General features: G+C 32.5%; 2 protein-coding genes and 1 long non-coding RNA gene across 4 annotated transcripts; 2 read left to right on the top strand and 1 right to left on the bottom strand.

Annotated features, from left to right (window-relative positions):
• Window positions 1–21,190: 21,190 nt before the first annotated feature.
• Window positions 21,191–37,131, bottom strand: LOC124369182. The gene is made up of 3 exons (XR_006923046.1): window positions 36,697–37,131; window positions 29,283–29,539; window positions 21,191–25,236 (listed from the first exon to the last, which is right to left on the bottom strand). It is a non-coding gene; the product is annotated as an uncharacterized LOC124369182 (long non-coding RNA).
• A 25,937-nt stretch (window positions 37,132–63,068) lies between these two features.
• On the top strand, window positions 63,069–71,250 carry LOC124369477. Its single transcript, XM_046827489.1, has 2 exons — window positions 63,069–63,729; window positions 70,976–71,250. The coding sequence occupies exons 1-2, from the start codon at window positions 63,069–63,071 to the stop codon at window positions 71,248–71,250; spliced, it is 936 nt and encodes a 311-aa protein (XP_046683445.1).
• Window positions 71,251–74,913: 3,663 nt separating this feature from the next.
• On the top strand, window positions 74,914–140,606 carry LOC124369181 (DAZ-associated protein 2-like). 2 transcript variants are annotated; one of them, XM_046826992.1, is made up of 7 exons: window positions 74,915–75,070; window positions 85,118–85,176; window positions 107,952–108,026; window positions 121,425–121,543; window positions 122,992–123,186; window positions 132,128–132,335; window positions 138,789–140,606. In XM_046826992.1, the coding sequence occupies exons 2-6, from the start codon at window positions 85,146–85,148 to the stop codon at window positions 132,308–132,310; spliced, it is 603 nt and encodes a 200-aa protein (XP_046682948.1). In that variant the 5' UTR covers window positions 74,915–75,070; window positions 85,118–85,145; the 3' UTR covers window positions 132,311–132,335; window positions 138,789–140,606. The 2 variants fall into 2 exon arrangements, with proteins under 2 accessions (XP_046682949.1, XP_046682948.1); XM_046826993.1 differs by lacking the exon at window positions 85,118–85,176 and having other exon boundaries at window positions 74,914–75,070.
• Window positions 140,607–144,179: the final 3,573 nt, after the last annotated feature.

The following is a 144,179-nucleotide window of genomic DNA, read 5'->3' as shown; positions in this document are numbered from 1 at the left end:
GTGGAAGGTCAGCTTGTGTAAAATTTACAGTAAAACCATTCTCCACCAATATGAGTGAGCGTATATCTAGTGAGTATCAAGTGTCATCTAGTGAGCGTATATCTCTCTATACCAGTGAGCGTATAATCAAATCAAAATTAAATCACAGTTCAACACCAAAGCTAAATCGTGAAGTCTACTATCGGATCAGAAGTATCCAGTTTAAAAGTTAACCACAAACTAAGTAATAAAGACAGAATAACAGGAACTATATTACAATTTAGCTTGTTTATTTCTGCGTTTCTACATACAAAACTGTATAATAACAATAACTTCCACTTTTTATATCGATAACAATGATACAAATATCGGTTTACGAGTTTCAACCAAACTGTACGAGTATATTTTCACTCGGATACTGAGAGTATCGGGTATATATAGAAGCCATAAGAAATATTAAGCCTAATCTCACTTTCGTAGTTACTGCGCGACAGTGAAATACTTAGCGTTTTAAACTAAGTTGAATTATTAATTATTAATGTGCAGTGCTGTGGTGCTGTGTATTTCGTAAATTGAAATAGTTATTGAAGTTTGAATTTATATATTTGATTATAATTGGTTTCAAAGTTCCAAAATAAATGTCATTTTGAGTAGAAAACAGACTATTAGGCGGTCGATTATTTTGAAATTAAATGTTCTTGAGGGTGACAAGTCCCGTTCGTCCCTCCCCCCACCCTACGGTGTGACCTTACCATGAGTACCAAGAAAATAATAGGTCTACCCCGCATGACCAGGTAAGGTTATTTAATCTTGGAGGAGCGCCCAACCCCCAAGGGCATTAGGTACGGGTCACTTCAAACCATGGGTCTGGAGGCTCCTAGTCCATACAAATGTATGTGTGTAGTATAATTCCGGATAGACCACGGCTGAACTGGCACCACCGCCGCCGAAGAGTGAACTATCAGGGCACTAGCCTAGATCTGGAGTTTTGTAGAAGCAGGGCTACCTCATGCAGGACGCTTGACAAACGTTTGACGTTCGAATCCACCATTGGTCTTGAGTGTCACCCCTGGGGAGGTACTCTCCCATTTCATTGGGGATCACCCGAATTAAGATCAGGCCATCTCCTAGACCCCTCAGTGCTTAAACTGAGAACAATTTTCCTTAATAAAATTTCGATACCAGATGACATTTATGTCTTGAAGTACAACTTTCAACACAAGTGAGTGGGGTGTGTGTGTGTGTGTGTGTGTGTGTGTGTGTGTGTGTGTGTGTGTGTGTTTTTGTGTTTGTGTGTGTGCGTGCGTGCGTGCGTGTGTGCGTGTGTGTGTGTGTGTGGTGTGTGTGTGTGTGTGTGTGTGTGTGTGTGTGTGTGTGTGTGTGTGTGTGTGTGTGTGTGTGTGTGTGTGTGTGTGTGTGTGTGTGTGTGTGTGTGTGTGTGTGTGTGTGTGTGTGTGTGTGTGTGTGTGTGTTTACACAAGTGAGTTGTGTTACTAGTGTAATCAAAGGTACTACAGAGTACTTCATCATAATGTTGTGTGGTTATTTTATCCAGAATTGTCAGCTTAAATTGTGTTTATTTTTCAACAAAGAAGGTCATCTATAATTGTGTTGATTAATAACTGCATTAACGAGCTGGTGTTTCGTCGAGATGAAAGAATGATTTAGGTCATTATAATTTGTTAAACAACAAATTAAATTAATAAAGCCGTTTTCATCAAATATTGTTTGTTGGACAAATGTAACTAGCTTTTAATTTACTAATTAGTAATTCATTCATTATAAAGCTCCTGGGAGAGACGGAGTAAGACCGGTTTACTTGCAGCGAGGGGTTGGATATTCTCCTTTCCTCTGTGGCCCTCAGTTACATACATTCCTCTATCCTGAAGGGTATCCAGGATAGTGTTTATACCGAAGCACGAGAGGTTTAGCTTGATCGGCCTAAGCCCTTTAAGCCTACATACCGAAGAATGGTGAATGATTGCCAGGTTTGTTTGGGAGAGAATCAGCATGCTTTGGAAGATCCATGCACTCCAGGAAGATCATACGACACAACCCTGCATCAACTTTTATGCAGGATTGAATACGCGCTGGCAGCGAAAGAAATAGCCAAGCATACGTGTCTTTCTGGATATCGAATGAGCTTTTGACAATACAGGCACTCAGGCGATTGTCAATGTGGTCTCGAGATGTGGTATTGATGGTAATATACAGTATGTTACTAAATAAGGATACTATTCACGGACAGGGTGATTACCACCACTTATGAGGGCGAGCATCAGTGCAAAAACTACTAGGGGCTGTCCCCAGGGGCTGTCCCCAGGGGAACGTCCTTTCTCCCCTTCTATAGAACCTAGTTGTGGACGACCTGCTTGTGTCTTTGAACAACAGTGATTTTTTTCACATAGGGGTTTGCAGATGACATTGTGATTCTGGTGAGTGGCAAATTCAACACAATAGTCACAGAACTGACCAATTGCCCTGAACATGGTGGGAAAGTGGCGTGATGTGATGTCCCTTAGTATCAATCCCATAAAAACTGCCGTGGTTGCCTTTACAAGAAGGCGTCAGTTGGAGGGGATTGGTCCATTCTTATAAAGAGACTCTACTATCTAAAGTCTTATGTCAAGTACTTGGACGTCATCTTTGATAAGGTCCTGAACTAGGAGCCTCATCTGGAAAAGGTTGCCACCAGAGGAAAATGGTCTTTGATGCAATGCATACGTATGATGGGTAGGTCTTGAGGACTTAAGCTGAAGCTTTTGTATTGCCATTATATCCGTGGTTATACCTACACTCAGAAATGGATTTAGAAAATACATACCCCTAGGCTCCACCAGTGGTGCGGGCCCTCGGCTCGTATGGAATACCCCCCAATGAAAGGGGGGTCCGGGGACCCACCCTCCGAGAAAATTTGAAACAAGATAAGAACATTAAAAGTTAATATTAAATACTTATGAATAAATCCTTAGCCATAAATTAAATGTACTGAAAACCATGTTTGATTCACTCTTGCTTATTGGTTTTCAGTGTAAGCTTCTTCGCAGTGAAACCGTGTATGATGTCCTCATGGTTGACTTGTCTCAGAATGGCGTGTTCTATACTAAGTAAGGCAAACGTTTAGCCTATCTTCTGACATACATAATTCTGTTCTTGATCAGCTTGACTTTAGAGAATGATCTTTCTGCAGAGCAATTAGTCACCACCAAGGAAAGGTACATTTTTAACGCCACTTCTACATTAGGAAAGCAATATCTTACGTTGTTTTCCACCATAAGTTAATACATTGACCTTTCTATACTAATTTTCCTTTTTTCTTTTCTCATATTCGTTTTGAAAATGGTTGGAAAACTTCTTGAATTGTAACACTTCGTTTGGCAATTCTTCGTCTAGATCTACGTAGTAGCTGTCTACTAACGTTTTGCTTGCTGCTAACAACTTGTCATTAGAGAGTGTGTCGAATTTGTTAAGGGACCCAAATCCTCGTATGCTTGAAGCCTCTTTTCCAATGCACCTTCAAGTTCATCTATTACTGTAATGAGGCTTTGGGTCCGGAATGTATCAGATGGGGTTAAGTCAATTTCCGGAGCTTGTAGACAGTCAAGAGGAGTTAAACGTACATTTGTTTTACGTTTAAGTTTTGATTCAACTTAATATTCTAGACAGTCAGTTAATTTGATACCTTTCTGTACATGCTCCTCGAGAATCTTCCGTTCACCTTGAATCAGGCTACTCAAAGATGTCAACAATGATGCGAGATGCGGCTGTGTTCACGTAGATTCTAGAGGTTTGTAAAAGATTCACTAGTTTGGTTTACTTGACCCAAACTATCGTCCCAGAAACGGCATAAAGCCCTGCCTCCGACTAGTTCATTTTTCAAACTAAACCCAGATCAACCACTGTTGATCAATCCTCCATGTCTTCTAATATTTCACCAGTGCCTGCTTTATTTCTTCATATACTCCCAAAGAGCTTGGGACGTGTTGTTGTCGTCTTTTTTGGTACTGGGTACTGGTAACGTTTTTTTAGTTCCTGTTTGTTTCAAACACTCGGTTAGAGTCTGGTATCTGCTGGTTGAGGCTGTGAAATGTATAAAAATCTCTTCCAAAATTCTAAAAAGGTTACAGCATTAAGACAATAACCGGCTGCAGCTTGTAGTACTACATTCAATGAATGTCCAGCGAAAGGTATCCATGCTGCTAAACTGTTTTCTTCTAAAATGAACTCTTGCAACTCTTTGTATTTTCCACTCATTGCAGAGGCGTTGTCACAGTCACAGTGAAGTACCAATATAAACCTTTGCTCGCACTCACGCAGTTGCGGTACCCGTTGCCCGCTCCTCACACCGGTTAGAGATACGTTCTTCAAACGCACGCTAACTCAGTGCTCTGCTCCCAATATCACCATACACTAGCCCTGTACATTCATAATCATGGTCTTGTAACAAGTACGTACGTACAACGTGTTATCCACGATAATAAAATATTACCAGTGACATTATATATTTTATCATTGTAACTGTGGTGCGGGCCCTTTGTGCTGCGGGTCTCTAGGCGCGCGCTTATATCGCCTATGCTTAAATCCGACCCTGCCTGTTTGGGGCCTTCGTCTGGTTGCCAAGGATGGAGGCCAGGATGGAGGTAGCTAGCCTAACTAGCATCCAAATGATGCCTTGTTATTGCTGGGGCCTTTAGAGTGCGTTGCGTTCGACTCTAAACTGTTGTCTCAACCACGCCCCCGTGGACCTTGTCATTCGGGCTATGGCCAGGAGTAGTGGCTACTGTTTTCAGCAGGCGGAGATTTGGTCGGCCTCGGACTGCAACAAGGGGCAGGGCAAAATTAGCATTCTGATTCAGGGATTCCCCTGATGCTCTGCAAATGATCTCTGATCAGATGCCACAAAGAGTTTCCATAAAAAAAAACCCTTCGTGATTGTTATACCTTCTAAAGAGAAGTGGTCAGAGTGAAAGAAATATCTTCCACCAGCTTGAATGGTTTCCGATCCAGGATTCAATCAAAAAAGATTTCGAAGCAGTCGGGATATAAGTTCAAACAAAATCATCAAAATTCGTTGTGATCAGAATTTACAGGTCTCCCAGTAGAAACAAAAACATCTTCTTTTCAAAATTCTAAAAATTACTGACATGTCTGACTAACCAACGTCAACATTTTGTCGTTATGGGGGGTTTCGATATCTACGAGTTGGGCAACACTCACCATGCAACAATTCGACTGGTTGATTTACTTAGGTTATTTGACCTTGATTTGCTAGTCAAATCTCCGACGAGAGCGACAGCTACACCAAAATTTGCTATCAACAACATCATCACCAATCACCCAAGTGTCTGTGGTGAATACAGCTATATCTGACCACTACGGCCAAGAGGCTGTCATTAATGGGATACGACTTAAAATGGAGCCCAAAATTAAGCAAACAGTAAGAGACATAAGGCCAGAAAACATCACTCACCTCAATACTTCCCTTTCTAAAGAAAGTTGGAATTTTCTAAATTTGTCTCAACCCGTAGAGCAACAGTTTAAATTGTTTACAGACACTCTAAATTTCCATGTTCTCTGCTAATGATCAATGTCTGTGGAAAAATTCAAAAAACAATAGAATCACACCGGGAATTTTAGTTTCTTGAGAAAAACTTAAATTTATGTCCGAAATTTATAAAAACCAATCAAATGAAACGTTTTTTTTTTTTTTTTTTTTTTTTTTTTTTTTTTTTTTTTTTTTTTTTTTGAGGAATTAAAACAATATATTAGAAAGTGATCCAAGCTGCAGAAGCACTCAATGTCTCCAAATCAATTCTCTCTTCGAAAAAAGTTTCAAAAACAACTTGGGGTATAATTTGGTATAACTTGGGGTAAAAACAAAGCACACCAACAAATCAAAATTAAAACTGGGGATAGGCTTGTGGAGGATGAGTCTGAGAGTGCCAATAGGTTTAACGGGTTTTCCGCATACGTTGCTGATGGACGAGGTCCTTGGCCATCTGACCCTAAAGTACGCTCCTCGCGAAAGCAGAGCCCAGCAGCATCAATGGTATTGATGCTTATTGTTGAGGATGAGCTTCACCAAATTATTCAGCAGCTCCCAAAAAGTCAAATGACCTCAATCTGATGTCTCCATGGTTCTTTAAAAAAATCTGCAAGCATTTAGTGAGAGCCTTAATCCAATTAGTAAATTATTCATTCCAAACAGGAGTGTTTCCCTCTCTCCTTAAAAAAGTTGTACCAATTTGAAAGAAAGACGACCCAGCTTCTATAAATAAATACCGGCCTGTCTCAATTTTGCTAGTATTCAGAAATAATTTTGAAAAGCTTTTCCTTATAAGAATGCTTCACTTTTTGGACAAATACAATCACCTCTCAAATGAACAGTTTGGGTTCCGAAAGGGTAAATCAACAACCAACACGGTCGTTGGTCTTGTTGATATGATTGTAGAGAAGATTGAATATTGGAACCACACAATAGTGTGTTCCTGGACCTGTCCAAAGCATTTGACAGCGTTGACCACAGTTAATATATTGCTCGATAAACTTGAGTTCCACGGCATTCGAGGCGTGCCTTTTAAATAGCTTAGCTCATTTCTAAGCCACAGATCCAAAGTTGTCCAGATATCAAATAAATCATCCAAGCCAATAGAACTTAGCTATGGAGTCCTCCAGGGGTCTATCCTCAGTCCTGTGCTTTTCCTTCTTCATTTAAACAACATAGGATCATCGCTTTTGTACGGAAGAACGTACGAAACATACTTGAGTTTGCAGATGGTACGGCTTTCTTTTTAATGCAAGATCAAGCAGAGTTGTGGAACAACAAGCTTTTGTTGATATCAACAACTGTGTCCAATACTTCAACAGCCTCAACCTCACAATACATTCTTCAAAAACCGTTTTGAATTTTTGTTTGCACATTGCGGGCAACCAATGGGACCTTTCATCTTAATGGCTAACTCCACACTTGACAAAGTCAGCTCTTCGAAATTCCTAGAAATGTACCTTGATTGAGGACTGACATGGAATGAACACATTGATCATGTTTGCGCCAAAATTGCTCAGGCATCTTTGTTCTGAGGTCTTTAGCAAAATACTGCCCAAGTCAGGTACTGATTACGGCATATTATGGCTTGATATAGCCCATCTGGCCTATGGAGTGATCCTTTAGGGAGCTTGCGCAAATACTTAGATCCAAAGAACATTCAGATTCCAAAAAAAGCAATTTGAATCATCGCAAAAACCAAATTCATGCAGGCAAACTTTTAAGAAATTGCAGCTGTTGACTCTGCCATGTCTACATATTGTAAACAAATTTGTTTTGTATGAATAAATGTGGCTTAACCAGAGGCTAAAACATACACATATATGAGACAAGTGGCAGAGCAAACTACCAAAATGGTAGACAGAACGGTGGTTCATGAACACCTGCCCTCACAAGTGGGTGTTCAATTCCTCAACAGACTGCCCAATTCAATCAAAGATGCTCCAACGCCTGAGGCATTACAGACCTAAAACGCTTCTTGGTGTCTCAGGCATTTTATAATGCAGGTAAGTTTTTGGCTTTCAACTGGGAGGCCACCCCATTGAAGACTGACCCTGATGTTCGAAGTGGGTTGCATTGGCGATGAATGTGAGAGGTGTGATTGTAAAGATAAAACAGATTAGATTTGATCACGGATGGCTCTAAAACAAAAGGTGGCACAGCCCCTGGGAATGTGGGAGTGAGACTATGTACGGAGCTGATGGTCCTTATGGGACCTTATCCTGCAGTCTTTCTGGCAGAAGTCACAGCTATAATAGAATGTGCTCGTGAGAATCACTGTCTGCGGTACAGAAGTAAGACAATTAGCATTTTCACAGATAGCCAGGCAGCAATAAAGATTCCAGGAGTGAACTCTATTACAGCATCAGATTCAAGATTCTGCACTAAGAGGAAGATGAACTGGAGCTAAACTCAACATTCACATTGAATCATTGAATGGAAAGGTCCCACCACAGCTACGAATACATTATGTGTAGAAAACTCGGTTGTTCCACTGTGCATAGATATCATGTCTAAAATATAGTAGTGCTCTCAATTTTGCAACTAATGATAATGAAAATCAGTTTATTTTTATTAAAATTTATCACACTCTAATTGTTTATGACTTTTTGAGTAGTTTATTGAAATTCATATTGGAAAAACTATTTATTAGTCACATGTCACTAAAACACCTTAAATAATTCCATATTTGAAGAGGAGTTTGATTTAAAAAAATTTTAAATCAATGTTTTATTCTAAATACCATATACAATAACCTAACTTTTTTAAACAAGTGCCAATCATCTTGTATAATATTGTGTAATTTATAATTAATTATTTTATGTATTGTACAGCACATTAGCGTGAAACCCATTAGTATTTTTATGATATTTGCAGTCATTTACTCTGTTTGCAGTTTCAACTCCTGTATGGTTGATTCTCATAATGCTTTTATTTTTCTATTCAAGTCATGAGGCATATGTGTGACAATTTCAAGTTTCTAAGATATCAGGTAGTTTAAAGTAAAAGACCTTAAAAAATTAATTTTATCTCAAAATTTTAATTAACAGCACTGCTTTAGTATAAAATGAAACCTTAATTAGTAATGAACACTTTCTAAATACTGGTACAAACTTGTTATCAGATTCTACAATTGATCTTGAAAGCGGAACAGCACCCCATAGCCTCCAGTCTGTATAGCATTTACATTTCAAAAATTTCTGTGGTCTGGCATGTGATAAGGCAGCTGAGAGACATTGACTCATAAATGGAATCAACATCAGCTTCAAAGTCAGCAAACATATACCTATTTTCAAATCAGATTAATATAATAAATTAAACATTATAGGCCCATTTAAGTTCAGTCTGGTTTTTATAAAGTCCTAGAACCAACAATTTGCAAAATGTTTTCTTTTTTAGAGTCACATGATTTCATCAAGAGCAAATCGACCACTATAGCTGTTTCAACTAATTGAATCTATCATTACTTATTTAGTCAACAAACTAGTATCTAGTTTGACCCTCCCACATGCTCAGCTTCCCATCTGATTAAAAATTAGTTTATTTTTGAAACAAGCAGAAAGATAACCTGGGGAAGCTTCAAGAGTTATTAGTTTCAGACCCAACAAGTACAATCAATGGGATGAATATTTTTGAAAAGAAATGACATTACTGAATAAATTTCATACAGGGCAGATGCATCTTGTGGAAATATAAACGGAGGATGAGAGGAACCAACATGTGATTGTGGTAGTACGACTCAAACTATGGAATACATAGTTAATCATAGTCCTTTTCAGTTTTATTTTGACAGTTTGGCTGGTTTGTATAAGATGATTGAAGCAGGGCTTGAATGGCTGAAGGTGTTGAACTTAGCTTTGAGAGGATGAAACTCGTCAGGTGTCGTCTGCTTCAGGTCCAGTAGTATATATCCGTGTGCCTCAGATATGTCGTCATTAAAGGTTTCCTATGTAAAATGGATTTTTCCAAGTAGACTTGTAGGGCAATTTGGCAGATTTGTGACTTGTCCCAGAGATTTTTGAAATATGCCAAGTAGTAAGTATTCAATGAAATGTCACATTGTCCTTTTCCTTAGTGAAATAGATTCTGAATAATCTAAAGTGGAGAATCACAGTAAAAAAAACACTTGTTTTCCCATGATTAGAAATTCTTACTGTTTAATTAGGTCCATCCGATTTATGTGTATCAATGTTGCCAACATTATAACATGAAACTCACAGACACTTTTAATACATCCAACAACAACACTGCCAACTAAAGCATACTATATAAAATACCGCCATAATACCAAACATTGTAACTTACGGGCATGGCTGTGCTAGGAAATGTCCAAACCGCATGAGTCAAACTAGTGTAACTCATACCAGTACAACCCACATCAAGACAATGGGTATGAATCCGACAAGTTCAATGGCAGAACAATAAAAAGCCAAGATTAGAAGTTTCATTTTATCTGGTAAGTTCGGTTTAATACTGCTTAATTACTTCAAGATTTCAGCACTTTATTATTTGTTGAAGTTTGCATAAGAAATTGTCCTTTCAAGCTTTTAAAATAATGTGTTAGTAAGTATTGTCCAAAAGCCATTACTAATATTTTATAAGAAAGTACTTTTTTAGCATATTTTTGAACTGATAATATCAGATGATTGTATACTTTCAAGGATACAAATTCAGTGACTATTTTGTGTTTTAGTTAACATATTATGATCAATTAATACCGAACTCTTATACCTTGTGTTGTAGGAGTAGTTATCACTGTGGGGTTCTAAAAGAGTTGGACTTTGAAAAATATATTTCATTAAATCTAAAAGATACAGATTTATGACAGTTTAAATTTTGTAATCTTTACAAATAGGTTCATTATGCTCTCAAGTATGTGTATTGGTAATTATTCTTATAACCTCTTTTTGAAGAATAAGAGTAGTATTGATTCTGTTGGCATTTCCCCATGTGCAAGCCCATATCTAAGGGTGGACTGAAAATGGGCAAAATAAGCAGTTTTAACATTACTCACTATGCACAAATTGAGTGAGATGACTAAGGAGAAAGACAGCACATGATAATTTAGAGGATATATAATTTATGTGTGCATCCCAATTTAAATTGTTATCCATAAGTATTTCCAAGAATCTGGCATTAGATATGTTATTATGAGGGTCATAATAGTTATCAGTTTGACTTAAACTGAATAGCATAGTTTCAATGTTTTATTAATGTAAAAGAAAACCGTTGTTTTAAACCAATATGAGGCTTCTACAATAACATGTTATGTAGTTAAATTAAGTTCATTTAAATTGTTGCTAATACTTAAGAAAGTTGTGTCATCAGCATACATAATTGTTGCTGAGACTGAAAAAGGAAGGTCATTAATAGACATTAGGAACAGCAGTGGGTTAAGTATATATCCTTGAGAGACTCCATATTTCACTGTAACTCCCCCAGACCATGTGTCTATAACAAATTCTTTTTGTTTCCTACCAACTAAGTAATATTTAAGAAATGAACTAGATTTGGTGGCAAAATTATAATATGATAGTTTCATAATGAGATCATCCATTTCCACACAGTCAAAAGGCTTGCTCGGGTCATGCAATGTCACCTTAGCGAAAGCTTTTTCCCCTCAAAAGCCTGGGAGATGCTCCTTAACAGAATGTCCAAGTCCTGAATGGTAGATTTATTCTTTCGAAATCCAAACTGTATGGAATCCACAAAATTTTGATGGAAATGTCTGGGCTGATACAAGATGTACTGTGTTTAGTATTTGATTATCTGACTATTGATATTAATTATTTTCCATGCTGTCTTGCACATATTATTACTTGTATTAATTCAGTTTTCATTATGTGAGAGCTTGGCTAAGGTTACAGCTTGTCAGTGCTCTTTCTTCAATTTTTAAACACTCTGTTTAGAGTTGTGATCATGTTTTGAAATGTTGTCCAGATATTCAAGTCTGTCTTTTAATTTAGCCAAATCATGGCTATACCAATCATACTTTACTTTATATGAATTTGCAGCTTCCTTTTCCTTTTTGTCTTTTTCAACATTTTAAAGTTGAAGATGATTGAGACATTTTCTCAAAGAAGGTTAGCGCATTGCCATCTTTATATTCAGAGATTGATTTGTCCCAGTCATGTGAAGTCAATGTCGTGCACAGATTATCAATAAATAGATTTTGCAGGCATAAAGATTTTTATGTTGTTAATAATATTAGTGAATTGGTTGTTTTTTAAGTTTTCTGATAAAGATTTATAAGAAAGTCTACAAGAGTACCATTGTGGTTAGAATAAGGGAACATAACAATTTTACATGCGGCATGGTTATGATTTCGATTGTTATTTGTAAAGACATTGCCTAAGCAATTTGTTCTGCGTGTTGGATTATAGTTTAGGCAGTCAAAATTCTATTATTTTAAAAGGTTTTAAAAATAATGTGAAGTTTTGTTGCTGCTTGTAATATCAAAGCTGTAGTTAAAATCACCACCAACCAAAATAGTGTAATTATCCCAAGTAGTGAGGTAAGCCAAAAGGCCATCCAAAGAGTCCAAAAAATGTTTGAATCACCTGATGGCGAGTGGTAGATACAAACCACAATAATACTCAGTAGATCCACAAAAGTGGCACAAATGGAGCTTCAAGCAAAAGCAGCTAACATGTTCTAGACTGGAGCTAGTTATGCACAAATAGCAAGGATTCACCTCTAATGTGTTATTAGTCCTACTAAAAGAACTGGTACGGTGGAATCCATTGGGAAAAGAGAACATGACACTATTACTATTTAGGCAGTGTTCTAACATGCAAACAATATCAGTGCCTGGTAATTCTGTTAAGAAACTCTCGAGGATTTATATTTTATTTGTAGGGTCCCAAACATTAAGAAATAGCACCTGTGTACTGTCATTATTTGTAGATTTTTTCATTTTAGCTTTGCTTTTTTGCTCAATTATTTTTGTTGCATGTTTTGTTGGGTCTAAAATATATTGAAAGTACATTTTAAGGGATGGATTTGGCTGTCACTTAAAAGGTCATCAATATCAATCACACTGTCAGTCTTAGGAAGATTGGCTTTTTGATCGCAGGCTGTAATTTCATAAGTCACCATACTAGGGACACTAACACTATTTTTCTGCTTTAGCTCCTCACTAAATTTGAGGTCACCCGGCACCACTATCACACTTTCAGGTTGACTTGATGTCATAGGTATAGGTTGATCATCAGATAGTGGTGATGATGTGAGGGTTGCAGTCTCTTTTTTCAGTACTAGATACATGGGTGTAATTGAGCTATCCTCCTTAAGAGACATAGGTAAGGGTACAAGTTTTTATTTTTTGTAAATAATATTTTTAAACTCATTTGTAAAGACTTCATGAGTTAGTACTTTCCTTAATAAGCTGTAAAACTTGTTAAAATATAATACAATAGAAATTATAGCTTTTGTTCTCTGTAGGAATTTTAAAATGTTGTCAAAAAAAAAGTTAAGTTCCACTTTGTCACGGACACCGCCAATAGTTGAACATATTTAACAATCTAGGCCTCTTCTTTTGAAATGTTCAGTTAGGTCATGAAAAGCTGCTTCATAATCATGTTGATTTGGTTGTCCAGGAAACTTGTCTAGTGAAAAGACTATACACACAGGCCTCATTATTAAAATGTTGGAGAGCTAAATGGTTTAACAGGCATTGCAATATTTTAGGTTTTCTAAACTGCTCTTTAAAAACCACTGCCACTCTAGCACACATGTGGCGAGGATGATGAAAATCGCCAGAAATACTGTGGGCAAATCGTGTTCTCCTACTGTGTCTGAACTGTGTAATTACTTCTGTCATGTGTCCGTTTACAGTGTTTATTGTGCCTTGAAATGGTTTATGGTTTATTAAGTGTTATATTTTGACTTCTTTGATGAACTTGAATCATCACTTTGACAGTTGGTTTTGGCCTCTCTGTGTGGCTTTAGATTTGTAGTATGAATGATTTTAATATAGTCAATGATCATAAAAGCAAGTTTCTTTTTTTCTATATAATTTAAATGCATACCATGGTTTTTGAAATGGGATCTGTTGAATAAGTTAAAATCAATAAGAATGACATTTGCTCATTATTGAGACTAGTTTCCTGTTGGCCAGTGCTATGTCATAGTGCTATTACATCACTTGGATGGACATCAAAGTGATGGGGATGTTTGTTAAATATACTGGCCTGTGTTTACTAAAAGTGACCTGCTTTTCTTTGAATTTTCCATATATGATCTCAGGAGATTCTTTCAAACATATCATTAGTACCAGCTATTAGAATGATTGGTCGAAGCTGAGACTTAGCTTGATTATAAACATGTTCAGTGTTAGCTCCAGACTTAACTATCCTATCAATGGTAATTTTCCTTCTCCTGCAACGTCCAATAATTTCTGGGACACCCTTTCAACGGCTATCAGCATACAATTTAATTTTTATGTGTTTTTAACAGGAAATTATGTAGGATCATGGTCCTTTTTTTCTTTTGCACTTGTGGTCAGTATTTATTACTTCACTATTGTGGATAGTATTTATTACTTCACTATTGTGGATTTACAAAGTAGAAGCGAGCGATAAAGACATTGTGAAGGGCTAGAAACGTTACTCGTGTATGATAAGGCCATGGAGTGACCATAATCCTTAATTACACCTATTCTCCTGCCAGCTTTGATAAATTAAATAATATTATGTTAAATAAAAGAACTAAAAGATTGTAAACTCTTAGTTAAATTAAACAGGACAAAATAAGATTACATACACATACCAACACCATGCCGATCCCCAATCATGTTAAAACCCGTCCCTACATATTTTAATTTAAAAAACCAATTCACCCCTCATGATTTTCCGGCACCTACCCTCTTCCTACTAATTAAATTATTTCATAATAATGCTTACCTCTAATATGCAAATAATTAAGGTGACGCTATTCTTGGCCTCCGGAATGATACACCCCAGTCCTTCACTCACTCGCAATTACTCGGTCTGGTCCCTTCCCCAGATCTTTTTATCATTCCAACAAAGGTCTGTGATCCACAGTTGGCCAACTACCTTATCAGCACCTGATAAGTCTGGTTCCAATTGTGAATCAGATCCTCTGATATAAGTGATGATTAGTCGCTACACACTCTTTTATTTTGGTAATTTTCTTCATCTGTGATTTTTTGTGATTTACTTGTGACAGTAACAATTTCAAATTGTTCATATCAGGTACATATCTTTGGTTCGATTTTTTGCTGTGGTGTTGGTATTATGATGGTTATCTTTCAAACCTCTGTATCTATATGTAAGTGCTCATAATCTTTATTGGCAACTTGTTGGGCTTGGTTTTGATTATAAGCCCCACTTGAGTCAAAATGCAAAAACTTTTGCCAGTTCCTTACAAATACCATAAGGCTCCAATGTGATCCTTCTGTTTTATAAATGTTTTTAGTGTCTTTGGATCATTTTCATTTTATCTGTGTTGCAAATCATAGATGGGAAAGAAAACATATGTTTTTGTAGGTAATTCCAAAGGCCAAGGAGATGGTCAAAGTCTTGAAGACACTTAATTGCTTAGTCACAAGAACATTCATAATGAAGAGAGTTTTATTAGTTATGTCTTAAAACTGAAGATGAAAGTGTGTCATAGTAGACTGTTTTGTCTTTCATCCATTTTTCAAGTAGAGTCACACTGAAAGTTTGTCATCAGTATTGGTTTGTCTATATATTTAATATTGGGGAAATACATTTTGGACCGATTCTTCTATTAAACAATTTTGTTTGTTCAGTTTTTGAAGTAACTGGAGCACTAAGTGTTAAATAAGTTCTTTTGTTTTTTTTCAGTGGTTCCCTGATCTTGCAATAAAGATAGCTTTATAAGATTTTGTTAAAACTTTTCAAATTTATTAAGAGTTAATTTGAAGCTCTTTTTGCATCTTTTTGCAACAGAATCTAAGGATTACTTTGTTCTATTACTTTCATTTTAAGGATAAATGTCTATTTTTTTAACAACAGCGATTTCCTCGTTAAAAAGAAAATTACTTCAAACTTGGTTATATTATTGAATTTTTTCTTCGCAATTATGGTTATTTTTGCAGGTCACAAAAATTTTTTATCTTTATCAAAACCTAAACTGTTAATTTCGTAATCACATGTATCTATTTCAGTGCTTTTTTACTAAGGTATGCATTCTGAATACATGTAAAGTTGTATTACTGCATAAAAAATGTATCGATTAGGTTTATTTATTTTAATAAGAAAATTGCTTCATTCAGAGCAATAAGCAAATGAAAAAATTGATAACTTTTTTATAAATTATATTGAAAGTAAATTTTATTTCAAATTTTTCTTAAAAACAATCATACTAAATTACACAGACAATATAACTTCAAAAGGTAACAGATTTGAAAAAATATCACTCCAGTCTGCCTTATCAGGCTTCCAAGGTTCAAGGTCACCTATTGTACTAATGATTTTCAACTTATGAATGGCAAGCTGGCTGCTGCTGTATTAGTCATCAATGTTAAGAGCAGTCTAAATCAATGAAAGTTTGACTGTTTTAAAATTTTCTTTTCCAAATACTTGTTTTCATGTCTATTTACGAGAGACTTTAAAATAGTATGTAATGAGTTAAAATGGTTTAGTTATAATTATTAATGACTTCGTTCAAGTTTTTATAAAAGGATTTCATTTTTGTTTTCTGGAAGTGATCCTTTGGGCTCAGAACAATAGGTCTACTGGACCTAATGGTGTACCCCTGAACTCAAAGTGATGCGGGAGAGACTAATGTCTTACTGGGACATTGCCAAGACAACAGGAAGTTTGGAGACTAAGCAAGTCTATTGTGCTGTTAGAAAAATGTAATTAAACAAGCCAAACGCTGCTTTTATTGAAGGTGCAGTGAACAAGTGTTGAGTTGCCTGGAAGGTATTTAAACAAGAAAGCTCAGGTGCAAATATAATGACAGTTTTAGTTACCCCATATAAATTTAATGAATATTTCCTTGGTCCTTAGTTTGAAATTTAATTTTGACGCTGGAAGGATTGTGAAGGAAACAGGATTTTTCCAGACATTTGCCATCGTTCAGTGAAACAAAAAACTCAGTACCACTACGTTTTGAGATCTGCAATCTGATTTCTTCTTCAGGTAAATAACTAACCTAATACATAACTACAAACTAGGTTAAAATAAACAAATCGTACCAAAGCATTGTAGCACGCCTATTTCAGGAATCATAACCACCATGTTGTGTGTCAACTTCACTAACTCTAAAACATGCACTTAATAAAAACTATACACAACACTAATCATTAAAACTGAACTACAAAGTACAGGTCACTATACGCCTGTATTTGTCTACCAACCACCTACGACTGACCAGAGGCCAATAACAAATGTTGTCACTGAACTATAGCAAATGACCGGAAAAATCCTGTTTCCTTCACAATTTCCTTGGTGTTGTGGAAAAGGCCCTCAAGCATTTTCAGGCTACTCCTTTCAATCCGATGGACATGGTCGGAAGAGCTGATGCTCCAATGGAGGACATGAAGTGGACATCTATTACAGTGGACCAAATTCTGCACACTGTTTAGTGGATGAAAGACAATAAAAGTAAGGACATTTATTCCTTATCAAATAGCCTTATAAAATCAGTAGTAGTTATATCTTGCTACCCTTGATAGCCTGTTTCAATGCATGTCTAGATGAAGGTGTCTTTCCCAGTAAGTTAAAGGTTGCTCTCGTCACTCCAGTTTTTAAGAAGGGAGATAGCTCACTGCCCGAGAGCTACAGGTCTATTTTTAATGTTCCCATTTTTGGGAACGATTTTGAGTCCCTTATTAAGATTTAACTCCTAAAGTTTCTTGAGGATGGTGGTTTGGTCTCGGATGCCCAGTATGGCTTTAGGAATGGTCTCTCCACAGTGAGTGGAGTCTCTCATCTGGTTAGTGACGTACTAGATGGTTTTGAACATAGGCTACATACGGGGTAACACTCCGTGACCTCAGTAAGACCTTTGATTGTGTATCAATTGAAAATTAAGGCACTAAGGTGTAAATCACAATAATTTGGAATTTTTCTGGTCTTATTTGGGTGGCCAAGAGCAATTCGTCACAGTTAATGGTCGTAGCTCTTGGGTAGGTGCTGTTGTGCACGGAGTCCCACAGGGATCCGTCCTGGTACCCTTACTCTTTCTTGTTATGGTTAATGACATACCTTGTAACACCGAATCTGATGTAATTTGTTACGCTCGTGACACCAGTCTGATTGATGTTAATGCTGATATACATGACTTGGTCATATTGGTGCAGAACTCACTTGACTCTGCCTTGAATTGGTTCCGAACCAACCTTTTTATGTTTAACATTAATAAAGCACAGATAATGATATTTAGCTTGAGTAATGTTAATATTTGTAAACATAGTGTTAACCTAATGGGCATAACCCTAGATAGAAGTTAGTTTTGGCATGAGCATGTACATATTTGAAGTAGTAAGTTATCTAGAGTAATATATCTTTTGAGAAAACTAAGGGTCTGCATCCCTATTGAATATGTTAAGACAGCATATTTTGCATTTTTCAAAGCCTAATCCCGAGTAGGCTCAGACTATGGGAGCCAGTTCTGGTGTAAATAGTGTTTTATTACTTCAAAAGAAAGCTCTTCGAATCATATGTAAACTCAAGAACTAGCTGTAGACCATTGTTTATAACCCAGAATCTCATGACTGTGGTTAATCTATATATTTTTAATGTAATTATAAACATTAAGGAAAATTATGAGAGCTTAATATTAAGATGTGATGTCCATAGATATAATACCAGGAATAAAAGTCTTACTAATATTCCATATAAAAGGCTCACTATAATCTCAACTGCATCACCAAGGTATTAAGTTTTTAATAAACTTCCAGGCTCAGCTTGGACGTTGAAGACATTAACATTTATAAAAAACTTACTACTTTCTTATTGGCAAACCCATTCTACAAAGTGAGTTTCTTGCCTTATCACAGAGTGACTTTAACCCTTATTTATAATGCATGGAATGTTTGCTTTTAGTATTTATTAACCTTGCATGGTTTTTTAATAGCCTTTTGGTTTTTACGTTTAGCCATGTTTGTTTTTTAGCCTCTACTGACTAAACCTATTACATGTATGCTACTTGTTAAACAGTTATTAAAGTTCTCCATCGTCTATTGAGTTACTAAAGTCCAAAATACATATAAATTTTTTTAACACAACTATTGATAAAACATGTGTTTATATGGTGCTTGGCTATTAGTTAAGTATTTTAGTTAAATTTAATGTGAATTTGATAATACTCTTTGGAGATCTTAGTTATTCCTTAGTAGTAAAGGTTAAGTATAAACTTAGCCAGAGCTTCCTCATTGATTGATCATACTCAGAAACACTGTTTTTAAACCACTACATATTTTAAGAAACCTTCACTGAAACACAGCAGACGACTGTTACACTGAAACTCTGCATATATATCCTGTTACATCATATATGCTATACATCAATACTGTTACCCGATTCATTCGTCCGTGATGTCTCTTGCAGTCAACATCAATTTTGATATCTTAGAGCAATCTTATGAATGAGACCACATCCAAGATAACTTACAAGACTTTGGTTAAAGTCTGATAAGAATACTGATTTCATTACACAAATAAGATGGCTCTTATTTCCCCTAAAGCCTTGACAAAGCTCACTACACAAGCAAAAAAATAAACTCACTACACTTGCAAATAGAGACAGAGGCATTTAAAACTAAAGGTAACTGTTATTTAAAAGAGAGACATATTTTTTTACTAATCAGCATTTTATTTGGCTAGCTTATACCCACTTGTTTGAGTCACAACTGACGTATAGCAGAAGAGAGCCTTGAGGATCTGAAGGCTAGGGTTGCAAAACAGGAGTAGGGAGCGATTTTGTTCAAGTGCAATCCTTGTGTTAATAATTAATGTAATTTATCACACTTTTCATTTAATCATCTACTTTAATCACTACTTTTCTGTTATGAATCACAATTATAATAACAAGAATATAAAAAATTGTTTATCCCAAAAATTTAAGCTTTCTCTATACCTCAAATAAATACACATTTTCTTTTCAATTCTTTCCCTGTAAAAATGTTCAATATTGTTTAACATACTTCCAGATCACATTAGAAATATCAATACTTTTAATATGTTTAAATGTCATCTAAGAAATTACTAGGGTAGAAGAGTATTATATAGTTTAAATGAGGTTTTTGAGGTTAAAGCAGAAGCCAGTGTGTTTCTTTAAAAAGGGTGTAGTATCTTATTAGCATATCTTTAATACATTGTCATACATACAGCTAAGGTTTACTATTATTGTTGCCCATAGGTTTTTGTCTACCCCTAGTCTGTGTGCAATTCTGGATCAAACCGCATTGTATCTAATGGCGATGACTTCCAATTATTTTTGTATTTTTTATATTTATATCTTATGGGAGCTCATTGGTATAAAATATGCTCTTGAAATTGAGAATAAAACAGCTTTCCCAGTGATATGAGTCCAATTGGAAGTGTGAATACTAATTCAGTCAGTGAATAAGTCAGCTAATTCATTCCATTTTATAGTATAGCAATATTTAATTTATTCAATTAGTTATTGTATTTCACTCAGCTATTCTGTGCTAACACACAGAGTGGCAAGATTTGGAGGGCAGCAAAATTTAAAATTTAATCTCTTATATCCACAATAAATATTTGGAAACTATCAAAATAATTATAATACATTATGTTATATTACTCAAGAGTCATACCATTATAAAGTAGTCTGAATGAGGTACCACAACATTCATAGATTTCTGTATATCAAAAAATATAGTTTTGGAGAGAAAAAATTTTACCATTTTTATATACTCAGCGCCACACCACCTATCGCTTTACTACTTTGGTAAAAAAAGTATAGAAAACCAAGTTTGAACTACGACCAGTTTGAACCACGATCTAACTAGTAAAGCTACAATTAATCAATAAAAATTAGCCTGTTCATATCTGCGTTTACTCATATAAAGCAAATAATTTAAAACAATGACTTCTAGTTTTAATTTAAAAAAACAATGAAAAAAAGTACTGCCTTTTGACGTTTTTCTAAACTACAACTATAAAAACTTTTATGTCAGAAATTTGTGATTCGATTGTTATAAAAGATAGTTGCAAGTATAATATTTTTAAGTATGTAATTTTAGAACTTTTTAATTAAATGAATAAAAGTCAAATTACAATAATCAAATTACAATCTTAACTTGTATTCTTGATCAACGGTAAAACAATTGTCATTGGTCACATTATGGAGCTTAAAACTCATTGTCTTGGGCGTGTAATTTTGTAAATTTCTATTAAAAACTTTAATTTTTAACACCGGCTCAACTGTTACAGGGCTTCACAATTACTAAATACGGGTATGATTACTCTAAGAAAGTACCTGACAGTTTGTTTAAGGCAAGACCAAATTGGTGCCCCTACTGTTATCTGTTTGACAAGTTTTCACTCAACCAATTCATCTGGCGAGTGATAGTGAGAGATACAATGTAACATTATGAGTCATACTTTGTCTTTTCACAAAATAAAAAATGAGTAATATGAATAAAATTATAAGTTTATAAACTAAAGCTACAAGAGGAAAAGGAAAAGAAATTCAAGTCACACTGTAAAAGTTGTACTTATATATTTTCACAATATCAACCTATCACAAAATTAAAACATACAGACTTAATACATCAAATTTTTGTAAAATGGCTTTATATCTACAAATTTATATTTGGGTATAAATACAAGTGCCATCTAGAAAGTAAAGCACGTTCATTTAATTTGTACATATGTACTACATTGAATACAAGTTCTCCTCTTGCCTTGTTCTGGAAAGTTATGTAATTTTATTGGAAGTTAAAAAAAAGAACATTCAAAACCTCTGCCATGTGATAAGTGTGTTATCCAGCGATGACTCTATATGCAAGCCAAACAATTTAACAGTGAAAATACAATCAATGAATCTTCTAAGAAAAAGCTATAAATCATGTTGAATAAAAATTACATAGACTTTCACATTTAATATCAGACACACAGAACAAATATTGTTATTACTGTCAAAATGAAAGAACATTTAAAGAAAGTATACTTTAAAAAATCCAAAAAACCATTTTGACATATTTTTCGGTTGATTTGAAGAAACAAATACTAATTTTGTTGTAGATATTAGTTGTCTATCCTAATTAATTGAGAAAGTGCTCTCAACTTGATGCATTAGGCTTTACATAAAACTAATATGCTAGTACAACTTACATTTTAGTGTTTTTGGAATCAGTGCTAAGCATATAGCAGCCAAGATTTCTATCAATGTTCAAACATTAACAAGTATTATATTAGTGCCTTTATAGTACTATACTCATTGTGACTTTACATCTGCAGCACATGATGAAATTGTAACATATCTAAAATGAAACCAAGTTGTTTGGTGGTAGAACATAAATAAACAATTAAAACAAATGTATTGGTGTGTATCAACAAAACTAGTAATCATATATTAGCACAGGCTCTGTTGTTACATTATTTATGTGCAAAAAATTAAAACAGTCATATGGCCATTACACAGTAATAACACAGTAAACAGTAAGAAATCAGATGAAAAGGGTGAATTTAGTTCTTTAAGTATTTCTGTATCTTAGAAGTCTTAATGTGCAGTAATATTGTTCACACATGATCAGTATTTTGTGGACTGCTGTGTACCTAACACACAATCCATGTGACCTAAGTAAGCCCCTCTATGTGCTAGACACAACACAATTGAATAATTGCCCAAAAAACCATGTACTTTAATTTTGGTGGATAATTAATTAAACTGTCACTCCATGTATTAATACATTAATATTTTTAGGTGTAACTATCAATTGACATTAGTCAAACGTGCTTTATTTTCTGGCCATTTTCTGAGTGTGTATGTGTGTAAACTAGTTATGAAACTTTTGTCTTCCTAGTTCTGCAGTCCCTTCTTCTTAAGCTACACAATAATAATCTTAAACTATTTCATTTTATAAAAATAATAAATGTAGCATTACTTACATACAAATTCATACATAATCAGTACTGTAGAAAAATTACTTAAACGCCTCTTAACGGTATAATAATTGAAGTTTTCAATAACAAAAAATACTTAATTGTGTTCGTCACTGGTTTGTTGCCATTAAACAAGCACCATAGATACTTCAATGTTTATTAAATATTATTTCACTTCTTTTGTGTAGTTATGTAGATTATTTATGAAGCTTGGGTTATTGACTTTACCCATAGGTAGAAGAAACTATTGACTACATCAACAAAGAACAACTTCTAAAACAAATTGGTGTTCCATTAAATAATGGATATGCTTAAGTGCGAATAAATAATAAACATTTCAGGAAATTTCAAACTTATCTAAAACGCCTCTTGGTGCATGTGTGTTTATTCTGTTGATGAGTTCCTGACAGATGTTCACATAAATTTCAAGTCTGATAATAGTGAATGAACGAGTGAATGTTATATTATCTATGTTTGAATGTGGTAGAGATTGCTTATTTTTATATCAAACATATCTGTGTGTTTCCATGATGTTTGCAATACAATGTACATAGTTTTCTTAAAATAAAGAATTATGCTTATTATCTTACTAAAATTAAACAAATTAAACTGTTGTAACAATATGACAAAACAAATCTAGTAGTAACGTAATAAACTACACGAAAATTTAAAAAAATGTCACAGGTTGTGCGTGAGTATGTCTATAGCACTTATTCTGCACTATATAACAACTTTTTGAATCAGTGACTATTAAGAGCTTAAGGTGTAGAAATAATTGGATTATAGACTTAATTAACTACACAATGACGTAAATAAACAATAAAATATCAGTACAAACATATTAACACTTGCATTGTAATTGCAAACAGATCTTTAACTATAAAAAAAGCTTAAACATTTATAGAAACTGTAGTTCTATTCCAATATAACCTGCTCGCTCTCTCCCCCTCCAAATAAATCTTTGGACTTTCAATGTATATGTCTTAAACTATTGTAAATTGACATACTTAACTTTAGCTGACAAGCTAAGTTACGATTATACTGGATTAGATTATATTCTTAATTTATTGTCAAAACATTCTCTAGTCTCCAAGTTTTTTATTATAACATGTCGATGCATTCATCTTATGACATTTTTTATTTTTTTAAAAGGACTTCATTCTTCAAAAATTTAATTGAAAAATTAGCTTTCATGAGGATTTTAATCTACAACTTTGTTAAATGTTGAAAATGAAACTATGTGATAGTAGATCATTGAAATGAATACAAGGACTACAATAAGAGGTGAGAAGTGGTTGGCATTAACTTTATATTTGCTTGCATGACGTTGTGCCTAAGCATGGATATTTTTTATGATTAGGGGAATATGAACATACTTTACATATTTAAAAACCAATGAAAAGAAAAATATCTGAAGAAAACATTCTGATTCAGAAAACAAATTCCTATGATTTGATACAACCAAATTGTGTTTAATTCAAAATATATTTTTGAATAAAATGAGGGTATTTTTAATTTTGAGGGCGCAGAACTGCTAGGTTTATAGAAATTCTTAGCCATGTACCTCAAAAACTAGATTATTTTGCTTCAGTACGCTAGATCTAAACAGTTTTGTTTCCTTCTGTACATTTTTTTACGGAATCTCCAATTTAAATTTTCATAGAAATTAGTTTACGCAGTTTAAATAAAAGAAATTCCTTTTAGTTTATAGCATTACTGAATTTAATATGTAAAAACGAGATTTTTCAAGAGAACAGTGATATATTACTACCATTCAATATTTAAAAACTTACATGTTGAATGAAAATATTTACAATTTCAGGTATTCAATATATATATTAGAGTACATAACTGAATTGCAAAGCCAAAGTCAAGCATGTGTTGCCAATTTGCCATCATGAAGGCAATAGCTGGGACGGATCAAATAAACCACTTTTGTTTAAGACATACATTGAGATCATTTTGTCAAACTGAGATTCCAAAAATGCTCTCAAAATCTAAAACATAACATTTATATTCATTTTATTGGTTTTTTTTTACTACATGAGAAACCTAGTTGCGTGGAATTCTATGGTACAATGGCAAGTGCAAATAAACATTTTGTCAGTGAGTGAATGATATTGAAATATTTCCTGATATTGAACTTAAGTTATTGAGCTCAAGTTTCATCTTAAATTCGTTATTTGAATGGTAGAGACAATGAGAACGTTTTATTCTGTTAACCAGCTTGCATAGCTGCAAAATATAACTCAGCTGTTACTAATATAACAGGGTGTTACTAGTAACATGTTATTCTAATAATAAGTAATCAGTGGTGACTTCTCTTACTGACCGTCATACATTACATTTCCATTCTGTAGTTTAAAACTAAATGGTGTTCAAACATTAACCTGATGAATCCAACTTTTTACAATGGCACAAGTAGGGGGAAAGAATACCGAACATTGTCTTTGCTTTAGTAAAGCAGGAAATGGGGGGAGAGTACTGTTGGAATGACATAAATATGAACTAAATTAACAAACTGCAATACAATATTTAAGTCTTCTAATAATCTGTAGAAACTTACAATACAAAAAATGGCATTTATGAATGTATTTACACTGAACAATCACTCACTTATGTTTGTCCGTAAGATATCAACCATCTGAAAACAAAACACATAATTTAGTGCAATATCAATGCCTATACATAAAAGGATGAGTGTTTTGCTCTAACATATGTTTTCAATTTTAAGATGTTCTTATTATAGTTTGTAAAGTATTTTTATATTGATTTTTATCGTTTCACACATGCACAGACTTAATTATTCTAATCCCTTATTGCGCCTTTTGTAATTATTTAAAAAACTTAAAATATGAAATCACAACATATAGACTTTAAACAGGTCCTAAGGTGACTTGGAAATAACATAACAACTAGTGTGGTATCTCACAGGAGCAGGCCTAAGGGGGAGCAAGAGTAACTGTCGACACGTCTAGGAGTGAATATTATATGCAAAACAAATTTTCCCCCATACAGTCAGGGACGTAACTAGGCTATTTCTCCCAGGACAAAAACCCCTCCCCCACCCAAAAAAAGGCATAAAACGCAGAAAGACCCATATACAATTTGGTAAAATTCTTATTGTAAAATGAACAAGTAGTAAATAATTCAATATCAATTTGAAAACCCCTACATTATGAAATCAACCATCCTACAAATATAACAATTTCCCCACACCTAAAATCTATTTAATCCATTCATTTTATTTACTAACTTAAAATATTTTTGCCTTGCCAAATATCTTTATAACTAAACTTTTGAGTTAAATTAAAATGACTTTATGAATAAGATTTTCCAAGAATAGTTTCCTTTCTCAAACAATGCCTTGTAATTAAAAATGACCTTTTTCTGGAAGTACTATTGTAATGTGATTTACTAAATACATTAATGTGATTTATTAAATTTGTAAATAGAGGTGCTGAAATGAAGCAAATGGGCGGTTAACTGTAGGTCTATGGTGGTTCGGTAAAACAGAAAAATTAATTTGTAAATGTTCGAGATATTATTTTAACAGGAAGTTTGTTTAATCAAAACAAGTTGATTGTAGAACGAGGATTGAAATTAGAACGTATCTGAGAACTCAGATTCAATGTTTTTATCTGGTTCCTAGAGTGAAGACGAGGCTGAACTTAGAGAGCTGTTAGAAATCCGTTTGGGTTGACAAGGAATGGCTTTCATCTGGCCAATACAAGGTTCTTGAACAATTTTCCAATGGAAGATAAAAGTGATTGGCTTATAATTTGCAACCAAGTCTAGGTTATTATTTTCTTCAATACCTCAGTATCAATAAGACATGGGAACAATATGACCATCTATAAATAATTAATAATTATAAGCAATTATTCATCATTGAATTAATGTCTCAGTTAAAAGTTTTCTAAACACAACTAACAAAAAAAATCTTTGAACACTTTGTATTTTTTTATTTCATTTTGGATTCAAAGAATCAATCATCAGGTACTTGTAGGTTAAAGGAAGTACACAAGGTACATAAAGGAAGTAAATACATAATAAAACCAAATTGATATATGTTTTAACTACCTTGGTGGCTAAATTGTGTATTTAATTTTTATACGTGATCAATTCATATTGTTTAAAATTCTATTAAAGTTCTATTATTTTAGTTAAGAAAGCTTTGTCATTTAATAATACATTAGGATTAATTTTGGCTCTTTCGTAAATTTCAAAATGCTCTAAAGTTGACAATAGGTGACTTTTTGCATGTGTGTAAAATTTCAATATTGCTTTCGGTATTCGTGTATGTATGGCCAGTATTATTTATTTAAATGGTCAGCATATTTGGAATCTGATGATACCTTTATTGCTTTTATATGCCATTAAATCTAATTTTGAAGGATCGGCCGGTTAGTCAGTTTGATAACTTTGTTTATAAAATGATTTGTTAATTTTGTGACAATGTTTACCAAGATAGTCAGATTTAATATATTTGATATCTCTTTCTTATGATTTTCTATTTTTGTGGTTCTTCAATAATAGATTGTTAGTTATATTAAACAATTTTCAAGGCTATATTTCTAAACCCTCTTCTGCAGCAAAACTGTCATTATAAATTTAAAGTTATAAACATAATATAGAGGCCTGCCTAGTTCAAAGAAAACAAGCAAGCTTATCAAGCCAGACTGATATACCCCCTAGTTAAACAATATTTTGAGAATAGGATACTTAATTGCATGTTTTACTTAAAAGGCTACTGATAACCGCCATGAAATTATGATACTTTTAAAAACATTAAAGTAACCTATTGTGATTTACTATGTACTGATTTTGAAATGGGTAGAGAACAATCAATCAAGAGGATTGAATCTCAAGTATGTCAAGTTACTGCTATGTAGTGAATACAGATCATTGACAACATTTTATCCAGAAGTTCTATGGGCTGTTTCTAGATAGCTGGGCTCACTGGCCACTCAAAACTAAAATAAACTAGTACATTTGGTTTCAACCTATATGGTTTAAATAGTAATATGGATATTTAAATGAAAGATAGTACTAATGAATGCAAAGTAGCTTGGAATGTTGTTAAAAGTAATAGAGAATATAAAGAAAACGTCACGTCTGATATGGAACCTAAGTAACCCATATATAATAAGTATTCCATTGATTCTGTACAGAATATAAAACTAAAAGCCAATAACTCTACTTGTAGTAGGTGTGAACCTCTTGATGAGAGAAATCATAATGCCATTGTAAGTTTAAGTTGGAAGAAAATTACACCAAAAGATGTCTTGACAGTTGTGAGAAAATTGAAATATCTGAAAGTACTGATGTTTATCACATGTCAAATAATCTATTGAAAAGCATAACCCCAAGCCTGGCTGAATGTATTAATAGTCTATGATATAAACGCAATTTTCCAGATGTTCTTAAAGTTTATTGGGTGTGTCCGGTCTATAAAAAAGACCCCAAAAACCAACCACAGAGCTACCTACCTATTTCAATAATTCCGGTATTAGTCATATAGAACTAATAGTATATGAACAAATTAGAACTTTTTGGAATCAAATAATCTCTTAAATCCTACTAAATATGACTTTGGAATGTATCTAACTTTTGGAGATAAAACATATGCTCAGGCTACTTTGTGTGACCTGACCAAAGCCTTTGACTGTGTTGACAGCAAAATTCTCATAAAAATATTGAAATACTACAGTTTCCATGACTTGTGCCTACATTTTTTAATCTTACCTTTAAAATTGTACACAAATGGTATAGATGAATGACAAATGGTCAGGTGAGGTTATTGTTAAATGGTGTGTTTCACAAGGCTCAGTCCTTGCTCCCCTGTTATTTATCACTTATATAACTGATTTACCATTAGCAGTCAAATGTAAAACCATTCCTTATGCAGATTTCAGGTAAGAGTTCTTTGAGCTTAAGAAGTTGGTTGATAAAACATTGAGAGATGCAGTCACCTGGTTCAGTTTGAATGGGATCTTATTGTCCAAAGAAAAACACAAAACATAATACTTAATTTAAACTAAATCCACTAACTCCAATAAACAATAACTGTAACCCTGCAAAATTGTTGGGAATTTATATAGACAGTCAGCTATCTTGGGAGTCCACATATAGATTACAAAAGTTATAGATTGTCCCAAGTTATATATCTAATTAGATGTTTGAATTATGTAGTACCCCAAAACTTAGTCAGGACAGCTTACTTTACCTATTTCCAGTCTGTTTTTAGATATGGCTTAATTCTGTGGGGGAGCTGTAACAGAACTCAGGACATCTTGATGCTGCAAAGAAAGTTACTGACTAAGTCAGGTCCAAGGTATCACTTCAGACCACTTTTTGTAGTTACAAATTCAAACTTTATTTAATTTATACTTATTTGATCTTAGTATGTACATCTTTAATCATCGCTTGAAAATATTATAGGATTTCAGACATTTGCCTGCGTTATTGTTATAAAAAAGTTTGTAACTTTTTTGTGGCATGTAACGATGGCAAATGTCCAAAATCCTATTATCCTTTCAAACCTTTCATCGTCAATAGCAAACTTTAAACAAAGCGATCACTTATTGAGCATCTAACAAAATACAATCATAAATCATATACTTTACTTCATTAAAATAGCCCTCATATTCTATTTTTTGCTGTACAATAATTAGTGAAAATACACACCTTTATTCTTTTTTTTCTTCCCTTTTGAGTCACGCTTTACTTTTTTCTTTTTATCCTTCCGCTGATTTTCAATGTCATCTGACAGCCTGTAGGATAAGTATAGTGAGATAAGAAGTAGTGGAGAAAGGATCAGAAATATGTTGAATATAAAAGTCCATGGATCTTCAACTGCCCAAATCAGAAATGCTCTTGCCCATGCTCTCCATGTGTTTGAATCCTCGATAATGGTGTTTCCCTCTTCAGTCGAAGCCATTTTCCTAGAAAAAACATTATTATTTGTGGTTTCAATTAAGTATCAGTAATTTTTAAATTAAGCTTTTAAATGTGATTGAATTTATAAGCAAACAAATACAACTTAAAAGACAACTATTAAAAAAAAAACTAATATAATACAACTTACCTGTGTATTTTTTTAAAATGTAGAGAACAATGTGTTTAGTTATCAGTGTCATACAATAAATAAAAACACGTGATCCCTACATGGCAACAACTCATGAACACTACAAACGTTTTCTGACTAGGCACTTCTAGTGAAACCAAAACAGTAAATGTAATTTCATCCCTCTTCCTATAAACCATGAAATATTTTATAACAATTACATGCCACAAGCTTTAAGCTTTATTATTTTACATTTCTTAAGTGCTTGGCCAGTTAAGTTTATTCATACTAGTAACAGCTATTGTCATACACAATCACTTATGTTTGAATTTTAATGGGAATGAAAAGATAACATGAACTGGTCGATACCTGATCTCTCCTTCTAGTGTTAAGGCTCAATCGCGTTAATTTTTTTTTAAATAATTTTAGCCACAGATCAATAACATACTTTTTCTGAAAACAAGAAAAGTGTACAAAATGTTTTGATCATTCCATAAGTAATTGTCATTTAAAGTACATATATGGGGATATCTAGTAATGTCTGAAGGTAAGGATATGCAATTTTTATGGTATGTGAAAGATGACTGAAGTAAGTGAAAAGATTTATATTTTTAAATATACATAATTTCCTTAAGCAATATTTCTATTAAAACATGTAATTTGCTTAGTTATATTTGATTAAAATAATGTAATTTCCTCAAGTAATAAATTATAAAAAACATCATTCCCTGAAGTCATAACTCGTATACAAAAAACACATTCTTATCATCAGCCATTTTTCTTTAAGCCTGATTACAAAAGTTTCTACTTTAAATGCCTATAAATCCTAATAGAGCAAGCAAAAAATATTTTACAAATTTGTAAAACTTTTGGAACGACCTTTGGAAAGTTATTTCAAAGAGAAATGACTGCGAAAGTAACAAAAATCAAACTAACAAAAAAAATCTCATTAGTAACAGTAATTAAATATTTCAAATATATCTACACCTGATCATCAATACCAAACCTAATATTGCAGACTTCTTATTACGTAAAAGAGTAAGAAACAACTATAAATGAGCTTAACCATTCAACAGATCACAAAAATTCTGACAAACACATCAACGTTTGGGGTGTATACATTATGTTTTGTATATTCGTATTTAATTTGTGATTCTTCTGTACAAAGTGTTAGGTTTCAAGTATATGTTTAAAATACATAACTTTTATAACTTTACTTTTGTTTTTTTTTAGTAGGATTTAAACTACTGTCATAACACTAGAAATTGAAAAAAGCATAAAATTATAAATAAAATTCCATAAATTTAAATATAAGATAATCTTGGATAATTCAGAGTAATTATATTACACTATTAATCATAAATTATTTCAAATTCAGGATGAGTCGATACCAAAATTTTGATCCTGATTATCACTTCAAAGATTAAGAATGAACTTGGTTTAAAGTTATTATGCTATGGATGATTGTTTTTATTGCATTAACATGGTTTCGCTTTGTTGCTGTTAAAGCAAGATCAGTTTTTAGAAACCCTAGTCATTACTAGCATGTTCCACAGCTCGACATCGCAAAACAAACAAATTATATTCATTCACAGAAAACTGATTACCTTATCAGTGTTCAATATAAAACTAAAAAAACAGTCAGTTGCACGGACAAAGAGAAGATTTAAGAATTTAAAATTCAGCTCAAGAGAGAAAACAAGCAGAGAAGATTAGTGGGACAGAGGTCAATAAGAAATATAGTATTTTCATAGCAACAGTAGTACACTACACTTAACAATTTCACTACTGATCTATACTGCGTAAGGCCGACTACTCCCAATAGTTTAATGTGCCATAAGGCGTTTGCAACAATCAACATGATAAATTACTGTAAAATAATTGTAGAGCTATAATACATGTAGTTAACAACTTCACTGCTGGTCTATACTGTGTAACTACCCCAATGTGCTTAGGCGCTGTAAGGCAGTCTGCCGCAGTTAACATGTTAATGTAGCCTGTCCCAAAAAATTAAGATTGCTAAAAAAATTAAGATGATCAGCAAATATGTTGAGTAGTATGGATTAATGAGAGGTTCATGAAAACAAAGCAACCATGATTCAGTACCATATCCACTGAATAAAGCATAACACTTAAAATATAGCCAGATATGACGGACCTCTGTTAAGTTGTAGGGAAAGCATCAAAAATCCAAAAAAACAGCTGTATAATAATAGAATTTCAAATAAAGCGAATGAATCACAAAACATTTTTAATGAATGGACAAAGGGAAAAAGCAGAGGTTTGATTTAAGAGGAATTTAAGTTTAAAGAAGAGATGGTCTTGCTAGATTGCCTATTGATTTAACAGATTATTCTTACACCTAAGAATTCAATTGACATTGATACTCCCAGCAGTGACTGACACACCTCTGCCCAAGGGCATCTTTCTGCAAGGGTTTAAGATGGCAAAGATTTAGCCTTCTACTTAAATCCTCTATTTAACCCTTCAAGTGCTGAGTACATTGACCTTCAGTGGTACACATTTTAGGAGTTTTGCAAGCATACATTGAAAGTAAATAATAAGAATATAAAAATTAACAACATTATTATATATATAATTTTTTTTAAAGAAGGTAAAATTAATTTCAGATCAATATTCAACCTTCATAGAGTGGGAAAGGAGTTAAAATTTGGTCAAGACTCTTTATTAAACCTGTAACTTCTCACATGGTATCTTTTCATGGGCAGTAGCAGAAAAACGCCACTTGCTTCTAAGCTAAAACCTTGCTTATGATATGATAAGTTAATACTAGATTTCTTATTTTTACAGCACATCCATTTGAGTAATTAAAAACCTTTTTTGGCTCTAAGACTTGAAGAACCATCTAGATCAGTCTCCTGATTATTATTTATGAGCATATATATAAAACAATTATAACAATTTACAATTACTTTGTAAATAATGAAATTGCTGTCTTAGGGGCGACCCTCTTTTAAGTACTCAAATTATGATTATGATAATAATCACCATCATAATAAAATTAAGTAAAGGCCGCCATCCGCCATACACGTACCGGCAAGCCGGACAATTCTGCCTGAACAGTCTGATGGAGACCGGCGGACAGTTGGACTGATCGCACCATACACCTTTAGTTGAATCCAGTCCGGCAAGCGGTATTTTTATGTGTAGTGAATTACTTGCAATGCGTGTTATGTAATTGAAGTGTCCTCCAGTGATAAAGATGCGAACGCCATTTTGGCTTTATTGGTAGTCTTAAATGGTAACGGGAAACAGCGAAAAAACGCTAGTTGTGGTGTAAACATGGTTCTCGAAGAGGGGTACTTACTCACATTTAATAAGTGAATTAAAGCGAATCCCAAAGGCTTGGCACAACTACCTTTGAATGGATAAAGGTACGTACCTAACCCTTTCGTCATTGGTTGCTCCTTTAATTGAAAAAGATACTGTGATGAGAAATGCGATATCCCCTCATGCATGTTTAACAGCAACACTCAGATTCTTAGCTACTGGGAGGAGTTTTGAGGACCTTAAATATTCTACAATCATTTTACCGCAAGAACGGCAAAATAATACCTGAAACCTGTGAAGCCATCTTTAGTTCTTTTTTGTTGCTGCTCCTCAAATTACAGTAGATTTTGTACAGTTAGAATCTACCTGTTTCCACACTTCAACAAGCCGTATGTAAGCCGCTTCTCATTTCGTCCTATCGTGATACTCCTATGATTTTATTTTCCACAAACAAATATTGTCTGAACAACCTACAAGAACTGTGTCAACTACGCTGGCTCGTGGTCAGGTGGCTAGAAATCCCCACACACACCGGCTCGCCTGAATCATCTTCCGGCCAGTCGGATGACCGAATAGATTTTCGTTCAATCAACAGTCCATACTGACAGGCCAACTGGAGCCCATACATGATCTGTCTGCCGGTCTCCGCCGGACTGTTCAGACAGAACTGTCCGGCTTGCCGGAACGTGTATGGCAGCATTAAATAAGAAAGTTAAGTGTAGTATGGCACTTTTACAAAAACTTGTAAACACCCTTCCTTAAATTATTATTTAACTACGAACCCATCACCAAAAATATAAATTATTCATAGGAATTTTTTTTAATTTTCAAAAATACACTTTTAGAGAAAATCAAAATTTTAAATTTGACTAAACAAAAAACCTTATGACAAAGTATGTTATGCTGGACATCAAAAGAAAAAACATTTATAACTCAGAAAAATGACACAACTCCCATCTCTATAGCTTGACAAGGAGAAAAGTTATGCTGATTTCAAAATATGTTGGATCCATTATTTATTTATTTATTTTTTCTTCAGAAACATTACATCGCTGTACCTTTGAGACCATTTGAAGTATTCGGGAGGAAATCAGCAATATTTCTAATCTATATAAGGACTACCTTCATACCAAATTTAATAAAATTCTAAGGTGTTCACGTAAATTTCTTTATTTTAGTGTTGATTTCATATGGAATAACTCTAGTATCATCAAAAATGTTACTAAAATTAGATTGTTGGTTTAATAGACTTTTGCATGAAGTGCAAAACGTTACTGGCCAACATAATTTTATAATTTATGCAATAGTCCATAAATTATCAAAGATAAAAATGCATGAATAATCAAAACAGAAAATGAATATTTAAAGTACAAAATGCAGATTTTTTGCAGATTTAACATACAGGCTATTACAAACTTTTAACCCTAAAGTGGTACATAATTTTATTGTATTGGCACAGTGTTTTAGGTTACCCGGTAATGTATTTTTCTAAAGCTTTTTTTGGTCAATGTTTACAAGTCCACTTCAGATGATAAGTTGATTTTTTATGGAAAGTAGTTAATAAGTGTTAATTATTAAAGAAAAATAAGTGAGAAAAGACCTACTACAAAAATTCTTGTACGAGGGAGTAAATACCTCGATTTAGGGAGTTCCATGATCTCCCTATCTTAGACTTAAAATACTGATATTTTAAGAAAAACATTATTGAAAAAATATGAAAATAACAGTAAAGAAATGTGATTTTGTTTCTCAAGCTAACAAAAACTTATCTAACTACCTTTTTTTCTCACCTACCAAAGAGCCAACGGACCTACTCGAGGGCCTACCACCCTACCCAAAGAGTCTACTGCTCTACCCCCTCGGGATAGCCCTCGCATATAGCCCAACTAGAGAGCTAAACACTCTACCCAAGCGTTAACTACTCTACCTGAAAGCTATGTACTCTACTCAAGAGCCATCCACCCTATCTAAGGGCTGACCACTCTATCAAAGAGAGATTTTCTCCCTTTAGGAAAGATTGTGTTGTTTAGCTTTTAAGGCCTTTCCTCACTTTTATTTCATCAGTATTGCTGTCCTAGTCGCTTATCAAGCACTTTCCATTTAATAAATCAACAAATAATGTGGGTCTTGTAACAGATAGTAGCCTTAATTTAACTACAATCAATGGTCCAAATATAACTTATTACACATAATTTGTCTCAAAAAGGAAGAGAGAAACATGTTTTGTTTATTTTTTTACTTTCAAGATAATTTTTTAATGCTTCAAAAACTGTTAAAAAAGATTTTTTGTTATTCATCCCAAATTCCATTTTATACTGAGGATAGCTTGGACATTCAAAAACAATCCTAAATAAACATTTAATCCCAAATTATATGCAGTTTCACAGATGTATAGTTTATATGACAAACATTATGTACACGTAGTTTTATGAAAATTCAGATGTCTTGACAGACGAAAATAGTGTTCATGTCGCCAGTTGCTGCTTTGTAAAAAAGCTAATGTGATACAGCCCTTGCGTTCTAGTGTCCGGAGTGTGTTATTAACAATAGACTACAATAGCCTAGATGTGAATTTATATAAAATGCTATTAGGATATAAAATTAGAGTTAGTGTTATACACTAAATAAAAAATTTTGATTCTGTGAGACATTACGTTACTCCATTCTTCGGGAGGTTCAGCGTTATATACAATTATAGGATCCGCACTCATAGTGATAAAACCCGATATTTGAGAAGTTAAATTAGTTTACCATTGCAACCATAAAGATTACGGTATTTATTTACAATACCGTGACCATGAAAAATGGACTTTTTTCATGGGTTGGGCATTTATAGCCAAGTATTATTATCACAGGTGCATATAAACTGGGGGGAAAGTATATCATTGTATTATATTGATGCCTTTCGGCCATTATTGCATTAAGGATGGAAAATAACCGACAAAATTTTGTCGAACAACACTTGGAGGGTTAAGGATCAGGGGCATCACGTGATCTGGGATTCGACTTTTGCAAGCTCGAGTTAATTTTTTTTCTAAAAGAGCAAGCAGTGCGCAGCACTGCGCAGCGGGCAGGCATCGTTGACAGGATTAACGTCATCATTTCAGTAAAATTGCCAGAGGTACTGTCAAAAACAGAGTTTTCAGAGGATTTCAAAAAATCGTAACTCCTTTGATTTTCGTTGCCGACGAATTTTTTCTTCACTATTGTTTTCAGGAAAAATTGTAGTTTTCAGGAAAAAAAAAATTAACATACCTTTCCATGGTCACGATTTTGTAAACTGATACCAAGATTACATTTGGATCAGATAATATTTAGGCTAATAAGCCTACTTATAAAGTTACGTAATATAAAAATAGCCTATGTTAGTATACCATGTGCCACTTTTAGGGTTAAATACAATTCTGTAAATTGTAAAGTTCTTAATTTTGTTGTTAGCTATCTGAAATAATTATGTGCAACAATGTTAAATTATTATGATGGTTGCTGGAGGCTTAAACGATTAATCAAAAGATACTACCAGGCCATTGGCCATAGGCTATATCAGCTATTGCACCACAATACAAAATATACATGCCATTTTTATTATAAAGTGTAATTTAGCTAACACTGATAATTGTTAACATAATATTTACTCCTATTCAGCGTATTAAACAAAAATAACAACTATCAACAAATTATTATGCTTGAACCTAAATTATGTAGGATTTAACTTTTTACAAACAGTATGAAACATATACTTACCTCAAAAGAGTAGTATAACCACCTCTTTCGACACAATTTGTGTAATTTCCTAAATTACTCCAACATTATCTCCTTTAATCTTAGAGTAGGTATTCGTTCTGACAAAAATAAATATCACCTCACAACAATACTACGCCTACGATAACAGAGATACTTCGCTAACACCACCCAAAACTATCACTCCTCCATACCCATTCTCCAGTGCAGTTCGTGTTGCAAGGCGCGTTTTAAAGTCACTCACAGAGAGTAAATTAATTTTCAGATCAAATTACTAGGATAGAATTAATGAACAAGCTTTGTGTACATGTAAGCCTGAATAGTATCTATTCCACTGTCTGAGAGTGAAAACTCAAACATGAATACTTCTTTATAGCCTATTCAGTTACTTTATAGAACCGACACTTGAATCGGCGTAACTCTCAAAGACAGAGAGGAATGAACTGAGCCCCAAGTCAACTGCACAATATTGTGATAGCCACCATCACCATTTTGTATTTTTTTATAAACAAATTTATTACATCTAGAACTAGAAAGCTACAGATTCCAGACACTTTGCACATAGGTCATGATAGATAAGAAGAGAACTAAAAAATATAATTGTGTGATTTGCTTTAATGTCAAATCAAAGTGTTTATTTGTCAATTAACAATATAAAACATTGCATGACAATTGTCAGTATAAGTAAAATAAACAGCCAAAATAAGCATTAATTCCTAACGCCTTAACTTAAATGGTTTTAAACATAAAATAATCACTCACAGAGTAGAATTCCTTATCAAGTAAGAAACACTTTAGTTTCATTCTAAACTTACATACTACTGCTTCAGATCTCAATTCCAAGGGGAGATGGTTAAATAATTTAATTGATGCATAGTACAACTGATTTTCAAAAAATGAAGTTAGGTGCTTTGGGATTGGCAAACGGAATGATTTTCTTAAATTGTAAGGTCCAGAGGAATCTGAGGTAAAAATATGGATGTTTTTCTTTAGGAATGTTAAAGTTTCAAGGATGTATATGCTCGGAAATGTAAGTATTTGATTAGAACGGAAATACCCCCTGCATGACTGGTTGGTTGCTAAACCCAATACAATTCTCAGACATTTCTTCTGAAATCGAAATATATACTGTGTCCTGGCATTTTCAGAGCCCCAAATTGGAAGTCCATACGCCAAGTGGGGGTAAATACATCCATAATAGCCAGCCAAAAGTATGTCTCTATTGGCAAAACTAGACTATCTACGCAATAACAAAATTCCGCTGCTCAGTTTGCTACATACCCTATATATATATATATGAACAAGAAAGTTAAGATTAGAGTCCAAGATCAAGCCCAAGAAGTTTATATGTTCAGACGAATTGATTTCAGAGTCGCCTATAATGGTGGACGAACTTTTATATTGACAAAATGGCGCTTGTTGAAAGTTTTTAGTCAACTAACAAAAACCACCAATATTGTTATAAAACATTTACAAGGAACCGACTAATTTGCAATTTTGTATTGCTGATGTCACTCAGCTGTGACATGTCTGGAAAATATTATAATAGTTAGTATCTTTTAACATGTGTATATCCAATGTAAAATATCTGATGCATATCAAACGTACCTTTAAAGTGGTCGTGTTCGCGTATTCATTGGCGGACTTCGTTGAAATGGTAATAAAAATAATAAAATAGTTGGTATTTAGTAAATTTTTATAATAGTACTGTATTTTGTTGTTTAACTTCAAACATTTTCAACGAAAGCCATTTTGTTAATATTAAAGAAAATAACACAATGTGTTTAATGTTTCTCTTATCTATTCAAACCGATGTGTCAAATTTTTGTTTGGCTCTACCACTTCTAGAGATAATACTTTTTTTACAAAGCATACAAAATAACGGCTAGCGGCTAAACGAAACAATTTCTCGATCTATATTTATATGACATTTTTTTGAATGATGAGCACTATCACCCACATAAGGTTTTGACGTCTATTTTTGAACACCCCGCGCGCGCGCGTGTGTGTGTGTGTGTGATGATGATGATGATGACGAAAGTTGACTTGATTTTATTGCTACTCTTGTCCACAGAAGACTCATACTATACCATAGCCTTCGATTCAAATCAAAATCGAAAACACGATCATGTCCATGCTCTTGTTTTTCTTCTTGTCAAGTTATAGAAGATAGCCGATAAAATAAACTAATAAATGGAAAATTGATTTGATAAATAGCTAATGTTTGATCCATAGATTAGATGTATGGTATGTACATAACTTCACACTATCGACCATAGGGCCCCATAATACTAATTACTGAGATATCGAATCGGGAATGATTGCATCTAAAGACGAATGCTGAAGAAGACTGCATATTCGAGAGGTCCCATAATTAATTTACACTCCTACAGCTGAAATCCATTATAATCACATAATACAGAACTGTGGAACATTTTGTAGCCTCAAACACATCTGTGAACGCATATCACAGCGATGAAACTAATCATTATGTAATTTTACTGTGACAGTCCTATATTGCCAACGGATATTAAGTGTTGTCCATAATACTGAATAATAAATATAAGAGGTATTTGACTTTGGAGAAGGGGAAATAGAGGGGGAGCGGAGGAGCTATCGTGGAATTGTGTGTACATACGTCCATCTCACACTGACATTCACCAAGACAGCTTGAATGTTTTCAAAAAAAGATTATGCCATTGTTGTCATGAGATCCGTAGGTAAATGTTCTCCATAGGTTTCTCCCTGGGTTGTTTGGTCTCTATGTGGGTTGGTGTTTAGTTATTTATTTATTTATTACTATCAGGGGCGCACCCAGAATTTTGGTTTGGGGGGGGCTTCGGCTTCCCAAGTATAAAAAATGTACGCCTATAGTTTTTCCATTACATGACCTTCAATGACCAGTAATATATAATTAGTTGGCCTATAACATATCGAACTACAATAATGTAACATTTGGTACATCACTGTATTACATGATCATTAGATAATTGAGTAAGCTAAAACCAACTGTCTGTGGCCTGTTTCATAATCAACTACAAGTTAATCTTATTAGAGAAAAATTTAAGTTAATAGGCTACTATTACATTAAACCAGCTTTTAGCTCAATTAAAAACCTTATTAAAATTACAAGTTAAAGCTTTATATTGATTTTTATTATGAAATGTCATCCTGGAATAAGTTGGACTGTCATTAATTAGTTTTAAGTTTTCAAGGAAAGAAATAATACATTTAAATTACAAATGTAAATTTAATGATTACAAAATGAGATGTAAGTTAAAGTTAAAATATTTACAAGACAAAATCTAGACGTCCTGGTCGATTTTTTTGAGAACAGAAACTACCTCTGTATTGGTCACTTCTATTTCACGGTGAATATTCAAAGCCGCCAGTCCACTCAGTCTGTTAGCACCCATGGTATTCCTTAGATAGGTCTTGAGTCTACGTAATGTTGAGAACGACCTTTCTGCTGTACTCGTAGTTACAGGGATAGTGCACAATATTTTCAACAATATGTGGATGTTAGGAAACATGTCCTTATCACACAAGTTCAACAAATCAATTACATTTCTTGGTGTGTTGGTGTGGGTCTTAAAGCTGTTGTGCCACAACTCAAACTCGGCTTTGAGCAGGCTTTCGTTGTTCCCACCACTTTCAATTATGTCATTTTTATTAAAAACAACACAGCTGCAGATAATTAAGTTTTGAGGTTTCTTCCTTTCCACGTGATCCATCGGCTGTAGGCATCAGACACTCAAACCCCTTCAATATGTCTTTATGTTTCATGAATCGGGATTCCAAAGAAAACTTATCAAAGATTCAATCCAAGGGATGAAAATAGATCGCCGGTAGTACACTTCAGGCGTATCTGCTGGTGTGTTGTTTCTATTTTGTTGTCTGCCAACTGTTCGGGGCATGGAGATTTTACATCCAAAGTTGTTGGCCATATGGGTAGCCTCTTCAAACAAGGAGTGAAACTCTTCATCCGCATTTGTTCTTATGGATTTTAGGCTTTCAAGTACAGTTTCAGCATGTGTGATTGCAGAAGATAGTTCCAAATCACTTCCTTGCAGCTTTTTGCTTAGGTTTACAGTGTAACCAAGGAGCTTGTCTGATGCCAAGAGAGAAATGATGAATTCGCCTTGACGTAAAGAGCTGAGTAAAATAAGAGTTCCAGAAGAAGAGTCTCTATCACTCCAGTTTTTTATTTCCTCCAACGCTACTTCAACTGGTTGAAGAAGCTCCTTCATGACAAAGACGGCATCATGCCTTTGCACCCATCTTGTTGGACAAAGTTGTAGCAGTTTTTTTCCTGTTGGTTTTCAACATTTATCTCCGATGCAATACACTGTTGTAAAACGGCTTGTCTTTTAGGAGTGTTTGAAAAAAATTATACACCCTCTCTACTATTCCGAAACAGTTTTCTGATAGGTGCAACTTCAGAAGCGTTTGATTAATGCCAGATTAAGGCTATGAGAAGCGCAATGCACAAATATTGCTGTGGGGTGAAGCTTCTTGGATACAGGCTTGGGTCCCATTAAACTTCCCACTCATGGCAGCCGCTCCATCGTACCCCTGGCCACGTAGGTTATTGACGTCAATGTTACTATCTTCAAGTCCTTTTATTACAGTTTTTGCCAACTCCCCTACCGGTTGTGGAGGTTAGTGGCATGAACTTGAGAAATTGCTCACATATTTGGTAATTATTTGATGCATCAGAATCTACGTATCGTAGACACAACGAAAAACTGTTCAATTGTTGAAACATCGGACGTTTCATCTGCGAGAATACTAAAAAACTTAGCCTCTTTAAACTTTAGTTGCTATTTTTTTCAGTTATGATCTGGTTACAAGCATCAATTATTTGGTTTTGGAAGTTCCAACTTATGTACGTAGCATTTTTTCCACATGATTCAAAGTGTTTTTTTAAATCTTGATCCCCCGCTTCAATTCTGGCTCTAAGCAGTGCTCTAAAGTTACCCTCATTCTCGGCAGGTCTACTACGATTTATATCAAACTCGCCATAATCTCTATGGCCCCTAAGAGCAATATTTTGCCTTCCACACAAAATAATAGTGTCTATTATCGGAAGGATTCTTTTCACGTTGTTTTGGGCTTGAAGGTCTTTCCCTTTATCAAGGGATTTGTCGATTGATTTGATTTCACTATCCATTACTCTTTTAAAGTTAGCTGCGCTTACACAAGAGTCCTTGTGGTACTGTGAGGCTGCATGCTTTTCAAATTTTTCTAATGCTTTTTTTCCAGTTAGAAAAACCTTCCTCAACAAGTTTGGCCAGTATGTTGAGCGTTACTCTTGCCTACTTCTTTTTTGGAAAAAAGCATACAATGAACACAGTATGCAGAGTCTTCAATTCCAGAATAAGACAGCCAAGTATATTTATTTAGCCATGAAAACAAAAATTTTCGTTGTTGAGTCCCGTACGTTCTGTAAGGAAAGTTAAAACTACTTTGAGGGACCCATCTGTTCATTCAAACACTTTTAACTTTTCACTGTCTGTCAATTTTTTTGTTTTAAACAAAGCAATGTCTAAGTTATTTTGACTTACATCGGACTGCAGAGTTCTTACGTTAGCTCCCGAGACATCCTCCAACACAAACTCAGGCTGTTCAGCACATGTAGGCAGCTCCTTACTTGCCGAAATATTTTTTGTGGCATTTCAACGGTTTAAAATAGTTTTGTATACTAGCTTTTCTTTTATCACCCATAACTTACTAGACTTACTGTCCAACCAATTTGTCAGACCTAAGACCACAACACAGCTTGAACTTGACAGCCAGACAACCCATAACACACACTATACTGCAATTCGATAAAACTACGACTGTCAACTGGACAAAAGACAAATTCACTGCCGGGGGCGGGCACGGGCGCGTCTGGTGAGAGTTGTGGAAACTAGAGCTGGTCGCCCATGGCAACGGCACGTAGTCATCGCCATAGAGCAGGATGGAATGGAGGGAGCTAACACAGCAGCGCAGGCAGTTATACTGTGAATACATACGTCTAAATATTTGTTTCACAACTCTTGATTTCTATGATTTAATCTGTGTTACTTTAATAAATAGGTTTAAACGTTACCATTCATTATAGTTTATAAAAGTACGATAAAACATATATGATGATACATAACGAATGATTAGTCACATTACAGTATTTATTAGTCGGATATATCAGGTCCTTGGGGGGGGCTTAAGCCCCCAAAGCCCCCCCCTGGGTGCGCCACTGATTGTGTTTATTGCATCGTTATTATATTATATTTATTACATTGTTATTATATCTATTACATTGTTATTACATTATATTTATGATATTACACTAGTTACTATTATACTATTTAAATTGATTATTTATATATTTTGTACAAATATTTATTCTTTATGACAAATTTTCAAAGGTTGTCTTTATTATTATTTGTGTGCCAAAAGTAAAGAAGTGTGCTATGGACTTAAGCCATAACTCAAGCCACTGATGTATGTTTTGGAATTGTTGTGAACTGCTATAATATTATTAGGGTAAATCCTGTTTTATAGCACGTAAATAAAATAAAAATCTCTTGTGAATACGTAGGCCAGCTGAAATCCTTGCAACACTCCATAGTCTAAACACGTAATGATTAATAATTAAATACAATTTCATTAGAAGTTGTTTTAAAAATTAACTAATGCTGTAGGTATTCAGTGAATTAGGCCAGTATAAATAATAAATATAATAAAGACATAAATTAAATCCGAGTCTAAAAATGTAGTATTGACATAAAGATGAATTTAAACCAAATTTTGAAAAATGTTAGTTCTGGAAGAGAAACACGGAAGACATCGAAGTGAGGGAAACTTCTTATCGAGAGGTGAGTCTATGAAAACATCTAGTGCTTGCAGTGAACAAGCCAGTAAAATATGTAGTTGAGAGTCAAACTGAAAAAACGATCACATGCAGAAACAAACTAATAATGCATTGAAGTGACAAACTATTCGAACCGACGAAGATATAAAATATATTTATTGGTAGAAAAAATAGTAAAGGCATTGAGTTTTTATGTAGAAATGTTGTTTTGAAATTAATCTTCTGCGAGTTCATTACTTTAATTATTGATCTTGAATTATCTGCGTTATATCACAGACCGATTTAAAGGAACGGGTTATGATTTATACAAGTCATTGCGAGACAACAAGATATAACCTGCACAAAAAAGATACTATCAACTAGAACCCCATCAACCCGAAGACCAATGCAATAGCTAGGATTCCGCTCGAGAGAGGTAGCAGAAGTCCTACCTGGTTCTATATGGTTGTAGAAGATAGAGCCAATGTGAACTCAGTTACTTTCTCAACCAGTAAAGACTATCGGTTTAATGTAGTTATTAAATTGGGAGATCTTTTAACTACTGTAATTGATTATTTTGATTGGATGGCATAATGTCATTGATTGATTAAATGCTAGTAATTGTGCCTAAGAGATTTCTGAAATTTCATTAATATAGCATTAAATAAAATTAATGTGTAGTACGTTTATTGTGATTCATTCATTAACATAAGAGTAAATACATAAGCTAATTGCAACAGTTTGTATAGATTGAATATGTTTATACCAAAAGATTTATCCAATTTATTATATAAAATGTAGTGTTTCTTATGTTCAAAGTGATTTAGCCTGGTATAATTTGCATCAAAATTAGAGGTTAGTACCTGAAAGGTCAACCTTAATATTATTTTCAAGTTTAACCACTATTCGCGATACTGTAGTTTAGCCGTTTTTTGTATAAAGTTGCAACTAGGTAATACGATTATAGCGTTCTAGAGTTATTAAGATCACAGCCTAAGTATTATAATGTCCTATGTCCTTTTGAATATAGTGTCGGTATAGGGCAACCGATTGAATAATGTACTGCGTAGGCTTTCTCATTTTGTAAACACTGATGTTCTACTTACAGCATATTATGCACTTATTTTTCCTTTCCTTTCTTATGCGGTAACCATCTGGGGTTCCGAGAGATGCAATACGCATTTTATCTTTGTCTTGCAGAAGAGGGCAATGCGAATTTTTTCTGGCATTCGTCAAAGAGAGTATTGTAAATCTGTTTTTAGGAAGCTTGAAGTTCTGACATTTCCTTGTGTTTACATTTTTTACACTTTGATGTTTTTTAAGCAGAACCATGGTATTGTTTAATCTCTTTTCCCTCAATCTGTATATAACCTGCGAAACAAACAAAAACTGAATATTCCTTACCATACCACTTCCTTCTTTAAGCATCACACCTATTACAGTGCCGTATCATTGTTCAACGCTCTCCCTGATCACCTTATATCTAACTTGGATCTAAACTAACTTTAAAAGAAAGCTCAAGTCATTTCTAATTGAAAATTGTTTTTATTCTATAGAAGAGTATATTAAAGGTAGATAGAGTACCATACATAGATTCCTAGTAGTTTTTAGTTATATTTATTTTGACGCAAGCCAATGAATGTACTTATGCTATTATGGCAATAAAGAAATTTTGACTTGACTTTGATGATACCGTTCTAGACTATGACTCATTTTGTCTCTATTCTACTTATAACAACAAACTAACTGCTAGTGGTGGGAATAACTAAACTAAAATATCTGGTTAGATCGGTTATTTTTGCTGCAACCAGTTAAATTAGTCTTAGGACTAGTTTTTCTACACTATAACAATTTTATTTCATTGAGCAGCCTTAGTCTCTACTTGAATTAGACGTTGATTCTGACCGGTTATTTAAAATTAGTTTTAAAACTAAATGTTCTACAAGTTAATTGATTGTTCAGGCAGTCTACACTTGGATTAGTCGTTTATTATAATAAGTTATTTTAGTTACACTAGTCTCGTACCATAGCGAGTGCCGTAATTAACTTCTGGTTAACTTCTGTAATTCGCAATTAAAATAAATGGTAGCCTATACTGTCATTTAAACAAAACTATATCGTAACTTAATATATATTATGTGACAATACAACATTTAAAATTATATCACTAAAATGAATGAACAGAATTAATAATAAGATTATATAATTTAGACTTCAAATACGGTTTAGCCTTTCATGTTTGGTTTAAACATTGCAATACATTATATGTGTTATGTTTAATACTGCCACACGGCGTTCCTGTCTCAACACTGGGACACGTTACCGAACTTACCATTACCGAATACCGTATTATTGACACACTGACATTATTTGTCATTGCGTAGTTGACGAGATTATATACCGTAATGGAAATTAATATTTTTATAAAAACTTCTTTATAAAATGATTTAAAATTGAAAAAAAAAATTAAATTTAGTTCAGTGCCTAATTATTATTTGAGTTTGTTTGTAATCTATAAAACCAAATCTCTAGTTAATTTCCAAGTAAAAGAAATCCATAACAGTTATCGCAATATGACATTTTTTTGTATGGCATAAAAATAGTGTATATAGTGAGATGTTATGAGATTTAATTTGTGAGATTTTAATTGATCCAAAATATAAAAATGAATTATGATTATCCCATTTCTTGGGACGTGGGGTTTATCTCTCCAGACTCTTAAACACACATTAATAAAATCAGTTTTGACTGATACAACTCTTTTGATTCGGTTAACTTTGAACCGTTGTTGGCATAGCTTAGTTTGTACCACCTGAATCATAACTCTGTTAGGTCGGTTTCGGTGTATTTGTTTAGAAGGACTCAGCGAACTAAGGTGGGTGGGCAGCTGCCTCCAGAGCTATGTCTATATAGTCTATAGAACTGGTTCTAAATTCTGATAATTAATTCATGTTATTCTAGTATTATAGTTGACTACCTTAATTGTATACAAAACAATCATTAATTATATCAAATAGTGAAGTGTAAGTAAAATTAATGAATTGATTTGACTGCATAATTAAGTTTTTTTAACAATTCGAACTTATCAGCATATTTTATTGGCCGAGCGGCGATTTTGTCTCGAGAGGTATAGTACATTGTTACTATTACCTCACTCTATTCCGCCATGCACGGTACAACACTTGTTATTATATTTGATACCCTGATGAGAACACCATATTCGTGACACTGAAATTATTGCTAATTGCGTAATTTACGCTGAATTTACTTACCGTAATGGAACTTAATCAATTTTGTATATTAACCATTAGTGGATTTGTGTTTATAACTTACTTCTATTTATGTTTACTTTTAACGTTTTCTTATTAATAAATTGATTTAAAAATTACAAAAACTATATTAAACTTAGTTAATATTATAGATACGCAGTTTTAATTTTAGATTAGTACTTATAATCTATAACAAACATTCTCCAGTTAATTTCCAAGCAAAGATAATCCATGACAGAAATCACAAAGTTACATTTGTGTATGGCATAAAAAGATTAGTTTATATATCGAGAAGTTTTGGGATTACTGAGTTTTGAATCAAAACTATGAAAATGTATTATCATAAATTTTAATGTAATCAAATACACCAACAATATTTATTTAAGTATAATGTGTAAATAGCCTCTGAATCAACAATATAAATTTATAGCTAGATACTTCTACATTAAATAGGCATGGCAATTTTAATAATTTATGGAATTTGTTTTACTTGATTGGGGTGAAAATTAATCAATAGACTATTGATTGATTCAGTATATGTGGGTAGAATTAGGAGCACTAGTTTGTTATTCATTCGACTACAATAGCCGACTAACGAAATGAATAACTGATTTTTATAACCAATTAACCAATCAGTTATTCCTTTCGTTAGTCGGCTATTAATTATAGTAGAATGAATAACAGACAGTTCGGTTACCCCATCACCTAACTGTTTAATACTGCCTTCGCTACCAGTACCGTACATTAATCTTACATCTCTCATACTGTAACTGATGTATAGATGATGTAAGCTAGTATAAAATGTGCTTTTAAATATTCTAAAAAGTGACGATTATGACTCATGCTAAAATTATTTACTATTAATGTGATTGTCCTTTCGATGATTGCGTATCGGGAACGACAATTTTTAAAACCACCTCAAGGTAAACAAGCTATTGTAAAAATCGCAAATTGGTGCAACCACAATAGGTTTGGTGGCATCTTTGAAACGAGAGAGTAACAACCTTAGGCACTTGTGGACGATAGCCTCGCTACCATAGACGTATTTAGGATAGCTTAATGAGGGGGGGGGGGGTTACAACTAAAAGTTTTTGATACTTCCCAGTCAAGCTGGGGTACGGGAGCATCCCTCCCCCCACCCGGAATATGGTAAGTGCTAATAATATTAAAACTTGTATGTTTGACAGCCGTATGAGAACATTATTATTATTTTATACTCTACATAAACGGTTATAAAATAAGCAAAAATTTACCCTTTTGGAGACCGCTCGTTAACAGAAAAGATTTTCAAGAAAATGACGCTGTTTTAATTATAATAACAGGGGCCCGGAAAAATTTCTATATCTTAAGAAATAAAATATACATCCTCCACCTTTTACCTAGAATTTACACATTCTAATATGGGCTTCCAGGATACACATATTTTACGCGAAATATGGGCGCGTATTTGTATTACCGCACTTAAATAATGCGTATTTTCAATTGAACTGTTTTATTTAAACTTTAATTTCAAACCAAGTCATCCCTGATAAAAAAATATTACGATACAAATTGACATGCTTTTTTATGGAGTATATATTTACTACGTATACAACTACGCAACATTTTGGGACATGAAATTAGTAATTGTGGTTTTACCGCCGCTGAGCGGTTGATATCAACTACGTTACCTGCGCATAGACGGAACAGACGCTCGGCTATGAACAAATATAGACAAAATATGATTTTCAAGTTAAATATTATTTACAAAGCACGACATTTCGTTTCTTTGGTTATGTAATGTTGGAGTTTCATACACAAGGTGTGACAGAAACGCGTTATAGCGATCGCTTGATAATCATCGTAATAATTAATGCACGTACACGCATATAAAGCGGCAAAAAATAAATCTAATTTGTTATTGGCGATTTTAATGTCATCGTACTAGTGATAAAAATGTCTTTATTACCATATTAGATAATCTTTGGGTTACAATTTTAGACAAACCATTGTAGGCATCAACCTGAAATAGGGAAAGTCACGTTATAGAGAAAATTTTTGTAAATCTGTCGCATAACAAATTAGCCTTTTATTTAGCAATTTCGTAGAAGCAAGTACACTGAAATTTTAAAAAAATCTGATAATTTTTAGTATAAAAAGTATCGAGAAACATTGCAACATGAAAATTGGAATAACGTATTAAATGAAAAAGATGTTTACAGATAAATCATTAATTTTTCATAGCCAAAGTTATTTAATCATAAAATTAGAAATTACCAACGAGAACTTCAAGATACTTAGATTTTAAATATCAATTAATGGCCCATCAGAATTAATAGTAATTATAAATCTATATACATAAAAATGAATTTCCGTTCGTTAGTTTTGCTAAAACTCGAGAACGGCTGAACCGATTTGGCTAATTTTGGTCTTGAAATGTTCGTGGACGTCCAGGGAAGGTTTAAACGATGAGAAAATATAACAAAATTGCAAGGAAAATACTAAAAACGACAATTTGATTTTCCCATACAAACTGTTCTTACCTGTCAAACGTTTGATTGATGTTCATGTATCCATAATTAGTCTGTGTTGGGTGCGTTCAGAAATGTACATTGAAATATTTGAAACCGATGTTGCCAAATTAACTACTTTATAGCTAGATCATCTATAAAATATTCCTATTGATCACTAAAGTTCAAAATAAATAATTTAAATAATACAAATTTAACTTAATTTAATTTAACAGCTGTAACAAATACAAATGACGAAGTGTCTCAGTATCATATGTTTACTTACTACTGTATGCAATTTTGGGTAAAAAATCTGTCGCCATTATAGGTTAACATTATTAGTGCAAGAAAACATTAATATCAGACACTGCTTACAATGCCGAGAAGAAAACGACCTAACATAGGTCGTCGAAGTAGATTGAATGTGCGGCGAGCTACCTCACGCGCTAATCGCACTGATGACCAGCAAGAGACTGACAATGATAACAGTCGTATTGGTATGGCACATTTGCGTTCTATAGTAAATAAGAATGGAAAGGCTCGCTTGGAAAGGCGAGAACAAGTGCTCAGCATATTTCTTGACCTATCCAAAGCATTTGACTGTGTGCATCATGAAACACTGTTGCACCAGTTACAAAAATGTGGCGTTCGGGGTCTGCCAAACGCGTGGCTTGCTTCTTATCTTAAGAATCGAGATCAATGCGTGCAGATTTCGAATGTCATCTCTAGCAAAATTAAAATAGCCCACGGTGTCCCTCAGGGTTCTATTCTTGGGCCTATTCTTTTTTTAGTTTACGTCTGTAGACTTAACTCAGTGATCCAGCATGGTGATCTGATTCAGTATGCCGACGACACGACTCTTTGCTTCAAAGGAAAAAACTACACAAGATTTGGAAATCACATCATTTGTGGAACTGACTTCATGCATTCAGTATTTTACTGACAGGAATTTGAAAACGAACCAATCAAAATCAAATGTCATCAATTTCTGCCTAAGACCAAGGGAATTTGCAAGGCAACCTGCTGTATTTGTGGACGATGTCCTTTTAGAGGAAACTGGATCCACAAAATTCCTGGGGATGTACATTGATCAAGGTCTGACCTGGGACGACCACGTTAACAATATATGTGCTAGAATTACTTCTGGCATATTTGCCTTGCGAAGCCTAGCTAAATACTGTTCCCCTGAAGTCTTAATGACGGCATATTTCGGTCTCATATATATCCGCACTTTGCGTATGGCTTGAGACTGTGGGGGGGCTGTGCCAAACACAAGATGGAACGCGTTTTCAGGCTTCAAAAAAAGGCAATTAGAATTATTGCAAAGTTGAATTACAGAGAGTCGTGTAGGGACTCTTTTAGGGAGCTAGGTTTGCTGACATTGCCCTGTCTCTACATGTTTCATGTGATCCTGTACTGTCAATCGAAGTGCACTTTAGTCCGGGGCAGGGACTTTCATCAGTATGAGACTAGAGCCAGGGACAACTTTAGAGTCCATAGTCATAGACTGGCGGTATCTCAGCATTTACCGCATCAGGTTGGCGTCGGCTTAATCAACAAGCTCCCTGAAAGTGTAAAAAATGCAACTAATCAAAACCAATTCAAAACTCGTCTCAAACGCCTGTTGGTGTCAAAAGCATTTTATTCGCTAGAGGAGTTTATGATGAGTCGCTGGGATATCTAAAAATATCTTAAATTACCAAAATTTAAAATCTGGATCCAAAGATAGTGTGAATTAGTGTGAATGATTGAAATGTAAGTCTGACTGTGTGTGAGTGTGTAGTATATTTGCTGTTTGAATATATGACGACTGCTATACAATGTTATATATTGTCTAAAAGCAATAAAGAACTGATTTGATTTGATTTGAGAATGAAGTGGATAGACAAAGAATGCAACGAGTTCGGGCACATCGATCACAACAGCAGCGAGCCCGGGAAAAGGAAATTGACCGATTCCGCAAACGCAATGCTCCTGTGAACCTGGAACGAGCAGCATTCTCCTACGATCCAGAAATCGATTATAGTGCCGACAAATCTGTAATAATTGGGGAAATTTCAATCATTTGTCAACATTGTAAAGCATTAAAATACAGCGGTGAATCTGCAGGTTTATGTTGTGCTGGCGGTAAAGTAAAATTGCCACAATTGGTCCCACCACCTGATCCGTTATACTCATTAATTTATGGGATGGAAAATGACTCTAAACACATCTTGACCAACATAAAAAAATATAAAAATTGCTTCCAAATGACGTCGTTTGGCGCAACGCATATTGTAAAGGACAGTTTCATGCCTACTTTCAAGGTAGTATACCATACTTAATTAATTTTTTAAATTATACTTTGTATTTGTATCACAAATAATTTAACAAGATCATAAACCATTACAGATACAAGGGCAAATTCATCACCTACTGGGGGCATTGCTGCCAGTGCCAGATGCGGATCATCAATCAATTCTTGCAAATTTATTTCATAGGCAATCAAGATGCGGAAGTTGATAGGCGTTATGCTCATAATCCAACAGTGAAGCGAACCATTGTCCAGCAACTGCAAACGTTTCTTCATCAGAACAATAATTTATTGAAAGTGTTCAAAATGGCACTGGATCGGATACCATCAGACAGCCAAAATATTGTAATAAGAGCCGACAAAACTCCTGCTGGTGAGCAGGCAAGGAGGTTTAATTCACCAACAATAGATGAAGTGGCTGTTGTCTTTGTTGGAGAGAATTTGCAATCAAGAGATATTGTGCTTCATCGTCGGAACAATGAATTGAAGCGTGTATCTGAAACGCATAGAGCTTATGATGGTTTACAATACCCCTTAATATTCTGGCAGGGAGAAGACGGATACCATTTCAATATCAAAATGGTTAATCCAACAACAGGTATTTTAAATGAAATTAAAAAAATATTTTTCAAATTCATAATATCTATGTCATTGTTTATCATTTCTGATTCCAGGTGCTGAAACCAACAAAACAGTAAGTGCTATGAATTTTTATTCATACAGATTCATTATCCGTGAAGGTGAAGTAAATCACATTTTGATGTGTCAACGGCTTTTTCATCAGTTTGCAGTTGACATGTATGTCAAAATTGAGACCGAACGATTGACGTACATCCATCTAAACCAACAGCAGCTTCGATCTGAAGAGTACATTCATCTTCGTGATGCTATTAATGCCGATGCAAATGATGCAAATGCAGAAAATGTGGGGAAAATGACAATTTTGCTGGCCACTTACTTTGGAAGCCCGCGACACATGCACGAATACGCGCAAGATGCGATGTCGTATGTTAGAAAATATGGCCGTCCAGACCTATTTATTACATTCACCTGTAACCCACAATGGATGGAAATTAAGAAAGAATTGCTACACGGCCAAACACTAGTTGATAGGCATGACATCACTGCCAAAGTGTTTAAGCAAAAATGAAAATCTTTAATGAATTTCATTATAAAGCATCGTGTGTATGGCCAAGTACGTTGTTGGATGTACTCTGTTGAGTGGCAAAAGCGTGGTCTGCCACATGCGCACATATTAGTTTGGTTAGTTGATAAATTAAGGCCAGAAGACATTGATTCCATAATTTCAGCCGAGATTCCCGATGAAACACTTGACCCAAAATTGCATGCAGTAGTAAGTAAACATACGAGGTCCAATCAAAAAGTATCCGACCTCGTCGTGTATCGCGGCTTCTGCTGCCAATAATGAGATAAGATTTGTTGCGACAATAGTTCCTACTATGATAAGGAAAGGTACAAAGTCTTATCTTGATCCCCCGACTGGTTCGCCGGAGACTGGTCAGTATGTACTGATAAGTCAAGTGCGCGTATCGGTTTTCTCTAACTGTGAAGATGACGGAAAAAGTGGAACAACGTTATTGCATTAAATTTTGCGTGAAACTCTGAGAAAAACAAAGTGAGACCATTCGGAAAATTCAGCTAGCATTCGAAAATGAGGCAATGAGTGTTACGCAGATTAAAGAGTGGTATAACCGTTTCAAAAGTGGTCGAACCTCGGCAGAAAATGACGCGCGTTCGGGCCGACCAAAAACAAGTCGAACTCCGGAAATCATCGAGAAAGCAAAAGTTTTGATCTGTGAAAATCGTCGAATGACTGTGGAGGAAGTAAGTACCGAGTTAGATGTCAGTTTCGGATCAGCTGAAGCAATTTTAACGGATGACTTGGGATTGCGCCGGGTAGCCGCAAAATTTGTGCCAAAATTGCTGACAGACGAGCAGAAGCAACGGCGATTGGATGTTGCCGAGTACATGCTGCAATGTTGTGAGGATGATGCGGACTTTTTGACATCGATAATAACTGGAGACGAAAGTTGGGTCTATGGATATGACCCTGAGACCAAATTTCAGTCATCACAATGGCAGTCTCCCCAGGATCCTCGGTCAAAAAAAGCAAGGCAAGTTCGAAGCAATGTCAAAGTGATGCTTACTGTTTTTTTCGACCACCGTGGAGTTGTGCACCATAATTATGCCCCTGAGGGTCAAACTGTGAATTCACAGTACTATTTAAGTGTCCAACGTCGTCTCTGAGATGCGATTCGCCGCAAAAGACCTGACTTGTGGGCGTCTCAAAATTGGCGGCTACACCACGACAATGCGCCAGCTCATTCTTCCCAGCTCATTCAAACTTTTTTGGCGAAACACGGCACTCCGCATGTTCCTCAGCCTCCGTACTCTCCAGATATGGCTCCATGCGATTTTTGGCTCTTCCCCCACCTCAAAAATCCATTGAAAGGCACTAGATTTGAAAGTCGAGAAGCAATTATGAAAAAAAACGACGGCTGATCTCATGGCGATGCCGAAAAGTGATTTTCAAGACTGCTTCCAGAAGTGGAAACGTCGCTGGAATCGTTGTGTTGCTTCTCAGGGTGCTTATTTTTAAGAAAATTAACGCCAGCTTTTTTCAGGTAACTTCAGTTTTACGTTGCACCAAAAGGTAGGATACTTTTTGATTGGACCTCGTATGATACATGGACCTTACGGAGTTTTCAACAACAACTCACCCTGTATGGTCGACGGCAAGTGGTCTAAGCGATACCCTAGAGCATTGATTGCTGAAACCATCTCGGGAAATGATGGTTACCCGTTGTATCGTCGGCAATCAGTTGAGGACGGTGGGCGATCTGTAATTGTGAAGATAAAAGGACAAAATTTTGATGTAGACAATAGTTGGATTGTGCCGTACTCGCCAATATTGTCCAAAACTTTTGAAACTCACATCAATGTGGAATTTTGTAACTCTGTCAAATCGATAAAGTACATATGTAAATATGTTAACAAAGGTAGCGACATGGCCATTTTCGCTGTAACAAATACAAATGACGAAGTGTCTCCGTATCAGATGGGTCGCTATGTCAGCAGCAACGAAGCTATTTGGGGCATATTTTCATTTTCGATTCACGAAAGACACCCTACAGTAGTCCAGTCCATTTGGCAGTTCATCTAGAAAATGGGCAACGAGTGTATTTCAACCCAAGGAACGTTGTGGAGAGAGCGGAACGACCACCTTCGACCACATTAACAAGTTTCTTCTCAATTTGTCAAACTGATGATTTCGCTCGAACTTTGCTGTATGCTGATATGCCACGCTATTACAAATGGAACACATCATCAAAGTCGTCATCAAGGAACACCAGTTGAAGGACATCACAATTTATTTGTCATAGATGCTATAGGCCGTATATATATACAGTCCAATACAATATATACATCCAAATAACGCTGAATGTTATTATCTTAGATTGTTATTAGTGAATGTTCGTGGTCCGACATCGTTTCAACAATTGAGAATAGTTGATGGACATCTGTGTGCTACTTACCGTGAGGCGAGTCAACTATTACAGTTACTCGAGGATGATTTACATTGGGATAATACGCCCAAGGAATCCATCATATCTTCATCACCACATCAAATTCGAACATTGCTTGCGATTATAATTTTCACATGTTTCCCTTCGAATCCGGAAGATTTGTGGATGAAATATAGGGATGACATGTCTGAGGATGTGCTACATCGTGTGTGATGTCAAACTTCGAATCCTACACTACTAATTAATGCGGAAATTTACAATGAGACATTGATCATGATAGAAGATATGTGTTTATTGATGGCAAATAAAGTACTGTAGTGTTTGGGCCTGACAGCACCCAATCGTTCAATGCAAGATGCATTTAACCATGAGTTACAAAGAGAACAACAGTACGATACTGAAGCACTGACCGAAACAGTTCGCACAACTGTTCCACAATTAAATGAACAACAAAGGATGACTTACGATATTTTGATGCAAGCTGTTAACAGTGGATCTGGAGGGATTTACTTCCTTGATGTTCCCGGGGGTACTGGAAAAACTTTCCTAATTTCTTTGTTTTTTTGCAAAAATCCGATCGCAAAATGAGGTAGCCCTAGCGTTGGCATCATCTGGAATAGCTGCAACATTGCTAGAAGGCGGACGAACTGCACATTCGGCCTCGAAATTACCACTAAACATGCAAATCAATGAAACACCAGTTTGCAACATCACCAAAAATAGCGGTATGGCAAAGACTCTCCAGATATACAAATTGATAATTTGGGACAAATGCACAATGGCCCACAAGAGGTCGCTGGAGGCACTGGACAGGACGTTAAAAGATTTACGTGACAACCAAAATTTTTTTGGTGGAGCCATGATTCTGTTGTCAGGTGATTTTCGTCAGACTCTTCCAGTTATTCCTCGTTCAACTGTTGCTGACGAACTAAATGCGTTCCTAAAATCATCTAATTTGTGGCGACACGCAAAGACACTACAATTAACAACAAACATGCGAGTATTTTTGCAACAAGATAAAACCGCGATTGGGTTTTCAAAGCAGTTACTAGATATTGGAAATGGTAAGGTCGCAGTCGACACCTCAACCGGATATTTCCCACAGATTTCTGTCAGTTCACAGACTCGAAAGAGGAGCTAATTCAGCGTGTTTTCCCGAATATAAAACAAGTATATAATAACCATAATTGGCTGAGTGAAAGAGCAATATTGGCAGCAAAAAACAAAGATGTCGTTGATCTAAATTCGACCTTTCAGGATTTCCTTCCAGGAGAATAGTTTACTTCCACAAATCAGTTGATACAGTTACAAACCAGGATGACATAGTAAACTATCCCACAGAATTTTTAAATTCATTGGAATTGCCAGGACTACCACCACCTAATTTGCAATTAAAAGTAGGATCAGTTGTCATCATGCTGCGTAACATAAATCAGCCTCGACTTTGCAATGGGACGAGACTGGCTGTGAAGAAGCTAATGAACAACGTCATCGAAGCCAAAATCATCAAGGGAAAATATAAAGGAGAAGACGTCTTAATCCCCCGTATACCGATGATTCCAACGGATTTGCCTTTTGAATTTAAGCGTTTACAATTTCCCGTGAGTCTGGCTTTTGCAATGACCATCAATAAATCGCAGGGCCAGTCGTTGCAAGTTTGCGGAATCGACTTGGAGTTTCCCTGTTTCGCGCATGGTCAATTATACGTCGCGTGTTCGCGCATTGGAAAACCATTATCTTTACATATTTACGCACTGCAAAAAAAAAGACAAAAAATATAGTTTACCAGAAAGTTTTAATTGATTACCTGTATTTTTACCTGTATTGATTGCCTTTTGTCCGCTATGATAATGGTGATAATTTGACAATAAATATGTTGTATTTAATGTATGCAAATATATTTTATTAATTTTGAATTGTTATCAAAATTTTTAGAATAAAAAAAACAAAATTTAAACCATGTGAGATATAATTACTAAATGTGTCATGTTGTGCACTTGGGTATATATGTTGTTACTAATACATAATGTCTGAAATAAAAATAATTTTGATACAATTCAAATATTTTTTTTTTTAATAAACATATATTGATCAGTCTTTATGGTAAGAAACATATTTTCTTAAATGTCTCGGCACTTGAATCAGCAACATTATAACCCGGCTAATGATGTCTTCACTTTGCTCGCTAGGACATGACGGCGTGGCGGGAGGCCTCGGTGATTCGGACAAGTCTGGCACGGCCAGAATATTGCTGATGTTGTGCTCTTGACTTTCTCCTATTTCATCCAACGAGATTGACGGCGTGGCAGGAGCCGATGTTGTGCTCCTGATTTTCTTCTATCTCATTCAAATATTTTAATTCTTCACCAGTTAAAATAAGTTCTGAAAATGTTATTCCTTCAGATGATGATGATGATAGCATTGTTGAGACGAACTTCGGTTTTGATAACAATTGTTGTTTCACTTGATTTTTTTGTTCCTTGGCCCTGTTAATTCTTATTATGCGGCTCAAATTGTGACCGCACTTGATACAAAATTGAAAGTATCAGCGGTTATTGTGAAACATACGTCGCATCTTAACAATTTTTTAGTGCAACTAGGACAGGTAGTTGTTTTATTCTGCCGTTTTATCCACTTTTTGCAAAAGGGACAATGCATTGTAAAAGTTCCTCTTCTATAAAAACAAATCAATCAATCAGTTTAAAGGAAAGTGACTATCACGTTACAAACGAATTCAGCCAATTATAAAAACCAAGTGATCTGACACTTGATCTGACAGAAATTTAAAACACCTTTTTAAAGACACCTTTATGTTTTTTTTTTTAATTATTGTGGTACTTTTCAACAGCTGCGGTGTAGAAGGCGCTGTATTCGTTGAATTTTGAACAGTTCTAAGATGCCATAGCATGGCCTATACTTTGATGATGATACCTTTACAAAGTTACCGGTTCTGCAATACATAATTAGGGTTTAAATTAATATAGTTCATGTTAAGAGGTAAGTGAAACAAAGTTCACCGGGTCAGCTAGTTGTAAATGTTTTTAACATAAACCTTATTGCTAGAGTAAACCCGTAGAGGCAACCCTTTGAGGCTAACCTAGAAAACTATTACAAGTTCTATTTTGTTATAATTATTTATTTATATTTTATTCCTGAACTTTATGTAAAAACAAAACATGTTCTAGTGTGTCAAATATAATACTAAATATTACAAACTTCAAGTTAGATATTATTTAAATAGCCACAATATTTATTTACTTTGGTTGTACTTACAGTTTTTGTAAACGATTAATCAAAACACGTTTAAAACAAATTAAATTGGTTATTAAATAACCTCAGATATATCAGAAGTACACCACCAAAACTTGAGTTAATTATTTTATTTTTATACGTAAGTTAAGTATAAAACTCGTTTTAATAAGCATATACTTTTGTATACGCCTTACACAATTTGGTTTGAAACAATACCTGCTAAATGTAATAATAGCAACAAGTAAAATAACTTTTAATATTTATAATATTGCTAAATGGTAAAATGCACAATCTAAATGTTATGTAATTTTATTTTATTCTTGTTAGTACTACTACTATTGGCATTTATTAATAATAAAAGTCATTAATACATGACTAGCAAAAGCTAAACTAACTGAACAACGAACGAGAACTACGTTAAGACTAGTACAGATTAGCAGTTCAAAGAGATGACTGGTAGGCTAGTGATGGGAGAATCGAATACAGAATCGAATAGTATTCGAATACAGCCAGAGTATTCACATATTCGAATACATCAAAATGGATTCGAATACTTTTGAAATGAATACAATTTCTCTGGAAGAATTGAATTCAAACCTGGAGTATTCGTTTATTCTGACAAATAGTATTCAAATAAAATATCCAAGAGCTGTATTCGTATTCATATGAGGTTTAAAATGAATACATATATGGAGACTTTGAAATGAATAATTTAGGGGAGATTTATAATTTTTAAAAATAATTACAAATTTTAATACTTAAAAAAAAAGTATAATTAATTGTATAGTTATTAAATTTAAAAATAAATATTATATCATATATATATATATATATATATATATATATATATATATATATATATATATATATTATAACTGAGTTACAGTTCTAAGCAATAAAAACAAATATGAATATTTATTTTATATAGTTGTGTAAAAACAAAATATTATTGAGGTTTTCTTTCTTCAGTCTATTTCTACGGTAATTAGTGACAGGACCTGCTGTGGAAAATAGTCTTTCAGACGGAACTGAAGTAGCAGGTAAACAAAGATATTTCTTCTGAAGTTCGTATATCATGGGTATGACTTGTTTTATACGATGCACCAAAAGCCAAAGTATTCGAATACATATTCGAATACAGTGATGAATTCGTGACAAACAAGTAAGACAGGTCTAGACCTGTCTGTTAGAAACGCTCAGCTGAGCAAAAGTATTCGAATACAAGTATTCGAATACATATTCGAATACAGGGGTGAATTCGAATTCACTGTATTCGATTCTTTAAAGTATTCGATTCTCCCATCACTATGGTAGGCAAACGGCCATGGCCACTGCTCGCTGTCTCTCTAGCCCGAAGCGCGGGAAATGAAGTCTGTTTTACATTTGTCAAACCTAACGGGTAGCAGACGAACTCGTCATTCTGAAAAATTATGAAGCATAAGTGTTTACTATGTCAGCTTTTATAAAAAAAATATCAATACAGATTTAAAAAACCGAACTATGATACATTGTTCTACTACAAGTATACTTTCAGTTAACGGAAGTAAAAATATACCTTGAATATTTGTATCAAGGTGTGGCTACAATCCCCAACCTCCCCACTAGATACGCCTATGCTTGCTAGTATAATAATTAACCGTTGTTCTTCTCTTATCCTATGTATTCTTATTATGGGGCAAATAATACATACACTGATTATAACATAATATCAACCTGATTTCATTGTATTACAACAAATATTAGAATTTGTAAACAGTAAGGATGATTCCAAAAAAGGTTTGAAATATCTTCACGTTTCGTCTCACGCCGATTCTTATTGTTTGAGCTCATCCTAAAACAAAAGCAACTCAAAATGCAACTATAAATACTATTCATATACATCTTAAATGATTCAATTCATACCACTTTTACGTTTGGTAAAACTGGTAAAAATACGTATTAATTAAGTAATACAAATACGAGCTTATATTTTATAAATATATGTATCCTGGAAGCCCATATTAGAAGGTTTAAATTCTAAAATATTAATGTTTGCATTGTTTTTACAAAAATGTATTTCCTCACTTTATTTAATATTATAATTTCTTTAAATGAACTTTTGCATTTTTAGCAATTTTTATTTAATTTGATAAGCTACAATCACTGTATTACTAGCTGAATTATAATAATCAACTACGTACTTCATACAATGATTGAATTTAGAATTAAAATGTTATATTTAAAACAACATATTTTTAGAATCATATGGCTTCACATTCGTACATTTTCTAAAAGGAAATCACAAGTAATTAGTAATTAAAAATATTTCATACAGTTTACACAGCTACTTAATTGCAACAGTGTACGCTGTCTGTTTCACATATATGCAAAAGTTTGAAGTTATTTGCACAAAAACAAAACAGGACTTTTTGACAAAATGTCTAGTTTTTCGTCTCTGTAAGAGCACATTCCTTAGCATCCTTTTGATGAAGCATCCCAGGGTTCTCATGTCACGAGTATGAGTGTTTATTCAGCACATCGACATAGCCATGACGCTGAATAAGCACTCCAATATTTCCATTGAGTGCCTATTCAGGGCAGTGACACAGCCAAGGCGCTGAATAAGAGTCCTAATATTTTTTTCTCTTTTGGGCTCTATTTCTAATATTTATATGGAGTTGATTTCATAAGTTTTAATTATTTAAATGGAAAAAATAAATTATGATCGTTGAATAAAATATTTAAAAAAATATTTACTACGTTTTTTAATGTCTGTATGACGTTAAATTCGATTTTGTGAGTCTTAGCAAACAAATTGTGACATCCTAAATTTTTCCTCGGTTTTGAGAGCATAATAAATGAATCAGACATTTAAGAAACCCCACATCTCCATTTTTTTGGGAAATTGACTTTATAATGGATTTTGGGTCCTCAAGGTAGAATACATGTTTTCCTTGAGAAACCCCACATCTCCTGCAGTTCCTTATGGCTTATATAGTAGTTGGAATAAACAGTCATATTAGAAACACCACATCTGCTGGACATGTGGGATTTCTAAACTGACTGGGTGGCGGTTGGCAACCATGCAGTCACCTGATGTTTTATTCTTATTCTTATTATTCTTTGGCAAACATTAGTGTGTTGTTTACTTTAGTATTGCACAATGAGTTCCAGTGACAGTTCAAGAGAAAATATCTTAAATAAGAGAAGAAAGAAAGGTAAAAGTAAAGATTATCAGTTTGAAAAGATTAAGAAAGCCAGAGTACACAATGAAGAGTATGTTAGCTGGAAAGGAAAAACTGTGAAAGCTAAAGAACATGGGTTTCACTGCAAGTAAGTACTACTAAACATAACCTATTGTAGGGTATGCTAAAGAAAGGCCTATTAATACATCTTACAACTTTTAAAACCTGTATATAGTTATAGTAATATCGTCTAATTTAACAATACCCAGTACTAACTTAGTCTATAAACTTTTTAGCAATAGCCTATAAAACTAGCAAACTAGCTTATAACTTCTGAATTAAAAGTAATCGAGAAGCAGTAGGCCTATTTTAAGATTATCGAATTTGTAAAAATAAGACCATACTAACTTAAGCTATTAAGAACATATTAAGCTTTTATTTGATCTGTTCTGTTCACACTTTTAAACTTCTATTGCATGTATATAATAAAAACCTTTAGCTAATGAGTGAGTTAACATATTGTGTTTTGTTTCAGCTGCAAGTGGAAATGCATTCCTGATAAAGTAGGAGAAGATCCAGCAGTATATATTTACACCAGATTTATCCAGTTCACATCAAAAAATGAGCAAGATGCTTACTTACAGAGCCCTATAGAGTGTAGACCTATTGAACGAGTAAGACGTAGGGAGCTTGATGATAACACAAAAGGTAAGCCTAAAGCCCACTCATTTAAATATTCAATTTCCACGAGCAATGGGAAAACTGAAATTTGCAAGACCGCATTCATGTCCATTCATGGAATATCTCCAGACCGAGTAAGAAGATTATGTTCTTTGTTGTCAAAAGGCAAAAATCCAATAGATTTACGTGGTAAAAACTCACATGGAAGAGCTAAACCTGGCCACATCGTCCAAGCTATTCGTGAGCATATAGCATCTTTTCCACAAAAAGAGGCTCACTATACAAGCAGAAGTTATCATTATTTAAGTGCTGATTCGAATGCAAAGATTATGTGGGAACTATTTAAAGAGAAACACCCTGTGATATCTGTGGTATATTATATAGTGCAGGACTATATCTATTCTTACAGTGTATGTAATATGTTGGCAATGGATATCGTATGAATAAATCCTATTGGCCAAGAGATGACGCTCCCCCCTCCTTGTCCTACCACCACACCACCTCTAAATACCTCAGTCATGAACCGTAACCTCGATACTCCGGTCCAGTGTGTTATTCCCACGGCCGTTATTATATACTAAAAGTAGTTTCATTCACCCAGTTCCCGTTGAGTAGTACAAGATAGTACAAAGTGGCGACGAGACAATCGGAGTGTTTAGTGGTCAGTTCGGCAGTTATTGTTACAATTGCGATCTGCACCGTGTAAGCGTCGGTCGGGTTAGCGACCGCATGCATCTCAATGGCGTCAGTAAACAAAGTGAGTGTTTCAGCCTAGGAGGAAGGGAAGTGAATGTACGAATTCGATATTAGTTCGTTATTCAGTGACATTGCACCAAGAAAAATGACGGGAATTATTGGTAGCGTGGGTGAGTTCGACTCCAATGAAGAAACTTGGGACTCGTACATAGAGAGGTTTGAACTATTTTTAATTTGTAATGATATCGATCATTCTAAGAAAGTGTGTACCTTGCTGACAGTGGTAGGAGTAAAAACGTTCAAGCTATTACGGGATTTGTGTACACCCGATATGACTTCTACAAAATCGTACGATGATTTAGTGAAGCTAATTAAGGACCATTTATATCCGACTCCATCTTTTGTATCTGAAAGATATAAGTTCAAGGCTGTTCAACTGACATCGCAGATTGAGATGGCAGAGAAAAGCGCGGCAACGTTGGCGTCAGGCAGCCATGACACGCCAGCCGTCTCCGTTCGCAGCGTCCATCGGCTAGCAACGTCATCGGCTAGACGTCACTACAACGGACGTGAGTCAGCGCCGAGCGGGAGAGACAACGCTTCGCGCCACCACACCAACGCTTCGCGTCACCACGCCACGCCGAGTACCACACACGCACATCAGTCCAGCAGCACTAGTGTAGTGAAGTGTAACTGTTGTGGCGCCGTAGGTCACTTCAGTAAGCAGTGTAAATATTACGGTTGTGTTTGCCATAAATGCGGCAAAACAAATCATTTAAAGAAGGTATGCCGATCTCAGGCTAGGGGTAAGTCAGGCAACAATTATTCTCATTATAGCAATAAGGGTAATTTCAATAAGGGTAAACATAATTTTGTCGAAAGTGTACTAGACAATAATGACGATGAAACAGATGTAGTAGAGTGTATTGGTAATTTGTTTGAATTAGCCAAAGTCTCTAGTAGGGTTGATCCCTTAAAAACTAAAGTAACTGTTGAAAATAAAGTAGTATCTTTTGAAATTGATACAGGTGCTTCTGTAAGCGTAATCAGTGAATCCTTTTATCACGAGAATCTAAAGTTCCTTAACTTGTTACCTACTGATGTAAAGCTTAGTTCTTACACTAATGTACCCATACTTCCAATAGGTAGGTTAGAAGTAAATGTTAAGTATGAAAGTCAAAATAAAGTCCTGAGTTTATTTGTAATTAAAAATGGTGCACATCCACTCATGGGAAGAGATTGGATCAAGGAGTTAGGGGTTGTAATTTCTTTCAAGAATAAAGAAGAGTTATTTGTAGCTAAAAATGACGATGATGTAAAATATAATAACTTAGTAAAGGCCATGTCACACTGCCGTGGCGTCGCGTCCGTCCATCTGCGGATGGATTTTTAAAATAATCGCTAACCATGTTGTCAAATAGGACAAGTCACACTGACATAACCGACGTGGCGCAACGTTCGTCGCGTCGGCCACCGTCTGCTGCGCTATGCGGCTGGAGCGATCCTTGGCCGACGTCGGCGATGCTACGAAGGCTCGCGCATGCGAATAAAGCACCTCCCCAACCCCCTCACCAGGGCACCGCGCGCTCTTGCCACTGCCTACTCCTTTTATTTTATATTTTTAATAATTTGTTTAAAAAACCCTTGCGCGAAGCTCTAAAACAGCCCGACACTCCAGGATGAAATGACCGCCAGTTCTAGGGTTAATGAATACTCTGGTGTCATGTTTACATGCAATCATTTTATTTGTTATTTTTCATATTATGTTTGATCTATAACAAAATTAAATAGGCCTTATTTTAAAAACATAAAGACTTATTACAAAACTGAAAACACCAACACAAAAATTACAAAATAATCCTTTCAAGTGCATCTTATATATAACAACCAATAGTTTTAAAGAGGTATATCAAAGTATTGAATGCCCTAATTACTAAGTTCATAATAGAAATAGTATTACATGTAATAATGAAAATATAATTTTGATAATAATAATTATTAATGAATACGCTCCAGAACAATAAATTATACAAAAAACCACAAGAGAGTGCAGTTGAGGGAGGAGCCTATTTTGCCCGTAACCTTGGAGCGGCCAACGAGAGCTGAGCGACGTTGCCAAACTTGTTCCCCGCTGTAACCACAAGCCGCGCGAGTCCAGCATTCTTAAAATACTTAACCGTTACGCTCGAAAGAAATGTTACAGCTGTCTTGAATTAATTAACTACGTATTACAAAATGTAATTTTACGGTCATTTAAAAAAAAGTACATCTCTGTAGCTTATTTCCATGTTGAGTTAAATGGATTGAAATAAATTATTGTATTATATTACTCATATACGAAGATCGTAGGATTAAAATCTTTAGCCGAAATATAAATTAAAAACAAAAACATAAAAATACCGCAAAACGTTAATTTCCCGTATTTAACAGTTAGATAATGCCATTATCATTGATATATAATAAGGCATTACATGTGTGCATAGTATAATCATGTTATGTTAAATGAATTTTCAATTTGGTAAGAAAGTTATCAAATACATCTGAAATATATGTTCTTTTCCATAAATATACTTATTCAGTAGATAACGATGGGAATTGTTGCCGCAACGGTTTTGTTACGCACTTCGGTTCTCATAAATTTATAACCATTTGAAAGCATTTTTCCTACCTGGCTATTAATAGTCTTGAATCTGTGTTACGTAAAATTGTTTTTTATTACAAGTGGGTGATTTAAATATTTAAACTGGTCATAGTTGAAAAATCATTCAGCACAAGTATTTTTATAATATGAATGCACTTTCTTATAAAATTCTAAAGTAACGGTTTATATCACATCCAATGAAATTTGAACACAGTACATAATAGATGATTCAGACGAGTGAAAATGTGGAGGAAACGGGTGAAATACCTGTAAACAAAAGCCGCACCAGCCAGCAGTGGTGGTAATACCAGACGGATGAGTCATACTGTTTCCAAGAAACAGCCCCTTCCTCCTTCCTGTCTCTGACCGTCAGTCAGTGCCTATTGTCGCTTCATCAGTGGCGGTTGAAAATACTGCATTCTCTTCAATTCCAGTATGCGTATATTATTTTGTGCTGAATTTTACTGTTGATAAACGTTTTCGTGTTTTTAAGTGTTGTTTATTGGTAGCTATTATAAGTGTACCGATTATTTTCTGTGTAGTGTCAATTGTAATATACTTGTTATTGTGATTCCTTATTTGGACAAAATGGAGTGTGATGATGTTTGTTCAAGTGCACAGCCATCCGGAAGTAAGAGTAGTAGCGGAAAAACCCTACATAGTGGAGAACGACGTATTATTTACAACGTTTACAACTTTTTCAAAAAACTGTCGTTGACAAATTTCCGAGAAACTCTAAACTTTAAGCAAAGTGGTAAACTGTGTGCTGAGGCCTGTGGTGTAAGTGAAAGAAACGTTAACAAAATAAGTAAAGAAGCTAAGCTGTCCGAAGAAGATGGACCTTCATCATCAGAAATTAAGTTTTCAACGCCAGGAAAACAAAGAAGTCGAAAATCAAAAATAACAGGCTTTGACGACTTTGAAAAAGATGTTTTGAGACGAACTGTCCTTTCGAACTACGACAGAGGGGAATTTCCCACATCAAAAAGAATCACGCAGGATCTCAAACAAAAACTTGATTACACCGGATCGGTAACTTCAACAAATAGATTATTAAGGCATGTTGGTTTCAGGTATAAGAAAACCAATGACGGTAGAAAGTTTTTATTGGAACGAAATGATATTGTAGCGGCTCGTTTAAAATTTTTGAGAACTATGCAAGAGCTTAGAGAATCTGGTGATTGTAGGCCCATATATTACCTCGATGAAACATGGGTTAATGAAAACCATACTCGAAAATACATATGGCAGGATACGACTGAGTCTGGTGGACTAAAGGTTCCTCTCGGCAAAGGTAGAAGATTAATAATTTGTCATGTCGGTTCGGCAAAAGATGGGTTTTTGCAAGAATGTAAGTGGGTTTTTCGGTCTAAGACATCATCCAGTTCGGACTATCACGATGAAATGAACGCTGAATCGTTTAGAAAATGGTTTAAAAAATTGCTATGCATTTTGGAAGAAGGCTCGATCATCGTTATGGATAATGCTCCATACCACTCAGTACTCGCCGAGAAAATTCCAAATTCATCGTGGAGAAAGGAAGAGATTCAAAATTTGCTGTCTCGAAAAAACATACAATACTGTATGAAAGAAACTGAACCAGAACTTATAATGAGGGTTCTCCCATATAAAACCCAACAAAAAACTTATGAACTCGACGTATTAGCCAATGAAATGGGACATACAGCTGTCAGGCTCCCTCCTTATCACTGCCAGTACAATCCCATTGAAATGGTATGGGCTCAAGTGAAGGGAGAGGTAGCACGTAATAATAAGACATTTAAAATAACCGACGTTGAGAAACTTGTTCATGATGCTCTGGACAAAGTGACTAAAGAAGACTGGCAATCAAGAGTTCAGCACGCAGAAGCCTTGCAGCAAGCTGATTTTGAAAAGGAATGCATCCGCACAAGTGTTGTAGATCAAATAATTATAAACTTAGCAGACAATTCTGACACGAGTAGCAGTGAGGCAGAAAGTGAAAATGAAGAAGACTCCGAGGTTTTGGCTACGATATTGCCGCCTGAGAGCGAATAAATAATATACAAGTGCAAAGGTAAGAATATTATTAAGTCAATCATGCTTTTTAACGTATTTCATTTTAAAATAGTAGGCCTAAAAGTTATTTAGTGGAAAATTTGATTCTTTCATAATTTAAAAATATAATTGTTCGATAATTTTAAATTTAAAATCTTGTTATATTGTTTTAATTATTTTTAATCAAGCAACAAGTCATGCAGTGTCCAATATAAGCAACATGTATATTAATTTTGTGTGTGTTTAGTAATCGTTTAAAATCACTGAAAAGTTGTATCGTATGGAAATAAGCAAGTACTTTACTCTGACTAACTGACGGGACGATTTGTTTGTTTTAATCGATAGTTAGTTTGTAATAACATTAATAAACTATACAAGCAATTTAAATATAATATAGCAAACTGTCAACGCATTTTAAATATTGTTTTTCAATTATACTGATAAGTTTTAAATGTTCAGTGTCAGTGTTAGTTGTGACAGCGCAGCGGTTTATCAGCCACAATGCGCCAGCCGTGCCGGGCGGCAGCGGCAGTTGTGTGGCAACGTCGCGCAGGCCAGTCCATTCTATTGGTCGCCGCCAACTGCACTCTCTGGTGGTTCCTTGTATAATTTTGTAGAGCTATAACAAACTATTAATTCCACTATCAGTGTATAAATAAACAAATTCAAAGTAGTTAAAATGCATAAGCAACTCCTAGAAAGACGTGGCGTTGGCCGCGGACGCGGACGCGTGTCTGGTAGTTTGACGGGATTCGAGACCGTCGCGGCATACGCGGACGTTCATACTATGGATGGACGGACGCGACGCCACGGCAGTGTGACATGGCCTTAAAGAAGTTAGTTTCAGAGTATCCAGAAGTGTTCTCTAAAGAGTTAGGTCAGTGTAATCGTGATCCTATCAGACTGGTGCTGAAGGAAAATAGTAAACCCAAATATACTAGTCCTAGACCATTGCCTTTCACATTAAAAGCTAAGGTAGAGCAAGAGTTAGAGCGTCTAGTGAACGCTGATGTTTTGATGCCTGTAAGTAGTTAAGAGTATGGATCTCCTATAGTTCCAGTACCAAAGAAAGATGGCAGCATTAGAATTTGTGGCGACTTTCGTTATTTAAATTCTCAGCTAGAGATAGATCGTTATCCAATACCTAGAGTAGAGGATCTTTTCGCAGAAATGCAAAAGGGTGAATTGTTCAGCAAAATCGATTTGAGTCAAGCATATATGCAATTGAGACTAGATGAGTTTTCACAGAAATTATGTACAATTTCAACTCACAAGGGGTTGTTTCCCTATAAAAGACTTCCTTATGGAATAGCTAGTGCAGTAGGAATTTTTGAAAAAGTAATAGAGCAAACTTTACAAGGTGTGAAGTGTTTTTTGGACGATATCATCATTTCTGGTCCAAATGATGAGACCCATTTTAGTAGACTAAGAGAAGTTTGTGAACGACTTCGAAGGGTCGGTTTTACAGTAAAACAAGACAAATGTAAATTCTTTGCTTCTAAAATAGAGTTCCTCGGATTTACAATTGACAAAACCGGACTGCACACCTCGGAAGCCAAAATAAAAGCTATTGTAGAGGCTCCAGAACCTAAGAATTTAACAGAAGTAAAATCCTTTGTAGGATTAGTCAACTACTATGGCAAGTTTGTACCAAATATATCAACAGTTCTACGACCATTGTACAATCTGTTAAGAAAAGATGTAGAATTTTCCTTTGATAAAGAATGTGTAAAATCCTTTAAGCAAATCAAAGAGCTATTGTGTACAGCTCCAGTGTTAGCACACTATGATCCGCAAGCTCCAGTAATACTAACGACCGATGCTAGTGCATACGGTATAGGTGCTGTATTAAGTATTGTAGATAGCAATGGACAGGAAAGAGCGGTAAGCTATGCTTCACGTACGTTAAATCAAGCAGAACGTAACTACTCTCAGATTGACAAAGAGGCATTGTCATGCGTCTTTGGTGTCAAACGTTTTCATCAGTATTTGTATGGACGACACTTTACGTTAAGAAGTGATCATAAACCATTAGTCAGTATGTTTGGACCTAAAAAGGGTTTGCCAGTGTTCGCAGCAAGTAGACTTCAACGCTACTCTTTGTACCTCAGTGGTTATGGCTTTGACATAAAATATGTTAAATCAGATGACAACAGCGCAGATGCTCTGAGTAGATTACCATTGACAGTGTCAAAATCAGAAGAAAGTTCTGAATTGCTAGGGTTAGGGACCTATTTACATTTTGTAAAAGAGAGTTCTTTGCCAGTATCATGTGAACAAGTAAAACTTGAAACCCAGAAAGACCTAATACTAAGAAAGGTGTTAGGCTATGCTATGTATGGATGGCCAAGCCATATTCCTAAAGACAATATATAATTGTACCCGTTCTTTGTAAGGAGAGAGGAAATAGCTGTTGAGCAGAGTATTTTGATGTGGGATTACAAAGTAATAATTCCAAATATTTTACGTAATTATGTTTTAAACGAGCTCCATGCTTCTCATCTCGGTATAACAAAAATGAAAGCAGTAGCTAGAGCTTATCTGTGGTATCCAAATCTGGATAAAGATATTGAAAATCTTGCTAACAGTTGTTCATCCTGTCTTCTTGAAAGACCGAATCCAAGTAAAAGTGAGTTACACCATTGGCACTATCCTAGTAAACCATTCGAGAGAATACAAGCAGATCATTTCTATTATAAGAATAAATTGTATTTAATTGTCATAGATGCGTACACAAAATGGTTGGAAGTTTTTGAGACAAGTTCAACTGCTAGTCAGACTATTAGTCATTTTCGTGAGTCGTTTTCAAGGTTCGGAATACCAGTCACTTTGCATAGTGACAACGGTCCACCGTACAGTTCAATTGAGTTTAACAATTTCCTCAAACACAATGGTATCAAACATACAACTAGTGCCCCGTTTTACCCTAGAAGTAACGGCCAACCAGAAAACTCAGTGGCTTATGCCAAGTCTAAACTGAAATGTGCTTTCAGAGAAAATGTAAATATTCAAGTAGCTTTAAGTAGGATATTATTTGACTATAGAAATTCAATTCATATGACTACAAATGAATCACCAGCAATGTTAATGTTTGGTAGACCACTTAGAACCCGATTAGACATTTTGACCTAATTTATCTAAGGTTGTTGAAGAAAAACAAGGTAAACAAAAGTTCTATGCTAGAGGTAGTAACACACGTATTTTACCAATTAACCAAACTGTGTTAGTAAGAGATTACAGTAGATCTCAAGAGCGATGGGTAGAAGGATGTGTAGTAAAACAACTAGGTGCAACAATGTATTTAGTGAGGTTAGCGTCTGGTATTGTTTACAAGCGTCATGTTGACCAGCTGATAGCAGTCGACACTGCTCCAGTGACAGATCAAACAGCTGAGGTAATAACAGCTGAGAGCCAGCAGACAGCGCGCTCTGACTGTGCAGACGACAATCCAGTAGGCAGTAACCGCACAGCTGATGCGCCGCGGCATTCTATTTCTGTCCGCCCCACTACAGCTATGTCACCCAACGCTTTTCATACTCACACTACCTACACCAGTCCTATTACTCAGCGTTCACCACTTGCTCGTTCCACTCCTGTTCGCAGGTATCCTCAACGAGAGCGAAAGCCAATTACAAGGCTAGATTTGTAATAGTAGTTTAGAAGTGTATTACGGATAATGAATTTATAATGTGTTTTATTCCAATATTTTATTAATATAATTATTCCAATAGTTGATATAACAATATTCTTCTCATTTTGTATTGAAAAATGGTATTACAGGTTATGTGCTTAAGAATTTATGTTCAATTTATGTAATTGTTTTTTAATGTAACAAAATTGTGTGTCTAATTAAGAAGGGAGGGATGTGATATCTGTGGTATATTATATAGTGCAGGACTATATCTATTCTTACAGTGTATGTAATATGTTGGCAATGGATATCGTATGGATAAATCCTATTGGCCAAGGGATGACGCTCCCCCCTCCTTGTCCTACCACCACCTCTAAATACCTCAGTCATGAACCGTGACCTCGATACTCCGGTCCAGTGTGTTATTCCCACGGCCGTTATTATATACTAAAAGTAGTTTCATTCACCCAGTTCCCGTTGGGTAGTACAAGATAGTACACACCCTAATCTTGAAGTAAATTATAAAATTATAAGTATTATTTAGGCCATTTGAACGAGTCTGGACTGTCATTTGGGAGGCCGAAGGTAGATAGTACACACCCTAATCTTGAAGTAAATTATAAAATTATAAGTATTATTTAGGCCATTTGAACGAGTCTGGACTGTCATTTGGGAGGCCGAAGGTACCTGCTGCAAATGAGATGCGCTAAAAATAAAAATCAAAAGTCCTTTGGGTGAGGCAGCAAAGCGAGTGTACGTTGCAGAACTGCTTGTACATAAAAGACAAGCACGTAAGTTTCATGAAACTTTGAAAAGTCTCAAAGAAAAATGCCTAAATGACAGCACAATAGCAGGCATATGCATGGACTACATGCAAAATCTGTCTCTCCCAAAAATACCTGTGCAAGAAACATTTTATTTGCGACAGTTAACACTTAATGTGTTTAATATACACAATATTTCTGATGAAAAAGCTATGTTTTACCTTTATCATGAGGGTATAGCCAAAAAAGGGCCAAACTAGGTGAGTTCATTTCTTCTAGATTATGTCAACAATGTTCTGAGTACGGATGTTAAGCATCTTCACCTATTTTCTGATGGGACCGGCGAACAAAATAAAAACAATACTATTGTTAGATTACTTTTAGCTCTCGTTGAGCTTGACCGATTTGAGACAATACACCATTATTTTCCATTACGTGGACATTCGTTTTTGCCCTGCGACAGGGATTTTGGTGTTGTGAAGAGAAAAATTAAAAAGGTAGACAGAGTTTATACCGTAAAAGATTATGTAGAAATGATTTTACATTCTTCTCAGAAACAAGACAAATTTTTTGTCAAGCTGGTAAGTAGTTCGGATGTAAATCACTTCAAATCCTGGTGGAGGCACTGTACAAAAGAAATGTAGTTTCAACAGAGACCATGAGCAGAAACATACCAAGAGATGATAAAATAAAATTTAACATGTCCACTTTCATGGAATTTATATATTCAAAAGAACACCAGGGCTAAGTTGTTGTAAAATATTTTATCGGAGGACTAAACCAACACACCTTTCACTTGAAGAAAGTTTCAGCTCCACCCCCATTGCCTACAACTTTAGGTGTAAAGGAGAAAGTGCCAATTAACAAGAAGAAAATTAATGATATAAAGAAACTGAGGAACTACATACCTGAAGAAGTTTTTGAGGAGTTTTAAAAAAAAAGTAAAGTAAAGAATGTCTTATTTTACCAGGCGAAGTTAGGGCTAAGAAGCCCTCTCTAACACTTAACCTGGGGACCAACGGCTTAAAGGTGACTTCCGAACCACCACCAATGGCCGGGCAGGCGGGCCGCTTGCAAGGACAGGATCGCTCAGCGGTCACCTGTCCAAGCAGCAGCCACGCTCGGCGTTGCTTGATCTGGTTATCTTGCGATAACCGCCGTACCCACTACACTGCGCCAGAAATCTCTTTTACTCAGAAATCTTTGAATGGCCGACTTGTGACAATGAAGAGACTGAGGTTTTGGATTAAAATGGAAAACCTTACTGTAAAAGGTTTCCAGTATGGTATTGTTTAATCAACCTGTAAGACTAACACTCCTGAATATGGACACTTTTTAAACAATTAAAAAATGCTAAATGCAATTTTATGGTTTTGACAAAATAGTAGCCTATATAATTGTAATAAACTTGTAAATATTTGCATATAGTTATTAAACATGTGTTCTAAAAGACATTGTTTTAATTTAAAACTCTCAATATGGTCAAAAATTAAATATTGTCCATCATGTAACATTGGTTACTGCTAGTCATTTTAGAAACCCTATATCTCCGAGACTTTAAATGTTTTTTTATATACTAAAAGAATGTTTTTAAATATTTTAACGTATTTTTGCCAAAGTTTTAAATCAATAAACACTTAAAAAATTAAAACCTCATAATTAAATATTTCGATGCCAAAATAGGAAGTTTTTTCAGTTTTCCGAAAGTTTGCATTTACGGAGATGTGGGGTTTCTTAAATGACCGATTCAAATATTATACGTTTTATACTTAAAGAAGACAAATATTTGTGAAAAACTATACAACGTTTAATTAAATGAACATAATACATAATACTGTGAAATTAATCGAAATTATTTCCTAGTTTACGTGATATGTAATTGTTATAAATTAAACAGAAAATATTACCTAAAATATAATTAAAGTTTTAGTGACGATCTGAATATAATTCCTTGTTTCGTAATTAACATGATATTTTCAGTAAAAACATTCTTTAGCTAAAATTAGTTGTTATGGCAAAAATAAATCACTTGCAATCTTATTTATTGAAATATATATGGTATTATTCACATATCAAAACAGACTTACCAGAAAATCTATTTTGTGCCCATTCTGATTATGTAGAAAGTAGATTTAAGGGGTAGATTTTATTTGTCCTTTTTTGTCCTCTTATGACAAGAAGCTTATAAATTGCACTTATTCCTATAAGGACCTTAGCGCTGCTTCCGGAGTGACAGGATATTCAGCATGGGTATGTTATGGGGTAGGGACCGCCTCCTTCCCATGAGATCCATGAAGAAGAATTAGGGCACTAATCTCAAAGTTATGTCTCCCCGGAAGAAGGGGAGGCCAGCTCTGAACCAGCCTCACCAGTTAAAGTAGGCAAGGGATGGCACACCCTTGTTGAGGTTAGCAAGAACCTCTGATACTTGGAGAACGAACCCCACCAACTCCAACAGTTATATTCCGTAGTAGACTAGACCTATCGAATTACCCTTGCACCCTAGAATCTCCACATTTGCGGTTAGTGACAACCGTAAGGTTTCCCAGATTTAAGTGACACATTGGTTTTTGCTGTGCCCAGTGGTAGGTTGAACTGGAAGGTATAAACTAACCAGAAGTGATACTTGCTGGGCGATACATTTTTCCCTTAGATGTACTAGAATTTTCGCTAACGCTCACTATTCCGTAAAGTTAAAAACTATTAAATATTTAAAATCTGTTTAAGTAAAATTGGGTAATTAGGTCTCACCAACCACAAACAATTGTATTTGATATAATCCTACAATTAAACATTTATGGTAAAAATGGCAGTGGGAAAGTACAATATTTTATCATATTGCCGATCTTTAAATAAAATAAATTATACAACATGATATTGACCTTTAACATTGTTTTCGTTGTGTTGGCTACTCTGGTTTTTGCAGGAGCTCCATTGTTATAATCTGCAGGCTTCTACATTGACCGTGGTAATTAGCAATTTCTTCTGTGGATTTTGTTGAAATTTTACGTTTGGAAATCTATATTATCAGGTCTATCTAAATTATCTGAGTTCCACAATGAGTGATAAGAAGGGTATGTATAGTTTGACACGTATAATTCTTATTAATGATTTTCAAATTTAAGGGTATTTCCAAATGTCTTAATTTACGCCCCGTTCATGTTGGGTGTCGATATCTTGTAATCTGCCAAGTGTTGGAACAAAATTAATGTTTTAATTTTTTTGTAGATAATCATACTATATTGTGATATTACCAATATTATTATGTTGTTACATCATAAAACTATAGCTCTTCCTGGCCTTCAAGAATCAATATGAAGATCTCAAGAGTAGCATTAACCTATGGCTGGCTTAGGCTCATTTCTGTTCCTGTTACAGATGATGGTTGCTTTTTCAACTTAGAAAAAGCCTATTATGGTTAATATGCATTCACTTGAAAATTTTGAAAGTTTTGTGTTTGATACTTTATACTATTTAATATATTTAACGTAGCCTACTTCTTGCCTTTATAGCGTAGGCCTAATCAAAGGAATTTTTAATATGGCCTGGCTATGATATATCAGCTTAGTTAAATGTGAGTTAAGACTTTGTGGGACTGGTTATAGTTTATTTTTATTCTACAAGATTTCTACCTTTTCTTACCTCTAGGGCACTATTGAAACATTCTTCTACATTGCAGAATCAAAGTGTAGACTAATTTTAAAAGAGTGTTGTGATGTATTAATATCTGTTATTAATTAGGCTACCTACTGTTCCTTTGTTTATTTTATACAATTTGCCTGTAACCCATAATGTTTTCCATATCGAGATATGTTTGCTTAATTGGTTCTATAATTTAAGAAACGTGATTATAAAGTTAGAGTGTTGAGATATATGTAGATAACTGACAATAAAAATCCTTATTGCCAGATCAACGTCTGTTACCGAGCCACTCAAGACAATCTGTTTTCATATATTCCCACATTGTAATTTCCCGCACTCATGTCATTTAAACTGGTTATGTGAGTATTTATCAATTTTAGTTCTCAAGAATTTGTGGTCAGACCATATATATATTTTATATTGTAGTGATGGGTACTATTTCGGGGAATGGTTTTCGTTTGTCATCAGTGTGGAGCAGAACTGCGGTGATAGCTGGAAGCAAAAAGGAAAATGCTAAAAACTAAAACAATTCAGTTTCAGTAAAACAGAAAAATAAAAAAATTTCAAAAGGAAGTATTGGTTGAATGGTTTTTAATGCCTGTGATTGTTATTAACACAGGCTGCTGGCAGCAACTTTGGTGCTACCGTGCCCTGATGGCAATGAACGAAAAACATACTTCGAGTTTGTAGGCCTACCTATCATCATAATCTAGAGGGCCTGGTTACAAACCCAAATTCTCACAAGCTAAAAAAAAAATATTCCAAATCATATAATCCATGTCCTCTTCAAATACATGTGCAATTTTCAAATACATAATATAAGAACATTAATTAATAACAACAATAATTATTATATTTTTTGTATTCTTTGTGTTTTCAAATTTTCGTTCAATCTATTTAAAATTATACGTGTTTAACAACAAGCATATCTCAGTATGAAAAACATTGTGACAAGTGAGTTGTATGAAAGTACTGTTAATTTTTTTTTGAAGAAACAGGAAAAGCTTGTTTTAGGATCCTTCCAACTAGCACATCAGGATGATTGTTTCAATGATTCAACTTGCTTAAGGTTTCCAATTACTCTATTAATGTCTTGGGGTTCAGATTAGTTTCTTTAATCATTGAATTAGAAATTATGTTGGAGATTATGAACTTTGTAATTATTTGGTTGAGCCTCCCTCCTTTGGCTGCATGTAAGTACTGTAACTTGAGATATTAGTGTGTTCTTCCGCCCCATCTCACCAGAGATACGGAAGTGGAGGGTTCTTGTATGCCCAGATCCGTTTTGTTACCTGTCCATATTAGGTCTGAATAAAACCTATTGTCATTTAGGACCAATAGCAATGTTATTATTTCAAGTTTGTCTTTGAATGGTAACTTCAAGTGTGATGTTTTTGTTTTCACGCACAATATTATATCAAAAGATCACCTAGATGCTAAGACAACTTTTTGTATTTTTTAGGCAGAGTTGCTCTTCAAACTTAATTTTAAGATTCTTTGAAAAATCCATGAAAACAAAAATTTTAGTAGGTTTGTTAGTTTGAAAGAACTACTATATCAGGTTGTGTGTAAACAGTTACTCATTGGTCATATCTGTTTTGTAAATTAATGACACTTTAAAGAGGCTATTCATTTCAATTTAACACTTTGGTGCTTACGTGCAAGTGCTGTAACAGACAAAATGCCTGTAGCGATATTGCACTCAGCACAAGCACTGGTGTATTAAATAACAATTCTAGTTCAGAATCCATAGATGAAATGTATACATTACATTTACCACTCATAATATTTTTAATATTGACACATATCACTCCGTAATGCATTTATAAAAGAAATAAAAATACCAAGTTGGAAAGTAGAGGTTATTATAGCTAGCTGATGAAAACCATCCTTACTGCCAGGTCAAAGTCTGGGGCTGAGCCACTCATCATGATAGTCTGTCTAGCTTTAGCATTAATCAGTTATCACTGTGGAAGGTTTTAGTTCATAGAATAATTAGTAACAATGTCGTAGTTTTCTTTATTTCAAATGGTTGCCTCTAGTTAGGTACTACAAGTGTATGCAGCCATACAAGGATTAACCCTTTGCCCTTGGGATGCACTGAAACATAGTACAAAAATAAATGAGTAGACAAGGAAAAAATCTCAAACACAGACTATACACTATTTATACAATAAGCTAACATTTTAATAGTACATAATGATAGTGGTTAAGAATAACCTAATGCCAAGAAAAAATAGCAATATTATACAACAATGGCAATGACTATATAACAATAATAGTTACAACATAGAATATTAGAATAATGAATAGCTATATACACAACAATAACTATGTATGTATGTAATACAAAACACAAGCTGGTGTAAATGTGTGCATGTTTTCAGAATTTTGTACCTTAGGCCAGATTACCAGCATTGTTTGTGTGTCAGCTTGGTAATTACATTTAGAAAATTTCCTCTCAGGTGGCCAGCTGTGGTAGACATCTGAAAAATTGTTAAATATGTCTGAGCTAACACAAAAATCGTAATGATCAGTAATGCTGGCCATCCACAGATATTAAAATCACTCCCATTATCTTATTTGGGGCATATATATGAACTGTGTGTTATTAGGCACAATCTTGGCATTTGAATTGTTAGAATCAGTTGTTTTTTTGCAACTTATGTTTTCAGTTAACCCTTTTAACCCCAATGTCAGATATATCGAACAGTGGAGATCTGGCATAATGACAACATCCATTTTATCTGTCCTTATTTTGATGTAACTGGCTTATGAGATTTCAAAGTGCCATCAGGTTCGTTATAGTGAAGGGTGAAAAACCCAGCTACATGAAAAAAACTACAAACCTAATTGTTGATTTTGTCCTCTGTGAGTGCAGTTTATTTGTCGGTGTCAGATATCAGATTACTTAGTTGTGACTCATTGTTGACTGAACCTTGTTGAGTTTTTGTGATTGAAATCTCATGTTATTTATTTTTTTGTACTTATTCTCCTGCCCCTAACAGAAAAAAAATCAGTAACAATTAGTATTATGTGTAAGAAATATATCCATAGTGTTTGCTTTGGACACCATGTTACTTTTTTACATGAATGTTGTTGATATAAAATGTAAATGTTTTAAATATTATATTACTTACTATTCGTTTAACTCTTTGGGATACATAATTAGTTTCGTTGTTACATTGTTGTCAAGTTTTAAATAAAAAAAAGAATTAGAATACAGTTACCTCTAATATAAGGAATTAGTTTTCTCCAAATATAAGTTTTTCAAATATTTGGTATGTAGTAAGTAATATTTGTTCTATACACTATTTGCATTTTTAGGGGCAACAATTTCTGTTACCATTCATAACCATCCAAACAAAGTTTTTTTGAAAATGTTTGAAGTATATTATATATTTTACATCTTAAAAATGTATATAGTTTGTTTATACTTTTTATTTTTAATTCATATTTGAAAAATAACTTTTTCAATTAGCCCATTGTCTTAAAATACACTTATTTATGAACAATAAAGAACTGGATCTCAAAATTACCCTAAAAGTAAAAAATGATGTGCATTCTTTCTACACTATGCACCATTTTCTCCCTCTGGGGCTTTTTGGCAAGTCCATGAAAAACAAAGTTGTGTTTAAAGGGTTGAAGAGATCAATCAAATTATAATTACTGACCACCAAATAAGTTGATAGGACAGACAGCATTACATTACCTTTTTAACTATTAATTTGATCTAATAGAACATTCTACATGTTTAACTAAAAGAATTAGTATGTTAGTAAAAAATCATTGTAGGTAACAAATGTATTGTAAATATATATTATCTAGAATTGCACTAATCACAGGACTATAGTTTATGGGATGTTGGCCCATTTCCATAAAATTGTATGTTCAGGGACTTCCGCAAAATATGATGTTCCTGAGATACCTCTAACTGTTACATCACAACGACATGTTTTTGTATTCTAATGATCCATACAACTATTTTTTCCTTTTTTGTTATAAGTTAGGTTCTTACAGTTGTTTTTAGAATAATAATGGAATATATTTGAGAAAAAGTGGAACAAAAAACAATAACATTGTCCTACATGAATCTAATTTTATAAATAGTCTTATGAAAATTTGTTTAATTAACCTCAATTTGGAAGCAAAGTTGATAATTACTCAACAATTTATCTGTTTCCACTGTAATTTAATAAATTTAATTGCAACAATGGAATCAAAAGCTAAATTGAATATACAAACTGGCTCAGAGGAAAGTCTGATTATACCTTAAAAGTATGGGGAAATAAGCATGGAAAACAATTGTAATAAAGGATAAGGAACACTTTGCACTGATTTTAAATAAGATTTTGTTAAAGAGGTGGTTATGGATAATTTATTAGATAAACATATGAACAGTTTAAGTTAAATTTAAATTATATTAAGGAAATTATATTTAACAACAAATTAAATAATTAAGAATTTAAGTACAAAAGTTAAAGGGCACCCTGTTTAATACTTTGATTTTGGTTGTGTGCAGTAAAAAATCATTAAACAATCACATTTATACAAGTTGGCTCCAATATTTATGATATTGCTGGAGCAAAATATTTAATTTGCACTTACTAAATCAGCTATCTACAAACACATGAGATGGTAAAGCTTAATATTATATATTATACTGGATTCACGAGTGTTGAGAATAACCACACCTTCAGTTCAGTGAGCCTCAGGTATTATGACTACTCTCAGTTGGGTAGAGTCTTCATAAACTGTGTGAAATTCCCAGAATTTTTGTGTGCTGAGATCACTTGCCTTGCTCTATTCTCCAAAAGAAGTTACCCCTGAATTGGTTGAAGAGGTTTATGTTTATTCAGAGGCTTGATACAAAGGATCCACTGGCCAAGTCAGTGATTTAATGCTTACTCACAATATAGAGGCTCAAGCAGTTGTCACCACGTCACGGGCAGTGGTGGGCAGTATATCAATCTCAACACTCAGTGAACCCAGTAAAGTCCACAAAGATTACTCATTACCCATAGTATACAGTACAACCTCGTTTATGTAGACTTTATTAATCCGGATCGATTTTTATTTGGAATAAAGCATGCAGTATAATAACAAATTAACAATGTTGTAGTACACCTATAAGTGGTTGATGGTTTTAAATTTGGAAGATGTAAATGGTTGGCTTCAGACTGACAATAGCATCACTCTAATGACCAATGTAGATTGTTCTTGAACAGTAACAGAGAAGAGTGAAAACTATCCTGATAATGGGCTAGAAAATTATATGATTAATTCTGATGCCACTGGCAGCTTGATCGGTTGCTGATTTACTTTGAGTGAGAGTTCGACCCTTCAGTGGAAATGATGGCCTCCGATGGCTTCTTCAAATGTCCGTGTGATCGTACTTCCCGGACACAGTATACCAAAAGTTAAACAAAAAAGAATGAGTTATTTTACAAAATCGTATACATTTCTTTTTTGTTGTTGTTATTTATTTGTTTTTTCTACAAGTAACCTTTGTAAGACAAAAGTTGGCTCTCTTTTCTCTCTTTTACTGTTATATTTATAAGATATAAATTCTGTACTTTTTTAACCTATTATATATTACTGTATTCCCAGTTTTTCTCAATTTTTGTTTATTCAGGTCACTTTCAGTCCCAATTTATCTGGATAAACGTAGTTGTACTGTATCAAATTTTATTTATATATTCGCTTGATAAGGAACATTCAAGTATCCTCAATGAGCACCTCTTACTATAAATTTAATCCAGAAGATATTTGTTGTTAAGCTATAAACCAAATAACCATGAACGCATTGATTTGAATTATAATAAAAATCATATACTTTATTTATAAAAATAGTAATATAAACCAGACACCAATTTTGTGAGCTATTGATCTTCATGTGTGAAGTAACAGCTGATCATAAAACCATTGTATATCACACATGTCTTTTTACTATAGACTTTAACATTTACTGTACACAGTGTAGTATGTATGTTAAAGAAAGAGGTTTGTTACATTCTATATTTTTAGTCCTATTCAAATTTATTTGAAGTTTATTATTCCTTCCTTATTATGGTTATAAACCTTGCAATTTTACAAAGTTTGATAACAGCCTTTGTGAATAAATTTTACATAGTATAAAATTATGCAAAGTTCCATTGGCATATTTTTTCCTATCCTTAACTTTCAGTTATCACTTATTAATTTCTGGGGCAAATGAAGCTTTTCAGTTTTTTCATTTACTCAAATTTGTGTTTTTTGGAGGGTGGAGGATGTTGGTGGAGTGATTGATATTCAGGGTACGCTTTGCTTTTCATTTGCATGTGTTTTATCTCCCCAACTGTTTATTTTTCAACTCTTCTGGATTCTTTGGTGTTATTAGGCTTATGTTACCATATAATTTAAAAATATGGGAAGGCAAGTCAAATGATACTTCTCTATGGATCAGTACTTACATGGTAATTAAGCTACCAAGATAATACTGAGTGAAGTACATGTTATTCGTTTCTTTAGAAAAAAGTAGGCACTTTTTTCATACCAAACAAAACAAGTTACATTTTGTTCTGTTATGAAGTCAAACATGTGTTAAGACAACTTATCTCAACTATATAAATACAAGGTTCTGCATCAAAATAAAAAAGGAATACAAAAATCAGTCTTATGTAGACTGTTGTTTGGGATGTTTGGTCATTTAAATATTTAGTAAAAATAATATAGTGTATGTATGACAGATCATGTATCACTCAAATAAATGTCTTTTCTCTGTTTGAATAATGACAACTGTTAAGGAAGTAATTGTTTTGTGATATTAGATATTTATCGGGTAACTCGTATGCAATGTCAATATGCACTTGTCTCGGACGTGCCAAACTGTAATTCTGTCAAAACAAAATTACAGTAAAAATTATATATAATATGTAGTTAGTGTATGTATGACAGATCATGTATCACTCAAATAAATGTCTTCTCTCTGTTTGAATAATGAAATGTGTTATGGAAGTAATTGTTTTGTGATATTTACACATTTATCAATTGATGATTATTTTATCCAGTTCAGGTCATCCTAAAGTTAACTAACAATAAGGGGATTCTCTGAAACTTTAAAAAATGTAGAATTAGTTTTGTACATAAAATTTTATAATTTTTCTCTTACACGATACTGTATTATATGTTGCTTTATTCAACATCTGTCTACATGAACCATATATTGTAGTTAAAATTAATAGTCAGCTAAAAATAGTTGTATTTGATAAAATGTGTATAATATCAATCTAAAAAGAACTGTAGATTGTAACATATTCAAAAATTGCTTGATTTTGACTTGAGTTTTTGTCGGACTCCACAAAAATAATTATACTAGTTCCCAGGAAAAAAGGACTAAATGGTTTAATATAAACAATTTTGATTAGTATTAGGAAAATAAACACATTTAAGCATTTTTATTAATTAATTGCACCTGAACTTGTGAGTTTATTTTGAAATTCTAATGTACTTAAATTGATTATCATGTAGTAATGCTATTTTCATGTGTTTTATTTTATAAATTTCCTGTTGATAAAATTATTATTTTGGAAAAATTCATAATTAATGTATTACTTAAAACTATTTGTCTGTTAAATAAAAGAAATTTATTTAAGGAGAGGGTTTTCCCCTTTTTTCATTTTTACGTTGTCCATTCTTCAAAAACCATAAATCTACCCTGAGAATTTAACAAACAGAGTAAGTGGGAGAATCAGTTCCACGTGACAGAAAGTGACAATAGTGATAAAAAGTGCTCCATTCAAATACAAGTTTAAACTTGTGCTAATTAAGTTCAGAATTATAGTCTATATATTAGACTGTGTGGTATCAGATCTCTCCAACTAAGACAGCGTAAACGCACATGTCTAAAGAAACAAATTATTATTTTCAAAGGATTACTTTTGATTATTTTCATTCTTAGTAATTTTCTGAATTTTGGGAATATTATATAAATTAATAGATCTGACAATATAATAATGTGGTTTTGAACAAACATTTTCAGGTGCTTATGCATTTATATTGTTTACACTTACTATTTAAATATATTTTTTTTTAGGAAAATAAAAAAAAAATATTAGCAAGATAAACATTTCCTTGTGACATAGTTGTATTGGTTTATCTTATCTCAAAGAGGAAAGGTTAATAAGGTGCTCCATCAGCACAGCAGTCAGCTTTACAGCACTCAGTAGGGTGTTCGTATAGGGCAGTTTGCTCTCGGGTAGGATGGTCCGCCCATGGGTAGGGTGATTGGCCCTTGACTAGGGAAGGTTGGTGCACATGTGTCACAGTCAGGTGGTAAGTTTTGTTATTTTTGATCAAAAACATACATATATACATACATACATTGGAATCTTTTATTGAATTGTTCATTGTTCTCTGGGTATGGTGTTATTTTCCTAAACCAAATATTCAACATTTTGGGAAAATAAACCACATCTGTATCTGACAAAGCAGATGGTGTTTTCATGTACAGCTAATGTTTGGTAGCTCATCTTAGTGACAAGAAAGTATACTAAAATGACATGGAGATATCTACACAATAGTCTGCTGTATTCTTTACCCTAAGTTTCTGCAGAATTCATGATTCCAGTAAATTTTGTATTTCAACTTGTTTGATGTGTTTGTTAAGAACAATTTTTCTTTCATACAGAGTTAGTGTTTTGACTTTTGGGAGATAAAACCTATTCTTTTAATCAAGGACTATTTCTAGTTTCTGGGTTGAAATATAGTCCCCTACAAACTGTATCATTCTGATATAAATATCCTCTTAACAACAAGTTGTTTGGATTTCTTTATGGCATTCTAAGAGAATATATGAGTAATGTCTTAATGGTTGGTGATTGTACTCTCTGTCTGTGTTCTATAGACATTCTTTCAGAAGTCTCATATTCCAGTAGGGGTAGGAGATTAATGTTAGCTTTGTGAACTTGAAATTCGGTCTTGTTCTACTTTTAGGTAAGAGACATTAGTAAATAACAAGGTTCAAATAAATATTTTGTAAGAATGTAAGAGGTAACCAGAAAGGTGAGAAAAGGTTTTTAACACATAAGAAGATGAAAATCATATTATGTAAATTTACAAACGTAAAATATCACCTTTTTAAAGTTAATTTTGCAAAAAACATACTTTTAAACTGCAAACCTTAACAAATTTAAGGTGTTATTTTGAATATGTACAGTAAAATAACCTAATTTCTAAAAGCTTCCAGTCATCTGTAAATGACTCTACTTAAGAAGGGCCCTTGTTGGTTGACAGATATTGATATTTCTTGTGACACAATTAATGTAGTAAAAAGATTTAATGAGTCATCACAATATCTCTGTTTCATAAATTAATTAACTGATAGTTAAAATAATGTCTGTCTGTAAGTAGGCCTAATTGTTTATGAAGGACTAGTTTAGTTTGTATATTATTTATAAAAGATGCATCACGACAAAGAATGATGCCAAGACTGATTCCAGATTGGAGACTCTATTACGAGCCTATCACATGAAGAGTTTGTTGGGATTATTGTGTAAAGGTGATGTTCCAATAGCTTAAGGAATGATCGTACCTGTAGATGGTTTGTGGTGCCTGTATTGCTAGTATGGGATCTACGGTTTGCTGTGTTTTCACTTCACTTTTATAGTACTTTTACTCTAACAACACCTGACTCTAAAGTTTTGTACAGTTCGTTTGCTTGTGTGCGTTTGTTTTATTTAATATGTTCATGAGAAAACTGTGCAGGTTTTAAATTCTGAGCTTGTGGCCCAGTGTCCTGTTACAGTTTTCAGAAATATTTCCTTTAAGCTTACTTGGATTATCTCAGTCAAATAGTGAAATATTCGTTTGTCGTGCAATGTATATATTAACTCCTGGTATCATGCAAGTAGGATTCTCTTCCTTTAAAACTGTCTTCTGTTTGAAAACTTATAAGCTTCATAAGAACTAAATTTAAAGTAGTAAAGTGAAAAACACAACATAATTTTTTAGTGGTATTCGGTTAATTACAAATATATTAATTATCTATTGAAGTTTTGGTAATTGTGTACTTTAAGAAATATATATGATGTTATGTGGAAATCAGCACATAATTGCCCGGAAATTAAAGTTAATATTATTGTGGCAAACCATGTTGTGGAATTTAAAAGTAAAAGTCCACTATAAATTGTTGCATTATACTGTGAAGAGAAAGGATGTAAAAATAATTTTAGAAATTTGCCTTCAGTTAGGTTTGTACAGAATGCAATCTCACATTGTTTAAATAGCACAATGGTATTTGTACGTTTGGTGAACAAGGAATGAGAATCATTAAGTATATTTTTCCTGTTTGGTTGTGATTATCTTCTGAGTTGGTGGGTTTACAGTCAATCAATTTCATTTTGATGATTACGTTTCAACTTTGATAGTTTATCCTGTTGAATTCCAGGACACCAGTTGGCTCTAAATAAATATACAGTCTCACGATTAAAAACTTCTTGTGACTGAAAAGCTAGCAAAAATGATGGCCACTATCATCTTGTTTTTTGTAACAACCTTCTAACTATTGTATCATTCTAGATGCTCCTTTTCCTTCTATCCATACTTTCATTCTTTCAGAAGTGTTGTCTTAAAAGGTCCAAATCTTCAGAATACTTTAGAATCAATATGAAGTGATAACCATCATTTGATTACTCTTCATAAAATCAATTCAAGGTTATTACTGCAAGGATCAAAATTCAAGTAACTTGGTGAGTGTAAAATGGATTTGTGTTACAACACTTAATAGATAATCAAAATAATTATTTTGTCCTACGGTTTCCTAGTTTTCTCCGGACCATGTAACTTATGTAGTTGAGTTGTTTGACACTTATTTTTAAACAGATATACAGTAAATATTCACATAATAAGCATAATTTAAAGGTTTTAATTTTAGAAGACCATTAGTAGTCTGTTAGTTACAACCCAATATTTCTGAGTGCTCAGTGATGCTTGCTCATACATTGTAATTGTTATTAAGTTTTATAACAAGCACATACTCATTTAAAATTGTATTAATGCAAAATTGTATTATTGCTCTATTTAGTACACCTTGTTCACTAATGAGAGGGCCAGATAGATTTTAAATAACAGAATACCTGGATTCAATGTGTGAACACAGTCTAAAGATGTTTGGATTTTGTCTGTTTGATATGTTCTTACTTGTAAAACTTGTAATCCTGATACCTCTCTCTCTCTCTCTCTCTCTCTCTCTTTCGAGGTGTTGTAAAAGCTCTTATAATTAAAAAGTGTTATGGTATCTAGCTAACAAACTAGTAAATAAATTTGAAGTAAGTGTGGATTACTACCTTTAAAGTAAGGTATACTACTATGTATAAGTTCAATATTTGGATGACTTTGGTGTTATAAAAAACTTGGTTAAAATAAAAAATTACATAGTTTAATTGTTCCCTATAATATACTTTATGGCATACTGATGTTTGCTAAAACTTATGTAAACTAAGATGAAAAATGAAGTTTTTAAAGTTTGCAATAGTAAAAGCTTGTTGCTTAGAAGTAGGTTGTATTGACATGAAAAATATATTTGACACAGTGTACTGTCTTACCTACTTTCGAGCACATGATTTGAAGTGCACAAATACAATGCCAATTACCAGGTTTACATAACTGAGAATATACCAAAGATGGGTTGTATTTAACCAAACTTTAGTGGTCTTTTAATAATTTCTACTTTTTATAACGAGATTTCCACAATGTGAAGGATTGATGTCTCTAAGAAAGGATAACTGGCTACAAAAATTCACCAGTGACATTGGGTTGTACTTAACCACCTTACGGATTTTTATGAAATAGGCTTACATATTGTTAATCAATATGTCTGAAACAACACTAAATGTGTTTAAAATTAAAGGAGTAATTTTAAATGATGACTAAAAATGTCAACATACAGGTCAAATACTGACCATTGATTGACTTTAATCTGCAGTGTCTAATTTATTGTCTACTGTTGCTCTATGTTGAACATGAATGTCCAGAAATGCAATGGAAAATACAGAGCAGTTGATAAACAATATTTAGTTTTGAACTGTGTTGATATGGATTGTATAGTTATAATAAAAGATTGTAGGGAATTTTTTCAGGGATATTTATTTGATTAGTTTTTATAACACAAAATTTCTGTTTTCACATGACTATTAATGCATAGCCTGCCTGTTATTAGCATTTTAAAAATAAAATGCTTAAATTAAATCAGTGTAAGCTTTGAAATAATTTAAAAAGGCAATATTTTGATAGTTTTGTCATTAATTTATATTTTATTTTCAATACAGTCTTCCTAGTTTGTGTAAATTTATTAATATTAAAAAACGTAGCGTGGGGTATACAAATTCCTGGATTACACCAATAACGGTCTCTGAATAACTGTCACCATCTCTGTTAAAACATCTGGCTTTGATTTGATTTATTCATCTTTAGTTTGTAAAGAACCTAATTTTCTAGTGGAAACGTTATCAATTAAATATCCTGTTAGAAATCCCTATTGTTGATATTGTTTTATATACTGTTGATTGTTTATAGGGTTTTATAATGCTTTTTAATTATATAAACCAAAGAAGTTGATTTAATCTCAGTTGAGTATATGCTTAGTTATAGATGTTTAGCACATCAAGCAAACTGATAAAGATTATTACAAAGTAAATTTGTCTGTGATAATGTGAGGTGATTTCCGTAGTTTGGTGAAATAATTCTATTAAGGTCTCATTGTACTAGAACGTCCAGCTTTATGCACAAGCAGTGATGTATTTTTGGTTGCATATTTTTTTTCATATTTCAGAAGCTTGGCTCTCGCCTGCCGTCCGACTACGAAGTCTCCAGCTGCCTACTCTGTTAAATGATTTTATTCATGCGGTAAACCTTGTTAATATTACTTGCAGCTTTCTCTTGGAGGAATGATAAAATGGTATTCTGGGGGTTTATCCGTTGGCCTGTTTCAGCGTTATTTTCATAATCATTTTCCCCAGTCAATACGTATAATTGTTCTATAATTTTTATAATTTTTCACACTTCTTTTTCTACGTGTCTCTGCTGGTTGGTTGCTTGAATCATAAAACATGTATGTTTTCACAAATAACATATATTTCAAAATTAATTTAATGCCATATATTTCCCATGGAGTACATACCTGCAAGTTTTCATTTTGGTTAGATATGGTGTTTCATCATTTTTCAAGTAATTTTTTCTCTGTTGAATTTTAAAATTAAATATTTAGTGTTCCCTTTATTTACAATTTAACTGTGCAGTCAATAGTTTTCATGTTTACTTAAGATTATACATAATCCTTTTATGACTTGAGTGGGACACTGATTGATATTTATGAGAAAAAATTGGTTTGGAAAGTGATATGAGAATGGTTTGCATGGTCTTACTTATGAGGTCTTAAATATAACAATATTATCAATGTCCAAGTGAACAGAAATCAAAAGCATTAATATTCTCTCTCGATAAAAATAAACAAATAAGATTGATGTAGATGAGAATAAATTGGTTTGAAAAGTGATATGAAAATGGTTTGCATGGTCTTACTTGCGAGGTCACAAATATAACAATATTACCAATGTCCAAGTATATAGAAATCAAAAGCATTAATATTCTCTCTTGATAAAAATAAACAAATAAGATTGATGTAGATGAGAATAAATTGGTTTGAAAAGTGATATGAGAATGGTTTGCATGGTCTTACTTGCGAGGTCACAAATATAACAATATTACCAATGTCCAAGTGTATAGAAATCAAAAGCATTAATTTTCTCTCCTAATAAAAATAAAAATAATAGTTTTTTATACTGAGTAAATGGTTTTTTAAATTAATAAACTAATATAAAATATTTTGATTGCTAAGAGTTTAAATGTGTGTTACTTAAATATTATAACTTTGAGTACTAAATTATCATGTAAGAAAATGCACTTCAACATTTATACATAAAAGAGATAGAGTTAGTTGTTACAAAATGAAATCCAACAAAAATAAATATATAATTGGGATCCAGAACAGTTGTTATATAAGTTTTATTTTGCCGATACAGATGGTATATAAGTGTAAGTATATAAGATTTTCCACTTAGAGGAGGATGTACATTATCTAGACCAGAAGAAATGACATTCGTTGTTTATTACCTCTACCTCTACTCATGTTTGTAGTCATAATTTTAGAAAAATTAAAATATATTTCTTTAAATTATTAAATATCAAATTGATAAATCATGTTCTTGAAAATAAAATATTTTTAAGTTCTCAGTCCAAAACAATAATTATGAGATATTTGTTGATTTGGCTACATGTCCAAACCTGCAACAAAGCTCCGATACTAAAAACACAATAAACTATTTAGCTTCTTGGAAACTAAATGATTACACCTTGTACTCAACTAAACAGTCATGACTAAATTTTTAGTCATGACAATTTTCAGTATTCTTGTGTACATAATTTGTTGTATTCGTTACAAATGTATTCTATAATAGCTATATGATGTTTATATATACTGTTTTAGCCTCAAATATTCTATAGGAAGCTGTTAGACTGTAACTGAATAGGCAATTTATAGTTTCAATTAATTATTTTGTGATCTATAGATATTTTTTACTCAAAATTGAACCTATTGTAGGCCCTATGTAAGGTCACAATTTCCCAGATCGGTACTTTACTACATAATTATTGTTAATTGGTGATAACTCATAACTTTGTAATTTACTTTTATTCCTCTTTTACGCACAATTAATACACAGGATATGTTCTTGCCTGTGCCCAGGTGATAGTAAACTAGTCTGAAGTTTACTAAAAACTAAGAATTTTAAAATTTTGTTCTACTATTCCCTGCACCACCAAGTACAAACCATGATAAAACTAGTGATAAATTTGAAAACACTACTTAAATTCCTAACTAGCAACAATGTTGGAAAAAAAACTAATGAAATATCATTAGTCTACAATAATGTTCAGTACTTAATTCGGAGACCACTCCATTCGAAATACAAGAAAACTGTTTTAACCTGATTACAGAATAGTTCAGCAATATCAGCACATGTGGATATCATCTCTATGAGGTTAATGTTAACTTTAAATAGCGTAGCCTCAATATATAACTTTCTAAACTTACATAACTATTGATTTTAACTTGAATAACTGCTCTTGACATTTAAATGAAAAATTGTTGATTGATAAGTTTGTGATTGAAGAACTTCTTTTAGAAACTTCTTCCTTATTCAAAATTTTTCTTTTCAATGCAATGATGAATTGATTTAGTTTAGCTTTATTTGTATTATCGATAAAAATGTATTTAATTATAACTGTAGTAAAAAATATGTAAATGCTAAGTGGAAAACCACTGGTTTGTTTCAATTGGTTTAGTCACATTGATAATGTTGTAAGATTGTAACAAATGTCAGTAGTTAGTAACATTTCATTTGTTGGCATTATACAGAAATCTTGCAGTGGGTACTCCTCTCCTACTCTTTAATTCCCTTACATTTGTTTTCTTTTTTTATTATCCTAGAACCCAAGCCATATAATTTTAAATGGCTCGAAACAGCAATTCCTATATGTCTTAAATATATATTGCACAGATGGTGTTCCTCTTTTAAATTAATAAAATGTAATTTTTATAATACAAATATATTCCAAAAACTTAAATTTTTTGAAAATTTCCAATATAACAAGAGTATAATTTTTTATATTTTCAAAACTTAAAAATAATTAACATAATAGCATGTACGGTAACTTATTTTAGCAAAATTAAACTACAAACATTTTTAAAAGAGGGAACAGCTTAATTTGCTGAACATTATCAATAGTGTGAATTTTCAAGATAATACATCAAAGACATAAATATGTTCAGATATAACTTTTGTGTGTAATTTACTAGTCCATATGACATATGGATAATAAATATTTTTATGTTAAAAAAAGGTTAAGTGCTACTCTCTTATGGGTTGGTTGCCAACAATTTGATTGGCATGAAACAGCCAATTTACTTTTAAAACAAAGACAAGTTTAAAATAGTTTTCATATAAAAATAGTAATGTTCTATTTGTTTTGACGTCTTCATATAATCTTTACTTGATTTTTATGCAATTTTAAGACTGGTAACTGGTAATTTGGAATGTAAGCTTCATTAAGTTCGGACCTTAAGTTTTTCTAGGCTGGCCATTCAAAATATTATTTTTCCACATACAGTTTTGGTAAAATCTGTAATATAAGATGAACACTTAAACTCATTTTCATATGGACTAGTTTGTTTACACATATATTTCTTTGCTATGAGTCATTGGCATGTGATATACTTTAGGAGCACCCACAAACCTCTGAATATTATAGAAGAGGTTCCAATGATTTCTTGGAGTGGTTGTGTGTGTTCTGTTTTTATAAAGTATTCAATGGAGACAACAACCTTAATTGAGTCATGTGAATTTTCAATAAAACACGTTAATAGAAAATTGTGCTTTAGATTTTGTACTTAAATAGATAAATTCTCTATAAATGAAAATACCGAGATTAGTAGATAAAGACATTCTTAATACAAAAGTACTTTTAGGTGGATGTGATTTAAAGTAGCATTACCATTCTTTAACCGGTTATTAATTTTCAGTACTAATGTCAACTCATAAAATAATGTATGGTGTTAAATTGTCAGTTAATATTCTACTTGTCTTAAGTTTAACAATGAATACAATATTAACTAAAATGGGATCCCTTGTCTAGTTCAATAGATAAGATCTATTATCACATGCTAATGGGTGTAACATTCAATGTATACAAATGTTTATCAGATCAGATTTTATTGTCATGAGGTGATTTGAAGGGGACTTTAAGACAGGAATTCTGTGCATGCTTTTTGAGACAATACTATCATCCCGTACTTACTTGCTTTTGAAATTTTCAGCTTTTTACGTAAACATCAATTGACCAATAAAAATGATATTTTAAACACATATATTATAATACAATTAAATTTTAAATTGGGGTTTTTCTTTATAAATATATGTGAAAAATTAAAGATTTATATAAGTTTTGAATATTTATACATACATGTTTTCGTAAAAGTTTAATTGTTTAATAACTCACTGTTATACAATTGAACTTGTTTAACAATAAAACTTTGCACATTTATATAGAACCTAATACACTATTTTTAATAACTCTGAATTCTTCACTTCCTCAGGGGGATAATCTCCAATGAGCCAGTTCTTTGGTTAAAATCTTCAACTGCATAATTAACTGTATAATTTTTCCTTATGGTCTGTAAATAACCTAAATAGTTTATTTTGGTTTGTTAAAAAAAATATTTGCCACAAGTTTTGTTCTATAGTAAAGTTTAGTCATTTAATCAGTATTTAAAATGTATTTTTACAAATGCATTTAGTGGTTTTTTCCTACTAATTAATTATATCTAGTACTATAAAGATTTTAACATACATTTGCATTTAAATTTTATATATATTACTAGAACTATAGGTATTTCTAAATGATAATCAAATGATTTGATTTGTTGTTACCTTAATTGACAATTATCATTGGAAAAGTTGTCCAGATTTTTAATGTTCATACGACCGTGTTCTCTTAACAACAATGTGTAGCATAACATGTAATTATAATAACATTTTAATAGCATACTTGGAGTAAATAATCTGAGGAAGTGAAAGTTTATCAAACAAATTAAAAACAGGGTTTCAGGTCATGTATTGTGCAGAGCTTCGTTTTTATAACTTAAACTATAAAATACTACTATTTATTTTCCAACATGTATTCTACAGTGCATCTACTGTTTCACATTATAATACCGTTGTAATACATACTGGAATTTGAGATAGAATGTTACACTGAGTGTTGCATTCACATCGTAACAAAATTTAATATAATGTTCAATGGACATAACCACCACATAAGTTCGATAAAAGAACATTTACTATGTTGTCATGTTATTTTGGATAATTTGTTAAATTTTTTATCCCTTTAAATATTGGCTTTGTTCCTACAATAACTTATAATAAATGGCAGTAAATTGAAATCAACACCTGGTCAGCGCCATCTTCATTTAACTGCTTGGAGGAACATGATTTGTCAAGATGGGTTTGTCAGTACAGTCCTTTCACAACGAAAATGCGCATGTTATCTACAGTGGTAAATTCATATATTTTTGTGTTTATCTTGTAGCTCTTGCAATATTTACATTTATTACACAATCTATGTTTTAGATAGAAAGAAGAAAACAGAACTAAAAACAAAATTAACAATTGAATTAATTGAGATTTGTTAAAAACTGATTATTTAAATTGTCAGTGTTTATTTATTTAAAGAACATTTATTTAGTTCTGGTTTCTGGGTTGAAGTTTGCATTGCATGACTGTGTTGGATTGTTATAATAACAAATCAATAAGAAGAAGAAATCCACCTGGTACCAGGCACTGTTTCATTGCCGCTACTCAGGCTTGTACTGTAACGAAGTGAACTAATTATAAATTGATTGCCATAACTTTACAAAGTTTTATTGACAAGTATGGCAGATATAATTGAAAGGATATAAAAAATGCAGATTCTCATAAACAGTAGAAAATCTCATTTAATAGTTTCTCTTTAAATTGGAAAAACTAATGAGTTTATTTATCATAGTTCTTTAATTTTTAAATTTGTGTAAATATCCATACAACATGTAGTAAATCTTGAGTTCTAGTTCAATCTTACAGAGTGTGATAAATACTCTAATAAGATACATATTCACTGTTTTTGACTTCTTACATAATTATCCATTTTATTACTCTTTAGTATGTCAGATTCTTAACATGTAAATTTGTATTTGTTTGTTTCCTTAAAAATATTAAGTCATCAGAAAAACATTGTTATGTTTTATAAGGAATGTATTGAAACAGTACTTTAACTTTGTATTAAGTGCTTTATGTAGATAATTAATTTTGAAAAATTATGGGTTGGTAATATTTTTCCAGTCTATATTTCGTTTACTCTATAAACAAATTTAATTTACATAAAATTTACATTTATTTAATGATATTTAATTAAAAATAATGTTTAAGGGATTCTGATGCAAAATTGACAAAAAAAGCAAGGGATGTATTGTGGTAGGTGTTATTATATTTTTTATTTATGTGGTACTCTTTTAAAAATTTCTCTCTGTTTCAACTTGTAATTACTGGATATCTTCTTCTATAATTGCATGTGTGTATTTATGTGATTAGTGTTGTATTGTATAATTAAGTGCACGGCTTTAATATTAAGGAAAGTTGATGCTGTGACAACATTTGTAATTTATATTTTTGTTTTTTTTTTCTGGTTCTTTTTGTATTTCACATGTTGGATAATTCAAACCACTCTGTGAGAGATGTAGTGGTCAGAACATTTAAAAGTTATGTTTTGTAATTATTTTCCAAAAATTACTATTAACATCTCCTGAAATATATTATAGATTTTTAAGTACAGAGAAATACTAAAACATTTAAGTGTCAACACAACCATGCATGTTATTTAACTGGTCTTTTACTTCTATAACATTTTTGTGAAGAAAATTTAAGTATCACTTACCGTTTAAAAAATGGCAGCAAAGTATCTGGAAATTTGTTTAGTGTTTTTTTCCAAAACTCTGATCAAGATAAAAAATGAATAAGCTTGAAAATAATATTTCATAGCCCCCTGTTAAAAAAATTATAGACAGAATATAACATATCCATTTTGAGACGAATCATTCTCTACTTTTAAAAATGTTACTACAGTTAAAATATAAAAATTTTACAAAATTACATTAATTGGATTCAAAACTTACGTTCATATGATTAAAGAAGTATCTTAAAATCAACCTATGCTCTGTTTTGAATGTTAATCTTTAATAAGAAAAAAAAAAACTGGATTGCTTTTCCTACAATCACATTTTTGAGACAAAAGATGTCCTTTGGTATTTTATTTTATGAGCAGTTGAATGTAAGTATAAAAATGAGGTAACACAATTTGTTATTTCCGATTATCTTTTAATCGTTGTAGATACAAGGAATTTTCTTCACAAGCCAGCTGTAGTGAAGCGACCTTGAATTTTATACCATAAGAACAATGTAAAACTCTCATTTTTGGCTGTAGAGTAATTGAAGATGACATAATGAATACACTTTAAAGACATAATAAATACACATCCGAACGTTTTAAAGTTTTCTTTTAAAGAATATACTTTTTAAATATATAAATAATGAATTATATATAAACACTAACATTTTTTCATAATAACCAATAAAAAAATACATAAAAAGCGTTAGGATGCGTATTTAGTTATATCTTAAAAATAAGACATCTCCCATAGTTCTATGACTAAAAATAAGGTCATAAAAAGGTTTTGAAGTTCAATATTATTCTTATGGGCTAAAATTAAAGAAGACCGCTAGTACAGTCTCTTAGGATATTCAGTTTGATAAATGCGTTCATTTAGGGACTATTTAACATTTTTTAACTATATGATTTAGTTTGCTCATAATTAAAAAAATATTTATAAATTCCATAGGTATAAGTTTTATAAATGATTGACTTTAAATGTCATGTTGTAGTTATTTATTTTTGTTGTCTTGAAAGTATGTAGTGTCAAAATCTTGGTTAATTTATCACCTTCCTGGTGTTTCGGGTTAACAACATTTAAGTGCTATTATGATAGCTTGCCGTTTTTCAGGTTTTTTTGACAGCAACTCCAATAGTAAAAGGTTAAAAAAACAATAACACAAATTTCAAGATATATTTTAATACCATTTTTAAACTGAAAGATATTTAAATTTGTTCTCCATCTAATTGTTTAAAGAAGAATGAGCATAACATTGTATTTAGCCCATATTTTATTTATTTATTTGAAATTTTTCAGAGTCAATCCTATTAGCTTTGTGTACTTATCTTGTGGTAAGAAATTAGTAAAATTATTTTGTGAAAACTTTTATGGTCCGTTTATGGAAAAGTATATAAAATTTAAATATTATTGTATATAATTTGGTCAGTTCCTATATGAACTGCACATTTGGTCTGAGTCAATGTAAGTTGAGTATTTATACCATCAAGATGTTATTTAGAAAAATGTTCACCCTATTTAAAAACAATACTTTTCTATATAATGTATAATATTACCATGTTGGTAATTAAGGTTAACATGTTTAAGAGTATATCACCTATTACAAAAAATAATTGAGAACATATTAATCTATCCATTAATTAAGCAACTGCATTAATGTTACTTAGAACCTCTTGGCACAAAAATATATTTAATTTGGCAGAGCTGGTTCAATTAATATATAATTTCCATTTACAAATAATATTGTCACCTTTCAGTTTTTACTAATATTTTATGCATTACCGTAGAAGATCTAATATTATATTTCCATAGCAAACTTTCTAAAGAACAAATTAAAATATAGATAAGGCTTTGTAGCCTGCTCCCACAGTTGTACAATATATCTCTGTGTATTCTTTATTTAGAAAAGTTTTTCCTTTCTTTCTTATAGTGGGTGTATATAGTAAAACTTAATTTTCCAGTTCTGACATATTTAAAACATTTTATTAAAATTTGCAATTTGCTACTAATATTGTAACTAGCAAAAGTTTTGTTTAAGTTTAAAGTGTACATCATTTATCAGAACAATATAAATAATTGATAAATGATAAATTGTTTTAAAATAAAAATGTATTTGAAATAATGAATAGTAATTTCACAGTTTTGTATAATTTTGTCATAGTTGTGAACATTTTCTAATTTCTCACAGATACATTTTCATTGTTATTGCTAATTATTTATGTTTTGGTCAAACTTAGTCAGAGGAGAGTCCCTTTTTTCTATCACTTCATGTTTGAAAGTTAGTTTCAAGGAGAAAACTGTGTAGAAATATCTGTATTTTTAAACTAAACAAATTTAACTTTTTTCTACCCAAATACGCCTTGAACCAAGCAAATAGCAAGTGTAGTTTCATGTAGTAATGGTTGTATTGTCATCTGATGGTTATTTTCTGGATCAGTGAGTCTAACAACTACACATTATTAAACTATTTATGATTCTACAATAATAACTCCATTTTTAAGCAACATTTTAAATATTTCTTAGCCTTGTTTTGCTACACCTAATGATCATTGGCAGGTGAATGTCTTCTGTCTCGACTGACTGTCTGTCTGTTTGCTGAAAGTGTTCTCAATACTTTGTTATCTTTATGTACATCACTTAATTATTCCAAGTAAATAATAAGGGCAGATTTTATTTTTTGGTCATAACTCACACCTTTTACTGTGGGCTAACTATTTAGGATAAAAAAGAATTGTGGTGTTAGTGTTGTGGGTAAACAACAGTTAGGATACAAGTTAATAGGTTATGGTATATTTCTAATAGGATAGGAGTGTTGATTGTGATATAAGATTTACAGTTTCAAAGTAATAAGAGCATAATACATCGTACAAGTAAAGCACTACAATACATCAAAGCACTATAAGCCAAGCAGAAAATCAAGTTTCAAAGTAATAAGTGCATAATACATCGTACAAGTAAAGCACTACAATACATCAAAGCACTATAAGCCAAGCAGAAAATCAGCAATAAATGTCCATTAATAAAAGCAGTAATCTAGGAATTCAATACATCTCCGATATTCATCTTTTAATTTATTTATAGATCAACATCACAACTTAATTACTGTGTTTTCAATTTCCTTTACTAACTTCAAAATAATATATTTATTGCTAAAATTTATTCAACTACACATTTTTGAAAACAACAGCATTCCTTTATAAAACCAAATTTAACTAAAATTCAATCTGTTTATAATAAACACTTTTTATCGTCAGTGAAATTAAAGAAAGAACTGAAGTAAACTTTGTATTAAAATAAAAGCAAAATAAACTGTAATTCTGTATGAGTTAATTTAATATAAACTTTTATGGTAATAATTCCTCAGTTAACAATAATTCATGTTTATTTGATTCCCACAATGAGAAAAATTCATTTAAATTTTAAATATTTTTTGCAAATAACTGGAGTCAATTGAATTAGTTTAGAAGAAATAAAAAGGCAGATTATGAATTGTGAATCGTTAATAAATTGTAATTGGTTATAATATAAAGGGGAGAATTGTCTCCCCACCTTCGTTGTAGAGCAGTTCAGAATCTTCGGCAGAATAGTTGGTCGGCAAGCACTATTAATCGATTCGCGTTTTCACCTTTACAGGGCTGGGGTGGTGACATAATTTTGGATACTAAACGAGTGTGCAGGGCCAGAGAGAAGGGGTGGACTGAGTGATGATGGAAGAAGCAGTTTTGGTGGGTTTTGCTCACGTGAGTCCCCTACACTTAAGCTTTGCGGGTATGACTAAAGCGCCTGTCAAGTGTCAATCTGTGCTTCAATGAGTCATCGGATTCTCAGATTTAGGCTCGATTTAATATTTAATTATTGAAATTACATGAATTGCTATAATAAATGAGAGGTGGAAAAAATAACCTGTTACAATTTATTCAACTATTGTGACTGTCATGTGGGAAATTGATGGTCTCTTGCTTCTTCCTTTCACTTAATTTTCAGTACAACAGACTCTAGTTTTGACCAGACCAATCTTGTCCACACTTGTCAATGATATTCTTTACATACTGTATTATTCATACTTTGTTAGTAAGGAATTTTTATTGATTTAATGCTTATTACATGAAAAAACTTAATAACTGCACAGAAATGTGCATGGCACTAATAGCAAGAAGGGGTTCCGTTATAAACAATTGCCTAGTAAAAACAGAGTGAATCAGTGAAGTGATAATTTGTTTGGGAGTGGGGAAGCAACAATGATAGTGTAAAACAAAGGTGCTCAATGAGTGTTTGCAAAGGTGACAAGGGAGAATGTGAAATCGTACATATTCTTTATGGTATCCTGGCAAGCAGGAATGAAAATACAGAAACAAAACGTCCATGTGCTTACAAAAAATGTGTAGACTAAAATAATAGTAATAATAATGTAAATAAAGGGAATTCTAAAGGTTTATAATGATCTGTAATTGAAAGTAAAATTTCTTTCTATTTTAAATAATACAAAACTTTGCTTTAGGATTGTACTAACATTTTTACTGTTTGCTGTACATTACATTGTATCAAGTGGTAAAGACTAGAGAAAGTTTTTTATAGTGAGTTGTTTTGTGATTTCCTTTAAAATGTCAGGCCCTATCAAGTTTTGAAAATGTCATCACTGTAAGAAAAGGACCAACCAATTTTAATAGAAAAGAATTATAGTAAAGCAGAAATTACAAAAAATGCAAGCTGTGAATAATGAAATTAATTTTTATCAATGGTAAGAATTTTCAAAGCCCTTCCTACATTGCCATTATTTTGCCCTTGAAATAGGAACACACACACTTTCATCGTTTGGATTTAGAAAAATTCAACAAAGTTTTGTTTTCATCATTTTCTATAGTACAACAATGCATGAAAAGTAGAACATATTCAAATGTAAAATTGTAATCGATGAATTTAATTAAAATAACAAAAGTGTTGTCGCAGCTTTAGAATTATGAAATTCTGTTGGTTTGGTTGCATGCAGTAGTTTATGTTTAGTGTTGAGTTTTTTGGTGGTAACAACAACCAATTTGGTTTCTATTTATAAATGAGTTTAATGGATGTCACTAATTTAAAATAATTCTAGGTTTGTTTTAATTTTGAATGAAGGCATTCAAATCATTGTGAAACAGAAGTTTATAGAGCCATGTTGAAGTTCATTTGGGTAGCTGAGCTTGTTTACTCTACTCTGTTTGTATATCTTAGCAACAGCACTTTACTTTTGATTGAAGTATACATTGGCACACAGATGATAAACAGATATGAGATAAGAGCTAGATAATCTACCAGCATAGAGCAGCAGCATTTGAATGCCTCCTTTCTCAGATTGAGATCAAACTAGTGGTGTCCCTGAAAACTAAAATTTTAAACCAATCCGACAAGGTACAAAGCCTGATTAAAACACTTCCTAGTCTACTCCACTGTTAGCTTAATTTTCAGGTTCATGGGACATACTTGAGAGTAAACAGTCAAGGCTGTGTTGTAACTCTTATATTTATGGTAATCACCTAGGCCACTACCTGTATCTGGCCAAAGAAATTAAAATAGAATATTTGTTCCGACCGTAACCTCTCATTATCAACCCCCAAAGAACTTTGTAAAATTATTTTCAAACGACACCTTTGGGAGATGGGCAAAAAGCTCTTTGGGTCTCGGAGAGTTAAAAAATATAGCTATAGCTTTTGTCACACATTATTTTAAAAGTTTACAAATCCTGATTATTTTAGTACAAATTTATTTAACTGCAGGTAACTTTATTTACAGGGTGTAGCATAACATTAAAAAATACGTTTTATAGTTATACCTTTGTATATTGTAGGAAAAGAGTATTTTTCATAATTGTTATGAAACTTTCTTTCTAAATAAACATTGTCAAGTATAGGCATTTTTCTTCCCATTTTCCAAATTCTAAAACTTTTTGGCATTTAGGAAAAAAAACCTTAAAGTACAAAATATCAAAATGATGAAAGAAAAACTTATTTTCTTACCAATTATTTTCTGTAATCACTTTGCATTAACTAATACATTTTTTAAGGTATAAAATAAATTTGTCTGTTTTACCAAATTATTGGGTACATACCTTAAAACTGTTACAACATGTTCTCCCACACTTAAAATAAGTGTTCAAAGTGTTTAGTTTCAACTTATCGTACTCGGACATTTAAATCATTAACCGCATTTCTGGCATTCCAGAAGAGTTAGTGAGGGGTATTTAATTCCAGTATTTGGTTGCAGAAGAAATCATGTTGGATCTATTTTATGGAAATGAATGTATCACTTATCTTATCCTCCCCATCATGTCTTCTGTTGTTGGTCTTGAGAGATAACCTATGCTCTTAATTCTACTCCTTAGATAGTAATCTATGGTTGTAAAGTCCGGTGACTGAGCAGGAAAAGTTGCAGCACCACCTCTGTCTTTCTATTCTCTTGAAATGTTTGGTCTAGCGTAGTACAAACAGCCAGAGAATGGTGTAGAAGAGCACCACCTTCTTATCACATTCTTTGTTTGATTACATTGGGAAAAATTACGAGCAAATTGACCAAGAGATTGATCAGAAATCCATTACAAATATTTCAGAAATTAATTGTAAATATTTCAGAAATTCATTGTAAATTCATTGTAAATATTTCAGAAATTAATTGTAAATATTTCTATTCAGAGGACCTTCGAAAAATTGGGGACCAACAATTTTTATATCAATTATGCCACACCGTGTGTTATTGTTTAGTACCTCTGGTTATCTACCTCATGTAACCTAGTGTCCATTATCAAAGGACCACTATTGAATATTATGATGGTATATTTCTTCATTGGTACCTCTGTAATTTACCTCTGTAGATTGAGGAAAATACTTAAATAAGTAATGATCTTCTCTAGTGCCCATAGACCACACACAATGACACAATGAAGATGGTCATCTATTCTTTATATAAAAACATACCGTATGGGTACATCTTATATTGTTTTAAGATTCTCCACACTTTCCTGTTACCAATGCCAGAGTCAGCTAAGAGTCTTCTGGTAAAATCACGAGGGTTTTGCTCACTGTCGAGCTAATATATTGGCTGGCAGCTCTCTTTTCTACAACTGGCCTTATAGTCCTTTGTTGTGAAGAGGTTTAAAATTCTTGGGAACACGGTCTGAGAGCAGTTAAAATTGTACCCTTATTCAAGACAATCTACAAGTAAGATGCCCTTGGCATCCTAAAAACTGTGGCTAATACTTTTCCTGTTGATGGAATGCTCTTTGTTTTCGGTTTTCCTAGCCTTTATGCTGTTTCGATGGTTGTTTTATTTTGGGTATATCATGGTGAATCCAGGATTCATAAACTGTAATAAATTGGCATATCAAATCTGTATGATTTTAGTTATAGATCTTCAAGCAGTCCTGTAATGTTAAAACATTCTAGTTTTTTTTCTGGAGTCAGCCAATTTAGCACCCATCTTGCTGATAGTTTTTCATACCTATGTTATCAGTTAGATGTGATGCATCTTTAATTAAATATGCCAGCAATCTTTGTTATTTGAATCAGTTGAAACTTGCAGTCATTATTGATAATTTTGTAAGCTTTGTCAGTCATTTAATTAGTTGTTGAAATATGAGCCTTTCAGAACATTCAGCATCATGAGGGGTAGTATGGCCATGTTTAAAGTCTGCAGCCCAGGTTTTTACAGTAATAAAGGAAAGGGCAGACTAATTTAAATGTAGCATCTAACTTTGCTTTTATTATAGTAGAATAAAAAGTTCTGTTTCACTGAAGTTTTTTTAGTACTTTAGACAACATTTTTTTAAACCAAACAAGCAGAACAAAACTGGTCTGATCTCTCAAAGAATCATATAATAGTGTACAAAGGTCAGGTTGAAAGTTTACATGACCACATTGGCTCATGTAACTAACAGTGCAACTTTATATATCCTGAAACTCTCCAACCTGCTCTAGTAGTTAATGAAACAGAACTGGCATTTTGTTGTAGAATATGAAAAAAAAAACAGAAATCAAATAAAAGACAACCCAGTTCCGGGTTCTAACTAATATCAATGGTTAATTAGATATGCAAATGATGAGTGATAGAAAATGCAAGACAATGTCATATTCTAACTTTTTTGATAATATTGAAGTTGCAATTCATAAAAATCAGTTTGTCATATAATTTTGTGTAGGAAGCATTTCCATATGTTGTTAACAATGAGATTTTAAGAAATAAATATTTAAACAGACAGTATTTCTCTCTCACCATCTTAAAACCGTTAAAGTTTAAAAAACAACTAACTAACAAATCTATTTCTCTACAATGTAAGAAAGAGATCTATGCAATATATTATAAAGAGTTTTTAAAGTGTTTTGGTACAACCTGTAAATACAATTAACCTCAATTAAAAGCACTTTTCTAAAGTAATCAGGGTTTGAAGACCTTTAAAATGAGGTGTAACATAATCTATTTTTACTTATAAAATCTTATAAAATTTTCCAAGAACTCTTCCTCCCAAGTGTCATTTTAGGGTATATATAAATAAAACAGTTGAAAATAATTCCCCTGTGTTCTTTGGGGTTGCAAATGTGAGGTACAGTTGAAACAAAGATTCTATTTAATTTCTTTTGCTGATACAGGTGCTGGCCCAGGGGGGCCGATAACATTGTGTATATGTATATATTTATACTTTTACACCACACCCCCTTTTATGTTATTTAACGTATTTATATCTGATGAATTTTTAAACTGGCACAAAAAACTTTAACAACACTATTTTTATAAATAATAATGAAAAAGTAAATTTTATTTTGCAATAAGTAATGTTACAAAAATTAAATGTAGATTGTGTTTTGTATTTTAAAAATTGACACAATTCCGTTTCGTGGTCATATTCTGTCCAGAGGACTGTTGCCTCTGAAGTAGTGGTTTAGATCCTCTCTGACACAAGCGGTCTCACAGCGCACTCACAGCCCTAATGGTTTGTCTGCTCTCTTAATCATCTACTGTATTCCTATGTAAATTGACCAGTTTAATAAGATTATTTAATTTAGTTAATATTATTTCGTGCATAAACGGCATAGCAAAAAAAAAGAAATAAAAGAGTAAGGCGTGTATATGAAATAGTAAAGCAAACATTTAAATCCTTATTACTGTATTAAAATTATCTTTCTACTACTTTAAACCAATGAGGTGGACACATGTTGGTCAGGTTATGCCAGTCTGATACTGATTGATAATACAAGTGCTCTAACTATGTGGCCTACATTTTACCTTATATTTTTTAATATTGTTTATCGAATTCCTAGTAGATACAATTCAGATGTCTGTTCTATGTATTTAGATGTAACAACTAACCAAACAATTTAATATATTACAGGTGGCTAGCCGGATTAATCTTCTTTTTGTTTTTAGTTTCACTTATCATTTGGTTGGAACATTTATCTTTTATTTTTTCCCAGTTTGTTTTCACTCTGTGTAATGATGAAATGTGAAAATTTATGTGATTCTAAAGTTGATAAGGTGTTGTGGTGTTGTATAGTGTTTCTTAATATAATTAAAGCAATTGTGATATGACGAAAGTGTTTAAAGATTATCTTACTGGTTGCTACACCTTGAAAATTGTTTCAAGCCAGCAGTTAATTACAGTGTAAACTTCACATGTATGAAGTAAATCGTTTTAAGTTCGTAATAATTGTTTATTCAATATAAACTATAAATATATTGCTGTGGAAATTATATTTTTGATTTTCATGTGAAAATAACGCAAAGGACTCATATCTTTAATTTTATTTTTCAACTAGTATTTTTAGACATACAGTAAAATTTTTCCTTTGAAAAAAAAAACAATATAAATTAACTATTAGAAATAAATGTAATAAACAATTCATTGAAATAATGTTTATTATAAAAAAAGATTTACTTTTGATTTTATTTCATTATGTATTTAAATTTTGTTTAACAAACAATTTTATGAATTTTGGCTTTAAAATTTTGTGTGTTTTCTTTTTAATTACTTTAAATATATAGAGAACTATTTATTTATGAAAAAATGTTTTAATTTTCATAGTTTGGTGATAAATAGTAAAGAAGCTTTAATGCTAAAACAAACCCTTACATTTTCACTATTAATTTGCTGTTAATAGGTCTACAGAGAACATACCCCAATCATGTAGTATTTAGACTCAATATCTGTGTTAAGATTAATCACATGAGAAATCTAATTAATATTTTTTGTATTGTAATCTTGATAAATGTGGATTTTACTTAAAATTTGATACAAGTGCCTACCTTCCAACAGCTATTTTTAATACTCACCTTCAAAAGACAATTTGTTTTTGTTTGGAAATATTGGTTCTGATTGTTTTTTTATTGGAATTTAGTGTTTAGAAGAATTTAGTACACAACGATCAAACCACTTTATCAACTGTTTTAGTGTACACCAGGGATAACAGATATTTTTTAATATAGAGTTAGTAATCTTATTTCAAATGATTGATTATACTTTCTTATAATGCCATTAAAATTATAGACCTAAATCAAGAAATATTTTACTCTCAATACTGTTTGTTATGATTCAATTAGTTTGATCCTAGCAAATGGTAAATTTTCTCAATGTTAATCTATATTGGTTAAGATTCAGTAAATTGATTTGAGGATTAGATTGTATTTTTATCAAGGAGTCTTTTAAAGTATGATTTTTAACTTAGTTTTGAGAACAAATTAATTGACAAAATTGATATTTGGTGCACCCATTGTTAAAGCACTTTTGAGGTTTTACAAACAAATTTTGAAAGAAAGTTTGTTGTCAAATCGTTTCTTAAATAAATGCTTATAATAGAAATTATAATGTAATTTTAGGAAAACAATCATTAAAATCAGTATTTTAAAACATTTCAAAATAGATGGGTGTGTAATTTTATTTAAAACGTAGAATACATTAAGACTCTTAATACCTCAAAGTTGAATCTACTGTTATCATAACATAAAATCAGACTTAATTTTTGTGAGATAGCCAACAATATAAATAAACGGTAGGTATCCAGAAAGGTACTATTCTAATGTTACTGCTGTCACATTATATTAGGTTTTCATAGTGAGAATTTCTTTAAATATTAATGTTACAAGTTAGTTAAGTTGCAAAAGTAAAGGAAAAAATAAAAAAAAACATTCCTTTTTTGCTTGACCACAAAAAAACAAAAGTAAAATGCATTGAAAAACAATTATCTATAATTTATAGAGCACGTTTTTACATATTCTTAATTTGTCATAGTACAAAGGGAAATTTATATTTAACTAAACCTTATTATGGAAAAAACATGATAACTTCCCCCTGACTTCTTGTATTGCAAAAAACAAAGTTTTACTTATTTTGGTTGGATCATACCAAAACTAAAATGCCTTTTAAAATAAGGATGGGATATTGAATGAAAATTCAAGTATTATTATTTGTTTTAGTTAATTTATATTTTTATAATTATAACTGGCCTATTGGTTGTTTTTACATTTGTTTGAGAATAAGTTTTGGTGTTTTGCATGTAGATTTGTTATTTGTTAAAGACATATGTGCATGATGTTTTTATAGTTTGCATGGTTTTTAGGCCTAAATACAGTTCATAAAAAAGAGATGCAATGACAACTAAAGATCAAAAGACATTCTGGTAGGAAATGGTGAAATGGTAGTAACAAATAAACAGGGGTATTTTAGGGGTTTTTAATTTTACGTAATTAGTTTTTTTGGAACAATATTTAATGCAATGTTATAAATATTGTGAACCAATATATCTTTGATTTATTATTTTAAACAGAAAATTTCTTTAACTATTTCAATACTGTTTTGCCTTTAATTGTCAATTTAGTCATTTATAGATTGGAGGGTATGACCGTAAAACTTTAATTACATTTAAAAAATGAAAGATTATCCAAAGAAGTGATTTTTTTTAGATATTTCATTTGTTTTTTTTGAATATACATTAAAAGTGATAATTTTCAAAAAGTTACCTTCCTCCATCTTTGGCGATTTATACTTAAGACACGTTTCGAGCCTTACAACTCTTGTTGATTTCACGATAAGCCTACTGTTCCTCCCTCTGTGTTATCTTCTTTACCCTAGTGTTATAAATTTTAAGTCATCGAACCCCCAGTGAAATTTTATTAGTTCAAAGGATAGCTATGAAAGTGAATTGATATATTTAAATCAATTAGTTTGGAACTTTGTCCTAGTTTTAGTATTACCAATAAGTGTGGTAACGGTCGGTGATGGGCAAGTAGATCTGTCAATAAAGCATCCTGTGGCCGGATAGGTTTGTATATAAGGTAAGTTTTGTCTGAACTCGTGTTGAATAATCATTTTATTGCACATTTGTTTGTAGAGTGTTTGTAGGCTGGTTCAGATCTATTGCTTTATTGAGAGGTCTACTTGGTGGGTGGTTCAACACTAACTTGCATCTACACTGTGAAAATGTGACTCCGTGACAAAACTTATCTCATAGCTGCATGTAAAAATTTACAAATAAGTCCAATAAAATGTTTTGTTCACAATAAATACTTATAAATCTTATGTTATTATATTTTGTCTCTTATAATTTATTGGAAATGACTTTACCTTAATAAATAGAAATACAAAAACCAAAAATCATCAATCAAATTGAAAAAAACCCAAGTTACCACTACGCAATAGAGATGGTATAAATAAGGTTATCAGTCACGTAGTCACATTGTATAACTTGGCCTTCTCTCAGTTGTATGTAACCAACCTTCTGCTTTTACAGGATTTCCTGGTGCAACTCAGCCACCACCAACTGGCTATGTCCCAGCCCCACCCCACCCAGCAGCTGCTTATGCTGGTAACTATTTAACTTACAAATTATAGATTATCACAGTTACTAACGGCATAAACCTCCACTATACTAGAATATACATTGTGTGACAACATGTACACAAAAGACAAAAGCATTATACTATCAGATTTTGTCTAATACAATATATATATATATATATATATATATATATATATATATATATATATATATATATATACACTAGCAGACCCGACAGACGTTCTCCTGTACACACGTCTTTAATGCGAAAATTTTAAAACTTTGATTAATCTGTAACAATCTTGGCTGTTTTGATAAAAATGTCTATTAAAAAAGTTATTACAATATCTAACTTCATCACATGTACATGTACTTCGACCAACCGATAGTGTGTGAGTATAAACATGAGTGATGTGAAATGTAGAGGATGTTTTAAATTAAAAACTTACTTAATCTGAAGGTAAAAAAATTGAAACAAACGATTTTATAATAACAGGTATTTTTTCAATTTTCAACTTAATTTATCGTAATGCCATTGAATGTACAATATTTTTTGTTAATCTTTCAGGAGTATACACAAACAAATTAGATGATTTTCCGATAGGGCTGAAGTATAATAAGTGACCTCCATCACAAATCGAATTATTGATATTATGAATAGCCTATATAACTACTATCCGAATTAGATTATAGTTATGTAAAGCCTAAAATATAATAAGCGGCCTCCACCACAATCGAATTATTGATATTTCTGAATAGTCTATCTAAAGTACCGAATTTCATTATAGTTATTTAAAATTACAGTATAGTATCGGAACTGGCCAACATAATTTAATTTATCTAAAATACTAAATAAGTATTCCGTATAGGGCTGAAGTATAATAAGTGGCCACCATCACAATCAAATTATAGATATTTCTGAATAGCCTATCTAAACTACTAAAATGACGAACTGAATTAGTTTATAGTTATTTAAAGGCTGAATTATAATTAGCGGCAAACATCGCAATCAAATTATTGATATTTCTAATTAGCCTATCTAAACTACCGAATTTCATTATCTTTATATTTATATTTCTTGTGTGCGTGTGTATGGAGCTGAACTCCTCCTAAATGAGTGGACCATCTTGGAATGTTTTACATTGTATCCAGCAGAATGCGCTACGATCACAGTTTCAAATGTTTTCTATTTTAATTCCAGATTTTCCTGAAAGTTTGTGCTGCTATCAAATATGTGTGTTGTTTTGTAACATCGTGTAATTATTGTTGTGAGTGCTAATTGTAATATTACATTGATAGAGATTGAAGATGTTTGAAGTAATATAAAAAAAACTATAGTTATATATTGAAGTTATTGAACTAATTTTGAAAAATTTATTGAACGAAGTGAGTATATTGGTCGCATAACCTAAGTAGCATACAAATCAAAAGGTTGTGTTTCTATGTGTGAATAACTATTGTTAACAGTTTTTTGTCACTTAAGTTCAAATTAAGTAGCATATAAATCACATGATTGAATAACTATTCGTCCTCTTCCACGAAGACGTGGCATTTTTCTGTAAAAATAAAATTCTGTATAATAGTACACAATGAATATGAGTAACTTATTGAATATGTAATTTTAATTAAGTAACTTCTAGATAAAAATGTATAACAACATAGACTAACGGTATCTAAAAATACTTAAATAAGTATTCCCTATAGGTCCTGAAAGTACAATAAGTGGCCACCATCACAATCGAATTATTGATATATCTGAATAGCCTATCTAAACTACTAAAATGACGATCCGAATTAGATTATAGTTATTTAAAGGCTGAAGTATAATAAGCGGCCACCATCACAATCAACTTATTGATATTTCTGATCAGTCTATCTAAACTACTGAATTACATTATAGTTTTTTTTACAATTACAGTATAGTATCGAAACTGGCCAAACAGAATTTAATTTATCTAATATACTAAATAAGTATTCCCTATAGGTCTGAAGTACAAACTACTGAATTTCATTATAGTTACTTTAAATTACAGTATAGTATCAGAACTGGCCAACAGAATTTAATTTAAAACCAATTCCTACATTATTAACAATAGTTATTGACACCATGTGATTCTCTATTAATTAATATTACAATTAGCACTCGCACAAAAATTATACGATGATACAAAACAACACACAAATTTGATAGCAGCACAAACTGTCGGGAAAACCTGGAATTAAAATAGAAAAAACATTTGAAACTGCAATCGTAGCACATTCTGCTGGATCCAATTTAAACATAGCAAGATAAAAAACAATTTATTTATAAAACAAAAAATTAACTGATCAATCGCTGCACACTTAATATTTAAGAATTTTCAGTTAAAAGTGTATTTTACTAAAACTGCCAATTTTATATCTGGATAACCTCTATTGATATTCCTGATTAGCCTATCTAAACTACCGAATTTCATTATAGTTATTTAAAATTACAGTAGGTATAGTATCAGAACTGGCCAACAGAATTTAATTTAAAACCAATTCCTACACTATTAACAATAGTTATTCACACATGTGATTTGTATGCTACTTAATTTGAACTTATCTGACCAATTTCGACTGCAGATTAAAAATGTAAATTACAACAAATTATTTTAAATCCATTAGTTTAAAAACTTGATTATCTAAAATGTTAACAATAGTTATTCACCACATAGGAACACAACCTTTTGATTTGGTATGCTACTTAGGTTATTTGAGGTAATGCGACCAATAATCTCTATTAATGTACTATTATAATTTTAGCACTCACACAATAATTACACGATGTTTTATTTTTTATTTTCTTCTTTTTGCCTGTTGGCTTTTATAAACTTATAACGCGGCCACGTAGTACAACTTTTTATAACTTCATTCTATTATATTTTAATGTTATTTGCCGTATTTACTTTGAAACATGAACCTTACAAAACAACACACACACATTGATAGCAGCACAAACTGTCAATTTCAGTTAAAAGCTAAAACTTCCAATTTTATATCTGGATAATCTCTATCCTCCAAAGTGAGTACAGAATATATTTAAATAAGAAGTGGTGTTATTTTTATATGTTTATGCTTACTCTATGCTTTCAAGACTATTATTGATTAAACTGTGTTGTAATATTATAATGTTTACATAGAACAATTGGTGAAAATTTAACTTTGCAATCTGCATTAGACTACTGATCAAGCACTTTATAATAATGTAATCTAAATGTAAACAAATGTTTTCTGCCTCTGTGATGAACTTCAGCTGAAAATATTCACAGATGTTAAGTAACAGTTCACTTTGTATTACGTGTTCGTGGCGCAGTCTGGCGGATCCAATGTAAAACACTCCACCATCAACAACAATTTTATTATTAAAAAAATTTATTAAATAAACTATTAAAATTGGACCGAATTATGAATCTAAACCATTCTCGGATCCAACTGAAGACACACAAAAAATTTCATTAAAATCGGTCCACCCGTTTAGGAGGAGTTCATTAACATACACACGCACACAAGAAATATATATATAAAGATAAAACTGGCATGGCTGTGGTGAATTAAAAAAAAATTGTATGTAGTTCAAAGCAAACATTCATAAGCAAGAACATTATTTGTCTGACAGTAAAACGTGTTAGATTCAATTAAAAAAGTACTTGCATGGATAAAAAGCCCTAGTTAAGTGGGAATATAATAGAACTTAGATCATTCAAAAATGAGGATCAATAAAAGAATGAAAATCATCTAAAGATTTTGAATTATGCAGTATTTAATATTATTTAATAGGAGTGACAAAGGACCATGAGAAAAAAAAATGAAAAAATATTAACAAATTTTGAACTAATGGTTGAAATTATACAGCGTTGACTGTAGTTGTCTGTTATCTTGTTATCCTTTCAGATCAACCATTCCAAATAATGAACTATAACAAGAACACAGTAATGAATAAAGATTAATTTACAGGGGTTTCCCACAGGATCTCTGTTTTCATCTAGCGATTAAAATAGTGGTGATAAGAGTGCAATATTTGTGTAGGCCTAGCTGTGTAGCAAAGTTGGTCTACCTGTTGCCATCAAGAAGTTTTGAAAATTCAGCACAGTCCAGTATGTGTGTCAGCCTGTATCATTGGAATGTTGCAGCTGTATAGCCTAATTCAAAATATATAAGATTGGCTCTATCTTTGTGAAGTTTTGTATAATGTAGTTCAGAGTGTATTTGCAATCCAGAAGGCTATCAATGGCATTTTCTCTTTATATCAGTTCATTGTGAGTAAGTCTGCCTATGCCATTGTGAATTTCTGTATAGTGCAATTCAATGTATGTTAGTATGCCAGTATCATTTGAAAATATTTTATAACCCAGTTTAATGTGATTCAGTTTGCTTATATATTAGAGATGTTAATAGTGTAGGTCAGTGTGCTTTGCCCAGCCTCTATCATCAGGAAGTTCTGTATAGACCAGTACTAGTGCAGTCATTGAAGCATTATTGCTCCGAATTTTTTAACTGTGAACCGAATTGCATACAATTTTGGAATTAGGTTCATCTTACCCTTAACTTCAAAAGTGAAAATAATTTGAACTCCGCAACCACCCTGGGGGTTATTGGCAATTGAAAATTCACAATTTCTTCACGTTTTTCATCGGGTTTTTGCAAATATCTCCAAAAATATACGTTTTATCGAAAAATTTATAAATAACAAAATTGTAGCAGATAAATAAATAACAATTTTGCTTTTTATAAAGTATTCTAACTGCAATATTAAGCTAGATATTAAAGATCAAAGCCGTTTTTTATTTTGTCTGAAATTTGATCGATGTGGTCAATGCCATCTAGCGGCGAGCAGATGCATTTTAGGCATTCTAATGAAAAAGGGTTTTGTAGTGCTTGAAATAAGCTTTACAATGAGTACTACTAAAAGTCTTTTGCACGTAAAATAAGTGACCTGTATTGCAAATAAGAGGAGCATCTAATGTTTTTTCTTTTAAATCAATGGGTTTCATAAGTGCAATTTCCACCATAATTAAAATTAAACGTATTCCGCCTAGAATTAACTTTATTATGAAGAGTTTGATAGATTGTATCAGTTTGGCTGCTTCAGGACAAATATTTTTCAAAAAAGTCACGATTAAAAACAAATTTTTAATTTTTAAAAAACCACCTTTTTCATAATATCTCAAAAATGACAACAGATACGTATAAAAGTGTAAGATGAAAAATGTAGGTATTTTTCTGACAAACAATTTGGTTTTTTTGTTTTTTTTTTTCTGTCAAACAGAAAATTGATGGAGATATGATTGTTTAAAGAGCGCGTGGCAGCGCAATCACAGCCTCTCTTAAGCTTTTTAACCCTTCACCGTTTTAGAAAAAGGTTTTTTACTACATATTGCAATTAAGTATGTTGTATCTCTTAATTACCTTTACAATGGTTTTTTATAAATTGTGATAGCATGAAAATTGTAAGAGTTATGGTCCAGAAACTTATCATATTTTTTTCTACTTAGTAACTGAAGATTTCGGATTGTGAATATTTGGAGCAATGTGAAAGTACGCAGTATAATAGAGACCCAAAACTATTGTAATGTGTATATATATATATATATACATAATATGGCTCATATATTTTGGAAACGTAGGCATGAATACATACCAACGTTCTTATATGTATATATAACACATTTGAGTGAATTTTATATAATTTGTTAATATTTTATTCAATAAATGGCAATTTTTTACTCTAAATTCAATTATTTTTAAATATGTAATCATATATATTTACTGTTTTAATTTAGGGGTAGTTTTGAGGGTAGAAAAGCTTAAGAATATGATAATAATTTTTGAGAGTGTGGAATAATATTTAAATCCTTTACATTTTATAAATTTTTTTAAATTTTTTATCAAGGGGTAGTTTTCAAGGGTTGAAAGGGGGTTAACAATTTGATGATTATTACAGAGAATATAAAATATTACTTACTCTATACTTACATCTTTTTATGTCATACCAAAGTATTTTTTGTGATTTTTTCAATTTAGGGGTTGTTTGCAAGGGTTGTAAGATTTTCAAGGGGTTGAAAATGATTTTAATATGAGGTAATTGTTTTAGAAAACACTTTACAATTTCACCACTTACTATTAGACATGTTTTCTAGCGATAAAATGGCTCCAATGTCAATTTTTCCATTAAGGGGTTGTTTACACCCCTTAAAAATAATAGGCGGAGTTCAGATCATTTTCACTTTTGAAGTTAAGGGTAAGATGAGCCTAATTCCAAAATTTCATGCAAATCGGTTCACAGTAAAATAATTCGGAGGTAAGACCGTATTTTTCGCTTCAATGACTGCACTATACAGTGTGTGTTAGTCTGTCTGCATCATCAGAAAGTTCTGTATATATAAGTTTAATGTGCATCAGTTTGCCACTATAATTGGAAATTTTTATATAGTCCAGAACAATGTGTGTCATTTTGCCTGTGTCCTTGGAAAGTTACATATGCTCCAGATCAATATGTATCTGCTATCCTTTATCATTTTAATAATCTGTATGGGCTAGTTAACATATTTAATACTAAGGTCTCTGATTGGAGACCCGCCGAATTTAATGCAGGTGCTACCGTCTCCGATTGGAGACCTTCTGCCATTGTTTTGTATATATGCTAAAAATTTTAGCTTCCCAAATGAATTTCAATATTTTTCCTTGCAGTGAATATGTTAAACATGTGTCATTCTGTTTATATTTATAAGTTCTATTAACCATGGATCTGTCAAACAACTAATGAAAGTCACTTAAAAATGTTGCTCCACTCTCAAAATTCAGTCACTAGTCTTTTTGCAGTCATCTTTCTAATCAAACTTTTGTTCTAGAAAATCATATTTAAGTAGGACAAATTTTACAATGTTATTGTCACATAGGCCATGATTAGTTATGGAATGTTTAGCTGATTTGAGAGAAGTCTGTCACAAGGTTAAATATGATTTGTTTTGGAAATTTTTCCAGTTGAACATTCCTAGTATTATAATGTACCTAGTTTTGTATTTAAATTAATTTTAGTGTATAAAAACTTCACAAACATGTAGATCTGGATTTCATAAGTTAATAATAATTACTTCTTAGGCTGCTCACTATTTATGAAGTATTACATCCGAAATTATTAGAATGTACAAAATGCATTGTCATGTGTGTGGAATCTGCCAGTAAATACCAAGTAATAATATAATTGCCAATTATATAGTAGAAAGAATGTAATTTCCATACTTATTAAACAAAGAAATTTGGTAGCTTGCCACATTTAAAAGTCCTCCCTGGAGATGTGTTATTTTTTGACCTAGAAACAATTTATATACAAATCTGGTCATCGTTTTTAGAAAGAGATTTTTTTGTCATAGCAATTTACATAATTTTATAAATGCTCATATATTTGTGGATAATTTATTGGTTTATTTTATCTGAAAAAGTATAACAAATTATTCATAAAGCTCAATCTGGATTTCAACATCAGATAATACAATATAAACATGTAAGTCAGCTGATCGTAATGATTTTCAGACTGTATTATACTTCTACAATGAAAAGAATTAAAAAAAATCATTGAAAGTATGACTTAAATTGCTGGTTGTTATTATATAAATATATTTGTTTTGGAATTAAATAATAATAATTATGTACGTAATAATATTCTATTTCTCTGTTTGCCTACGTTGAGGTCTGGTATAACTTTTTACAACATTAATAAATTTGTTTCAATGGTTATTATTACGGGTGTAACATGATTGTTACTATGTCGTATTCAGAGGCCCATTTTAGTTGAATGTCTTCTCTGTTAGACTTGATTCCTCCTGAGTTTTTTTTGTTCATATCTTAAAATGTGCATCTTTATTTAATGTTTTTTGTATGTTATTAATGTTTGTAAATTAATGTTTTTACTCTATACACTGACTTTTGACACCCTTAAAATCAAAAACATAGTAAAATCAATTTTATAAATTAATAACTTTTTATTGAAAGTATATATAAAGAATACATTGCACAATCAGACTCTGTGTTTAAATTTACACAAAAGGCAGTCTGAAATTACTTTTGATGTGACTACACATAACTTATAAACAGTAAAATGTGTGACTGACAGATTTCTTTCCAAATTAGCCACTTTGCTCCCTCAGAAAGTCTATTTACATGTATCTGTATAACTTTTATAGTTCATTAAAATAACAACATTGTAGAAGAAAATATAATATATAGTTGATATATTATTTATGGATACTGTAGGAATTGATTGAAAAATGGAACAACAGATTTCATGGTTCTCTTCATTAAAGAGACATTTTACTCTATAAAATTTGACTTGTATGTTTCTTTGTTATACCTAAGCCTGTTAAGTCTATTAAAAAACGGTCATGGGAAAATACAATTTTTCACAAATTCATGATATATGTATGTCTTCTTAAAACTTAATGCCTTTACGATTAAATAACAGGTATAAACTTAAAGATTAAGTAGAATAAATAAGTCAGATGTTATCAGCTTATGCTTTGGTCAATTATCAGCCTGGTAAAATCATCCCCTGATGAACGTAACTTCCTCAACCTCCTGGTAAGGTAAATACAACGCCTCATTTATTAAACCTTGTTAAACTCATCCCCTTAGTCAATTTAAACTGTTCCGATCGACATAAATCCCTCCAGCCTTGTAACATCCATATAAACTTAACCTCCTAATCAAAACAACATCTGTTCTCACAAAGCTTTATTGCTGTGTCTGTCAACTAACACTCACGTAAACTTAACTCTCTGGTTCACTAATCCTCAGTTAATTCAATCTTTGGTCAATGTAATACCTACAATTTTACCTCCTGTTTAATTTAACCCTGTGATTAACACGTTCTCACTTTCCTTTTTACCCTCCCTTCTTTCATTTAAAATTTACAAGGTAAGGCTATCTCTTGGCTAACCAAACTCTAACTTCCTGCTGAATTCCCTGAGATATTTGACCACCAGCAATTTTTTATTCTAGGTAAACTTAATTTATGAATTTAGTTAACTCCCTCTAAGATAATTGAGAGTGAAGAACCAAGTGAACCAAAATTGAATATTTTTGGCATATGTGAACGTTTGGAATGTTTTGCAAAACTGCTCCATTATCAGTTTAGGTCATTTCATTTCATGATTTTAACAATTTTCTGACATTTTACAGTTTTCAGATTTATTATTTCATTAAACAAAATGATTGAAGTTTGTTTTGAATTACATTTTCTTTTTTAGTTAATACTCCAAATTTACACAAATGTTCACAAAAGTAATTGTATTTTTTTCATTTTAACACTCCATATTACCACTAGATTAGGTTAGCAAAGGCAAGGATAACAGCTAGTTGTTGATACACAGGTAGTTATGAATTTTTCAATATTTTATGAAAGAATCACCCATGAATTGTGGTGGTATAATTCAGGACACATTGTTTATTATTGGTTGTTAGTATTATTGGTATGGTATTAGTGTTGCCAGAGTTGATTGTTTTAGCAATAAAAACACTTGGATTTCTTATGTCATACTTGTAGGAACATTTGTATTGATTTTAGTTTAAATAAGTGAAATAATTGGTTTGTTACGAAAATATAACTGCAGTGTCGTAACAATCTGTGTAGGTTGGCCTGAACTTTTTTACAGTAGTATTTTAAAGTTTCAACAAAGTTTTTATCTAAACAACTTCATTGTGCTGCAATATTTTATAACTATTACTATTTGACCATTTTCAGTAAGTGATCATTATCTTATTTTTTTTAAGTTAGTATAATTTCAACAACCAAACATATGTTTTGTATTAACGGATTTATTAAAAAAAGGAAGACAGCGGGCTTATGTTCGAAATCAAATTCAGAAGAGTTTGTAGTAGTAGGTTTACAGGTGAACCAAATGATTAAATAATTAGTTCTAGATAAATACTCCAACAAGGTTTTTATTTCTCAAACAAAACTAAAATTGGTGATAGAGAAGGAGGAATTCCATTGTTGTTAGCATGGTAACAAAATACCCTGATTGTATAGCTCTGAGTGACAAGACACATTGCCATGCAGAGTATAGGGCTTAACCAAAAGAAATATCTGTTCTATATCTGAAATAAAATAAAATGTTCATTAACTGTCAGGTATAAACGTTGTGACTGGTACCTAGCAGTATTGCTGTATATAAATGTAGAACCACTTTGAAATTTATTCCATCTATTAATATATTTACAAACAATTGAAGATCTTTTTTTTACTGAGCAGTTATTTACCTGTTACTCCTTTATTTTGTTTATTTATTGATCCCTGTATGAGTTTCTCCCAAGACCAAATCAATCTATATTGTGTAAATGTATATTTCATATTTAGATTTATTTATTGTAACATCTCCATCTTACTTGTGTAACAAACATACAAAACTTGCTGACATTGTTAAGTTATCTTAACTTAAATCTTAATACTAGATACTGTTGGTTGACAAACAAGTGTCAAATTATAAAATCTTAAATCTACAAAAAATGATCACCAAGATGTTTGTTTATAATTACAGTTGTATTTTGTAAATAAGATATGAAAAATTTAAAAAATAGTGCAGAAATTGATTTGTAACACATAAATGTGGATGAAACAGTATATTAAGGTTATAGAGGTCCTCCAGTTTTGAGTTAAAAAGTAACATTTTCTGTTAAAAGCTTAATAAATTAGTATTAATTTATTTGTAAATAGTGTACAGTAAAAATACATCCTTCCATAATCAAAGAGTTACATAGTTTTGAGGTCGCACAGGCACTTTACCTCAGTGTGTACAGTAAAAATACATCCTTCCATAATCAAAGAGTTACTTAGTTTAGAGGTGGCACAAGCACTTTACCTCAGATGTTTCCAATTTTACCAGTCTCTTACTGTGCTTGTTGCCCTTCATTCTTCTCTGCCCTCCATACTGATTTACCCGTGTATACCATTTGTTTTCTTATAAGCTTATCACTTGATAGTTATGATGTTTCGAATTGATTAATAAGGAGCAAAGGGAGTTGTGAAACACTTGTGATAAGCTGAGTTTTATGTATCTGTATTTATAAGTAATTGTTTGAAATATTTTATAATTTATTATGAATAAAAAAAAATTATGATTTTCTAGTTAAACAGTGTCCCTGCATGTTTATTACGAAACGAGTTGAGAGGTACAAGGTACAAGATCTCGTATATTTAAGGGTAGAAGGTTGTAGTAGCCTGTCGTTTTGAAAAATGCAGAATGATATCTCAGACAAAGCATATAGGCCAGCTAATTAGATGTTATTTTAGGGAATCATCCCCAATCTACAAGAAACCTTAACAGATAATTTCTGAAACTGAGCAGAGCTATTAATGAGAAGGAAACCAATAAATCAAATCAAGAATCATTTAAAACCTAAAAAAAGATTCTAAATTTAAACCAAGAAACAAAAAAAATCAGCAAGAAAAAATGCTACAACACAAACACATTTTTTTCTGCCAATTACACAATAAAATCATTTACTGTAAAGAATTGTCAAAGATTAGTTTCAAATTACTATGAAGAATTGAAATTATTAGAATCTGAGTTACATAATATTGCCGGATAAAAAAAAAGTGAAACAGAAGAAACGGATAAAAACTTAACTGATTTTTCAAATTTAAACAAAACTTTTATTCATAAACAATAAAATAAATTAACAGTTTCATACAAGGAAAAAAATTGAAAGAATTTGAAATACTCATGTATTGTGTGGTGTCTTTTTGAACTGTACATATATATATATATATATATTTGTTTGAAAAATACTGAAAGTGTCTGATTTGTACGTTTATGACTTGATAATGAAATTAGTGCTCTTTGCATGGTTCTGAGTAAGAAAGATATGAACTGTTCTAAATTGAAATACATTATCTCTTTTTACAGGTGACTGGTTCTAGGCATTAAAAAATCCTGTTCAAATATTTCTTTGCTCTAAATTAACATAACCAGATGTGTTGATCCCTTGTATGAATTGTGATACTAATTTGCCATTAGTTTTTAATTAACACATTTGCTGCGGCAGAAAGCACAATTAGGGTTACCGGATGCTGAAAAATTTTTATGTCGAAAAAACTTTCCTTGTACGGTAGAAAGGCAGGATTGAAGGTCTAAATGACGTTTCCGGCCGAGTTTCCTGGAACTGTGACGGCACAATTTTTGGCACGTACTGGGGCCAGCCGCATATTGTGCTGGTCCCGTAATGTCAAAAGTTGTTACGAGCGCTCTGCTGCTGATATAACTTACTTGTTTCATTGAAAGTCCATATACACTGAATGGCCTTGCCCCAAATAATCCTTCAAAAGGTGTAGGACAACCTTCTCCGTATGCCCTACACCACCTACGGTAGTATCTGATTTGCCCGTATACATGAGGAATCTAAGAATAAATCCCTGATGATCTGTCAAAGTGTACAATTTATAGGATGCAGGATCCATTTTAAAAAAAAACACACACAAATAATGTAGAGAAAGAATTACACAGTTGATATACACAGAAACAACACACTGAACACTCTAAGATTACAACGGGCTCCTATTGAAAAAGAACCGTAACAGGTCAAAGCGAACGAAACCGATAACAATAAAGCATTGGATGTAACTTAAAATGCGGCAAATATTCAATAGTCTACAACAAAAGGCTGAATTACACTGAGGCTTTGTGGGTAAAACAGCAAGACGGCCCCATCTGAGGACGTCCGTACTACGCGCGCAGGTCTGCCGTCCCCATATGGGGCCGGCCGCAGTGAGTGTGTTAAATTCTCAGGGCTTGTTTAGGCGTGATAGTTTTCAAAAACCTAGCGATTTATTAAATAAAATACACAATTTTGGATTAAATATTTATTAAAGGATTTTAAGCTCATATCAATTTATTATCCAACTATTACTGTGAAGAAAAAGTTTTAATGGTCAAATAATTGAATTTATTAGTAGCTATGAACCTTTTTTAAAGTTGAAATTGTAAAATACTTTAAATTAATTTTTTGTTATTAGTAAAAGCAGTGGTTTGACATATAATTATAACATGAAATTTCAATATTAACTGTTTGTTACAAAATTACCTAAATCAGTATAAAGACACCATGCCTGCTTATTAAGAAATTTCTTTCAAAATTATGTACGACTAATTATAGAAATTATTGTTTTTTAGATTGTCAAATTCTGTTAAATACAGTGTATTTTAGAATGTACATTGAAATCTTGGTAGATTGTCAAATATGTCAAAGAAACAAATTGTTTCTTTTGAATAGATGTTGTTTCTCAGAAGAAATCCTTTAATTTATGACAAACTGGATAGAATACAATATTGTAAGAAATATTTAGCATTTTGTAGATCACATCTTGGCTAAATAAGTCAAATTGAGACAATATTTATGTTCTGTTAATAGTGCCAGCAGCTTCGCCATATGGGATGTTTCCAGGTCAGGCTCAACTGTACGCTGCTGCCCAAGGCCCTCCCCCAACCTATGATCAGGCACTTGCTCACCCAGCTATAGTTGGACAACAGGTAGGTCTTTACGTAAAATTCTCATTGATGGAGATCATTTAAGACAAATAATGTAAAACTTTATAAAGTTTTCTTTTACATGCTACTGAATGTATACATTCTCATTGTAACAAAATAGTTATTTCACAGGAAAAAGTACCTATTTCATAATTGACATATTTCGTAATTTTTGGATCATGGATACCACATAATGTAAATTATTAGATAAATGGTACAACATAACCCTAATCTTTGCCCACTTTCTTATTACATACAATAAAATGTTTTTTTCAGCAGCTGTTGGTAATTTCTATTACCACCTATATTGAGTTTTATTCCAGTAACGTACTAGCTTTGAAATATTATTAGAAATACATGAATGTTGCCAAGAAGTCATTAACTAGTCAGCCTCATAGTATTATTTGAAACAAATTTATAGGCGTATTGAGAATAAACTGGTTTTTATACACACTCATTTTGGCAGTTAATATATATACTTTGCCGTTAACCTCACACGTGACTGGGATTAATCCACCCATTCCAAAACTTTGCTGACAACCTTATCCAGCCAACCTTAAAGCTTTATTAACCATCAACTTCACCAGTAATCTATAGCAATATTGGGAATGCATAGACTTGGCTGGAAACACTATCTCACCACCACTATTAACATCCTGTTCCATAATAAATAAATCAATTAAATATGATAAGAAAGGAAATTAAAATCTTCAATAACTGTTTTAAGTTTTCATTGTTTTCAGTTTGCTATTTTCTTTGTCACAATCAGTTATTGACTGACTAAAATAACATAAAATCAATGTAAATTTTTGTGTCCAGTTAGGTATAAATAAGACAAATATGCATACAAAAAATTTTAACATTGTAACTCGAATAAACAACATTTGAATAATTTTTACTTTAAAAACGCAAGAGACATATATATAAAATAGCAACATAAGTCATTCAATCAAAACAGCGATTTGTTGTTTATTTTAACATATATAACAATTTTCTTAAATTTTCAAATAATGTAAGGTAAGTTATACATTGTAAAACTTTCTTCTTAATCTTACAGTATTTTTCATGTTTCTGACTGAAAAGTTGAAGCCTTTTGAAATACCTGTACAATTATAATGTAAAAAATATTGTCGATTTGTTCTTTTGTTACGTAAGTGGGTTTCAATATAAAACTGCCCTAATCCAAAATAGCAAAGTTATAATCAGCATGTTGTTAATATATTCCTGGGGACAATACATTTCGTTAGTGTTAAAAATAAGCTGCAATATGAAGGTGTAATCAGATTAACTAATATTATATCACTTAATTCAACAGGTTATGGACTTTCTATTTTAAAATTGCTAATACAATATGGTCGATTTTTCAATATTAGTACATTAATTATAGAAAACTATTGAGGTAGAATACCATATTTCTTGTCAGATTAGTTTACCTCTTTGGTGTGTTGTAGATGTATGGAGCTCCAAGTGCTGCTGCGGCTGCGGCAGCTGCAGCAGCAGCTGCATCCATGTACGCCACACAAGGCTACCCGCAGTACCTGGGCTACCCTGCATCTGCGTACAGCCCCATGCAGGCAGCTTACTACCCGACTCTAGCCTATACTACTTATCCTCAACACCAGTTGAGGCCCACTATTATGGTTCCTGTAAGTACCTTGCATTAGTAGTTGATATCTTGTATACATTTAACAAGGAACTACTGAATTGTTTATGCCTGTACATATATTTAATATGTATTAAATAGTTAAAACTTAGATTTTTAGTAGGAAAGGTTAACAAATTCTGAAAAATTAAACATTTAATATTTTGTTTATATATCAGTATAAATGTTCTCAATGATTTCTTGGGGCATGATTTTACAAACTAGTTTATTTCTGTAATACCAATTGGCATACATATAGATACATATCAATCACTTTATACATGTTCAATCTAATATTCTCTATTTTATGTGAATTAGTATTTAAATTCACCATGGAACTGTAAATATTTCAAGCAGAACTAATACAATATAGATAATTTGTAATTGTTTAAATGTTTTGTTAATAATTATTTTTTCTTTATAATATATTTTTCTAGAGTTTGGATCTGAATAATTGTCCATTTTGTCACCTTATCACAGTTTTGAGTGCCGTCCTAAAATTCATGATTCGCTAGAAAATGCTGTTTGTTTTGAGAGTTAACAAAGAATGCATAACTTTAAGAGTAAGAAAATCAGAATGGAAAATGAATTTGTGACACTATAGGCAGACAATGAGCATATTTGACAATTGTTCTATTGAAGGTATAAGAAGTGCATGCAGCTATGCTCACAGAGAACATTTTGAACATTATTTTCTCTACATAGTCTTAAAGTTGGATCTGCTAAAAATACTTTCTAGTCTACAGTGACGGAGAGAATGCCCACTTGTATTCTACTGAAGTTTTTGTGAACTGAAACAAGATATCAACAAATTTCAATTTGTTATTTTGTGAATGTTTATGGTTAGTGTATAGTGGCCTAAGGTATATGTCCACAGTGTAAAAATATTATATACTTTAGTTCTGGATTGAAGTAAAACTCACGTCGCAAAAAGAAATAACTAATTTCTTATGATTGGCGGTTTATTGGGGTTTTTATACTGTTGACAAACAGGGTAGCAAGATTAAAGAAAATGGAGTCCTGTAGCAACTCGTGTGTAACGACTCCTCTTCCTTATACATATTTAAATAGATGCATGTATAAAATTATTGTTATTTTGTTCTTTCTTTCATTTCTAGGTAGAATAAATATTACATGAAATATTGTTTTAGGGTCTTGAATCATGTTTTAGGTATTGATTGATTTGTCATTTGTTCCTCCAAAAATGGAAAAAGCTTGATTTGTGTATTTGGATAAACTAAAATAAAACATAAACATGTTATAGAAAAGTGTCAATTTAATAATGGTTTGTTAAATTATTTGAATAAACACAAGTAGGAATTTACTCTGCTGGAACAGGAAATTCCTATGTTGGGTCTAGGATTAAGATATGAACAACAAGTTTGTGGGAGGATTTGTAACATTTATCATGTACCTACAACAACTCAGGTTCTCGGTATTATCTGTAGGCCCTTTTAATGTATATACAATAGCGCATATTTTTAAAATTGTAATTATCAGGAAAGACCCTATTGTACTCATAAAGATCATTCAATATTCAGTTTTAGAACACATTGTCATTAAATTTCTCCATTATTAGGACAGATAAATTTTAAGGTTTTTTCAATTCAACAAAGACTTGTCAAGACCATCAGTTTTGTTGGCTATTCATTATCAATACTTAGGGCTGAGTACTTTATGAATTAGCAATTTGAAGCTGAAAGCCTTGATTATCACTTCGGGACAAAATTACAGATAAGATTTCATATTAAAATCACAATTGAACTTCTGGATGATTAGGTCATGTTTATTTTCCACATAAATGTCTAATGACAACAGTTCGATGAAACAACAGTCAGCTATTGTGTAAAGTTTAACTTGTAAGAATCAAGAATCTTTATTAGTCATTAAATAATTTTTACAAATTACAATAGGCTTTATCAGAATAAATGTCCTAAATCTATACTATGTACTAGAACAATGTTAATAATTTAAAATAAAAAATAAAATCTTAAATCTTAAGTTTTCACTAGACATGTACTCTTCAATTGTATAAAATATGTTACACTTAAGCCACTTACTTACATACGGCTTTGTCAAACTCATTATGTGGTAAAAAACCAATTGAAACTGGTAACCTATTAAATAGTTTAAATTGTTTGTATTGGTAACTTTTAACTTAATCTAATACTTGGTGCAACTAGTTCTTGTTTGTTTCTTGTTTGATAATTATGTACTAAACTGTGAGTATTAAAATTATTGATATTTCCTTTAAAAAAGATTAAATTACTCTGAATGTACATCTTGGTAATTGTCAAGATTTTAAATGTGCGAAAACTTGCTCTGCAGGATTCTTGATTAGATAATTCAGCCAATACCCTTGCTGCCTTCTTCTGCCAAGTAAAAGAATTTTTTGCGGCACCAGAGTTACCCCAGAGGCACATATCATAACTTAAATGGCTGTTTAAGAGACCCAAATAAGCCATCAATAAAACATCAGGGCTCAAATACTTACAGGCCTTAAATCCTTAATAAGAATATCTTGACAATTTCCTACAAAGGCCATGGACATGTTCATCCCAGCAGAGTGTACTATCTGGGGAAAAATGTTACTGTAACTATAATATAAGTAACTGTAATAGATTTGGCCGCCAATATAAAACAATGCAACACCCTAATTAGCAGTTAAATATTGTAACAAAGTAAATGGGTGCCACTTTAACACCCACCCTACAGTACAGCATGCTCACTGTAGCAATGTGTGTATCAGTCAGCGCATTACCATCTGCCTATCTGACATTTTAGATTTTAGGTATGGTCCTAGAGAGTGAATCATGCTGATGTTTTTAGAAAAAGGCTCCTCCTCACAACTTGCATAGTCTGTGTCTCTGAGACATGTGTGACACTGGGCTTATTGTATACATTTTGATGTTTATATAATCTATTCATCTGAAAGGAACTCAAGGAAAACAACAATTTGACAACTGATGTCAGTAAGAGCATCCCATGTGAAACAAAACCTGTTCACAAAAGTTTCTAAACTATAAAAGTTGTTTAAATTATATTTTGTCACTAACTATATAAAATTAGTTGTTTGTTTCCCAATTATAAAATTAGTTTGCAAACACATATCTGCTATCATAAGTTGTGAATCGTTTACATTTTTAGATTCATAGTTTCAAATCTTGAATTTATTACAGATTAATATTTTAAGGAATCTACATCAGTTGGAGGTAAAGATCAATAATGATATGATAAGTACAACAATAATTTTACATGTTAACTCCCCACATGGGAAACATAAGAGATATGTTACATCTTTCTTAGTAATCTTTACTTTCTGGAGAAAATAAATTGACATTCATTTGTGTTGTAATAATGCATTTAACATTGGTGATATGTTTTTATAAGTAATTTTAAAATTATATTTAATGTTCCATCTCCACAATTCACGTTGATGACATCAAATATTTAAAAGAGTCACTAAAAAAGTTTTGATATTCACAAGTTGAAACCAGATGAACCGTTAATTTTACTATTACATTTGTTTCGTAATAGGTTGAATAGGTTTAGAATAGGTTGAGCACAAGACAATGAAAACCGGGAATAAGTAGGAAATTTTACTCATCATGGATAAAATTAAAATTTCTTAAAACCTGGGAAAACGTAAAAATGAAGTTTTCTCTAAAAGAACGCATCAGAAGCAAGAAGCAATTTGATATTTTATTTAGCTCTGAGCTCATAAATCCCATTCATTATATTTTACAAACCGTGAAAACTTGCATTTGTAAAATTGAATGAAGAATGACATTGTTTACAGAATGTTTCGACAGCACCTGACTGCAATTATGTGATGCACACATAGTACACAGAGTACTACAGGGGGGGGAGGGGAGATTGGGTGTGACCGTCTCAGTTAATCCATGGTTCTTCCTGCTTGGTTGACCAAAACTAGATAAAATCTGGATTTGTTACAAATAATCCGAATATCATAAAAATTGATTGTGTCTGTTATTACACGTGTAAGCTAAGAACTTCTTAGTGGGTAAAAATCTTTGAAGTAATGATAAATTCATATAATTTTTTAGTATTAATTTTTAATTATTGGTTTTAATTTTAAAACGTTAGTAACATGTTTTTTATTGAAATCTCTTTTAGTACCATAGCCGATTAACAAACTGTGTATTAAATTAAGAGCATATATAAGATAAAAACCAATTCTATTGAATTTTAAAACATAAAATGTTCTATTAATTGTATTGATTTGAAAATTATCATGGTACGAAAAATTGTCTCATTGATTTGAAGCATAACTGAATAATCTGATTAGTTTTGATTGAATTTAACTAATGTTATATTGTAGCTACAAATTTTAGTATCTGTAACTAATGGATTTCTTTCTGAGAACTGTGGAACAAGGCTTCAACCATGCTCAACCGTGAACAAGCTTTGTACACAACCATTATCACGGACCTGAGTACAATTTATAAGTGAATGTTAGAAACAAAACTTCTTTGTAGGTGGTACATATTTTTAAATGTTCTTTTTTTAAAAGATACTACAGGACTATATTATGTATCATAAGTTATTAAAATATGAGTTCTTAGGGTAAAAAACTAAATACTTGGGTATTTAAATATATTTATTACAGTAATGAATACCATGAAAATAGATCTCAAGTCATTAATTTTAACATTCAGTCAGTAGACAGTCTAATCTGGTACAGAATCTTGTATTCGTGCCTGGTGTTTTAAAATATATAGTACATTTAATTCCTCCTAAAATGTTGGCAAATGAATTCTTTACTGTGTATTTGAGTTGGTAGTTTGGATATATTATTTCAAATTTGGATGCACACATGTTATAATATTTTTGTAGTGCAAATAATTTATAACATTATAACGGCGATTTGTAATATTATAAAGATGATTAGTTCAATAATGTTTATGTCATAGAAATATAATAATTATTATTGGATATTGACTAATAGAGTGTTTGTAGCAAAACACTGTACTAATAGATATCAAATATTAGCAATAGAAAATACCAAGAATATGGACATATTTAAGATTTGTTAATGACAAAATAAAACAAACATAATTTAAATTTTAGTTAGTTATTATTATTGTATTTGGGGAATTTCCTGTAGTTTTCTGATCACACCCACAGAATAGCAGATACCAAACCTTATTTGTGAGCAATATTGCGTTGTGCTGGTTTCAAATTTTAACAAGCTGAAAAACAGAATGAGAATAACAATGTATAGAGTAACAGAATATGCATAGGAGAACCAGCACTTTGAGCACTACACTTATCTATCCAACCGTAACGTGATCAGTGTTGGCACATGTCGTGAATCTGAGTTGTAATTGTCAGAATATCAAACTTCTAAGATAATTATTGGGCTTCATTACTGAGCATTTCTGTATTATGCAGAGTGTACATATTGTTAAATGAAATTGAAAAACTTGCCAGAGGGATGGCCCACAACGAGATGGTGAAAAATATTTAATTTAAGCATAAGCAACAAAAGTAATTCAAGTCTTCATAAGATGTAAATTTATCAGTGAATATAAGCCGCAGTATTTCAAAACTAGTGGGTTCCTCTGTAAGAGTGCCCTAAAAAGTGAGTTTTATCCAGCTATTTCAATCACTGTCAAAGACACTTACCTATTTTATACAAATCTTAGCTAAAATATCATCTGAAAGTTATTCTATTGCCATTTTACTCACTCAATAACTGCAAAAACTACAGTGACACATTTTACACAATCAGTAATTAATCAAACATCCATGTTTATTTACTCATGGTAAACTCAACAAAATGTTTATAAACTATCAGGTCAATCAGCAATGTAAACATTAGGTTACAACAAATTTATACCAGGTAATATAACAAGTAGAATTGTACACACACAGAAATAGAATCAGCTGATTACTTGAAACAACTGATTGAACACAATCATATGACAGTAAATTGGAACTGAACAAAAATAAAGAAAAGAGTAACTGCGATGTAGTGGTAACAAGGGAAACAACTTGAAAGTGTTTCTTATCTATTCTGCTAGGTCACATACGTATTCAGGCAACAGATTATTCATCACGAAACATTATTGTGAAAACTGTTAGAGTCATAGCGCTTCCCGCATGGCTATTGATGTTACTGCAGGTGGCATGTAGCGCATTATCGACTTCGTTGCGGAATTACTAGTCAAAGGGTTAAAGACAAAGAAGAATTAAAGAGAGGATCGACCAATCCCATTATACAGGGTCATCGAAAAAGTTGGCCTTAATTTTTATTTTTAATAACTCAGAGTGCAATAAAAATAATTTAATTATTTTTACACCAAAAGATAGAAAAAATCATAAAGTTATATTTACATACTCAGTATGTTTCGATGTGAGCTCCGCCTGTGGCACGACATACATCAAAGCGATACTCCACCTCCGTCCAGGTCCTCTTTATCATGTCAGAAGTCACAGTTGTTATTGTATCGGTGATTCAATCCTTTAGATGTTGCAGGCACTGGATATTTTGAGCATAGACAATGATTTTTATGTAACCCCAAGAGAAAGAAATCTAAAGGAGTTAAGTCAGGGCTCCTTGGCGGCCACGCAAACAGGACCACCTCTACCAATCCACTGATTAGGGAATCTTCTGTTGAGAGCTTCGCACACAATAAGACTGTAGTTAGGCGGTGTTCTATCTTGTTGGAAAGTAACAGTTATTCTTTTTTCTCTTTCAACATCATCAATTTGTGGAAAAACATAGAGTTCTAACATGTCCAAGTAGTTAGTTCTACGGATTGTGTCTTCAGTGAAAAAAATGGGCCAACAACACGTTCCTGCATGAGACTGCACCACACGTTTACCTTGGGTGTATCACGGATATACTCAAACACTTTATTGGGTTGTTGAGAACCCCAGATTCTACAATTATATCGGTTAACACTGCCATTAATGTAATGGAAGGTTGCCTCATCACTAAAACAAATCCCGTTAGATAATTTGGATTATCGTCAATGCGATTTAGCATCTCAGCAGCAAAGTCAACACATTTAGGTGGGTCTGCGGGCTTAATTTGATGCCGCAATTGAATATTCTTTGTTTGAAGGTTATTTTTGACGATGGAAGGATTGTGAAGGAAACAGGATTTTTCCGGACATTTGCCATCGTTAAGTGAAACAAGATCTCAGTTTGGATCTCAGAAGCAATGGATACCCTCAATTAGTAATTAATAAGTGCAAACGAACCAGAAGAATCATTCCTGAGTCAGAAAAACAGAATTGTGATAAATTTGCGTTTATGTCAATCCCTTATGTGCCGGGATTATCGGAGAAAATTAGAAGAGTAGGTAGAAAGTACAACATTAGAACCGCGTTTAAAACACACAACACTCTTAGACAAAGTCTCGTAAAAACAAAACCAAAAAATGGCACACAGGATTCCAAAAACTGTGTTTACAGTATAAAATGTAGCTGCAATAGGGAATACATAGGCGAGACAAAAAGACCACTAAACATAAGGATAAAAGAACACAAAGAAAACACGAGAAAGGGTTTCACAGAAAAGTCAAAAATTGCACACCATTGTTGGTCCGAAGACCATCATATGAATTGGGATGAAGCCCACATAATACATCGGGAACCACATTTCTTCAAAAGGAAATTAATTGAGGCAACATACATTAAATTGGCAGACCAACCAATCAGTCAACCATCAGTCGAGATTAGGCCGCTTTGGTTGCCAATTCTAAAAAATGAACTAAAGAGAATACCAAAAGTATCAAACGGATCGGATATTTGCAATAAACCAATGCGGAGTCACAATATGGTTTTAAGAAGTTCATCTCGCATGAACCAATAATAACGAAAGGGCCCATTCCTGTTCCCCTTCCCTTGTATTTCCGCCATCTTGTTTTAGCCGGCCGTCACGATTACCATTGGCTACCCCCTCTGGTCAGTCGTAAATGGTTAGTAGACGAGTGAAGACATATTGTGACCTGTATTCCGTAGTTTAGTTTAATGATTGGTGTTTTGTATAGTTTTTTTATTAAGTGCATGTCTTTAGTGTTAGTGAAGTTGACATACAACATGTAGGTTGTGATTCCTGACTCAGGCGTGCCACAACGCTTTAGTAAGATTTGTTTATTTTAACCTAGTTTGTAATTATGTATTAGGTTAGTTCTTTACCTGAAGAAGAGATCAGATTGCAGATCTCGAAACGTAAAATTTTTTAAAAAATTTTGTGTTACTGTTTTCTTGTTTCACTTAACGATGGCAAATGTCCGGAAAAATTGAATATTGTACGCATTTAGTTTCAAACGTTTATGAATCACATTTTGAATTGGGGTTTTTGGTATACCTAGTTCTATAACTGCGTCAAACTATGGATTTCTTAGGGCTACGCAAGTATGACTGCCTCAAATGTTCCACATTTTCTTCAGATGTTCTAGGCCAGCCAGGCAATTTGTTTACGTCTACACTTCCTGTGTCTTTGAACTGCCTATACCAATGAAGAATAGGTTTATTAGTAGGTGAGTTTTGTCCATATCACTAGGTGGCTTTTTAGTTGTAGTTAAATATTCAGCATACCGCAAAACACACTGAGCTTTTTGCTGCATACTCGCCATGACTGCGTCGCCTCTACTGACTGGAATGGCGACAGTCGATGCGCGCCAAGCCTGTGCATGCACAGATCTCACTTCAAGGTCAGCCCAGTGGTGGAATTAAAACTCAAACAATTTGTCTGCATTATGACGTTTGTTTCGCACACATCGCTTAACTATTTCTTTTACAATAAAGAATCAAAATTAAGGCTACCTTTTTCGATGACCTGGTACTAGTATGTAAAGATTTTTCTCTTCTTAAATATAAAGAAAGTTCTGTTAACAATCTCGTCTTGATAAGCTCAATACTTTGTTTTAGTTTATTTCACTAACTGAAGTACATTTTGTGTTGTTTTAGAATGGCTATGATGGAGGTGCTAGATTTGATGGTATCGCTCAGCCTGTGATTCCCCCCACTCCTCCTGGTGTTCCTCCCTCCCCTGCACAACTCGCTGCCATGGCTGGACACAATGTTGCTTTGACACAGAAGAAGGGGACTTACCTCACGGGCAGTAGTGATGGAGGGTACACATTCTGGTAGTGAGCCTGCATTAATTTGCTTTCGCGTGAGTATTTCTAATATTTACTAAAATTAATTTTTTAATGTGTTACTTATTCACGTTGGATTCTTCCTTCTTAGGATAGACTTAAAAGTATGATGATTAAGGGAACAATATCAAAATTATCGATTTTAGTAAACTCTTTAAATTAGCATTACAACCTATTTTTGTTTTTAGATCAATCATTAAATGATTACCTGTTTATCAACTAAACGAGTCTGTGCTGACTTGCCTTGGACATTGTGTGTGAAATGTACAGAATTATATAAAAATGTGCTGACTTAAATGAATATTGGTAAGCATTTCACTTGAATGTCATTGTCTGGTGTTTCAGCTGACAAGCAGCAAGATCCATTTTAAATTAATGAATAAAAGTTTGTTGGTCCATTTTTGTTCATTCATTATTATTAAACCCATTTGAGGCTAAAGTTGGGCATGGGCTGTCCTTTAATTTGTATTGTGCAAAGAATAAATATGAAGGAAAGTGAAAATTTTCAGGATGACGGGAGTAATCATTGTTTGGCTAGGAGCAATAGATGGAAAATTGAAGTTAGTTCAATATTCTATAATTATTTTTGTGCACTGGAGCATGTTTGGGGACGAAATCTGAATATTCGTCAGTGTGAAAATTACTGATCGCCTAAACATATTTTAGATTTTCATGTATCAAAAGAACTGTTGCTAGATAGCCTAATTTATAAATTATTGTAGATTTGTAAATGATATTTAACAACATTTTAGTTTGTATTTTCGTATTTATGCATGTGCATCGTTCTGAGACAGCTTCATCTATTTGCTGATGATAGCTGATTGGCATTACACAAATTACCTATGGCAAAAATGTGTTTTTCTTATACTCTGTAACCAAATTACAGACTATAAATGTTCAGAAAATAATATAATTAAACTTTGTATTTTCTATATTTATGTTCGAGCATCACTTGTAAATTTACAGCATTTATTAAAAATGTTTTGAAATAAAGTGGTAGTGAACAGAGTGAAAGTGAACTAGAAGACATAACTGATAGTCATTTAATGTTGCATAGTATGAACTACAACAGCGAAATTGTCCAAATGCTAACAAATTACTGAAGGGCTATGAAAAATTGGATAAAGGTAGTGAACAGAGTGAAAGTGAACTAGAAGACATAACTGATAGTCATTTAATGTTGCATAGTATGAACTACAACAGCGAAATTGTCCAAATGCTAACAAATTACTGAAGGGCTATGAAAAATTGGATAAAGGTAGTGAACAGAGTGAAAGTGAACTAGAAGACATAACTGATAGTCATTTAATGTTCCATAGTATGAACTACAACAGCGAAATTGTCCAAATGCTAACAAATTACTGAAGGGCTATGAAAAATTGGATAAAGGTAGTGAAAAGAGTGAAAGTGAACTAGAAGACATAACTGATAGTCATTTAATGTTCCATAGTATGAACTACAACAGCGAAATTGTCCAAATGCTAACAAATTACTGAAGGGCTATGAAAAATTGGATAAATAGTTTATATGTGTATATTTTTGAAAAGAAAATTGTCTTTGACAAACAACAAGAATTAACAATGACATGTTCATATTATTTATAGATTCTTAGAATTAGTTTTGTGCAAAGTTCACTTGTTTTTTACTTTAGCCACAGAAATATTCTGTCTCATGGGCCAGTGAATGGGGTTATATTTTCAGTCCTGAATGGGTTTTAAAAATAATACTTTGAGTGCTGTCTAAAGACTTGTTGGATAATGATGCTTTATTTTAGTAATTAAAAAATCATAGCTCATAAAGTACATTGAGTGAAAGAAAAGTACTTCTCCTTTATTTTCTTCTTTTCACACTTAATTGTTTTGAAAATTTAAGTTGAATACTAAATAAAGTCTTGTGTCTTTTAAAAATAACTTCTTAAAGAAGTTTAGTTTGCAAAAAAGAACTCTAAACATATTTATAATTATTGACATCACGTTTGATGTACTCAATGAATTTCTTGGGAAGAATCTTACCTTTTTTAAATTTCTTTCAACCTTGTAACATCATACTTTAGTCAAGATATCTTGTAGAACTTAAGATTTTTTAACAACCGCCATAACAGCCACATCAGTGATAGTGTTAATATGTCGGAATGACAATCATCAATGGACGATGAGGATTTGATCTATATCAATTGAGCATTATGAATGAAGACTTGTGAAATGACATCATAAGGATCAGTGAAGCTTCAGTAAAAGGCAGGACGGATAGACATACAATATTTCTGTTAAGTGATATTCAAGTTAATGATAATAATTCTAATAACACCTTCAGTGATATCGTTTGTTATGCTCATTCTACTGCTAAATTATTTGATTTAGTAAACAAATCCCAAAAAGAAAATTGCAAACTAACAAAGAAGAAGCAAGTATTAAAAAATAAAACAAATATCTTTAGTTTAAGGCCAAACCGCAATCAATTTTGAGTTTGAGAAATTGTATTCATAGTTCTTTAAGATGACTTCCCTAATACAGGAAAATGTATATAACAATTTGTTTGATCCACTCCATGTGAAATTACAGGTTCAGATTAAAAGAATGTTAAAAAAAATATATAAAACATGTTATTTATTAAATTATAATTAATTAAAAATCACAGTATTCTTGAGTCATAAATGAATAATAAACATTTATCTCCAGCCATTTTTACTTTGGCCTGATTACAGAATTGTCTAAATTTCCTATTCGAAATGCCTGCAATTTCATGCCTCAAACTGTTTGCTTACACAAAGATCATACAAATACCCTTAAATAAAAACAACATATATGTTCCAAAAAATCATTCTTTTATTAATTCGAATAAGGAATGAATGTTTATTCCAGCAACTTGATACACGTTTACATGAGATTTTTATAAACTTATAAGTTTTATAATTCTTCATTAACTAGAATATAAAGACAAACTTAAGTGATCAAACTAAAAAAATTAATTTTGAAAAAATATAAAACATGAAAAAAACATTAAAATTCTTTCTATAACGAATCGATAAATGAGTATGCTGGGATTAACCCCTTGACTGCCATGCCCATGTTAACACGTTCTAAACAACTGATTTGCTACATGACACCTGATAGCTGATACACATTGTACTCTACTATAAATCCACAGTAGTGCTGTATAATTGATACTACACTATGACAGTCAACTATAAGGAACTATGAAAGCACATGGTGAAGTTTTACCTGGACGTTCGAAACTGAACATTGTTTTCTAGTTTTTTCAATTGCATTTTTGAAGTTCATACCGCAAGTATTTTTTATTTTATATTTTGACTGGGTTTCAGTCAGTATGGTAGGAATTAGTTTTAATAACGATAAGGATATTTTATGAATTTTTGATTTGTTTGGATGCATTTTTGTAAGTCATGCATTCAGCCGCAAGTATTTTTTATTTTATATTTTAATTGGGGTTGAGTCAGTATGGTAGGAATTAGTTTTAATAATGATAAGGATGTTTTATGAATTTTTGATTTGTTTGGATGCATTTTTGTAAGTTACGCATTCAGCAGTGTAACTTTTCTGAAAATGAGGCGATCAGGATGCAGACTCAATTAATCAACCACATGAATCAGGAGATTCTGATGACAGTTTGGTAAATGAAGAAAGCTAAAGTTGATCATGGTCGGGGAGAAACGAAAGTTCGGGAAGGCTGTGTTCCACCGTCACTCAAAAAAAACATTAATTGAGTCCAAGAGGGCAGACACTGCACTTATTTGATGATTAAAGCTTCCCTAGGAAATGGATCCACAGCAGTGCAAATAATCTTGCATAACTGCTATTTTGATAGATGAGTAAAGAGCTGAGCGTGTGAGAATCAGCTAGCAGACTCTCCCAATTGCAGAATAATGTTGGTCATTGGATTATTTACAGAATTGTCATGGGTAATACAATGCACATACAATTTTATAACATTCTAACTCAAGGAGAGAGTCACGTGTGAGTGTTTGCAAACAAGCCATCTCCCACAATGGTCAATAAACAATGATCGGTGAAGAAATGTATCTATGGGACAGGTGCAGGCTTTGAACTGAAAGGACGAAGATCTGTCACAGCAAGTTGGTACTTAGAACAATGCTTGCCAGAAGTTTCTCAGGACTTAATTCTGCACCATGACAATGCCTCTTCTCACACTGCTGCAAAAACTTTGGAGTTTGTGGCCGAAAATGGGACCCTAACGGCTCAGTCCGAGCCACTATCACTTGGAGGGTTAAAGATTTAAAAAATAATAAAATATAAGTTTACTTTTCCATTATTATCATTTTTATCACTTATTAATAATATATTATACAGAATAAACGGTTTTGTAGTAATCAAGTCTTTAAAATCATTTTTATATCAGCTTTTGTGTTGGGGCCTTGAAAGACCCCACTGTACCATTTGTGTTTTCTAAAACTCACTGTACCAGCTAAGGGTTAGAACATTTATTAAGCGTCTAAAGTATATTCTCTCCCCTCCAAGGAATCAAGTGTGTATATTAATTATCCTAAATTGATATTTAATATATTTATAACCATTGTTAATAATTGTTTTCTATGAACACTTGTGAAATGTTATGTAACCTATTAATTAAATATGCCAAAGACTGCTTAAAACAGGTAAAGTGCTCGGTAATTGAGGGTCTTGGCACAAAAATGCTAAACTGCTTAAGTTTTACCATGTATATGAAATCATGGCAGTTAGAGAGTTAATGATATTCTTGGAAACATGTTTTTCTTGGATTTACTCCAAAAAACTCATATCTCAAGTATACAGATAGATAGATATGATAAAACTAGTACGCTGTTATGGTAACCAGCAGCAATTCTAGAATTAATAAGTACAACCTGTGATTAGTGTTTTACTGAAGTGAGAGAATGGTTTATTTCAAACACCTTCCTTCTGTTCTCACAACATGTGCAATAGTGAAGTTGTTGTCAGTGAAAGTATTGAGAAACGCTATTGTCTACACAAGAGCTTGGAAAATGGTCAGGTACAGATCTGCTTTTCAGACCATTGCTAATAACTATACTGCTTTATGCTAATCACTGATATTTTACACAGGCACAAACTAAATTGAGTCGTATTATAAAGTCCCTCTCGGAAGGGCCCAGGGCTAAGATCCATAAAAAGGTTTATAATACCTCTCTTTCTGAGTTACGTGTAATACTCTATGGAAACCAATTAAGTATAATAGAATGTTTTCAACTTTTTTTGAGTTGAAAAAGTAGGGGAAGAAATTATACGCCATAATTCAAAGTGCATTTGAAATGGACATTAAGGATTGTCGTAGTCAGAGACTTGACAACTGTTCAAGTATGTCTTGTGAGTTTAGAGACTCAATACAGAAAATAATAGATAGAAGAAAATATGTCTTATTTATTTAAAAAGTACCAGAGACATTGCACCTACATAATTTACATATTGAGGAAAAGGAAAAGAAAAACATTAAAGATAGTAGAGCAAACTGAAAATTCTGCTTAAGAAAACACTACGATGAATATTTTAAATTAAATTGTCACAGCATTAATAGAACAGATGTACTACCATTTTCTACAAGTGACCGAAATTTGTGGAATATTTAAATCTTTTTACATTTTAACAAAATACTAACACAAAAGATCAAGAAATAGAAAAAGAATACAAGGAAAGATAATCCAAAACCTAATGATGATGTATCATGATAATCTGATGGGAATGTTAAGTCTTAAATAAATAATTTAAATATAAATAATACTCTTTTTAAATCCATGTTTAAAATGTCATTGACTAATGTGAAAAGTAAAATCTTTAACTTAAACTGTTGATCAAAATGTATTATTTGATACATCAGGGTTTTTCCAGAGTGTTTTGCTGTTTGAGGCTTTTTTATATGCCTTTGAGCGTTGCAGTTGGGGGAATAAGTTTTTAGCAAACTATCTTTAGCCCTGGATCTAGCTATTGAAATTCCTGTAATGTGAGACACTATTTTGCTAGTTGTGCACATCATTATTCAAACCTATGTAGAATGTTTATTATTCAAGTGAAGTATACTAGGTGATTCTGAGAAAAGTGCACATACTTCAGGGTTGATAGAGGATGTGAATTCAATCATATTTTGTCTAATACACATGAGATCACAAATGTTCCATTTCAGAAAAAAATTAAGAATTTGTAAAACGCCTCCTTCGAGGTAACAAGTATTGTTCCTTTTGAAATTTGGCCAGAAAACGCAAAGCTACTGAAACTGTGTTTTTCTTTTTAATTACAAATAAAATAACTACTAAATGCAAACCAGAATGTAAAAAATTTAATTTTTTTTGTACATGCAATGTATAGAGGTGTAATTTTTTGTAGTGCACTGTGTTTGCTGCAAATATATCAACATCAAAACAATTGAGAATTACCGATACACAAGCAGATAGGCTTATATTATCCTGTCTTGTTGAAATAATTCTAGTTTGATTATTGTTTCAGTTGCTGCCTGAGTGGTCGTCAGAAGCATCCACCAATGCCGCCTATTCTTGGATGAGAGAATAATAATAATAATAATAATAATAACAACATAATAATATTGGAGTAAAAATAAGTTACCTATAACATTTCCTCCTTCCTAATTTTAGCAATATTTATTATTATTTCTGTTAAGAGTTAATTGTTTGTTGGTACTGTTTTTTAAAGAAGGAGGTAAATTGTATTTATATATACATACATGTTTGCAACTTGTATGTATATAATATGTTTTTCAAGAAAAAATTCTCTATGGTGGAAATAAGTCTTCGACAGCAGTCTTTTTGTTCAGAAAACAAATATTGTTCTGTGTTATGTTATTTTGACAATGTAATAATTGTTAGTTACTTTGTTATAGTTTTAGTTTGGTTACTCTTAAATATTTCAGATGTTCTAAGTCACATTTCAGACTGGATGTTTACCTAAGTTTTTGGTACTATCTTAAGTTCAAAAATTTAATAAGGAAGTAATATTTATCTTAGTTGTCAATCATGCTTCCAAAACTTTAATAACACATATTTTCATTTTATTTTCTAAATTTGATATTCTCTAATTCCTGTTCATTTTATAATGAATTGACATTGATGTACATGTTTTATTGATTTCATTGTATTTGACTAGACACAATTCATTCATCAAGTTAATTGAAACTTTGTGATTCAGTTCTCTGGTAATTCTCTGTCATGCTTATAGTTCCAGTCTGGCATCATTCCTATATTGGGTTCTTTGTTTGAATCCATGTACTGTAAACTATTAACACTGGAATTTATGGATGTTAACTTTATTTTGCACCCATAAAAGAAATTAAAACCAGGTTCCTAGCTGTAACTAAAAATCCAACAAGAGAATACCTCATATCTATGAACATTCCTATCAGATGTATTATGTACATGCTTGTTTGTTAGTGCTTGATATTCGCTCTGTCTTCTTAAAATATTGTCTCGAGATTCTGAAAAATCGTAAGTGTTATGTAAGTAGTAAGAACTGAAAATACATTATTGTGAAAAATAACAGTAAGTTTAAGAATTTTTGTTAACAAAAAGCTACTTTTTTTAAAAAACTTATGTTATTTAGTTAAAAAATTACAAGTATTTTTTGTATTGAGAAGCTATTAAAAATGTACTTCAATATTACAGATTACACTGCACCAATGGAGACTGATGCATTCACTGCAGTCAAAGTTGCGTTTTGTTGCAACGAGCTCACTAAACAACAGCAACAGATTGCAATATCAAATAAATAGTTTCACTATCCTGAACTATAAACATTAATATTGTTTACACTTTACAAATCAAATATAAATTAGTTGTTTCCATGCCATAAGCTATTATGTAATATCATATAAGTATTTGTAATGGGAATTACCAGGAAACTGTGAAACTTTTACATCTCAAATGTATCTTGATATTGTAAATCTACACTTGTCATTTGGTTTGGCTTGACCCAGAAAATTATGAACCCTCATGTTTTAATGAATTACAATAAGTGTGTTTAATTTCATTACCGTTTGATGATGTAGCAGTTAATATATGTGCTAAATAAATCTGTAATTAAATAAGTTCAAGCATAGATCAACTTTCTAGATCAAGTTTTTGAAACATAATTAGTGGTAAATCAATACAAAACAGACGTGGCACAATTGATCATTTAGATGAATCAGCATAAATTGTTGCATAGAATTTAAAAATCATCTGACTGTTTGAAATGATTTCATCTATTGACATAAAAAGAGATGTAAGTCTATTATATATGCACAAAGACTATATTAAACTGTTTATATTCCAATATGAATTCTTATTTTATCCTTTTCAAAATAATTACCTAACAAAATAAATCATCAGGGTGGCCACCCGACCAGGAAACTGGGAAAAGGCTGGGAGTTTGACGCACCAAGGAAAAAACCGGAAATAAGCCAGAAATCTTTCTTTGGAACCCGGAAAATCTCATCAACAATAATTTTTGTGACTCTAAGAACTTGTGAAATCCCAAAAATTGTATTTTACATGACGTTATCCGTGATGCTGTGAATTAAGGTCGACATGTGGTTGATGATGTAGCAGAATTGTTTACAGAGTACGTGGCATGTAGTTACTGCAGTGTGTGTGATCGATGATATGTTCACGAGCCTCACCTGACGCCGGTTAAACCAAGGTTGCTTCCACTAGTGTAGAGGAGTTCATCTTGGTTAGTTCCATCCCTATGTCGTATAAGCCCATGATACACGCAACGATCAGTCATGATTAAAGTTGGCCGACCGATCGTCTCAGTTTGCTATGTGAACGATTGCTCTTCACATATGTTCTGATTGGTTGTCAGATTACATCTGTGAAAATGAGGTTATGTTTTGATTCTGGAGCCGAATTCCTCACATACGTTAGTTTCTATGTCTTAACGGTATTTTTAGGGCGGCAGCTAGTGGAATTCCTATCAGTTCTCCAATCAGCTATTCGCTTGAACAAATTCTTAATTGATTACGCTAATTATGCCTGAATTCTGCGGTCGCAAATTAGTATATTATGCGGTCGCAATATATGTGTGTGTGCATGTATTTTTGTGAATATGCAAGTGTAATGTGAATGTATGTGTGTACTGAAAATATGTATATGTACATGTTAATAGAGTGAATGTACGGATGCATATTGATGATATTCTATTGTAAAATGTGTGTAAAATTCTTATGCTTGAGTATAGGTCAGACCTTTCTTTATTAATGTTAATATTCTAGATATTTAAGTTTAGTTAAAGCGGTTAATTTTGATAACTCAAGATACAGCTTTTTTACTAAGTCTTTAATATTATATTGTTCAATGAGGCCTACTTACTTAAATTAAATTGTTTATACAGTTTATAATAATGTCTTTTATAAGAATTAAAATTTCATTTACTATTTTAATTCTTAGGGAGTTGGGCCAATAATACTGGAATATAAGGCCCTGTATTACATCAAGGCAATTTCTTATCTAATAAGTACAGTTGTTTCCTCCAATCAGGCTTTGCCTTGGAGGTTTCATTTTCCAAAATAACCAACAAAAATCCTGTTCATTGTAATTTTCCTTTTGATTAACTCGTTAGTGTAACTTGGTCAACCTGAGCAAATCATTTTTATGCTATGTTTTGTTTTGTATATGCTATGTAATGTTTACTTTATTTTGAATTAATTTATTACTTTTGAATTATTGTATTACTGTTGGATTTGTTGTAATTATTTTTGTTATTTGGAAAATAAATGTATTATTATTTGTTTATTATTATTATTTTGATGTGAAAACATCGTGCAGTCGTCGGTTGGTTGCATATAACGTATTACTTGAATTAATGTTGATTTGTGGTAATGTAATACAAGTAATAATACTAATCTTTATTTCTTCAAAATTGAATTAACCTTTCCAGCGTTATTGACGCGGATCCGCGGAGGGCCACTACAAGCTCAAAACGTTATTGCCGTGGATCCGCGTTTTTGCATTCTTTATTTTCTTACTGCTATGTTAGTTGAATATTTTGCTGGTTCTAGTAGTCATGCGACATACAGACGGGTTGCCCTGTCTCAAATTCTATTACAATGGGAGTGGCAGTGGCTTCTAATTGGCCAAACACTGTCTAACGGGCGTGGCCCGCGCCTTTCACAAAGTCATTGATGGGAGCTCCCGTCAAGGCATCTAGTCAGTTAGTTAGTGAGAAGCGTCCGGTACACGCACATGTATTTCGGTTATCGCTAATTTTCTGTTGTGTCCTATTCTTTTTAAAGTAAATTGTTCATATTATATACAGCAGTGTCCAGTGTTCATTTACCGGTAGTGTTTTTTTTACCATTATTCGCGTGAATGGTGAATCCAGACGATTCGGAATTTGAAGATTTGGTAATTCTGTGCAATTACTTGGTCAACCCCAAACTTTTTCATATTTTAGTACGGTCATAAGGATGTTATCAGAAAGCAAGAAACACAATTCAAGCCCCGCAAGGCTGTCTTACAGGTTGTCAAGCGATAAGAAGGTTCAAAGTCCATGCGTTATCAGTGGCTTGCGGGGGAGACGCGCGGAATGCCAGTTGTGGCAGCCCGCCACCAAATAAACACTCTTTGTTTACTTTTGTATTTTTCTAATTTTATTAGTTTGTAATATAGTACTATGTTTATCTGTAAAACTGTGTTTCATTCCCCTATTTACTGAATAAATGATAAAAAAATTAGTGACAACTACACTGCTATTCTACGATATTCTTAAAGTTAAAAATTAGCCTAGGAAATCCAAAAAGGGCTAAACAAATTTTATTTACCGTTAAATAACTCTATTTTGACATACAGAAAGGAAAATAAATTTAACTTTACACATTGGAAATTAAAAAAAATTGTAACTTAATCAAGGATCAGGTCCAATTTTTCATGACGCTTAAAGGGTTAAACAAGGTAAGTACAATGTACTTCTTAAAACTAAGTACAAAAATAAGTTAGTAATAATAAAATGATAAATTTGAAATAAACAGCACAATGGAACTGTATGTTTAAGGAAATAAGGAGGGCCTCTAAGGCAAAGCCCTTATTTTATATATAAGCTTTTATAGTTGTTATTTAGAGGCTCTATCATTCAAAAATGCTATAGAGAAAAACTAAACTCGCCACACATTTATGTTATATTATGGGCATAATTACTGCTTCATTCACAAACCCAAAATGGGGGATTTTGGGGGCAGCTCAAAAATTTTAAATGTAAAGCCCCATCAAGTGACCTGTCATTTTCAAGCCCCTGATAAAAGAAAACAAACAATGCAAACTAGAGGTCTCTATCTTAACCCAGTAAAAAATGACTGCCAATTGAAAATTTTATAAGCCAGAATAAACTACTTACAACATAGGAATAACTAACTTTTGGGGCAGCTAAAAACTGTCACTTTTAAGCACCACTCAGTTGATCTCTCATTTGTTAGGTATTAAAAGGCAAAACAATCTCAGAACGAAGTATGGGTTTAAATATCAAACCTAGCAAATAACAAAAGTTTAAAGAAATATTGGGAATTCCTAACTGCAAGAGGACTACATTCCACTAGTTATGAACTTTGTCCCAAATTATCTGTTGTTTACACTAGTCTTATCATTGTTTCATGTTTTCAATACCATCAGTGTCTTGCCGTACTGACTTGAGTCACATTATTCCTTAATTTTATCATGGAGCTAAGCGAACAGGAACGTATTACATTGTTAATGATGCATGGATATGGTGATAGAATTCGATCATATGAACAAGTGAGACATTTATTTAATAAAACATTTCCTGATAGAAACTCTATATCAAAATCTGCTGTTGAAAAACAATTAAACGTTTTGAAGAAACAGGCTCAGTGAAGAATCGGCCTAAGTCTGGAAG

This window comes from Homalodisca vitripennis, chromosome X (genome assembly GCF_021130785.1).
Source record: "Homalodisca vitripennis isolate AUS2020 chromosome X, UT_GWSS_2.1, whole genome shotgun sequence".
Classification (NCBI taxonomy): Eukaryota; Metazoa; Arthropoda; class Insecta; order Hemiptera; family Cicadellidae; genus Homalodisca; species Homalodisca vitripennis.
The sequence above is the reverse complement of the archived record's forward strand: the minus strand, read 5'-3'. Positions and strand labels throughout refer to the sequence as shown.

Coding starts and splice junctions, on each gene's coding strand:
- LOC124369477 (XM_046827489.1), top strand. CDS start 63,069: ATGACGGGAATTATTGGTAGCGTGGGTGAGTTCGACTCCAATGAAGAA. Junction 63,730..70,975: donor ATGCCGATCTCAGGCTAGGG/GTAAGTCAGGCA, acceptor ACACTGCTCCAG/TGACAGATCAAACAGCTGAG.
- LOC124369181 (XM_046826992.1), top strand. CDS start 85,146: ATGAAGAGTTTGTTGGGATTATTGTGTAAAG. Junction 85,177..107,951: donor GTTGGGATTATTGTGTAAAG/GTGATGTTCCAA, acceptor CTGCTTTTACAG/GATTTCCTGGTGCAACTCAG. Junction 108,027..121,424: donor CCCAGCAGCTGCTTATGCTG/GTAACTATTTAA, acceptor TTCTGTTAATAG/TGCCAGCAGCTTCGCCATAT.